The 133,913-nt window shown below is 47.1% G+C and overlaps 1 long non-coding RNA gene across 2 annotated transcripts; it reads left to right on the top strand.

The window, feature by feature from the left end:
• Positions 1 to 25,928: 25,928 nt before the first annotated feature.
• Positions 25,929 to 103,229, top strand: LOC102404915. 2 transcript variants are annotated; one of them, XR_006545972.2, is made up of 5 exons: positions 25,929 to 26,991; positions 27,655 to 27,733; positions 29,708 to 29,831; positions 41,425 to 41,539; positions 102,962 to 103,229. It is a non-coding gene; the product is annotated as an uncharacterized LOC102404915 (long non-coding RNA). The 2 variants fall into 2 exon arrangements; XR_003104463.3 differs by lacking the exon at positions 102,962 to 103,229 and having other exon boundaries at positions 26,003 to 26,991; positions 41,425 to 42,906.
• The last annotated feature ends 30,684 nt before the right edge of the window (positions 103,230 to 133,913 follow it).

Raw genomic sequence — 133,913 nt, 5'->3', positions numbered from 1 at the left:
GACCCTCTTAGGACCTGAGAAACGGCCTTGTAAAGCTGGGGGTGGGGCCACGGTTGAACCCTTTTCCTGCGTATCTCATAAGGTCAGCCTGAGCCGCTCACGTGTGGACAGGACTATGCCAAACCAGCACAGCTCAGACAATAAAACATAGTTACCATCAACACCCACCCATTTGTCATCCACCTTCTCAGGGGGTGTCTTAAAGTCCTGTGCAGAGCCAAAGAGGACCCCAGGCTTTTGGAATCTCACGAGTTCAGAACTTTTGGTCTGTAGGGAGGACAGGCAGGTAACAATCACATACGGGGGATGTAATTCCAGTCATAAGCATTGTTGACATAGCCTCTAAAAGAGAGGGGGACTTTGTCAGACCATGTAATAGGGAAACTGGCCTAGTCTTGGGGTGGCTGGAAGATTTCCCAGAGGCCCAGAGGTAGTGTTGGAGTTAGCCAGACAAGGAAAGGGAGGAACAGCATGCTAAGGGAAGGGCACAGGCGAACAAACATACAAAGGGTAGCCAAAGTTTCTCACCTCACTGTCTTTTCTTTCTCTTCGCACTTGCTTCTTTTCCTCCTGTGTCTTTTTCTCCTTCATTTCCGTCTACTATTTTTCTTGTTTTTCTTCTCATGCGGTGAATATACAGTGACCTCTTGGCTACCGTTGTTGCTTAGATACCACTCCCAGACTACAGAACCGGCTCCCAGTCCACAGAAGCGCCGTGTGCTTTCCTTCCACTGACCCCCCAGATGTGCCCCAACAGTGGTCAGCACTGAGTGGCCCAAGACAAAACACAAGACCCCGAGGGACACCTCATCCTATTGCAAAGCACTCCAGGCCACGAGTCCTGGTCCTGACCTCGCACCAGCTCCCAAGCCGTCGGTGGGCTCCTGGGGGCCTTGAGGCCTTCAGATGGGCATTGAGGCCACGGTGGAATCCATTCACCTTGCAGATTTCGTAGAGTTTGGAAGGCTTTTCCCTAGAGGTAGAAACAAGTGGCATCTTTGAGAAGAAACGGACCTCTTTTCACGTCGTTCGCCCTGATTTGTGCTCCATTAAAACAAACCTTCGGAGTCAGCTTCTGGTACGAGCCTCAGGACTCCTCTAAATGTATCCTTTCCATGAAGACGCTGCCATTGTTAATCACCGGGCACCGTGGATTTGACGCCCTGGTATTGGAGTACGGGTTTTGCAACTATTTATTTACCAACAGGGAAACAGAACAGTGGTTCCATTTGCTACTCTTAAATTTATTGTCAGTCCTTCAGTGTGGTGTAAAATTTTTAGTCATCTTCAACAGCTCTCAGAAATAAGCATTCCAAATATATTCACCTACTGTACAAAGATGTGCTGATATCACTCCTAGCAATTTTTGCAAGAGATGGTGGGAAATAGTAGATCTAACTGGTGGGAAATGAATCTTGGGAAGAAAACAAAAATCCAGGACCTTTGTAAAGCTTACAAAAAATCTCTAGAACTGCAAAGGTGCCCCTGGCATGGCTCACAGAAAAGAGCCTAGGTTAATCACTGCAGATGGCAAGGGAAGGGAAAGGAGTGTTTCCCAGGGCTGTGAGGACAGTCAGGGGTCAAAGGGCATTGTCTCTGCATGGTGGCCACACCAGTGGTCGGCCAACGGGCCCACCAAGCCTCCCATCTGCATTCACTCCCTGCAGCTTACACCCTTCTGGCTCGTCCACCAAAATAAAGGGAAATGGCCTGACACCGGCTGCAGAATTAGAGTCGTGAAAACCCAAGCAATCTGGAAGTCCCCAAACCTTTCTGCCCAGCGGGGGAAGCTTCCTGAAAACAAACAGGAAATGGAGCACAGTTTCCCAAGCGTTTCACCACCACCGCAGGCCAGAGGAATGGGCCCCAGCTTATGGGAGCGGACCAAGTCCATCTCTTCCCAGCTCAGCATGCTAAAACCCCTTATTGGCAGCGTGAAATTGGCCACGGTGGGCGTATGTCCACCAGGAAAGCTGGCAACTGCTACAAATCAGACTTCAGTTTTTCTCAGGGCATCAATTTGCCAGCACACGGGATGCCTAATATCCATACCATTATTCATTCTCTATCCTCAGATTGCATATCTATCTACTCATTCATGCAACCTGTGTTTATCGAGCCCTTATGAAGTGTCAGCATTCTGGAGTGGGAAATCCAGCCCCCATTTCATCTGTGTGAACACCACTCAGAGAAATGAGCTGACCTGCCCAGAAGCACGGAGTGCCGTTCCTGCCAGGCACTGAGGGTTCAGAGTGAAAAAAACAGACAAGGTCTCTGCCCTCAGGGAGTTTACATGCCTTCCATTTAAAAATCTGCACGTACTATAAAATTCTTCATTCATTTTCCATTTTTGTAAATGACTTAAAAGCATGTAAAACTGCCCATCAGAGCTTTAATCAGTTGAAAGAAGCAATGTGGTCAGAACAAACTAATGCCCTCTCCCCCAAAGCAAAGATATTTTATATGCCTTTGTGGAGAAGAGATGTTTCTTATTGCAAGTTTGATTTCCATTGGCATGATTAATTATCAAAAGGTATCTTAGATAAATCCCTGGATTGGGAATTCCAGTTCCCATTATATGTATAAGAAATCTAAAGAGGTGAGCTGGCAGAGGGAAGGTTTCTCCTTCAGGAATTGGGATCAGGACAGAGCTTGACGCCAGAGACCCTGCCCCAATGGTACGTGGATGCTGTATAAGAAAGCGCTTTGCAAATGCCAGCACTGACTGCCATGAGCATTAGCTGTTAGTGTTACACTACTACGACACTTGTGCGTGTAAGTGCATAAGCCTGGGACACCAAACGCGACTATAGACTTTCCTTCCCAGGAGAAGGAACCTACGTTACCTTTCTAGGGGTTGTGCCCCCGTCTCAGGCCTCCGTGTGTAGACTCCTGGGGCAGTGGGATGAGCGGAGGGGACAAGGGGCTTGGAGAGCTGGTGTTTTTGGTGGGTGCCACACTCTGCAGAGCCTGGGATGATAAGCAGAAGAAGATTTCACTGGCTCCCCCATTCCAACCATCAGGCAGGAGTCAAATCAGGGCCATCACGAGACCCTGAACCAGAGATGAGCAACAGCTGCTGGAAATCCAGGCTTCTCGCCCCATCCACACAGTAAGCCGCTCTTCCCAGCAAAACAAAATGTTCCCGCTCATTATTATTTATTTATTTTTTTAAAAGAAAGTCATGCAAGGCATCAGAGTGGTGCTGAAGCTGGTTGTGTTCAGAAACTCCAAAAATGATAACAAATGTTTTTTATTTTATTTCATTTTCTTTTCCAAACCATATGAACTTGCCAGCTCCATGCATCACTGCTTGTTTATTCTAAACCAGCTGTCGGCACCCTGATAATGCTATAGGATCGTTCAAGTGCAGACTGCCAAACCACAGGATATGGAAATCATCTCCCAGATTGAAAGGAAAAAAAAAGAGAGAGAGAAAACCCCACTTCATGGCAGATTCCAGTCATGAACTTCTGCAAGGAAGGGGGTCAGAAAAATGGGTGCAGGATCCTATAAATAGGCTTAAAACTCAGGATTGTTTTGCCCAGGAGAACGTGTGGCTCGTCTAGTTAATCACAACTAGTGTTTGACCTTTCCAAAGGTACAATTTGCGTTTCATTGCCAAGTGCAACTTGCTGTTTTCTTCTCATAATTACTAAACTCTGACTCAAAAGTCAGCCACAAGAACACAGTTTGGAAACTCGATTCCCTATAGCTTTTAGGCGTTTTTGTAAATGTATTTATTTGTTTGGACCATGAAAAGATAAACCACTCATGACAGGGGTAACCAGCCAAAGACACATATCTCGGTCTGCTGTCCTAGAATCACCCGAAACTTGTATCAGAGTCACTTGACCAAGTCTGGCCCCTGCATTCTACGCAAAGAAGACTAAATTAAGCAGAGGACCTAACCACAAAGAAGAGCCCTCCAATCTGGAGGACGCAGGCTCGGTGAGAACTAGCTGTTGGACTCGACTCGGCCTCCGTGGACCAGAGTCGTACCTGCTGGAACGTTCTTTGTTGCCCTTATATTCTGCCACAAACAGCTGGGAAGAGGGTTAAGGATGAACAGGAAGACAAGTCATAGGTGAAGCCTTGCTCAGCCCAAGGCACAGGCATTGCCTCAGTGAATCCCCACCAGACCTCAGTGAGGTGGGTGAAACTACTCTCATTTTACAAGACACGGGAACTGAGGCCCAGCGCGGGGGAGCAACTTGTACAAGGCTATTGTGGCTTGGCCGTATCCCCCAAAGAGATGCTGAAGCCTTAACCCCTGGTACCTGTGAATGTAATCTTGTTTGGAAAAGGGTCTTTGAAAGTGTAATAAGATGCAAATTGAGATAAGGTCATACTGGAGTAGAGCGAGCCCTTCATCTAAGGTGACTGGTGTCCTTATAAGAAAAGAAGAAGAGACACGGAGACAGACACACACAGAGACTAACGCCACGTGGGAGACAACGTAAAGAAGCCATGTGACAGGGGAGGCAGAGATTTTGAGGAAAGCCAAGGACTGCCCCGCTGGCAACAGTAGAAGCTAAGAGAAAAGCATGGAACAGACTCTCCATAGAGTCTCTCAGAGAGAGCAGGGCCCGGCCAACACCTTGGTTTCAGGCTTCTAGCCTCCAGAACTATGAGAGGAGACATCGCTGTTGTTTCGAGCCACTTAGCTTGTAGTAATTAGTTATGGCAGCCTCAGGGGGCTAATACAAGGGTTAAAATGGTTGGGACATACTTTACAATGGCTGGATATCCTTTACCTAAAGTGATAAAGAGAAACACGCTCAGTGCAGGAATTCCGACACATTTCAAAGAATTCCAGAGATAAATGGGAAGCACATGACAGGAAATGAAGAACTGGGGAACTCCCTCCACGGCCCGCATTCTACCAGGTGCCGAGGCTTCAGGGATGGGTCAGCTGTGGTCCCTGCCCTGGAGAGCAGGGATCCAGGGATGCTGGCGTCATCCTCCCGGTGTGCGAATGAGGTCCTCAGTAGTGGAGACAGAATCGTAAAGGAGATCTTGAGCGGTTGGATGCCAGACCCCAGCACAGGCAGGAGCTGGAGACATCTTCTTAGAATGCGGATGATTAAAGCTGTGCTTGGTGGCTCTGTGGGATTAGATCTGGTGACAGGAAGGGGTGGCAACTGAGCAACTCCACGTAAGGACTTCTGGCAGTCCTTATGGCCCCACTCGGGAGGTCAGGGGCCCTAAAGAGAAAGGCTCTCTGGTGCCGAAGCCACGTGTTGGCAAGAAGGGGAAGGCTTGAGACTTTCCCAGCAGCACTGGAATCACAGGGTGATCAATTTCCTGGGGCTCTGGTAGCTGTGGGTTTTTACAGACAGACAGGCACGATGCCCGAGCTGGTTCTGAGTGACTGATCTAGCAGGAGAGGAGCTTGAGAGCCGACGGCTATGCCCAGACACATTCTTGGGCCCTGCTTCTCTCAGATGAGTTTATTTCTCTGGAACCAGTCAAGCCAGTTCAGGGGCTGGAGAACTACCGTCATTTAGCCAAACCCGTGGGCTTCTGAGCTGTGATATATCGCTTTGCCCTTCTCTCAAGGGGCATGACATCATCTCGGCACAGACACTCAGGTAATGTTCCCCATCATCTCATTTGGCAATAAAAATCCTAGCGAGGAGAAACCCCCACCCCAGTCTCGGGGCCTCTGGGTAGTGGGGTTTAGGAGTGAAGAATCATTTTGCCCACATGAAAAATCCTTGGGGTGCTTCAAAGTCTTAACCTCAACTGAGCAAAAGTGGCAAATAGTTTATTCCTTACTGCATGTTACAATTCTGATTTCTTCCTGGGTTTAAAGCTTTATACCAGTTAGTGTGATTGCTTAAATCTCCATGTTTATTAAGTGTCTATTTTTTTGTCATTTTATCCAGTGTCTATTTATGCCAGGCACCAGGTTCAACTTTTACAAAATTTTGAACATCTGTACCTTATCTCATTTAATCCCAATGGCATCGAGTCTTGTTACCCTCATTTTATAGATGAGGAGAGTGAGGCTCAGAGAAGTTCAGGAACTTGTACAAGTGGACCAGTTGGTGGGTGACAGAGTATAGGCCTCTGATGCTGGTGCCTCGATTCCAACCCTGTATTTTGACCCACTGTGTTACCTTTTCGAAAGATTCAAAGATGAGTTATGTCCTTTATTTTCTGGACCATTAAAGAACAGGCTCACGGTCTGCCCACTTATTGGCTTAGAGAGGAAGCAACTCCTCTCAAAACAGCATGCTCCTCTGAACCTTGTTAACTTACAGATTCTTCCGGGAATTTTCCTATTGCCAAATGCACAACACACACACACACACACACACACACACACACACACACACACACAACTGAGCCCCTAGCAACATCCTCCCCCTTGGAAAGGGTCCCAGAAACAGCATGAAATCAAGGTTGCCAATCTTTTAACCCCTTGATCTAAGAAAAAAATCCTCATAATGTGTTTCAGGTGGTGATATTACAGATATCTCTTGTGCTATGTAGTAATGGCTTTGCTGAAAAGTTGTGTGTAATTAATTATTGGTGAATCTGATGTGATTTAAAATTCACTGGCAGAACTTCTCTTGAAAGTAGTTCCACTGAATCTTGGTTTATGAAATGAATAGTCTTCTTGTCCATTTAAAAATTGTGATTTTTTTTCTTGAAAATATAATTATAGATGAGTTGTGAGTCCCATCTGCTAAAGAGTTGATGACTTCCTTCACCTCCTCAGAAGCATCTCTGAGTTAAGGTTTATCAATCCCAAAACATTAGGAGACAGAAACCTAAATTTCTATTAAACGTTTAACATAAGCTCTTTAAAAGAAGTCATCTGCCATTAGGTATATGAGTCTCATGTAGTTCCTTCTAGAGCTAACATCAAAAAAAGATGTCCTTTTCACCATAGGGGATTGGAATGCAAACATAGGAAGTCAGGAGATATCTGGAGTAACAGGCAAGTTTGGCCTTGAAGTACAAAATAAAGCAGGGAAAAGGCTAACAGAGTTTATCAAGAGAACACACTGGTCATAGTAAACACCCTTTCCCAACAAAACAAGAGATGACTCTACACATGTATGTCACCAGATGGTCAATACTGAAATCAGATTGATGATATCCTTTGCAACTTAAAATGGAGAAGCTCTATACAGTCAGCAAAAATAAGACCTGGAGCTGACTGTGGCTCAGATCATGAGTTCCTTATTGCAAAATTCAGGCTTAAATTGAAGAAAGTAGGGAAAACCACTACATCATTCAGGTATGACCTAAATCAAATCCCTTATGATTATACAGTGGAGGTGATGAATAGATTCAAGGGATTAGATCTGGTGGACAGAGTGCCTAGAGAACTATGGGCAGGGGTTTGTAATGTTGTACAGGAGGCGGTGACCAAAATCATCCTAAAGAAAAAGAAATGCGAGAAGGCAAAATGGTTGTCTGAGAAGGCTTTACAAATAGCTGATGAAAGAAGAGAAGCAAAAGGCAGGGGAGAAAGGGAAAGATATACCCAACTGAATGCCAAGTTCCCGAGAATAGCAAGGAGAGATAAGAAAGCCGTCTTAAATGAATAATGCAAAGAAATAGAGGAAAACATTAGAATGGGAAAGACTACAGATCTCTTTAAGAAAATGGAAAATATCAAGGGACTATTTCATGCAAGGATGGGCACAATAAAGGACAGAAATGGTAAGGACTTAACAGAAGCAGAAGAGATTAAGAAGAGGTGGCAAGAATACACAGAAGAACTATACAGAAAATGTCTTAATGATCCAGATAACCAAGATGGTATGGTCACTCACCTAGAGCCAAATACCCTGGAGTGTGAAGTCAAGCAGGCCTTAGGAAGTATTGCTATGAAAAAAACTAGTGGAGGTGATGGAATTCAAGCTGAGCTGTTTCAAATCCTGAAAGATGATGCTGTTGAAGTGTTGCAGTCAGTATGTCAGCGAATTTGGAAAACTCAGAAGTGGCCACAGGACTGGAAAAGGTCAATTTTCATTCCAGTCCCAAAGAAAGGCAATGCCAAAAATGTTCAAACCACCATACAACTGTGCTCATTTCACATGCTAGTAAGATAACACTCAAAATCCTTCAAGCTAGGCTTCGGCAGTACATGAACTTAGAACTTCCAGATGTACAAGCTGCATTTAGAAAAGGCAGAGGAACTAGTGATCTAATTGCCAACATTCACTGGGTCATAGATCATTGGACCATAGAGAATTCCAGAAAAGCATCTACTTCTTCATTGACTACAGTAGAAGCCTTTGACTGTGTGGGTCTCAATAAACTGTGGAAAATTCTTCAAGAGATGGGAATACCAGAACACCTTAGCTGTCTCCTGAGAAAACAGCTGTATGCAGGTCAAGACCTGTATGCAGGTCAAGAAGCAACATTTAGAAATGGACATGGAACAACTGACTGGCCCAAAATTGGGAAAGGAGTACAAGGCTATATATTGTGACCCTGAATATTTAACTTCTATGCAGAGTACATCATGCAAAATTCTGGGCTGGATGAATCACAAGCTGGAATCAAGATTGCAGGGAGAAATATCAACAACTTCAGATATGCAGGTGATGCCACCCTTATGGCAGAAAGTGAAGAGAAACTAAAGAGCCTCTTGATAAGAATGAAAGAGGAGAGTGAAAAAGCTGGCTTGAAACACAACTTTCATAAAACAAAGATCATGGCATCCGGTCCCATCACTTCATGACAAATTGATGGGGAAAAAGTGGAAAGAGTGGCAGATTTTATTTTCTTGGGTTCCAAAACCATTGCAGATAATGACCCAACCATGAAATTAAAAGATGTTTGCTCCTTGGAAGAAAAATTATGGCAAACCTAGACAGTGTATTAAAAAGCAGAAACATCACTTTGCTTACAAAAGTTTATCTAGTCAAAGCTATGGGTTTTCCAATAGTCATGTACAGATATGAGAGTAGGACCATAAAGAAGGCTGAGTGCCAAAGAATTAATGCTTTCAAATTGTGATGCTGGAGAAGACTCTTGAGAGCCCCTTGGACTGCAAGGAGATCAAACCAGTCCACCCTAAAGGAAATCAGTCCTGAATATTCATCGGAAGGACTGATGCTGAAGCAGAAGCTCCAATATTTTTGGCCACCTGATGCAAAAAGCCAACTCATTGGAAAAGACCCTGATGCTGGGAAAGACTGAGGGCTGGAGAAGCAGGTGACAGAGGATGAGACGGTTCAATGGTATCTGACTAAATGGATATGAATTTGAGCAAACTTCCTGAGATAGCGAAGGACAGGGAAGCCTGGTGCTGCAGTCCATGGGGTTGCAAAGGGTCAGACACGATGGAGCAACTCAACAACAGGGTCTCCAGCCCAGCTGTCAATACAGTGGTGACGAACACTTCCCACTGGTACCATGTGGTGATATCTTTTTGGTTCCCATCCCATTGCTAACCTCCCCATTAACATGGAACCCCTGGCTGAGAACACTGCCCTTCACAGGCTGAGGGAGCAGCCAGTGGTACTTAGGATGACATGGTTATTTACAAGTGCAAGCCTTGAAGTTGGAGGGGCCAGGAGTTACATCCTGAACCTGACCCTACTGGATGACCTTGACTTTGATAAGTCATTAAACTCTTAAGTATCAGCTGCCTCACCTAGACAGTGGAGAATTGAGAACCTACCTCTCAGGAGCAGTTGAAGTTTAAATGAAGCAATATATTTAAAATGCTGAGGTTAGCACCTAGCATATAACAAGTGTTCATCATTATTTCCCCCAGTTATTTCTTCTTGGCTTAAACTTATCGAGTATAATCCAGCAAAACCCTTGCTAGGGGTTATTCCTCTCATCCAGCTTCACAAAGATTCTGAAGAACAAGGTGACTTCAGATGACACTCCCAGTCAAAGAGGCCCCAAGTGAAGATGCTGAGACCTCTGGAATAAGCAGAGGGACAGGGAAAGTTACAGTACCTGGAGATGAGATCTAGAAAAATAAGAAAATTAGGCCCCACTTAAATTACCTTTACCCAGCATTAATCACCATGAATGCAGCAAGAGATCTATTTTTGTACCAACATTAGAGGTCAAAGCCAGTGGAGATTTGGAATTTTTTTTTTCTCCTTCTCAAATTACTCAGGACTCAAAGTAGAGAAGATGACCTGTTGGTTTGCTGACTGGAGATTTTAGGCAAAGTCATGAGGCACTGACTTTTCTCTCCCCAGGACAGAGTAAGGCGATGCTTTGTCAACCACCTGGCTGATGTCATTGCTGTTGACAGCTGATCCTAATAATGCAGTCGGCGGCGTAGGCCAAGGGCTCCTATACGATCTTCTCTGGCTCCTGAATTTCCCATACAGGCTGTCTCCATTGATCAGATATAATCGAATAATGGCTGAAATTCTGCTTCTCCATGGGCCCTATAGGCCATTTCTTTATAACATGACCAAATTGGCCATAGCGCATTCAATTTGTTTTAATGGCCAACACAGAGGCAATTAAGCGGATTGACTGTGCAGCGATCCAAATTGTCCATTAAGAAGGTGGCCAGGACAACTTGACCAAAGTCTTGTATCCCCCCACCATCCGCTTATTTGGGGATGTCTAGACTTGGCTGAGCCTTTAATTTTTTTAATTCTTAAAACTTCTGTTAACTAGTTCTGTTTGATGTTGATGCTACAGTTCTTTAGAAGGAAGCAAAGCAGGTTTGGAAAAGAAAGAGGGTTTTTTTTTTGTTTTTTTTTTTGGTGATCTCGACTCTTCTGGTCTGAGTGAGGTAATAGGAAGTAAGCACCTCATTCAAGTTCTGAAGATTTACAAGGGTATGAGAAATGAAGTGCATTGGTGCCGATTGCTACTAATACGCGTTTTATGAGGAGGAATTTATCTTCCCACATTAGCAGCCTCCAAGGTTATGATCTGTCTCTATAATATGTACCTGCTTTTGAACAACTGACGGTTGATTTCATCTGGTCCCATTTTGCTAATTCAGTCTGCAAAGGAAAACTACTCTTGCCGGAATTTTAAAGATGAAAAATGCACCCATTATATTATCAAATACAATTGATCTTGGAGCACGTGTGTGTTTAGATAAATGCATCTGATTCCTGTGTAAAAATTTAAGCAACACTGCATACAGGAAGCCTCATTTTGCGGGAGAAATAGAGTGTGCCTGCTAAGGTGCTCTCGCTGAGAAGTTTGCCGTAGAGGGGCTAGCCTGCCAACAGAAAGAGGCAAAGATCATCGGATGCAATCTGATCTCGCTCAACTTTCATGCTGAGGGTGTTTCATGTCCCTGTTTTCTGTTTCAACTGGCACTTTTCCTTTAAATATTTGTCATCAATGTCATTGGGCAAAATCAAAAGCGAGAGCAAATTAATAACTCCACCTCAACTTCTTTCCACCGTTTGTTCAAATTAGTAGTATCGTAAATGGATATTGTGTTTTTTGGCTCTAAAAACATGTTTTCACGAGGGTTTCATTTTAAATAGATGAGGGATCATTCTAAGATAGACATGGCTAACTCCATTTGACTGATAAGGGAAGCACAGAAAAATGAGCAACTTTCTGTAACTGTGGCTATTGGTGGCAAAGAGAAGAACCAGGACTGCTGGTTTAGAGCCTGGGGTTTGCCCTCAAGATAGACCTGGGTCTCCTGGCTGGGAGGCAGTATCTGATAGATAGTCAGGAGTGGCCTGCAGGCATGATGACACGTGGACATCTCTGGACAGGTCATCTCTGCCACCCCACCCCCAATGTCTCAAGTCCCCTGAGCCCAGGAAATGGTCTCAGAGGCAACAAGTGGCAAGGTTAAAAGTGAAGAATCTGGATTTGAATCCAGGCCTGCTATGGACTAGTCATGTCTCAGAGTCCTTGTTTTCCTTACCTACAGATTAAGTGTAACAACTGTATCCACTTCACAGTTGCTCTGTTTTCTCTCCTGACTGGCTTTCTCTCCTGTTGACCAGTATATACTGATCAGACCACCATACCATGAATATCTGGCACTCAGTAAATATTTGCTGAATGAATGAATGAGAAAGACAAATATCAAGTTCCTGGTATATATATGTAGTTATAAACACTCAATACATGTTCACTATTCATAATAATAGTTTTAGTAATGGATCAGAAGGGATTCCCTGGTGGCTCGGATGGTAAAGAATCTTCCTGCAGTGCAGAAGACCTGGGTTCGATCCCTGGGTTGGGAAGATGCCCTGGAGAAGGGAACAGCTACCCACTCCAGTATTCTCACCTGGAGAATTCCATGGACAGAGGAGCCAGGTGGGCTACAGACTATGGATCAGAAAGATAAAGACCCGCTTTTGTGTCTCTAAATGGGCTAGATAATATTGCTCTCCTCAGGTTATGGGATACTTTAGAAAATTCTGTGCAGAATGCCTGGCATGGTATCTACTCTCAGTGTTTCTGTGACCATTAGTATTATTGTTAATATTATCATCAGTATTATTATTTCAAAGTTCTGGAACTCCTCCAAGACTTTGCATACCAGCAGAATAGAAAAGGTTATTAGCATCCCCGCCTGCTCACCATATAGGAGAAGTCTGACCTACAGCACAGGAACTAGCCTGTGTAGGAAGCATTCCGGTTCCTGACGAGCAGATGATGGAGACTGAGGCTCGGACCTGGACGGGGTCGTGGTTCTGGGACTTGGGTGCCATTCTTCTCTTTCCTCAAATCTCAGGTTTTTTTCAGACCACGTGTCGCCCTGCTAGTGGCTTTTGCCTGTCACCACGTTGAGGCACGTGGTTCTTCAGGCACGAATGAGAGCGGGAGCTCTGGGGCCATCACCGTTAAGACAGTTCCATCAGTTTAGCTCCCCATCAGTTTGAGCAAAGAGCAAGGACTCCTTCTTTTCATGGAAAGGCATTTTATATTAAATATGGTAGTGTGTATACATCGATCCCCAATTCCCAATCTGCCCCTGCCCCACTACCCTTCCACACCTGGCAACTAACCATCAGTTCACTCTCTAAGTCTGTGAGTCTGTTTGTAAAAAAGTTCATTTGTATCATTTTTTTAGATTCTGCATATAAGTGATAGCATGTATTTATCTTCCTCTGTCCGACTTTCTTCATTTGGTATGATAATCTCCAGATCTACCTATGTTACTGCAAATGGCATAATTTCATTTGTTTTAATGGCTGAGTTATATTCCATTGGGTATATATATCTACATCTTCTTTATCCATTCATCTGTCTATAGGCATTTAGGTTGCTTCCATGTTTTGGCTATTGTGAACAAAGCTGCTATGAACACCGGGGTACCATGTTTTCCTCTGGATATGTGCCCAAGAGTGGGATTGCTGGATTGTATGGTAGCTCTATTTTTAGATTTTTAAAGGAAACCCCATACTGTTCTCCGTAGTGGCTGCGCCAATTTACATTTCCAACAATGTTGCAGGAGGGTTCCCTTTACTCCACACCCTCCCCGGCATTTATTGTTTGCGAATTTTTTGATGATGACCATTCTGACTGGTGTGAGGTGATATCTCATTGTAATTTTGATTTGCAGTTCTCTAATAATGAGTGATGTTGAGCATCTTTTCATTTACTTCTTGGCCGTCTGTATGTTTTCTTTGGAGAAGTGTTTCTTTAGGTCTTCTGCCCATTTTTTAATTGGGTTCTTTGCTGTTTTGATGCTGATCTGTATGAGCTGTTTGTATTAATACATTTTGGAAGGACTCTTAGCTAAACACCTGGCATATGGCAGGAACTCAGTAAGAATCTATCGAATGGGTAGATGAGCACCTCCTCAGACAAAAAGAGAGTCAGAGGGACAGTGTTCTCAAGTCCTGGTCAAAGCCCCAGAGGCTCCATGAGAAACCTGAGCGCAGTGGCTCTTCTCCTGATACCACTGCCATAAACACTTTCAGGACACACCTCCTATTTTCTCTCAATTTAGAGAGAAAATGTGGTTTTGTGGCTCTGAGTCAGTGCCTTCCCTCCTGCCCTTCCACCCAGCTTCTTCATGGTCCATTCAGCAGAGGCGTGGTGGTTCCCGTTTGCAGAGTCTAGGCACATTTCCTAATACCTGTGAACCACGAACCACCCTATCAACCCTTCTCTTCTCTTATGGTGGCACAATTAACGAGATGATAAAGCTCTTTAAAACGAAAGAAAACCCTAAAAATATATTGATTTTCTACCGAGCCATAATATTAAATGTATCATTCCAAACTGGAGAGGGGACTCATTTAGAAGGGACCCATAAATCTACAACCATCTCCGTGCAATGACATTAAAAAAAAAAAAGGCGTCACAAAAAATTATATATATGGAAGCTTGTCTATCATTAAATTACTTAGTTTGGATTTCCACTAATAAAATAGAAGGACTTGTTACTATATTAGGCAAGTCACTCCCATTATTAATTTGTTAGATAAATGGCTTCTATAATCTTGAAACTTTAAATGAAATGGAATTCACTAATCCTAATTGCTTTGCCTTCTACCGGAATTTTTTCCCATTAGTTCAGCATGTTTTTTTTTTTTTTTCCCTCTTTTCCACTTGAAGAGAGGAGCCTTCTTCAACTTAAAGCCTTAGGGTATACTTCATGGGTTTATTAATTATCAGGTATTCATTCAGAGGGGTTAATTAAGCAATAACTTTCTGTTGACTGTGGTATACAAAGAATAAAAGGCTTGACTTTGCCTGCTGATTAAGCTGCTAGTGACCCCGCCTTCATTTTCCTCCCTGTGGTTGGGGGAAATAAAAATCTTTGACCAGTTCTGTTTTTGAGTTCCAAGGCCACTCAGGAGGCCAGTTAAAAACAGTTCATATTTACAACTCAAGCCACCTTGAGAGCATCCAAAAAAAAAAAAGAGTAGCAATTCCCACTTTTAGGGGGAAAACTTTGTGCTTCTCTAATAATCACTCTTCTGTCTTCTCAGCCCAAACTTCAATATTTGCATTTTTCCTTTTTTTTTTTTTTTCAGCCAGTTGCTCAAGATGCCTTTCTTTTCCTATGGCTTCAAAAAGTCTGCAGCATGCTTTTGAGCAGTGGAAGATAAAGAATGAGTATCTGCCCCTTCTCTAGGGAGTTTAGTGGAATCAAAATAAATCACCATGGTAAGTCCAGACCAGGCAGGAGTGGTGGGAGTTTGGATTTTTTTTTTCTCAATCATTTTCGTCTTAGAGTACATCATCTGAGTACTCATCAGAGTACATCTACTTGGGTCCATGCTCAATAGTTGTGGTTCCCAAAGTAAAGCTGGGATAGAAGCAGGACATACGTGCAGGGACGATGGGCTTTTTTTCTGTGTTCCTCGGTCACGCCTCTCCACTCCAGAACTGGGTTGGAGAAACTGAGGCAAGAGGCCACACTCACTGATGCACTGAAGTGCTGGAAAGCTATTTGTCAGATGGCTGTTCTTGCCAGGTTCTATGTTTTGAGTTAGCACCTGCCTTCAGGAAACTTACAGTCTTCTGGAGAAGTCAGGGAGGATGCCCACTACTTTGTAACACTGCAGGTTTGATCTCTAGATCTTATAGTTTTGATCCATAAGAGGATAAGCGATGAAGGGCAGGGGAGAGATATATTAATAAATCCCCACAAGACCGAGAGGAAGGGTCTAGAAGCATGGGGCTCACATAAGGCATCACGGCACACAGACCTGGGGTCCCTCCCCCGAGCACGCAGCCCTCTCTTTAGAGGCCTCATCCCAGCCTCTGGGGAAAAGCAAGCCTCAATTCAGCATTTAGCAGAACAAAGGAGAAACAATTGTGACCCAGAGACTACAAATGTTTTTCTTAAGCAGCCACAAGGGACAGCCTCTTTGGTGAGTGCATTTACCAGATGGCCGGGGCTAGTCAGCTGCTTCCAATCAAATCTTGCACCACTGAGTCGGTGTATCCCACACACTCAGCAAGATTCTGCTGAGTGGAGGAGTTAAAAAAAAAAAAACAAAAAAAACTTATTTTGTTCTATACCTAGAAAGTGTGCTCTTGGGGTTTTCAGGGACAGAATCCAAAACCAATAAGACCTTATCAGAGGAGAGCAATGGAAAACGACCAGGCGCCCTGTCCTGGGGCATAAGTTCGTTTTCAGTTTATGGTATTGGGGTAAAGGCAAGCGGACAAGCTGGTTCTTCCAGTCAGGGCAGGAGTAGGGGGATGGGGAATACTTGGGGGAGATGGAGAAGAAAGATTGTGAAAGAGAGAAATGAGGACATTTCCAAGGTCACAGGGTGCTAAAGTTCAATTAATATTTTGCAGATTATAATTTATCTTGCTTTATCTTTAGTCTTTAAAAAAAGACTAAATTCATTCCATCACATAAATGTCATGTAAGTGAATGTCAAGTATATATGTACTTGATTATTGATATCAATAAATATCGACTATTGATATCGATAAATCAGTGTTCTTGATAGGAACTTTGGAAAACATGCTATAGTGGAAATTTTAAAATATATCATCCATACCCAACCTGTCTCAACATAAAATGGTTTCCTTTTAAAGAACCTGCTGGAATGACCGTTTTTCTGGGAAGAGGAGGGGGCTGGTAAGAAATGAGATAATTTCTAGTGCTTGTTGAATGTAAGGAGGATTTTTGGTCCTCACACCTCCCTGTACACACAGACACACACACACACACAGACACACACACAGACACACACACACTGAAATACAGCTAGCTCCCTGGTTGGAAGTGCTCCCTCCAACAAACAAAAATAGTCCACCCTCTCTCCCTCTGAATCTGAATGACTTTTTTCAACTTCTTTGTAGAAACAGGAAGTCCCTTTGGGAACTGGAACAATGCTTACTGAACTGGACACCCTCAAATAGTGCCACCACCCTCCACACTCCGTGAACAGGGCAATGCAAAAACGCCCAAGTCTGCTGGAGACAGTCAGTGTCTTCCAGGTCTGAGCACCCGGTCTGTCCTGGGGCTTATGAAAAAGGCAAGGTGAAACTCTGCTGTGCAAAGAAGAGTCCTTTATGTGCCCCACCCTGAACCATTCCAGACAGCAGAGGTGTCAGGGGACGGACTGGAGTTTTGGTGTGGTTTGTACTCAATAAAATACTTAGATTATGTCTTCTCCTCCTCTTCCCCTCACCCCACTCCCACCACACCAAATCACACAAATAGAAAAGTGAGGCCCAATAATCCTCTTATAAATGCAAGTAAAAAGAATCCTTACATTAGCTACCTCCTGTTAGCCAGGGCTCTCCCAAAGCCGGAGATTAAAACTCTAAGATTCCATTTCTGCATCTCTAAAGTTGGGCAGAATACCAGCTCACAGGGCAGTGGAAGGTGTAAAGAGATGAAGAGATGCAAGTTTGCAAGACCCCCGGCGTGTGGGTCCCCCGTCCCCAGTGGGAGCTTCCCTCCGCTGTCTTCTTTCTAGTCCGCTCCACCCTGATCCAGCAACACTCTTCTGATAAAACACAGTTTGGCAGGCTGTGAAATTGTTAATGTCTGGATTTGGATGATGGTGAGGGAGAAAATTAAATTGCACGCATCTGAAGTAAAACCAAGAGCTCAGGAATTATCTGGCAAAGAGAAGCTTGATCTGGAAAACTGCTCCCCAGTTTTTATGACTTCCCAGTATGAATGCACCCACCAGAAAGGGGTCAGCGTTCAGGAGATGCTGTGGTTGAATGTGACTTGGTGATGGGAGGCGTGGAGGATGAACCCTGAACCTTCTGAGGAAAGAAGGGGGCTGGGGCCAGGGAAGGCAGGAAAGCACCTCTCTTTCCTGGAACTGCAGCAGAACGCGGCCCTCCAAACCCCGGCAGCTTCTCTCTGCCCAGAGGTGACTTTGGAATCTGCATCTTCCTGCAGCCACTGGTTAACGGTTAGAAATCTGTCCATAAAATGTGGTCAGAAAGCTATAATTTTCCCTCTGGAAGATTGCCCCATTGTGTAGAGATTTTGCTTGTTTGTTTGTTTGTTTTAATTCTTGTAAGAGGCTAAAAATAGCATGGGACTCATTGTCAACAAGAGTAGCTAAGTGTTTCTAAATCAGGATGTCAACGGATTTTGCTACCATTATATGTAGGCTGTCTCTGAGAAAGAAGCAGTTTGATGAAAAGGACTGGGATGCAAATATACAAGCCTGTTTATTTTATTTTAATTCAGTCAAGACTTTCCTCCGTCATTTAAGCTGCCAAAAGCCATTTTAAATACTATAGGGTCCCAATGTGTCTGTATTATTATTCACCTGGGGGTCTCAAGTCCCTTTACTAGTATTATTTCTGAGTCTACGATAGATGACTAGCAAGTGTGGAATGGGAAGATGAAGGAATGATTGCATCAAGGATGACAGAATTAACTCTAAGTGGTCCCAAGGCTCTGGCTATTTCTTTGTCTCTTCAACAGTTATTTCTTCCACCACTCAACGTTGCATCTTCTAGAAAAATGCTCAGATTATGCCAGGTGAGACTGGACTGCGTGATCTCTAAGCTAACACTGGCTCCTCTTCCCACCTCCTCTTCTTAAGCTTGCTCCCTCATCCCTCACTTGTAGGAGTGTTTTCAAAGTCCTCTGACTGTAAGAATCACCTGGGATGCTTACTCAACGCACGGCTTCCCAAGTCCTTTCTGCGGATCTCCACCTCGCTTGCACATTAGATTCAACAGGGGAGCTTTTAAAACTGCTGATGACCAAGCTGTCTTCCAGACCAATTCCATCAGAAACTCTGGGTATAGGATCCAGGCATCAGTGGCTTTAAAGCTCCCCAAGTGACTCCTGTGAGCTGCCAAGTGTGAGTGCTGCCTTCAAGTCCGGGATTCAGCAGGTCTGCTCTGGGACTTGGAGACTATGTGCAAGTGCCCCAGGCGATTCTCAGCATCATCAACAGATTTTTTTGGAATTATCTCTATAGTTTGACAACCAGATCAAGCACTGTTTCTGAAACTGTGTCAATTTCTCCTAAGACCAGTCAGCTGAGAGCCACCTGCGTACAGTTGAATGGCCCAGTGGTAAACACTAACTCAAATGTTCCAATCACATTCTCCCACCTGAGATAGTGGAGAGGGGAGTCACTGGGCTGCAGGTGGTGTCCTTTGTAAGAAAATACGAAGTACATTTTTGATGGGATAATCCTGTCTGCTGCTGCTGCTGCTAAGTCGCGTCAGTCGTGTCCGACTCTGTGCGACCCCATAGACGGCAGCCCACCAGGCTCTCCGTCCCTGGGATTCTCCAGGCAGGAACACTGGAGTGTGTTGCCATTTCCTTCTCCAATGCATGAAAGTGAAAAGTGAAAGTGAAGTCGCTCAGTCGTGTCCAACTCTTCGCGACCCCATGGACTGCAGCCTACCAGGCTCCTCTGTCCATGGGATTTTCCAGGCAAAAGTACTGGAGTGGGGTGCCGTTGCCTTCTCCCTTACATGTGAAGCTGGGGGAAGGAGGCAACAGACACACTGAGAGAAAGAACCCATAAAAGAGGAAGAGAGGACGACCCAGGCAAAAACTTTCTGCTCCTGATTTTTGATTCCCATGAGGCCCAGATGCTTGTTTTACCCATAAGTTCATTCATTATTCCTTAATTCTGTACATGTTCTACATGTTTCTATATTGCTGTTTTTTAGTCGCTAAGCCATGTCCAACTCTTTGCGACCCTATGGACTGTAGCCCACTAGGCTTCTCTGTCCATGGGATTTCCCAGGCAAGAATACTGGAGTGGGTTGCCATTTCCTTCTCCAGGCGATCTTCCCAACCCAGGTCTCCTGCATACACAGGTGGATTTTTTACCGTTGAGCCACTAGGGAAGCCCATGTTTCTATATACTTTATTGTTTTCTGGATTAAGTAGGTTTTTCTTTTGTAGCAATTTAGATATAATTGGGATGGGACACATTCACCATTCTTCCCGGAGCCAAGCAAACAGTGGTGTCTGTCCTGGGATCCACGTTTCCGAATCGCAATTTTTTTTTTTTCTTTTGAAGTCAGGTTGTGGCATTATTATTTATCAATGACAAAATTAACCTTTTGTGTCCCAGTATGTGAATTTTGACAAATATGACAGTCATGTAGCCCCCTTTACATTCACAATATAGACTATTTCCATCACTCCAAAAATGCTTCCCATGCCCTCCTCTTTGTACCCTTGGCGTCTGACCTTCACTGATGTGTTGTCTGTTCTTATAGTTTCATAGCTTTTTTTCTTTCCATCATGTCACATGATTGGAACCATGCAGTTGGTTTATTTTGAGACTGGTTTCTTTCACTTACCAGCGCATTTTTTACTAACCCTCAGTATTGCAGGTATTAGATGTGGTTTTTTTGATTGTCCAGTTGTATTTCATCGTATGGGTATACCATAATTTGTTTACCCATCCACCAGTTAAATGACATTTGAATAGTTTGGTTTCTTCTGGGTTTTGGTCATTATGAATAAATGCACTATAAACGTTTGTGTTGAGGTTTTTGTGTGAAAGTATACTTCCATTCCTCTTGGGGAAACAGCCAGGGATGGAATTACTGGCTAATATATAAGTGTATGTTTATATTTATAGAAAGTGTCAAACTACTTTCCAATATGACTGTACCATTTTGTATTTCCATGAGCACTACATGAGAATTCCAGTTGTTCTTAACTCCTGTCAGCTCTTGGTGTTGCCACTTTGATTTTTTAAGTTATTTCAGCCACTTTAATAGGTAGTGATGTCTCATTGTGGTTTTAATTTGGATTTCCCTAATGACTAATAATGCTAAGCATCTTTTCAAGCATTTATTTATCATCTCTATCTTCCTTAGTGAAGTGTCTCTTAAAATATCTTGTCCATTTTTTTTATTGGGTTGTTTTCTTATTATGGAGTTTTATAGGCTCTTGATAGAAATCCTTCATCAGTCATTTATTTTGCAAATATTTTCTCACAGCTTTAGGCTGGTTTATGCATTTCCAGTGTGTCCTCTAAAGCGCAGAAATCATTCATTTTGCTGAGGTCCAGTTTACAAATTTTTTAAAAGTGGATTGTATTTGTTGTATTGTATCAAAGAGATTTTTGCCCAACCTAGGATTTTCTCTGATGCCACTGTTTCTCTTACCTTTTCTTCCAATATTTTACATTTTTAGCTAATTTAGTTTATAATGGTTCAGGATGTAGACGAGTGTTCATTTATTTTGCATATAGTTGTCCAGTTGGCATGTGTTGAAAAGATTATCCTCCTATTGACTTATTATTTGTACGTTTTTCTTGAGCTGTTTTTCAGAGCTGCTCTAGGGTTTACTGCATGTATTTTTAAATTATTGCAGTTCACCTGCAAATAACATTTAACCCTACATGTACAATGAAAGTATCTTACAACAGTCAACTTGCAGTTCTTTTCTGAGGTGGGCCTGCACACCTGGGCCTCACAGGTGGGTTCTCTGGCTGTCTCCGTGCCTCTTCTCCAGGGCAGCCAGCCTCTGCCCCACGCCTGGGATGGGTCACGTGGGACAGCAGTCTGCTGCCCTCCCCCAGCAGTAGCTCTTGATTGTAATGAACACTTTCATCGCCCTCCCCAGATATAGAGGGACTGTATCTTTTATTCTTCCCCAGGCCTTAATGTGGAGAAGGCAATGGCAACCCACTCCAGTACTACTGCCTGGAAAATCCCATGGACAGAGGAGTCTCGTAGGTTGAAGTCCCTGGGGTTGCTGCGAGTCAGACACGACTGAGCGGCTTTGCTTTCACTTTTCGCTTTCACACATTGGAGAAGGAAATGGCAACCCACTCCAGTGTTCTTGCCTGGAGAATCCCAGGGACGGGGGAGCCTGGTGGGCTGCCGTCTATGGGGTTGCACAGAGTTGGACATGACTGAAGCAACTCAGCAGCAGCAGGCCTTAATGAGTCTTTACCTGTGCCCTGGATGCCACAGGGTTTGCTGGGCCTCTCAGGTAGCTTAAGGATTTTGATCAGCAGGAGGAAAGGCATCCTGCCCCCCACCCACCACAGTGGCAGTGAGTCCTCCCCGCTAGGGCTGCATCACCCAAGGAGGCTCACTCTAGTCTACTGTTAGTTCCCAGCCTTACTTGTGAGCATCTGGTAGACCAAACTGGAAATGCTACAAGTGAGTGACAGCTCCCAGTGTGTCTGTGGGTCCTAGAGGTCTCCTATCCTCCTGCTGGCCTAGGCTCTGTCTCTGGCAATTTATTTAAAATGTTAAGGTACCTCCTGGTGTTGATTCTTCCCTTGGCCTGCCATGTGGAAAACTGTACTCCTATCCCAATTCTCCCATCCCTTGGAGAGGCCTTTCTTTACTTGGAAATTGGGCTACTTGGTGACCTTCTAACTTCAACTCTCTCACGGGTTCAAGAAAAGCTAGTTCATCTGGATTTTTCTTATTGTTAAGGTGGGAGTAATACTCTGTTCGGCTTTCTATCCCCAAGGCAGAAGTGGAAAGCTCTGTTTACACAAAGATGCTAAACTTCCGGAAATACTCCCTTTCTTCTTAGACACACACAGGACACAGGCCAGATCCACAAGTCGCTTCAATGTTCAGTTCATCACTGAACAGCTAATCCAATCTAGACAGTCTTTCTGAATTTTATACATAAGTATTGATTGATTAAACCTCACGAACTATTTATTGATATACAGACACACTAATCTCATTTTTAATCATTTCTTCCAATATGTTTCTAGGCAGACAGTTTTAGTTTGGAATTCTTTTCATGCTGTTTTCATGCTCTGTTTCTTTCCTTTTTAAAATATGGTAAAATAATTTAGTACTTGTATTACATTCTTACATCTTTGATAACAGACTGCTACACACTAGTCGGCCTAAAATAACAGATATTGACTCTTGCACAGTTCTGGGGACCAGCAGTCCGAAACTGAGGTGTGGACAGGCTGCTTTTGGAGGATTCAGGTTCCATGCCTCTCTCCTAGCCTCTGGTGGCTGCCCGAAGTCCCTGATGTTCCTTGGTTTGGAGATGCATCACTCCAATTTCTGCTTCCATCTCTTTTTTTCAATTGAAGTATAGCTGATTTACAGTGTTTCAGGTATACAACAAAGTGATTTAGTTTAATTCACATATAAATGTGATTTAGTTTGATTCATATTCTCTGATTGTTTTCCATTATAGGTTATTACATAATATTGAATGTAGTTCCTTGTGCTATACAGTAGGTCCCTGTTGTTCATCTGTGTTATATATAGTAGTGGATACCTTTTAATCACGAATTCCCAATTTATCCCTCTCTTCCTTTCCCCTCTGGTAACCATACGTTTGTTTCTATTTTATAAATAAGTTCATTTGTATCATTTTTTTCTTAGATTCTACATATAAGTGATATCATATGGTATTTGTCTTTCCTCTGACTTAGTTCGCTTAGCATGATAATCTCTGCTGCTGCTGCTGCTGCTGCTGAGTCACTTCAGTCGTGTCCGACTCTGTGCGACCCCTCAGACAGCAGCCCACCAGGCTTCCCCGTCCCTGGGATTCTCCAGGCAAGAACACTGGAGTGGGTTGCCATTTCCTTCTCCAATGCAGGAAAGTGAAAAGTGAAAGTGAAGTCACTCAGTCATGTCCAACTCCTTGCGACCCCATGGACTGCAGCCCACCAGGCTCCTCTGTCCATGGGATTTTCCAGGCAAGAACACTGGAGTGGGGTGCCATCGCCTTCTCCGTGATAATCTCTAAGTTTATCCATTTGCTGTGAATGGCATGGTGTCTTTTTCATGGCTCAACAGTATTCCTCTGTGTGTGTGTGTGTGTGTGAGACATCTTCTTTATCCGTCCCTCTGCTGATTGACACTTAGACTGTGACCATCTCCACATTGCCATCTTTACTCTATGTATCCTCTCCTTTTATAAGGACACCTATCATTGGGGTTAGGGCCCACCTTAAATCCAGGAACATCTCATCTTGAGGTCCTCATTTATATCTTCAAAGACTCTCTTCCAAATAAAGTCACCTTCACAGATTTGGGGGTTGGGAATCAGCTATATCTTGTGAGGGCCCTACAGTTCTATTGATCTGTTTCCCAGGTCACACAGGTATTGTTTTCATAGTTGTAAGCTTTGCATCCACTGAGTCTCCATTAACTGTGAGAAGAAGCCTCGGGGAAGTCTTTGTCATCACAATAGCTGCCAGTATTTGCCAGTTTCACCTAGAATCAAACGATTTAATCAGTGAATCCATTTGCTCTTTTTTTTTCCCCCTGAAAAACCCACCAAGAAAATCATTAGACATATTTTGGTTGGACTGAGATTTTTAGTAGATCTGTAGTTTCAGCATGAATGGGGGCACAGCATCACCAGAAAGCCCACAAAAAATAGAGACAAAGCTGAATTAAGAGTAACTAATAACCCAAAGTTAGTTTATGTTGACCACAACAGACAGATTCTGTTTGGCAGGTATTGACTCATTTCTCTAGTTTATATTGTCATTAACACTAACTGCCATGGAGCCATATGACCTAAATAATTTCGTTCTGCTATTCAGGGATTAAGAAGAACTGAGTTCATATCTCGGCTAATCCATTTACAAGGTGTAGAACCCTCGGCAAGTTATACCATGAGTCTGGGACTCATTTTTCCCATCGGTTACATAAAAATAATATTACCTATGTTCTCTCAATGTTGTCCTGAAGATTCAGTTAAATGAGACCATGTAGGCAAAGCAGGGGCAAGTTCCAGGCACTAATAAATGTTAGTTACCCTCCCCTTTGACCCCATATTGCTGTTCATCAAATTAACCTTTCCCCACACGAACTGATTATGTAATGCTTTATGGCATTTTTCTGCTCACACAGAAATGAAAGCAAGAAAGAAGCCTGGAATGGAAGTCAGGAGAAGTGGACTCTAACCCACTTAGACCTCTACTGCCCAGCTCTTTAGCCTGCAGGACTGGGCTTAGTTCCGTGGGCCTCAGTTTCCTTCACCACAAAACAAACACAGGTCTCCAAAATTATCAGCCATCTCGGAGGCCCTTACAACCCTGACTGCACGCAATTTACATCCTGGTTGCCAAAATCAGTGTCAGGGACACATGCACACTTTCTTCTCGTTTATTCCAGACTTTCACACCATTGGTGATTCATCCATAATCTCCTAACTTAGAGAGTCAAGTCAGCACAATTGGGAGAATAAAGACCAGGCCTTTCTTTTCGCCAGGAAAGAGGACTTGGATTTGGGGGTAAATCCAGATGCAGGACTGTGTGGGTTTTCTGCCAGGCCCCGCGGATGGTGTATTCAAGGCTTGTCTCCTCCCAGAGAACCTGGCGCCACCCCATCCTCCGTCTCACACAGACCAGCATTTGCCACCTCTCCAAAACCTCCCAAGTATGTATTTCATAAAAGCAGGGCCTGGTTCAAATCCCTTGTAATGTCTCCAAAGGGAAGGAGTAGAGTCAATAATCAGGGCTGTGCCTGTGTGTCGTAAATTCCCCAATCCCCTATTCCCTCTCCCAGCAAGCACACGCAGGCGCACGCACACACACATAAACACAGCCATAAATATATACACTCCCATTTAATAGACTGGGGACTCAAATTACAGTTACAGTGTAATAAAACAGACTAATCTGCAGGGTGTGTGCAGAAGCATGTGTGTGTGTGTGTGAGAGAGAGAGAGAGAGAGGGAGACACTTACAAGTCTTCTCCTTTACTTAAGGTCTAAACTCCCCAGTGTGTTTCCTCTGAGACGCTGAAATAAGCTGTCCTCACAGAACTGTCCTAGAAGCTTCTTATCCCTGGAGGCACAGCTGGTTACCTAATTCGCAGGCCCAGCGCAAAATGAAAACACACGGGCCGGTCTTTAAATCTTTAAGAATTTCGAAATAGCAATAACAGAGCCTGAAACCGAATGTGAGATGAGACCTTCTCATTGCCAAGACCTCATGCGATTGTGCAGGTCACACCCTGGTTTGGTAGCAGACAGGGACTCCGAGGTCAGCTCCCCACACCCTGTACCGTTTTTCTTTAGGGTATCTTACACGGATGCATGCTCCTGGAGGTGTGTGATGTCAAGGAACTGGAGTGATCTTTGCCTGGGTTTGAGTCCTGCTAGACCACATACCAAGGGTGCCTGCTTGGACACTTCCGTTGTTCATTTTGAACTTCAACATCCCACCTTTCACATGGAGACAGGGCGATTCATTTCCCAGAGTTACAAGGAGCATTAAAAGCAGCAAGACATAAAACCGCGAGAACAAAGCCTGGCACACAAAAGATGTTCAAAGCGCCCTTCCTTTGGGCACAGACCTTGCAGATCTGTTCAAACAACAACCACACTATTAAAAGCGAAGCTATTGTAACTCAAGTTTGCCAAGGGCCGCTGGTGATGGGGACCCAGTGGGATTTGAAAGCCCGACCAACCGTTTCCAAGGTCCTTCGCTTTTTACCATGAATGAGGTTTTCTCCCTAGGGAGTGGGAAGGGATGACCTTCGAAAAGGCGTCGAGTTTGGGGTACTCAGGCAAGTGTCGACTAAAGGTGAAGACGAGTTGCAAGGGGAAAGGGGGAAGGGAGGGAGAGAAAGAAGGAAAAGTTCGCGCTGAAGCCTGAAGAGCGCCTGGGTTTGTTTTCCTGCCTGGGACGGGGCTCTGTCTGCCCACCAGGTTCCTGGAGCGCGGCCCGCGGCTCCCATTGGTCGGCACGCGGCTGTTGCTACGCGGATGGACCAATGGTGCACGAGGCCCGTGCGGGCTCCGCCCTCCCCCGGGTTGGCTTTTTCCCCCTCCGGCCTTTTTTTTTTTTTTCCACCCCCTAGAGGCGGGCCCGGCGCTGAGCTGGGGGGCGAGCCCGGGCGGGGCTGCCGCCTCCTTGCACCGCGCCCAGGGAGGTTGGTTCACCTGTCCGACTCGTTCCTCTTCTCCGAGCTCCCTCGCCCTCCTGCCTTTGCACCGCCCGGGGCAACGGCGCGGGGTGCGCGGGCTGTTTTATTGCATTTATTTATTTATTTATTTATCCCTCCCGGAGCCAGTGCGAGTTTTATGTTTTAATAACTTTATCAAACTCGGCGAACTTGCGCGAGGGCACGGGCAGCTTCTCTTGCCCTCCCTTCTCCTCTCCTCCCCCCGGCCCCCACCAATCTCTAACTGGCCTCTGGGTCCCTTCCAAAAGGTAAATGCCCCCCACCCCACCCCACCCCGAAGGTCCTCCCCACCCCAACCCGCACCCCATACAAACACTGGTTCAGGAGCACTTTGGCATTGCTGAACAGTTTCCTTGCCACAAAGCTGGTCCTCAGTTTAGAAATTTTTCAGGAGGGAAATTGCCTGGATAATAGGGAAAGAGAATTGAGGTGTAGACGGCACTGGGTACTTCGGGTACTTCGGGTTGATAATAACATCAGTAGTAAAATAATAATAGCTGTCATTTGCCGTACTTAGATGCTGTAGCAGACTCTGCTTTTGCTGCTAAGCAGTTGCCATGATTTAAAACTTGGTGTAGATGGGTAAACTGAGGCACTCAGCAGCGGAGCTCTTGGCTCCCAGCGGCCAGACAGAAGCAGGACTTGAAGCCGAGAGTGTCCTTGGCTCCAGCTGTTGCACAGCCCTAAGCTAGCCCCTGATGTATAGGGGATCCTGGGTCCCCAGTCTAGGCATGCCCCACCCCTGCCAGGTACAGCAAGCCTGTGAAGGCATTCCTCTGACACGTGACTGCGTTGCATCAACCCACCTGCGTGCTGGGAGTCACTAGTTCCCAGGGTTAGGAAGAACCTTCCAGTTCAGCAGGTGACAAAATGTGTTTGTCTTACCAAGTTTCCTTTCTCTTTGTTTTCAGGGGCTTCCTTCCAGTTCTCCTTCTTACGGCTTCACCACTGGTGTGGTCAACACAGCAGGCAAAATTAACCCGACTAAAGGTGAGGACAGAGTGCAGCGAGGCCGTGTGCCTGGCCAAGGTCACACAGTAACACCCTGGCAGACCCCTGGCTGGCGGGGAGACTTCCCCTCCTCTCCAGGCCCGCTCGCTAGGAGGTTCTCTACTGGACAAGGGCGCCATGGTGTATGAATTAGGAATTTAAAACAACAGCAAAACTTAAGGATTGAGAATGCAGGAGAAAAATGTTGGTGAGAAATGCACTCAGCCCTGTGTTTTTGTGTGTGTGCAAACTGCCTGGAAAGTGGGCCCTCAGCCGGGAGCGGGATTGACTGGTGGAGGAGCGTCTGCTGGCAAGGCTGATTTCTACCTGGCAGAAGACTGCCTACCACCCTAGCCCTTGTTCTGAGCCTGGCACCTCGGGGAAGCGTGTCTGTACTCAGTCTGCTGTTGCCTAAGAGGCTGATCAGAAAGGCCCCAACTAGCCTTCCCTCTTCCCTTCGCCGGCCGTGCCCCCCTCTTCCCCTAACACAGCAGAAGCCAACAAGGGGTGTTTCTCTTCTGATGGCTTAAAGGAGGTGTGTTTGAACTTTACCCAGTGTTACCCAGCCCCCGAGAGCTGGTCCAGCACCACCCAGCCCCAGAGACTCCCTGGGTCCCAGAAAGATAGGACTGTCTCCTTCCTTAAATACCCCTGGCTTAAGAAGCCTCGCCAAAACCCTGCTCATAATCTTTCACCGTAAAGTTTATCTTCGAAAACTTTTCTGTAAAACCTACGGAAAAATAAAAATCAGGGTTGGGGCTGAGCAGATTGTTGTGTTTGTAGAGGCTGATTCGGCCCTGGTGGCCCACTGTAACTCTTTCCGCGGCCCAGGATTTGAGAGAATGTTTGCCGAGCGGCTTGCTTCCTTCCTGAATGCTAACCTGAATCCCTCCAGTTGCAACCTCTGCTTCCTCCCAAGCCTCGCAGGGCAGTGAGACACCAACCCACATGATGCTGTGTCTCGCCTGCTTTCAGTGCTCTTTGTAGCCAAGAGCCACGCGGATCTTTTCTCCTTCCACCAGCATTTCTTGGAGGGTGCTCTGCCCCTGTGGTGGGCACTGGGGACTCCCAGCCCCATGTTTGCAGTCAAGTGAGAAAAACAGTGTTACCCAAACCCCATCACAAACCCGAAGTTACACTGTTATCATGTTACAAGGGAGACATACATACATGACATCACCACAGAGTTGAAAAGAACTTAGTCATTTAGAGCAATCAAGGCAGCCTTCACAGAGGAGGTGATGTTTGAGCTGAGGTTTCATAGATGGACATAGCGTGGAGGCTAGGGTGAGGGTGGGTAGAAAGAAGAACCAGCACAGGCACATGTCCTCTGTGGTGTCTGATATCCCTATATCATTTAGCAGGGCCTCTTACAGTCCAGACCACTCTCCATGGGTGGGAAATTACTTTTTTATGAGACTCGTAAAAATAAGCTTCTCTCAGAATATGGGTCTTTCTCCTAAATCGAGAAATTGAGACTACACGCTGAGGCCTGGTCTTGCTAGGTGGGTGTACAGGTCACCAAAGTGATAAAATCAACATGTTGTTCACCGTTTCCCTAACCAGGGACCAGGAGGAGCACTGGAGTCCTACCAATCTCTGCCTTGGCCCGGTGTAGTTAGTATTATTAAGAAATATTAAAATTTCAGTGCCCCAGAACTGAAAGTACTCACCTTCAGATGCCTCCATGATTTATTAAATGCTGAATGGGAACCTGGTGTTTCCTAAGTGTGACCCCCTGGGGACCCTTACAACCACACTAGGAGATAGAACTGTTCAACCTCTCTTTGCAGATGAGTTTAAAAAGGCCTAGAAAACCCTTGGGTCCTGACTCCCAGTGTGTGACATGGATGCAGAAGAGGAGAAAGTCCCCTTTGAGAACTCAGAGAGTGAGGGTTTTATGTCGTAGGCTTACAAAAGGTCAGATGTGGACAGCATTTGAGAGCAACTTTCTTCTTTTCAATTCTTATCCAGTGTTTGATCTACAGATAAGAGACTCCTATGCATTTTGCAAGTTCGGTTTAGGATGACCTGCACTGATACCTGTTTTCACTAACTGGAAGAGATCTGAAGAGGACTTTTGCTCTTAGGAGGACAGGTAATTGCTTCTTCAATCTAGTGTTTCTACTTAAAAATGTTTTCGGAGGTATGCTCTACTTTCTGGGGGAAACCTGTGTAACACCACTGACATGTCCAGCCTGGACCTCAGTCTCTCCTCTAATAAAGGATTCACGGCCTTTTGGATAAAGCCAGGTTAACTTTGATTCAAAAAGTGCCTCTGCCTCAAGACCTCCGATTGGCCCAAGCAGAAAGCCTGACCTTCTTAACAGAGATCCTCAGTGAAGGTTTGAACCGAGTTGGTGAGTAGAAAGAATCACGTGTACTACCAGCGCCTTACTTGGAGATGATAAAGGCAGAACCCAGAGTACCATCATAGAGATCCTAATCTAAGTGTCTAAGAGCTTCGGAGGGGCTACATTCCCATCATTCTGTAAGACCTCTCTTACCTTCTAGGAATTGGAATTATGATGTTAAAGAATTGAGTCAATCATACTTCTTGGTGATCTCCCCGTGGAAACCATTCTAGACCTAATACCACTAAAGGAAGGCTCTGGGGTCACCTTTCCAGGCTCTGTGCCTGGGTTGGTGGTGCAAGGTCATGGAGCCAGCTTCCCAAGTCCATAGGCTTGGCTTCTTGTTTATTACCTCTCCAGTTGCTTCCAGGTGCTTCCCTGATGAATATGAAGTAGCTGGAGCCTCTCCTAAGCGTCAGTGACAGTGGCCTCCTCAAATAGAGCCTTTCTTAGTTCATCCATCCATCTTTCCATCCATTCAGCAAACATTTGCTGAGCCCCTGCTGTGGGCTACACCGCAAGGAGGAAGTTAACGGTGCAGCCCTATGCCCGCTTTCAGGACGTGTAGTAGATAGAAGGACGTCTAGTAGATAGAAGAAGACACTGTGTAAAGGACCAGGAGTGAAATGTCAGATTCCCAGGGTTATTATGCTGAAGATCCGATTTCCCTTCAAGAAATTCTCTCTGGCTCCTGGAAAATCCCATGGATGGAGGAGCCTGGTGGGCTGCAGTCCATGGGGTCGCGAAGAGTCGGACATGACTGAGTGACTTCACTTTGACTTTTCACTTTCATACATTGGAGAAGGAAATGGCAACCCACTCCAGTGTTCTTGCCTGGAGAATCCCAGGGATGGGGGAGCCTGGTGGGCTGCTGTCTGTGGGGTCGCACAGAGTCGGACACGACTAAAGTGACTTAGCAGCAGCCTGCGAATGGAACAGCGGACGGAGGAGAGGCATGGCTGCCCATCAGCTGCTACCTCCACTGACTGAGTTGCCTTCTTTGTGAATTTCCTGCAAGCAGAGCGCTGCCCTGAAGCTCCTCTCTCGTTTCGCTCTTTCCTGGTGGCTGACCTGCCTTCAGTCCTCTAGAGTGGAAGCTCCATGAAGCAGGGAGCTTTCTCTAGTTTGCTCGCTGCTGAGCCTCTGGCACCAACAGAATCCCTGGAACCACGAAACGCACCGTCCTAGTTGTTGGGCCAGTGAGCGACTTTTGCCTGAAACCTGAGTGAGGCAGGATGCTAGAAGCACAGAAAGAGGCTCCTGTGGCTCTTTGTCGCTCAAAGAGGCTCCAGTCTGCTCCCCAGGAAGCCTTTAAGGATTTGGAAAGAAGACTCTTCTTTGTTTGCATTATTTAATTACTGGTTAACAGTTAACATGGATTCCCCTGGTGGCTCAGACGGCAAAGAATCTGCCTGCAGTGTGGGAGACCAGGGTTCAATCCCCTGGTTGTAAAGATCCCCTGGAGAAGGGAATGGCTACCCACTCCAGTATTCTTGTCTGGGAAATCCCATGGACAGAGGAGTCTGATGGTCCACAGTCCATGAGTCAGACACGACCGAGTGACTAACACTTTTAACAGTTAAATCCAAGTTCAGAGATAAGTTCTTGAATTTGCAGCACAAGAACTTTTATTTTTCCTTTACTCCCCTGCCTCTGTCTTCCTGGAAGTGGGTGCCTAGCCTGAAACCGTGTACTTAGTAGTTGGCCGTGGAGAGCACATGGGAATAATCTCTCGCCTTGATCAAGGAGGGGGAAATGCAAAACTTGATCCCCAGGTGGCTTCAGAGGAACGGAAAAAAAAAAAAAAAATGGAGATGCTGGCAGGGTCCAGTGCTTATAATATTTTCCCTTTTTTAAAACAATCATTATGTTTGTGCTAGCAGCATGCTTGGTAATCACTTCTGAGCATGACTCTCTACATCAGCATGGCATTCTATCCGTTTTGAGGAAGCAGTTGAGGTCAAGAGTGGGTAAGGGCCTCCTTGTTGAGGCCCAGCTAGCTCAGACCCCGGCAAGGACCTTCGTCCAGAGAGTCCCTGTTGCCCTTGGTAACATCTCCTCTGAAGATTGCAGTTCTGATGTAGTAAATTGCAAAGGGGAAGACCCGCACTCTGGAGGGGTTTGACCCACAAACAGAAAAGCAGCGTCTTCTTGTGCTGTCAGGGCTGGAGGGGAGACTGAGCAGAGTCCCAGCGTCTGCCCCTTCCCTGCAGCATGGCACTGGCAATTAGGGACATCGTCGCTCAGCCCCACGTCTCAGACAAGGCGGGGGCGGTGGGGCGTCACCAGAGGAGACGGAAGATGGATAGCCCTGGATGTTCCTCTGTCCTATTGACGCAGACACACGCGTCTCTCTGTCTCACTGCTGGCTCACCTTCAATTTGGCCAGATGGACATCATGGGGGAAATTTCGTCTGGACCAGGAATCTTAAAACACTAACAAAAAGAGCTGGCTCTTGGGAGAAATGAGGACGGGGCCATTAGAAGTTGGGAGCTGGGGCCATTAGGAAGCAGCCAGGCTATGTTGATGCACAGGGGGATTTCTGCTCGATAATGGGAAATGTGAACACAGGTTAGTGCTGTGATTACAGCCTCCTGGAGGGGGGCCCCAAGAGGCCCAGAATAGATTAAGACTCACTCAAGCAAAGGTTGGGGGAAGGGAGGAAAGTCACCTCTTCAGGTCCTGGCCCATGTGGTCAGAGGCATTCTCCTTCACCTCGCAGATGGCAAGGGTCCTTTCAGGGGCCACACCAGGGAGTGGCACATGCATATTGTCTCCTGAGACCTGGAAGGCCTGGACCCTCAAGGTGGGGTGGGTGGTAAATTAAGTGCATGCCCGAAACAAAACTCTTGAGAGAGTTTAGGAAAGGCTTTGCTACACCCTGTTTCTGGGGGGCAGTTTAGCAACACCCGTCAAGAACCTCAGAAAACAGACTCAAAAATACATAAATGTATTCTGGAAAAACACTCAGATATCCACACTACGGCTTAGAGGTAAGAAAGAGCGTCAGCATGTTATTCGTACTGGGAAGAATACGAAATCATCTAAATGACCAACAACGGAGGAAATAGCTAAATCAATTCTAGTGCCTTCCTCCAGTGGCACTCTGCAAACCTTTAACGATGAAATCATGTTAATGACGTGGGAGAATGACTGTGGCCTGTTAGGTTAAAAAAGTGCAGATTACACTAAGAAAGCAGGCAGAATGTGATCACAATTCAGTAGAGAAAAGAGGTCTGAAAGAAAATGGGCCAAACTGTCAGCAGTGGTTGTCTCTGTGTAGTAGGATTCTGGGTGGTGTTTTATATTCTTTTCAGAGTGTTCAAAGTTTTCAAAAGTATCTATACGTCGTGTGTGCTACGTCACTCAGTCGTGTCCAGCTCTTTGCGACCCTATGAACCGTTGCCCGCCATGCTCCTCCATTCACGGGATTCTCCAGGCAAGGATACTGGAGTGGGTTACCAGGCCCTCCTCACCTACACATTAATATGTATGAATACGTGTAACTAACATGCAGACCACTCTCCCTTCCTTATCTTTCTTCCTCTGCTTTATTCTTCTCCACGCTGACGTTTTCCAACATCTTATGTACTCAATTGTTTCTTTCCTACATGTCACTGGTGCTCCATCCTCTTGAATATAAGCTTCCCAAGGGCAGAGCTTTGCCTTGTTCAGAAATCTAAACCCCCTTCCCTCCCTGGCACACAGCCTTAGAATTCCATAAATATCCACTGAAAAAATTGATACGCTCTTTTGATAATCATAAAAAATGAAATGTTATTAAAATTTATGGAAGGGAAGTTTTCATTGCAGAGGGTATGCTCCCCCCTGCCCCCATTTTCATGACTCTGATAAAATCAAGCCAGGGTACAGGAGGTATTAAGCTTCTGCTCTGTCGTGGCGGTTAGTCAGTAGCAGCCGCTGGTTGAGTCCCAGATGGGGAAGAGTAGTAAGAGACAACGCACCAGTAGGAAGGTGCCTGCAGCGACCCTAGAGTAGACGGCTTGAACCATGGGACCCAGCCCTCAGGGCTGACATTCCCCGAGAAGGCCAGTGTGCATGGGCTCTGTGAATTTGATCGTTCTGTTTATAGTGTCCACTTTTTCTCCCAGATAACTGTTATTTCAGTCGTGGGTGCATCGTGCATTTCACCTGAACAGAGGTTTAGAAGGCGCATGGCAGACTAGAAAGGCCTCAGTGTACATATTGCTTTAGAATCCTGACCCCACACTTTTTAGCTGTATGACCTCACTCAAAATACTTAAACCTTCCTAATCTGTAGTTCTCTTATCTGCAAAATAATCCTGCTCTATAAAGGTATTCTGTGTATATGATTTGAGATCACATAGTGCTAAGCATATATGGCTTCCCCCAAAGTCACTTCATCCACCAATGTGAAAAATATGGTTTTCTAAGAATGAGCTCAGTTATAATGACACACAACGAACATCAGTTTCCACACTCGTGAAAATTAGGGCCTAATTTTCCTCTCACTTGAGCTGTGAATTCCTCTGTCCCGTCGTGGTCTGCAGGCCACTGACATCCCAACCACCTGTGTGCGTGTGAGTGCATGCTCAGTCACGTCTGACTCTTTGCACCCCCTTAGACTGTAGCCCTCCAGGCTCCGCTGTCCATGGAGTTTCCCAGGCAAGAATAGTGAAGTGGGTTGCCATTGCCATTTCTAGAGGATCTTCCTGACCCAGGGGTCGACAACCCGGGTCTCCTGAAGGGTTTGTTAAACTAGGGCAGGGGTTAACAATACAGATTCCCCGTCCCCACTGGACTTCTGTGTCACAAACGTCTAGGTATGAATCTTTGAGAGTCTCCGGTCTTAAAGGATTGCCGGGTGATTCTCACGCACTTTCAAATGTGAGATCCCGTGCAACTAATGTTTCTAAGAACATGCAGAAGAGCCTGTAGCCTTTTTAAAGTCAAGGCACGAAGTTTGTGTTCTTTCTCCTCTTCCAGGGTTTTCCTTGTCATAAGGGTGACATCTCAGAGCGTGGCTCAGCGAAAGAATACAGACATTTGCCATGTAGAATATGCCCTCCCTCCAAGTGCTGTTCAGTCACATAGCCCTGACATGCCAAGCCTGTGTCTGCAGGGCTGTGGTTAACCACACAACAGTCCTGAATGCCCGGTTCTTGATGAGGATTCCGAGGATCTTTTTTAATTTGCACAGATGACCTAATGGAAATCTGAATCAGAGAAAGAAAAGATCTGTGCCCATTTTCACACCTCCCCACAAATTAATACCCCCCTCACTTCTCCTTATTTCTCCCTTCCAGTCCTTGAATGCTTAAGTTTTACATATTCATAATCGTTACATTGATATGTTTCCAAGATACAGTTCTTTTCATTTCATGATCAATATCTTCCCCACTCTCCCTTGTCTGCCATTCCTCCCACACAGTAGAATTTCTTTCTCTATAGTAATTATAATTCTTAACCTTTCTGTGAGGCTTCGCTGCTCTCAAAGCTTTTTCATGCCCATTTTCTTATGAGCGGAACCAGCTTCATTTATTTAGATGATAGCTTTGTTCCTGGTTACGATAAAGCATCTGAGGGGAGAGCCAACCAGCAAAATGTTTAGGAGTTCATACTCTATAACTGGAGAGACCCAAATTCAGTTCCTGCCTCTTAACAGTGGTGAATTCAGACAAGTAATGTAGCCTCGCATGGCCTGTTTCTCTTGTCTGTTACAGTGTAGGTAGTCAGCACCCAGCCCATAGAGTAGCTATGAGGATAAAATAAGATAATCACTTCTAAAGTGCTCAGCACAGGGTTGATCTGAGTTCCATTAATGTCAGTTATTATATTGTTACTATCACTGTCATTAAATATATTAGATAAAGGCTTTTAATGACGGTAGGAAGTAAGAGGAAGCCAACCCACTCTGGCCTGAACTCACCCCCCAATCTAACTCAATGCAACCCACAGTTTTCAACTCAGAATAGGAAAGAAAGAACCACATTTTGCACCATGCCCTTCACTGGTTATCTGCCTCATGGAGACATTCTGCCTCCATGTTATATGACATATTCATCTGGGACAGAAAGATACGTTTTGAGCTCTCACCCTCCCCACCCCACCCCACCCCACCCCTCAATAAAGAGCAGATATTGGGCATTGCTGGTTAAACTGAAATCCAGACTTTTCAGAGTTTAGAAATGTTTGGGAGGTACTTTTTGTAGTTTTCAGCTGGGATCTTTTTAGACTGGAGTGGAGATGAGGGGGTTCTTCCTGCCAGACTTCTCATGGGAAAGCATGTTTGTGCAGGTCTTGGCAAACTTGCTTGGTTCCAAGAGTTCAGGCTCAGGAAAGCTTTGGACAGGCACCTGAGGCTCTGAGAGGCTTAACTGAAATGAGCCCAAACTTAAATGTTTTATGAGGTACGCCCATCACTAATTTTCTTGGCCAAGTTTTTAGGTGGCCTTGTGGATATGCTTCTTTTGGCACCCGGGAGACCCAGGTGTCCACCGTGGAGCTTGGTATGCTTTGACCTCACCGCACCTCCAAAAGCTGCCATCCATGGGTACGTGTCGGAGCTCACGGCACGATCACACTGAGACCTGGGAGCCGTTTCTCCCTTGGTACAGCTTGTCTCGTAGTTCCAGAAAAGCTGGGCCTCACCTTCCCTGGAGCAAAGTCCTCCAGGCTGGGACTGAATTCTCTCTTGAATGTAACAAGTCTCAGGAACAAGGGAACACCTAATCCAAGCATCCTGCCAAGCTCCCGTGTCAACTGGGAGTGAAGCAGAGCCCGTCTTGTGAAAGACACACAGTACCCCAGCAGACGGAGAGCCCAGGGCCACCCAAGAGAGGAGTGGTTACTTTACCAAGACGTGCTGCCCTTTCTGGTTTGGAGAAGTGTCTCCCTACCCGAGTTCAGAATCGTCTGAAACGTGTCCTCAGCTACGCCCCCCACCCCAGACTATAAATCCCTCAGGGTCTTGGGCATTTTTTCATTCCTAGGGATAATCATTTGCCAACAATGTTAATAAAAACTGCATGCCCTGAAAGTTTGAATGGAACACCATCTGAGAGTCCACGTAATTTTGAGAACGTTCTTCGGGCCGACAGGAAACGAACTGAAAAGACGCAAGTCAGATAACAGCACGCTGACATTCCAACCCTGCATTCACGTGGCCCTGTGGAATGTTCTGGACCAGTCACACTCCAGCCTGTCAGAAAGAAGAGTCAGAGCCAGGGGCCCAATAGCAAAAATTCACTATGGGATGTAGATTTACAGGGTCTGAAGGTGTCAACATAAGGCAAGCAGGGGTGGGTGACATCTGGGGTCTCCTGCCACCCCTAGGGCTGCAGGGACAAAGGCAGGACGAGATCTCATCCGGACTCAAAAGCCAGGCTGCACGATGGCAAATTGGGTGGTGGAGGCTCCTTGGGTGGGGCGGGAATGGTGAAGGAGGGACAAGCCTTGCTTGAGACATCCAGCACAGCACAGAGCGGGCAAGAATCCCTCTGGCAGGTCTTCACCTCCCAGCCGCCAGACTCCAGCCAGTGCCTCCCATGACTGGGGCAACCAGAAGCCAGTCCCAGGGGACAACGTCCCTAGGGAGTGGGTCTCATAGCAAGTTAATATATGAGCAGTGCCTACATTGACTGAGGCCACACTATGTCATTTTTGCACTTGTTACATAAGAGCAAACTGAAAAGTCAGAAAGCCACGATTATCTGAGTGCAAACACCTGCATCTTCACATCCAGTATTGTGTCTCGCCCTGTACTCCCAGTTTGGCATGTTATTCCAAATGCTTTATTTTCATACCGCCAGTATCTGCGTGGAGGACAGTCTCTGTACAAATTTCTGATTCAAGAAAGGAAAGGCCCTCCTTTCGCTAAAAGAAGGGGCGGCAGGAACGTAATTGGCGAGCATGGCGAGCAGGACTCCTTCACTGGACCAGTGTCAGGATCCCACAAGCGATCGGCTTTGAATATGCCGTGTGAGTGTCAGGCTGAGGCAAACACGCGTCATCCGTGCCCCGCGCTGCGTGTGCCAGTAAAACCATCCAACAGCTTTTCTTCAGGCTGATGTTGACACATGTCAAATGCATTAGCATTCCTATTGGAATGACTCATTCAGAGGGAACAGTCCTCTCAGAAAGATGACAGAGGGGAGGGGGAGAGGCATTTTGCAATCGTTCAAGATATGAAGACCAACTTGTCTTTTAGGGCTTTGGGGCTTTTAAAGAAGGCAGTCACTGCTATGGTAGCGTTGTTGGATAGTATCATCATCATTGTGAGGTTGTCTGTTGCCTTAGCTTCACTAACAGAAATCTGGAGGAGATCTCCAAGCTGGGGGGACATGGTGGGTGTCCCCCCGGCCTGACCTCTCTCTTCTTCAGTGTATCAGCAGCGGGCGATACCCAAGCCTGCAGCGTCTGCCTTGGCTTCAGCCTCCTTTCCCTTATGCTTCTCCAGACCTGAGCTCACTCTCCTCAGGCAGACGGTGTAGTGACACACAAGGCTGGCCTGTGGGGTCAAATTCACGGGTGCTGTCCCCACCTCCATTCAGAGTCTCCTCTCCACAATGGGAGAGCGTTGTTACCATTGTGGCTGTTGCTCGCTTTTGCTTTGTTCTGTGGAAGTTTCGACTCTGGTTTTTGCTATAAAGAAAATGAAACAATATCAGTTGTAACTGCATGACCCTGCTGCTGCTAAGTCGCTTCACTCGTGTCCGACTCTGTGCGACCCCATAGACGGCAGCCCACCAGGCTCCCCGTCCCTAGGATTCTCCAGGCAAGAACACTGGAGTGGGTTGCCATTTCCTTCTCCAGTGCATGAAAGGGAAAAGTGAAAGTGAAGTCGCTCAGTCGTGTCCAACTCTTCACGACCCCATGGACTGCAGCCCACCAGGCTCCTGCATGACCCTACTTATGGCCAAAGGCCCAGGGCTGCCCAGGACAGCCTGGCCTTGCCTGGCCTCAACCTCTGTCTGCAGGGAGGGGAGTTCCTCCTTCCAGGGGACCTCATACAGGGCTCAGTCCTAGCGTTTTGAATCCTACCCTCAGTCATTGAGGAAGGCAGCAGAGAACAGGCGGCTCCAAACCAACTCCCCGCTCCTTCCTTCTTTCCTCCTTCACTTCCTCCCTCCCTCGCTCCCTCCCTCGCATCCTTTTTCCTGGCTTCTTTCCTTTATTCGTTTTTAAAAAATTCCTGTGAACCCAGTGTTGGTTATTTATATGAATCTACTATAAAACTGAATCTATCTTCGTCTTTTACCTAAGGCCGCCAGTATTGATCTTCTCACAGACGTGAAGGCTCGCGTTTCTGGAGCTTCTCCTCCAGATGCAGTCGCGTCTCTTTCCCCTTCTTCTCTGTTCCCCAGCTGCCTGAGCATAGTTTAGGGGGACCTTCTGAGCCAGCTCCATGGTGTTTACTCACTTTCCCGTGAACTCAAGATACCCGAGGCCTCTTTGGTTGTTTCCCGAAATATGCCTCCTGTCTTTGCATCTTTCAGATGCTCCCTCTAACTCTCAGAAGTGTTCCCATCTTCTGATAACTCCCAGTTAACTCTCTTCCTAAGAGATCTTTAAACTTGATTCAGACCCTCAGGTCCTGACTTGTGCCTGCCAATCTCAAGCCCTCCCTTAGATTTACAGAAGTGTCTGAGTATCTGGGCTGCAATGCCTCGCGCTTCTCTGTGGCTCCCTAGATTGGTTCTCTCATGCATCCACCAAAATGTAGAATTCGGCCCTCATTGTTGATTCCGCACCACTGTTGACTCAGACTCCACCAACATTTATTTACATTTGGTGCAAGTGCTGGGAGTGGACAGACTGTGGTTTGTGAGCACCGCCCCCCACCCCCACCCCCAATCTTACTGGCTCTCTTCCTCCTGCCCCTCATCCTCCCTTATCTCCCCTCCTCTGCTCAGGAGCAATAAACACATTCCTCTCTCTGCCCCCTGCAGAGCCTTGCTGTTCAAATTGAGGCCCCTGAGGGCCTTGGCTTCTCTCCCTCCAGCTTGCCAAGGAAGTTTTCTAAAGAAATAGCTTGCTCTTCATGGAAAAAAAGTCTGAAGAATACATTTTATTCTTCATGTCATTAAACCTACCTGCCCACCTACCTACATTTGATTTAATTGTCCTCTCAATTCTCATTGGCACACGGACAAAAGTAAACTTTGACAGAAAAATATGGGAGAAAAGAAGAGACTAAAGCATTAAAGAATTGAAAATCATGGGACGGAGAGAGAGAGAGACGGAGAAACAAAGAGGGGAGGGAGGGCAGAAGGGGGAGAGGGAGGGACCCTAGCTATCAGAGCTTGAGACTGACTGTAGCCTCCGAACAGTGGTTTTAAAGCTGTCCTGTGAATGGGTGTTCCCCTGGGGGTTGTCAGCAGTTTAGACTTGTGAAGCCTCACCACCCTGCCAAAGACCTTGACCTGGTAAGTTCCACAAGGAGCACACTTTGAAAACTCTTCTAGGAAATGCCTAAGCTTAAGGCAGATAGTAAGATTTTATAAACTAAACACAGCAGAATTGGGGAGGATTATGTTTATTTTTCTTTTCACCAATTTATTTGAACTGTGCAGAGATCATTCTGCCAGCCTTGATATCTTATTTTAGCCTAAGAATCTGAAGTCATCTCAAGTGGCAGAGTATCGAACACAAGCATCAGATGATCCAGGTTCTTTTTCAAACCCAACCTTAACTTAAACAGTATACACATTAGCCTTAATATAGTAGCTTTGCAGACATAGACACTATCAGGCCATCCAACGCAGTGTTGGCCAAATTCCTGGGGCTTTGGGGGGACACTTTAGAAAAAGAACATGGCAGAGAAGTGGTCATGAAATAATACATGGAAAAATGTCTAGTACTTGGCTTAGAACAGAGTGTTGTCATAATAAAAGGGAAGTGTGATTTATCTGTTGAGGACATAGGTTGGTGAGTTCCCTGGCATGTGATGTCCCTGGTAATTAATCAGTGTCTCACCTCTGAGGAGAGTACCCACTTCAGGTTGGCACTAGTGGTAAAGAACCCACCTGCCAATGCAGGAGACTCAGGAGACCTGGGTTTGATCCCTGGGTTGGAAAGATACCCTGGAGTAGGGCATGGCTACTGACTCCAGTATTCTTGCCTGGAGAATTCCATGGCTGGAAGAGCCTGGCCGGCTACAGTGCATAGGGTAACGAAGAGTAGGACTCTACTGCAGCGACCTAGCATGCATGCCCACTGCCCCATACTCTTCTACACATGCACGCATAAAAAGGGGAGACGTGTGCCCATCACCAGAGGACTATATTCTCTCTCCAGGAAAATGCGAAGGCCCACATAGCACTGTGAGTTTTTCCATTTGCTTTCTTCTCCAGACCTTCATCAAGGCTGCTGCAGGTCTATCAGCTTCGTTCCCTGAGAACTAAAGAGCCTCGTAAGAACTTCACGAGGACCGTTTATCCAGGGAGTCCTCAACCTCAGTTCTCACAGGTATGAAAGAGATGACTGACTTTTGCCTTTCCAAGTTCATAAAGGCAGCTCTTGTTCTTTATGTCAAGTGTCTTATTAAAAGCCAGCTGATGACTATGTGTGAGGTCACATCTGGATGGACAGTTGTGTAAAGGACTCATACAAAGGTCAATTCTCTTTGTATCCACTCCTGATCTGGTATTGAAAACAAGTATGGGCACAGTCTCCTTCACAGGATGTTACATTCAAAGGCCACTGGGCTCAAGATTTCATCCTCCACGTAAATATTCACTTTCACAATCCCTAAGCAGTAGCTTATCCTGAGTCCCATAATTCATGGCATATACATTAGTCGTCCACAGGGAGACATAAAAATGCTTTTGGTGTGAACCTAGCTTGTGTGTGTTTCAAGCACTATTTGATTCGTGGGAGTTACTTAAAATAGATGAAAGCAGAGTAAGGTGCCCTTCAGAGAGACTGTCACACCGACTTGCTTTGTACTTGGTAGATAAATGTGATTCAACCTGTTTGAGCATTTTCGAGGTCAGAGTGAGCAGGCTTGAATAGCCCACATCTTCATGGCCTGGACCTTCTGCCAGGCCAAGAATATGGGAAACGCACCACAGCCTGCACTGCACCGTTTAACTCGTCCTGGGATCCTTCACTCGGTATTGGTGGTAGTCTGCCGTGACATATCTGCAATTAAAGGGTGATGTCAGTTGACACAGTGCCACAGAGACCAGTTCAACATTGTTCCTCAGAAAATAAGTGCAGGATTCAATCCCGAAAACATTGGTAGTGGTCCAGGGACTGAGTCATTTGGCTCTGTCGGAGCGTCTGAGCTAGCTGCAACATGTCAGGAAGCCCAGGTTCCCTGCACACCGTGGAAGCAGGAAAATGTACTTTGCAAATAACGTACTGCTCTAGGGAGCTGCTCTTCCCTCACAACTCAAGTCTTACCTTCCTTGTGCGTATTAACCCCTTTTCTTGCAGCTCACCACTGTGCTGGGCAGGAAGAGCAAAGGCCACACAATCTGCATTGTTGCTGTACACTTTGGGGTGCTTGGAGATTTTTGTTTTCTCCTTTGCTTCTTGCAAAAGAGCTGGGAATTGGAAGATTAACCCAACTTAACTTAGGGGCACCTCCCATTTTGATGGGAATATTTGGAATGTATTATAGACTTGTTAAAAAAAAAAAGCCAGAAGTCTACCCAAATGACTCTGTACTCATGTTTGCAGGATTGAAATGTCCCACAAAAAATAATAATACCTAGTTTAGAGGAGGGGCACAGGCTGCCCCTCTAAAACGGAGAATGCGGGTATGTCTACACTGATGTTCTCTTGTTGCAGTAACACACTATCACCAGCTTGGCGTGAAACAACACGAATTAGTTATCTTACTCTTCTGGACTTCAGAAGTTGGACATGGGTCTCCCTAGGCTAAAATCAGCATAGTTGTGTTCCTTTGGCAGCTCTAGGAGAGAATTAGAAAACTAATTTCCTTGCCTTTTTTAGCTTCTAGAGGTCACTGTGCCCTTTGGCTTGTGGCCCTTCCTCCGTCTTCAGAGCCAGCAATGGTGGGCGGAGTCCTCCTCACCTCACAACCCCCTGATTCCACCTCCCTCTTCCACCTTGAAGGACCTTTCTGTTTACACTGAGCCCATCCAGGTCGTACGAGATCACCTATTTTAGGGTCGGCTGATTAGCAGTCTTAATTCCATCTGCAACCTTCATTCCCATTTCCCATGCCAAGTAATAGAGTCACATGCTCTCGGCATTAGGACTGCACCGTTTTTTTGTGGGGGGAAGGGAGGTCGTTATTCTGACTATCACAATTTCTCATTTTGGCTGTCAACTGTACCAAGTAAATTCCAAATGCAAATGAGTCCTTTCCCATCTGTGCTTCTGCAAAAGAAATACAACTGAAATTGATTTCATACAACAATTACATAAGTGAATGTGGAATTACAAATTTATAGTAGGAGAAAGGTGGTTTTTTTTTTTAAATGCATTTTGGTTAAGAGCCAAAGATTCTTAACTAAAAATTTGCACAAAGTACTGCTATAAACAGATGACTATTAAACTTAAATAGTCATCAAGTTAAGTTAAATTCAATCTAACTTAAATATTTATTAGGAGTGAAAGCAAACATAAACGTTGAAAACTCAAATCCTTATTTCTCAGCTGTCTCCTCATTTGCCCACAATGTATTTCTGGCTGTTCAGAGGTAATTTCCTAGATTTTATTAACCTGTAACAGAAGGGGTTTACAGCTAAATCCATTCCAGAGAGTAACTCGTTTGTAACCCTGTGTTGCAGCTCTCTAGAGCCAAAGGGGTTAAGGAAAATGAGCATGAGCTCAGAAACCTTGCTGCCTGGGAGCTTAAGTCAGTTGAAGAAATGTAGGGGACCTGATCCATTAGCAATATGTAGGTTTCCCTTGATAAAATAATTGCAAATGATGAGAAGGGGGTGACAGAGAGTGAGATGGTTGGATGGCATCATTGACATGAGTTTGAGCAAAGTTCAGGAGACAGGAAAGGACAGGGAAGCCTGGTGTGCTGCAGTCGATGGGGTCACAAAGAGTCGGACAAGACTGAGTGACTGAGCGACAGTAAAAACAATATATTAAGTATTCAAATATATTCATAGGCACGTATTTTCTGCTGAGCACAGTTTCAGGCACCCAGGCTATGGTTGTGAAAAAGCCAGGCAGGCTGTCTCCCCTCGTGAGGTTTACTCTCCTAGAGGGAGAGCTTGATAAAAATGTAGATATTTAAAGTTATTGTAGAGAATATATAACAGGACACACACACACATCAACACACATATATCAGAAGACAGACAGCACAAATTGAATAATTAAGGAGAATTCTATAAAGGACTATTTATGTAGGTGTGGGCAGGTTCAGGGTGAACTGGAGACCCTCAGCAGGGACTGCATGGGGCATCAATACTCTGACCCACACCCCTTATGCCCACGACTACCTGTGAGCACATCCAGTGGCCAGATCCAGCCTGTAGCCTGAGGTCCCAGGAGCCTACTGTTGTCCGTAAAGATCAGCCTTCTTTGCACAGAAGAAGGGGAGGGGTGGATGGGACCCAGAGGGGCAAACTCAAACCTTCCAGCACCTCCTGGTGCAATGGGATCGATTTTAGTTTTCAAGGAAGGTCTCTCTTATGGGGGACATTTGAACTGTGACCACAAAAGGAAAAGAAACCACTGATGCCCAGACCAGGAGCAGGAGGTTCTTGGCAGGAGCCCCCAATCGCCAGTGCAGAAGGACCTGGAAGGGGGGATTCACCTGGTGTGCTGGGAAAAGGAGAGGTCAGTGTGGGAGCGACAGAGTCTGGTGGGACGCAGGTGATGGGAAGTGGCATAGGGAGCAGCTGACGCAAGGAAAAGGAATAACCCAGAACAAAACGGCAGAGGGGTCGTGTTGACAGTTCACCTTCCCAGATCAAAGTTTGCTATTGTTTTCGAAATAACTTTATAGAAGAAAACATTTTAGCCCTTTTAAAATATACGATCCAGTGGTTTATGGTATATTTATAGTGTTCTGCAGTCATTCTAAAATATTTCCATCACCCCAAAAAGAAATCACTTCCCTCCCAGTATTCCCCATCCCCCCATCCACTGGCAACCACTGCACTACCTCATGTCTCCATGGATTTGCCCATTCTGTGCATTTACTGCACTGTGTATCTACCATAAATAGACTCGTACGCTGCATGGCCGATTGCATTTGACTTCGTTCACTTCGCACTACGCTTCCAGGATTTGTCTATGTTGGAGCACGTGTCAGTGTTCTGTTCGCTTATATGACTGAATGATGCTCCAGCCTTTGTATATACCATATTTATTCTGTCAGTTCTTTAGCTGATGGACATGTGGATTGTTTCTACCTGTTGGGTGGTGTGAGTCATGCTGCTCTGGACGTTTTTCTGCAAGCTTTTCTGTGGATATATGATTCTGTCAGTTTTCAGTATATACCTAGGAGTGAGATTCTGAGTCATAGGGTGATTCTGTGTTTCAGCTTTTAAGGAACTGCCAAAATGTTTCTCGCAGTGTTTACACCATGTTATATTCCCATCAGCAATGAATGAGGCTTCCAATATCTCCATGCCTACATCAATACTTGTATTCCTCATTTTTAAATTATGGCCATCCTGGTAGGTGTGAAGTGAAATCATCAGATTATGACTTTGATTTACATATTCCTAATGAATAGCGATGATGAACATCTTCTCACGTGTTTGTCGGCCGTTGGTTCATTTTCCTTAGATGAACGTCTGCTCCGGCTTTTTGCATATATTCTAATTGGGTGATCTGTCATTTTATTGCTTTGTGAGATTTCTTCATAGATTCTGAATTCTAGACTTTTGTCAGAGGTATGATTTTCAAACACTTACTGTGATTCTCTGGGTTGTTGTCTTAGTTGGTTCAGGCTGCTGTAATAAAGCACCGCTAACTGGGTGGTTTACAAACAACAGAGATTTGTATTGTGTAGCTCTGGCTGGAAGCTGTGAGATCAGGGTTCTGGCCTGTTGGGTTCTGGTGAGAACACGCTTCAAGATCACAGATGGCCACCTTCTCATTGCACCCTCCATGCCCTCTCAGACCCGCAGAGGGCACAAATCCCATTTGTGAGGGCCCCACCCTAGTGGCTGCATCTAACCCTGATTACTTCTCAAAGGCCCCCCTGCAAGCACCTCAGTATTTAGTGGGTAGAGTTTCAACATATGAATTTCAGGACACACACCTTCAGTACATAAGACTTACATTTTTCATTTTCTTGGTGGTGCTTCAAAGGTGCATTGTTTGAAGCACAGATTTTTAAATTTTGTTGAAATACAGTTTATCTAGTTCTTTTTTTCTTTTGTTGCTTGTGCTCTTACTGTCACATTTAAGAAACCACAGCCTAATCCAAGTCATAGGGATTTATTCCTTTTTTTTTCCTCTTATGGTTTTAGCTCTTACATTTACATTTTTGATCCACTTTGAGTTAACTTGCTGAATATGGTATAAAGTGAGGGCTTCCCAGGTGGCTCAGGGGTAAAGAATCCATCTGTCAATGGAGGTGACGAGGATTCGATCCAATCCCTGGGTTGGGAAGATTCCCTGGAGGAGGAAATGGCCGCCCACTCTAGTATTCTTGCCTGGCAAATCCCAGGGACAGGGGATCCTGGTGAGCTGCAGTCCATAGGGTCTCAGAGTTGGACACAACTGAGCGACTGAAATACACAAATGGTATAAGGTAGGGGACCTGACTTAATTCTTCTGTGCTTGGATACCCAGCTGCTGCAGCGCTGTTAGTGGAGAAGACTGTTCTTTCACATCGAATGGTCTTGGTAACCTTGTTGAAAATCAATTGACCATAGATGTATAGGTTTATTTTTGTACTCTCAGTTCTGTCCCATCCATCTGTATGTCTGTCTTGATGCCAGTATCACACAGTTTGATTTTTATTGTTTTTCAATAAGTTTTGGTATCAGGAGTATGTCTTCTTTGTTTTTCAAGATTTTGACTATTCACATACCTTGCATTTCCTTATGAAATTTAGCATCAGGTTGTCCATTTCTGTCAAAAATAAAAATAAAAAAAGACGGTTATAATTTTGATAGAGTTGTATTGATTCATTGGGGAGCTATTACCATTTTAACAACATTAAGGCTTTTTATCTATGGTCATGGATAACCATAGATATCATTTTTCATTTACTTAGGTTTTCCTTGATTTCTCTCAGCAAAGTTTCAGAGTTTTCAGGGTGCACATCTTACACTTTCTTGGCTAAATCTGTTCCTAAGTATTCCAGTACATTGTTGGATAGAAGTGGTGAGAATAGACGTTTCTGTCTTGTACCTAATCTTAGAAAGAAAGAAAGTGTCCAGTCTTTCACCACTGAGTGAGTTTGTTAGCTGTAAGTTCTTCATATATTCTCCTTATCAGGTTGAGGAAGTTAATTTCTGTTCCTAGTTTGTTGTATGTTTTTATCATGGAAGATGATGGGTTTTGTCAGATTCTCTTTCTGCGTTTATTAATATGATCATGTGGCTTTCTCCCCTTTATTCTATTAATATGGTATATTACCTTGATTTATTCTGACCAACCTTGCCTTCCTTGGATGACTACCACTTGGCATCGATGTATAATCCTTTAATTATATTGCTAGGTTCAGTTTACTAGTATTTTGTTGAGAATTTTTGCATCTATATTCATAAGAGATACTATCAGATCAGATCAGATCAGATCAGTTGCTCAGTCGTGTCTGACTCTTTGCGACTCTATGAATCGCAGCACGCCAGGCCTCCCTGTCCATCACCAACTCCCGGAGTTCACTGAGACTCACGTCCATCGAGTCAGCGATGCCATCCAGCCATCTCATCCTCTGTTGTCCCCTTCTCCTCCTGCCCCCAATCCCTCCCAGCATCAGAGTCTTTTCCAATGAGTCAGCTCTTCACATGAGGTGGTCAAAGTACTGGAGTTTCAGCTTTAGCATCATTCCTTCCAAAGAAATCCCAGGGCTGATCTCCTTCAGAATGGACTGGTTGGATCTCCTTGCAGTCCAAGGGACTCTCAAGAGTCTTCTCCAACACCACAGTTCAAAAGCATCAATTCTTTGGCACTCAGCCTTCTTCACAGTCCAACTCTCACATCCATACATGACCACAGGAAAAATCATAGCCTTGACTAGACGAACCTTTGTTGGCAAAGTAATGTCTCTGCTTTTGAATATGCTGTCTAGGTTGGTCATAACTTTCCTACCAAGGAGTAAGCGTCTTTTAATTTCATGGCTGCAGTCACCGTCTGCAGTGATTTTGGAGCCCAAAAAATAAAGTCTGACACTGTTTCCACTGTTTCCCCATCTATTTCCCACGAAGTGGTGGGACCGGATGCCATGATCTTTGTTTTCTGAACGTTGAGCTTTAAGCCAACTTTTTCATTCTCCACTTTCACTTTCATCAAGAGGCTTTTGAGTTCCTCTTCACTTTCTGCCATAAGGGTGGTGTCATCTGCATATCTGAGGTGATTGATATTTCTCCCAGCAATCTTGATTCCAGCTTGTGTTTCTTCCAGTCCAGCGTTTCTCATGATGTAGTCTGCATATAAGTTAAATAAACAGGGTGATAATATACAGCCTTGACGAACTCCTTTTCCTATTTGGAACCAGTCTGTTGTTCCATGTCCAGTTCTAACTGTTGCTTCCTGACCTGCATACAAATTTCTCAAGAGGCAGATCAGGTGTTCTGGTATTCCCATCTCTTTCAGAATTTTCCACAGTTTATTGTGATCCACACAGTCACAGGCTTTGGCATAGTCAATAAAGCAGAAATAGATGTTTTTCTGGAACTCTCTTTCTTTTTCCATGATCCAGCAGATGTTGGCAATTTGATCTCTGGTTCCTCTGCCTTTTCTAAAACCAGCTTGAACATCAGGAAGTTCACGGTTCACATATTGCTGAAGCCTGGCTTGGAGAATTTTGAGCATTACTTTACTAGCGTGTGAGATGAGTGCAATTGTGCGGTAGTTTGAGCATTCTTTGGCATTGCCTTTCTTTGGGATTGGAATGAAAACTGACCTTTTCCAGTCCTGTGACCACTGCTGAGTTTTCCAAATTTGCTGGCATATTGAGTGCAGCACTTTCACAGCATCATCTTTCAGGATTTGGAATAGTTCAACTGGAATTCCATCACCTCCACTAGCTTTGTTCGTAGTGATGCTTTCTAAGGTCCACTTGACTTCACATTCCAGGATGTCTGGCTCTAGGTCAGTGATCACACCATCGTGATTATCTGAGTCGTGAAGATCTTATTTGTACAGTTCTTCTGTGTATTCTTGCCATCCCTTCTTAATATCTTCTGCTTCTGTTAGGTCCATACCATTTCTGTCCTTTATCGAGCTCATCTTTGCATGAAATGTTCCTTTGGTATCTCTGATTTTTTTGAAAAGATCCCTAGTCTTTCCCATTCTGTTGTTTTCCTCTGCATTGATCGCTGAGGAAGGCTTTCTTATCTCTTCTTTCTATTCTTTGGAACTCTGCATTCAGATGTTTATATCTTTCCTTTTCTCCTTTGCTTTTCGCTTCTCTTCCTTTCAGAGCTATTTGTAAGGCCTCCCCAGACAGCCATTTTGCTTTTTTGCATTTCTTTTCCATGGGGATGGTCTTGATCCCTGTCTCCTGTACAATGTCACGAACCTCATTCCATAGTTCATCAGGCACTCTATCTATCAGATCTAGGCCTTTAAATCTATTTCTCACTTCAACTGTATAATCATAAGGGATTTGATTTAGGTCATACCTGAATGGTCTAGTAGTTTTCCCTACTTTCTTCAATTTAACTCTGAATTTGGCTATAGTTTGTTTGTTTGTTTTTTCCTTGTGATTTTGTTTGGCATTAGAAAGTGTTCCCTGTTTTTCTTTTTGAAAAAGTTTGAGAAAGATTGGTGTTAATTCTTTTAATATTTGGAAGACTTCACTAATAAAGCCATGTGGTCCTGGGTTTTCTTTGTTGGAAGTTTATTTTGTTTAATTACTGACTCTGTATCTTTCTTTTTCTGCTTGAGTCTTGGTAGTTTGTGCGTTTCCAGGAATTTGTTCATTTCATCTAGGTTATCTAATTTATTGGCATATGACTGTTCATAGTATTCTCTTACAAGCCCGTTTATTTCTGAAAAGTTGGTAGTGCTTTTGTTTCTGATTTTGAGTAATTTGAGACTTCTCTCTTTCTTGGTTAGTCTAGCTAAAGGTATGTAAATTTTGTTGATCTTTTCAAAGATTCAACTTTTGGTTTCATTGATCAGAGTTTGTTTTTGAAGAGAAGTTTTTCACTTCGTGATAACTGCTTCTAGTTTTGGGGAGTTCATACTGGTTTCTGCAAGCATAGAGGTACTATTCTCTTCAGGGTGCAGTGTTTTTTAAATGATGGCTCTGTTTTCATTTGATGAATGAAGTTACATAGGTATTGACTTAAACAGAAAATCCTCTCCTTTTAAGTGAAAGAGGGTTGGCTACATTCTGACAGATGCAGCAGGCTTGGGATGGTAATAAGGGAAAATCATCCCTGAGGACGCTGAAATCTGTTACAGTCACTGTAGGCCTTACCAAAAGCAACTTCAACCAAACACAAATCTCCGAATGTAAACATTTCCTCTATCTGTTACCTATTCTCAAATGCCTTCTCACCGTCTCTCCTCCACAGACAGAGGACGTGTGTTCACATCCTTTTTCCTTATAAGGCTCCTTGTCTCCTCTCACCCTATAGGCCCACAGAAGTCTCACTCAGAGGTGAAGCTAGAAAAGAAATCCTGCCAGATAGCCACGAAGCCAATCTCTTTTCTACATCTGACTTCGCGTGGTCTGTCTCCTGTGCCTTCATGGTCTGCCCTCCCATCTAGGCAACTCCAGTCCGTGCTCTAGCATCTCTCAAAATAAAGAAGACCCTTTGACTTGTTCTCATCAGGAGAATCATGTCGAGGGCCATCAAGTGGGTGGACCTTGATCCCCTAATTAGAGGAGAGAAAAGGCATGGTATTGTGCCCGAGGCAGGGCAGTCTTGCATGAGGGGTGGTCTGGGCAAAGGTTGAGTGGCAGGAAAAGGTGGACGGAGTGCGGGTCATCGCAGGACAGCGCAGCGTCTGGAACACCCTTCAGCTCCCTGCCGGAGTGGTCCACGGACAGAAGCTTGTTTGTCTGTTTGACCTCTCGCCCTTTTCTCTCACATTTCCCTCTGGTGGGAAAGAAGCTGAAAGCACAGCGGAGGGACCTGAGGGCATCCTCCTTGGGGATCCAGTGGAGACTCCACAGGGAGGTCCCGCAGCAGAAGCTGATGCTCATCTCGGGCCTTGTGTTAGCAAAAGTGAGTGCTGCAACTCGTGACTTGGAGCGTGTGCATGTGTGTGTGCTTGCGTGAGACTGTCCACATAGACGTGGACCCAACAGTTCCTCCTCTGCCTGTGCGCACGTGCCACTGCTTCTGCCAAGAGGAGGAGGCCTCTTTCGTTGAACGCAGCTGTCTTGCCTTGTGTTGACGGAGTGAGACTGCACCTTAAGAAGTCTGGGAGCTGCCACATCTACCATTTCCTGACCCAAATATCATGTCAAGAAGATTGGGCCAAACTACTGAAAAATGGGAGAAGATGTGGAGAGGGAAGGTTCATTTGTTTGTTGTCTAAAAAGAAAGTGTAGGTGATTTGACTTCTTAAAAAACATAGCTCTCGTTTTGCAGTGTAAGTGGAGCAGCTGTGTTTGTGAGTGTTGCATGAGGGGATGGCTGAATGTTGACCTTTAATGTCAGATCTGCAGAGAATACCTGTGGATTCCAGAAATGTTCTTTCTAGGCCTGGTTCGTGATGCCTTCAAAGTGTCTCTTTGTTTTCAAGATGGTGAACATGGTGTTTCTTAGAGAGACGATAAGACAGGACCTGTGTCAGATGGTGGTCACCTGCTTTGGTCTCAGGCACATCTTTGCATGGGGAGCTCACCCACTGCCCAGGCAGGAGTTGTATTTAGAGACTCTTATGTTCTCCAAAGTCCTAACAGGATTCCAACGCAGCCACAAACAAGTCCAGGTTTCACTCACATTCCCTGCTCCTCTCACAGTCATCACCTCAAAGGAGGAAGCTGAGGGGCTGGGAGGGTTCTTGAGTTTGTCCACGTCTCCTGGGTAAATGTCAGCTGGGTCTTGAATGCGACCCCAGGGAAAGAGAGAAGGAAACCCTGCCGAGCCTGACCCAGAGAAGAGGGGCGGGGCTTTCATGGAAGAGCCAGGTTCATGGCTTCATTGATTCAAATTTATTTCCTTCTCTCTCTCCTTCCATTCATTGCACAAACCAATCAGGTGTACACATTGGGGAATGTCTTTAAGAACACTTCAAAAAGCCACTGAGAGCTAAATATTTTGGCCCTCATTTTACAGTCAGTTTCAGACAATAACTCGACAGTGACCACATGTTCAGCCATTGCCGGAGCTAGAAATCTTAACAGTGCCTTCACGTTTCAAAGATGACATTCATTATCCTACCCTAGTGTTTCCCAAATGTAAATGAGTTGCCATATTCAATTATACATATATTATAACTTACTCAGTATTTTAAAAATTTATTCACTCTTTAGATAAATCTGTTTTAATAAATTTTGCAAGCTTAGCAGAGAAAAACCAACATGGCTTGTCCCAAATAGAAAGGAGAAATGAAAATAAAGCCCTACTGTTGGTGTCTGGCTGGATAAGAGGCCCTCTCCAAGGTCTTGAACCTGCAGCCTGATCACTCTGTTAAAAGGGGCAGCTGCTGCTGCTGCTGCTAAGTCGCTTCAGTCGTGTCCAACTCTGTGTGACCCCATAGACGGCAGCCCACCAGGCTCCCCCGTCCCTGGGATTCTCCAGGCAAGAACACTGGAGTGGGTTGCCATTTCCTCCTCCAATGCATGAAAGTGAAAAGTGAAAGGGAAGTTGCTCAGTTGTGTCCGACTCTTTGCGACCCCATGGACTGCAGCCTACCAGGCTCCTCCGTCCATGGGATTTTCCAGGCAAGAGTACTGGAGTGGGGTGCCATCACCTTCTCCGAAGAGGGCAGCTAGCAAGTGTTAACCCAAAGGTGTTAGAAACATCCTGACCCCCTGGCTGAGACTTTCTCCTATGTGATTGAGAAAGAATGGAAGAGGATTGAAAAGGGCATTGAGCACTCAAGAGGTGTCAGTGTTTTTCAGCGCCTTTCTTTGATGTACTATGTAAAACCAGCTCCTGTACCACCTTTGGGTAACACTACTCTGTGTGGTTCCTCATGAGTTCCTTTAAAAGTGATCTTGGAAGAAACAGACAAGAAGCAGCAAATACAGGGACTTCCCTGGTGGCCCAGTGGCTAAGACTCTGCACTCCCAGGGCAGGGGACCCAGGTTTTATCCCTGACTGGGGAACTAGACCCCACATACTACAAATAAAAGTTCACCTGCCTCAGAGAAGATCCTATGTGCTGCAACTACGACCCAGCACAGCCAAATGAATGAATAATTTGAAAAGCAGCAAATACAGGAATGTGTGAAGAGTGTTATGTTATTATGGTCTCCGATCTTTTTTGACTATGCACCCTTATAATAAATTTCTTGATCATACTTCCTATACACATTTATATTTCATCCTTTAACATTAACCAGTGGGCACCAATATGCTAATATTTTATACACGTCGTCAGGCATACGAAGGTTGGAATTAAAAGATTAATGTGCTAATCCCCTGCACAGTTGCCCAAAAGAAGTCTCTGCATTTCCCAGCTTTGGAGGCCCCGGTGCTAGGCGGCAGTGCAGGAAGCACATGACAGACACAGAGATGGAACCCAGGTTCCGAAAAGGCTCCCTGGAGATAGATGGCAGGGGCCTAGGTGAGAAGTGGAACTCAGAGCAGAAAGGGCCGAGCCAGTGGGTGTGCCCGGAGCCCGCGTGGGAGTGATGTTGCAGGGGGAGGAGCTGGCAGTTCACAAGGAGCCTCGAAAGCTCAGCTGGGTCGGGGCTCTATCCAGGGCCAGTGGGAGCCACCGAAGGGTTCTAGCAGGGAGCAGTCCAAACCCCAGAAGGTTCTTCCTCCATTCACATGCCCACACACACGTGGGTGGGCACACCCAGCCTAATCCCCACGGGAACACGGCAGAGACCTCCCAGCCTCCCTAGTGACCCGCTGTGTGTCGCTCAACACTCATTCATTCCCTCAACACTCATTTACCCTGGGCCTGTGGGATGCCAGGCGCAGTGTGGGGGACGAGCGCTGACCAAGTCCCCAGGTGCCCAGGGAGCTTTCAGTTACGTGGAAGACATACTAAAACACACAGATAAGTCATTCATCAGCTCAACTTATGGGAAAAGATAAGGGGAAATAACTAGTCATGATGGCAATTGGAATAGCAGTGCCTTAGATGAGCCTGTCAGGGAGGCCCCGGGTGTGGTGGGGGAGACCCAGAAGCCAAGATGCTTGCCCGGAGAATTCCGTGGACAGAAGAGCCTGGCAGGCTCCAGTCCATGGGGTTGCAGAGAGTCAGGCACCGCTGAGCACCTAACACCTTGAACAGCTCACTCTGGGTGCCCAGAGGTCTGGTGATCACGGCAGTCGGTCTCTCCAAGGAGTTGGCTTGGGCTTTAGACGTAACGATAAATAAAAAGTCAATATTTGAGTGACACTTGTTGGAACTCAGTGGTGATGAGGGGGAGAAGAGTAGAATTTGGGGAATGACATAGGGGCCAAGCTCACGATGTCAGGGAAAGCCTGGCTACATAGACGAACAGGGAGACCAACCTCGAGGCAGGACGGGGGGATCCGTCCCATGTCGAGGCAACTATACGCAGCTTCTGGAAGGAGAGAAACCTCCCAGAGAACCCAGGGTGTCCTCGAGTCCAAGCTCAAAGGGTGGCCTTGAAACATTTCTGTCTCCAAAAAGGTTACACATGCCTGATTCTGCCTTCCAAAAGAGCATTGAGCTATTAAAAACTCTAATGAAAACTGGAAATGTGGTATTGATCAGGGGTGTTTTCTTCCAGTCACCACTGGGCTCTGCAGTGACTCAGAAAGAGCCCAATGCAGGCATGAATCATCTTGCATATCACCACCATCACCCTTGGGGGAGCCACGTCAGCAGGGCCGCTCCCCAACAAGTTTGGGGGACCACCTGGGGAAGGGGTGGGACGGACTCCAATGGAGTGTTCAGGCCAGACCCCCCTGGTGGGAACAGAGGAGAGGAGGGTCTCTGATCGTCCCCGTGAAGCTGAGCGTCAGCCAGCCCCAGCCTGTCTGTGTATCTCTTCATTTCCTCCTTCTTGTTTCTTCCATCCATCCCCAGGATTGATACATAGCCCTGTGAGCTGTCTCAAGCAAAGGGAAAGAAAAACGGGCATGCATTTAGCAAGAAAGCAGCTCATCAGAGGCTCCTAGCAAAGTTTCACTACTGGGAGTATTACCTCTGTTTTATTAACCAGAAAAAATGAAGCTCGGCCATGTCAAGAGATTTATCCAGGAGTCTCACAGCTAATGAGTTGTAGGTCCAACTCCACTGCAGAGAAAGAGCTCATGGGTGCACATTTATGCATTCCATGGGCCAGACAAGAGTCCGTATCACCACATGTGACCGTGTGACCTCCACCCTGAGCCCCAGGAGGAGGCGATCCAGAGGTGAAAGACCCATAACAACCCTCCGGGGATGACCTCAACCTGTCGCCTGAGGTCATCTGGACAGAAGGGGCTGGGATTTGAACTCAGACATTCCTGCTCTTCTCTCTGCCCCCCGATTTGCTCAAACTTCTATCCTTTGCTCTGCACAACTTTGAACACAGAATCACTTAGAAGACAGTCATTCCAAAGCCTGCACCAAGCCCCGCAGCAGGACTCAGGAACGAGATATAATCAGACAAACGTTTTCTATAATGAATGTCACATGGCCCCAACCAGCAGGGGTCCAAACGTGTTCACATGTGTCACCCATGTGTGTGTATCTCAAATGACAGATAGCGAGGAGTCGTAGAGACCTGTCACGTCATGTGGTGTGAGCTACAACACACGGCTTCCGCTCTCTGAGCCTCAGTTTTCTCCCTGTTGGAAAGAAGCTAATCACTCCTGGGTGAGATGTACCCGAGCATTTATTTTATGACATCGAGAAATGTGGAGGTGCCAAAAAATGTCAGTCCCTCTCCTCCCAAGGAAGGTGGAAGAGAGAAGAAAGAAAGTGACCTGCAGAGGTTTTCTTTATGTTCGATAAGGAAGGTCTTGTCCTTGCTAAAGGATAGAGTTCGCTGCTAAAATGGAATTCAAAATGATACAGAACTCAGAGGAACCAGGTGATGTGTGTGCTAAGAACAACAGAATGGCAGAAGAAATCTTATAGTGGGAGAACTCCTTATTAGTGAGATTGTATCGTTCAGTCGTGTCCAACTCTTTGCAACCCCGTGGACTACAGCACACCAGGCCTCCCTGTCCTTCACTATCTCCTGGAGCTTGCTCAAACTCATGTCCATTGAGTCGGTGATGCCATCCCACTATCTCATCTTCTGTCGCCCCCTTCACCTCCTCCCCTTAATCTTTCTCAGCATCAGGGGCTTTTCCAGTGAGTTGGTTTTTCACATCAGATAGCTAAAGTATTGGAGCTTCAGCTTCAGCATCAGTCCTTCCAATGAATATTCAGGGTTGATTTCCTTCAGGTTTCACTATTTCATCTCCTTGCAGTCCAAGGGACTCCCAAGAGTCTCTCCAACACCACAGTTCAAAAGCAACAATTCTTCAGTGCTCAGCCTTCTTTATGGTCCAACTCTCACATCCACACATGACTACTGGAAAAACCATAGCTTTGACTAGAGGGACCTTTGCTGGCAAAGTGATGTCTCTGCTTACTCTGTCTAGGTTCGTCATGGCTTTTCTTCCAAGGAGCAGTGAGATAGCAGAAAGAAAAGGGTAGGCTTCCCCATCATGCCTTTTTTTTTGCCGGGAGGTGGGGGGGACAAGCTGAGTAGGCCTCACCCAGACACACTGTAGGCCACACACAGCCAGGACAATAGTCTGTCTGGCAAGTTAGAATGCCTTCTGGGGGGCGCATAAGAGTTGGACACCCGGACGCTTACATATTCACTTATTCAGAGTCAGAGCAAGAGAGACAGAGAAAGAGCAGGTCCCCACCCTCCACTGGGAGCAGTCAGCCAACAAGCAGCAGAGACAAAACGGGGAGGAAGCACCCAAGTGTAACAGGAGAGAGGACATAGCAGAGGCAGAAGCCAGGAGGGCAGTGTGGGGGAGGGGACACTGGACCCAGCGGCGCGGGAGGAGGGGGAGGGCATGGGGGACTCAGGGTGACTTTCCAGGGTTGTCAGTTGCGCAGGAGGCAGTGTTAAAGGAGTTGCTCAAAAAACATGGGAGAGAATCGTACATTCTCCGATTTCTCTTCAAGGCAAAATGGTCTCGGTGTGGGGCAGAGCTCAAGACATCTGTGGTTATGGACCAGCACAAGGTGGCCTGAGGGGTGAAGACTCTGCTTGGTTCATCTCATGGTGCTTGCTGCCCGACACAGCGCCCTTTATGCAGCAGGGGCTCAGGCAGTATTGAATGAACCCGTACCTATGGCAGGAGAGTGGCCGTCTTGATCCCCGTGGACGCCTGCCTGTCCTGGACCACCAGTGGAGCCCAGAGGCCTAGAAGCAAAGTGAGGTGGCGGGCACCCGGTGGGGAAACAGGAAAGCCCCAAGTGCTCCAGGGCAGAGATCTGGAGAAGGATGGCCAGGGGCCCAGCAGAGAAGTTCCGTGTCCCTTTGATCTGTGCAGGCGCCCGAGCAGCTTGGAGTGAAGCTGTAGGCTCCGGAGATGCGAGGATCGGCGTCGTGGAGGTGGGACACTTTCTCCCCAAGGGCACCGAGTCTGCCAGGACCTCCTTCAGTCTAGACCATGAAGGCTTCCACCTCTCTCTCTCCCCAGGATGAACCCTCCTGTCTTCTTCTTGAGCTGGACTCCAGATTACCAACCTGGACTCACTAGGATTTCAGCTTAAGACTCTCTTCTGGGGACCAGTCATGGATGGAGTCAGGGGGCAAAGAGAAAGGACCCTTACTGACCACTTGGTATATGCCCAGCATGTGCTGAGCACTTTACCTGCCTCCTCCAGTCCTCACAGCAGCCAGCAGAGATTTTTCTTGACCTGGGTCCACGATGGATTACATGAAAGTCAGAGAAGATTCACAACTTGCTCAAGACCGCCCAGCTAATGGTCCATCTGACTCTCAACCCTCCCCCGACAGAGGCACATGCAGCATTCAGCCACATCCACCCACTTAATCCTTGGACCAGTGGTGGTGACGAAGAAGGTGACAATGATCATTTGTCCTGTTCCATCACAGCAACGCTCACAAGATTAGAGGAAAGGAAATTGAGGCTAAGAGAGGTTACAAAATTTTGCCCAAGATCACATAGTTAGTAGATGAATCCTTTAAAGGCACCAGGGAGCCCTTTAGAATGTACCTTGCTGCTGAAACACCGCACAAATGGGGACTGGAGGGTGCGGGTGAAGGGTTGGGTCTAGGCATACACGTTTTCCTCTTATCCCCAGGTTGGTGCATTCAGGCAGATTCCCCGCATTGTGGGAACCTGTGCCCAGAGTGGTGGGACGGGCCCGACCTGTGGCTTTTCTGCTGCCCTCTTTCAAGGGGCTCATTGCTGTGACGCCAGGGCCTTAGGGTCTCATCACAGTGGGGAGGAAGGGAAAGAACAGTCTGACCGAAGAACCAGGTTGGTGAAGAATGCCTGGGAGCAGGAGTCCCTCTCAGCCATTTCATATCAGTTTTCGTCTCTTATTGATCCATTTTATTTTCCTTTTACAGAACAGGAGCGTCCCTCCAGCCTAGCTCATCAGTGGCCTTTAAAGGTTTCCTATTGATCTGTGAAGCTATTGTCTCAGTTTGCATTATCCCTTTTGGAGACACCCCTTTGCTTTTCGGTCGTGTTCTGTATTTAGTGTGCATCCTACACATGGCTTCTTTTCTGGGGGCAAGGAGCAGACATCTGCGGCCGAGGTAGCAGGTGGATTTCAGTTTCTAATGCTTGTGGCACCTCTGTGTGTGTGTGTGTGTGCATGTGCGTGTGCGTGTGTGTGTGTGTGTGTGTGTGTGGCGGCGGCGGGGGTGGGGCATGGGGGGTTGGGGAGGAGAGGGGTCTTCAGGAAGTCTGTGACTCCAGAAAGTGATGGAAAGTCTTGCAGAGGATTGAGGGTCTAGTGAGGACCCAATGGCCTCATTCTAAAGAAGGCAAGTGAGAGTGAGAACAGGAACGTTCCCATGTGGATCACCCCCATGACTCAACCTCACCATAGCCCTGCAGGTAATTGCACAGATGAAGGCGCTGTGGCAGAGAAATAAATAGTTGTTTGTCCAGGCACACTCGGGTTTTGAATCCTGGTAGAAATAATTTGGCAAAGGTTTCACAGAGCTTCAGTTTCCTTATCTCCAAGAAGAGGACCACAATAGAACATTCTAGAGTTGCTGTGAGGCTCCCATTGGGTAACGGATTGACGCCCTTGGCAGAGTGTCAAGCAGAAAGGAAATTCCCAGTGGATACTTGATGATTGAGGGGAGACCCTGTTCACCCCACTTCCTTAAAGATTCATCTGTCTGCCCTCCCCGCTCCCATCATTAGAGGAAAACCTCTTTCTTCTTTCCAAAGCTAACATTTCATGGGAGTCTGGATTTCAGATGCAGAGAAAGTGTATTTGAAAATGGCTACAGTGTCTGCCATGTCCTAGGTGCTCAGTAAATGTTGGTTGATTCGTCTCTCATCCTTCCCTCCTAAGGAAATGCAAGTCCCTGGTATCTTCAAAGTCCCTTCTTCTCTGCCTTCAACCTCTGTCTTTTCCTCCAACACTCTGTATTGAAACCTGCTTCAGTATTTTTTCTTTTTTCTACCAAGTGACTTAAACCTTTAGTTAAAGAATTAATTCCTCCCTGATCACTCTTTCTCTTCTTAACGCCTAGGAGCTCCTTCTCGCTTCTCTGGAGCTCGGATTGCTCTCCATTTCTGTGGTTCTGGTCCTCTCCCCTCTCCTCTCCCCTCACTGGCTGGCCCACCCTCATCTGTTCTTTTAACCCCTATTAAAGGAGAAAAGGAAAGATATAAGCATCTGAATGCAGAGTTCCAAAGAATAGCAAGAAGAGATAAGAAAGCCTTCCTCAGCGATCAATGCAAAGAAATAGAGAAAAACAACAGAATGGGAAAGACTAGAGATCTCTTCAAGAAAATTAGAGATACCAAGGGAACATTTCATGCAAAGATGGGCTCGATAAAGGACAGAAATGGTATGGACCTAACAGAAGCAGAAGATATTAAGAAGAGATGGCAAGAATACACAGAAGAACTGTACAAAAAAGATCTTCATGACCAAGATAATCACGATGGTGTGATCACTCACCTAGAGCCAGACATCCTGGAATGTGAAGTCAAGTGGGCCTTAGAAAGCATCACTACGAACAAAGCTAGTGGAGGTGATGGAATTCCAGTTGAGCTATTCCAAATCCTGGAAGATGATGCTGTGAAAGTGCTGCACTCAATATGCCAGCAAATTTGGAAAACTCAGCAGTGGCCACAGGACTGGAAAAGGTCAGTTTTCATTCCAATCCCAAAGAAAGGCAATGCCAAAGAATGCTCAAACTACTGCACAATTGCACTCATCCCACACACTAGTAAATTAATGCTCAAAATTCTCCAAGCCAGGATTCAGTAATACGTGAACCGTGAACTTCCTGATGTTCAAGCTGGTTTTAGAAAAGGCAGAGGAACCAGAGATCAAATTGCCAACATCCGCTGGATCATGGAAAAAGCAATAGAGTTACAGAAAAACATCTACTTCTGCTTTATTGACTATGCCAAAGCCTTTGACTCTGTGGATCACAATAAACTGTGGAAAATTCTGAAAGAGATGGGAATACCAGAGCACCTGACCTGCCTCTTGAGAAACCTGTATGCAGATCAAGAAGCAACAGTTAGAACTGGACTGGTTCCAAATAGGAAAAGGAGTACATCAAGGCTGTATATTGTCACCCTGAGTATTTAACTTATATGCAGAGTATATCATGAGAAATGCTAGGCTGGAAGAAGCACAAGTTGGAATCAAGATTGCTGGGAGAAATATCAATCACCTCAGATATGCAGATGACACCACCCTTATGGCAGAAAGTGAAGAGAAACTCAAAAACCTCTTGATGAAAGTGAAAGAGGAGAGTGAAAAAGTTGGCTTAAAGCTCAACATTCAGAAAACTAAGATCATGGCATCTGGTCCCATCACTTCATGGGAAATAGATGGGGAAACAGTGGAAACAGTGTCAGACTTTATTTTAGGGGGCTCCAAAATCACTGGAGATGGTGACTGTAGCCATGAAATTAAAAGACGCTTATTCCTTGGTAGGAAAGTTATGACCAACCTAGATAGCATATTCAAAAGCAGAGACATTACTTTGCCAACAAAGTTCCGTCTAGTCAAGGCTATGGTTTTTCCAGTAGTCATGTATGGATGTGAGAGTTAGACTGTGAAGAAAGCTGAGCACTGAAGAATTGATGCTTTTGAACTGTGGTGTTGGAGAAGACTCTTGAGAGTCCCTTGGACTGCAAGGAGATCCAACCGGTCCATCCTAAAGGAGATCAGCCCTTGGTGTTCTTTGGAAGGACTGATGCTAAAGCTGAAACTCCAATACTTTGGCCACCTCATGTGAAGAGTTGACTCATTGGAAAAGACTCTGATGCTGAGAGGGATTGGGGGCAGGAGGAGAAGGGGACGACAGAGGATGAGATGGCTGGATAGCATCACTGACTCGATGGACGTGAGTTTGAGTGAACTCCGGGAGTTGGTGATGGACAGGGAGGCCTGGCGTGCTTCGATTCATGGGGTCACAAAGAGTCGGACACGACTGAGCGACTGAACTGAACTGAAGCTGTCATCTTCTCAATGAAGAAACCCTGACTGCCCTCGACAGGGACAGCCCATGTTTTTCTCCTTGGCATTGTCCGCATCCCTTTCAGCCTCCTTCCATCTTGCCTGATCCTCTTATCCTGAAGCCAGTGAGCACTTGGAGTTCCTTGTGGGCAGGAGTTTATTCTCTCACCATTCCGGCAGTTGAAGTCTGAAGTCAGCCTGTCAGCAGGGCCCTGCTCCCTCTAAAAGCTCTGGAAGGAATCTGTCCCATACTTCCCTCCTGGCTCCTGGTTATGGCCAGTAATCCTTGGTGTTCCCTGACTTTTAGCTGCATGACTCCAGTCTCTGCCTCCGTGCTCACTTGCCTTTTTTTTCTGGGAATCTATATCTTCACAAGACCTGCTTATCAGGACCCCTGCCACTGGATCCAGGGCCTGCCCTAAAACATACGACCTTATTTTAACTAATTACACCTACGAAGACGCTAAAGTGGGGCAATCATAGCACATCCTGAGGTTTGAGGTAGATATGGACGTGGGGGGCACGCCACTCAACCCCGTACATCATCCTTATCCTCAGTCTATCTTGTCTGCCACCAGCATCATCGGATTCCCAAAAGCCGCTTGGTTCCATCCTTTCAGGGCTCCAAACCTAAAGCAGCTCTGTGTGTGCTAGCTGCTCAGTCCTGTCAACTCTTTCTGAACCCTTGGACTGTAGCTCCCCCGCCCCCCGCCGAGGCTCCTCTGTCCATGGGATTCTCCAAGAAAGAATACTGGAATGGTTGCCATTTCCTTCTCCAGGGGATCTTCCCAACCCAGGGATCGAAACTGCATCTCCTGCATTGCAGACAGATTCTTTACCAGCTGAGAAATGTCCTCATTTCTGTAGCTACTATAAGCTGCCTAAGCGGGCTGTTTTCCAATTATAATACAGACTACCTTTATTTTAAATGCTTTAAAAAAAAAAGCATGACCCACGGCCCTGATAGACTATAAACTCCATGGGATGTGGGTCTAAGCTATCTTCCTTACCCCCGTTTCCCAGAATGCAGCACAGTTCACGCACGGGTGCTCAGTCACCGCCTGTTGAATGAATCCATAGTGAGTTGCTTATCTGTCACAAGTCCTCTATCTGACTTTGAAGAGTCCTCCATTAACTGTCCCCGCACCATCCCCTCCTGTCAGCATTTGTTGAGTAAAAATTAGGTCCTTTCAATAAGTACTTGTTGGTTGATTGATTAATCCATCAGCCAGGTTTCCTGCTTTTCCTGCTCTGAAGCATTTTTCCTGTGGGTCTCCCTGGGGGCTGGAGCGGGGGGCAGAAGAGGGGTGAAAGGGCGGGCCATGGAGACAGTGGGTCAGCATTCCCACCCGAGACCTCCAGCCCTCCCCAAGGCTTCCATGGGCCCGAACGCCCACTCCTAGGCCTTCCAGGAGGAGTAATAAGAATAAATTTGGGACCACACTTGGTGGGGTTCAGGACACAGAAATTAAGATCCCTATTAGGAGCAGGTAGCTCAGCCCCTTCTCTGTAAAGAAAACATTCCAGAAAGCAGGAAGTGGGCCTTATACCGAGGGCACGCTAGCTGCCTGCAGTCTCCCCATCACCAGCGGGTCTCTTTCAGCAGATCAGCTTGTGAGAGCAGCACAATCACACACCGCCCGGCACACCTCAGCTTGCTGCGGCTTGCACCCACGTCTGCAGAGAAGGGAGGGCCCACAAACTTGGACGAGAGCGCCCCGAGAATGAAGGCGAAACTGCCACAAGCTTCTGTAACTAACCCTTCTGTGGACTGGCTCCAGTAGCCCAAAGTCACGGCTATTTTAGGATCCTAATTAAAAAAAAAGAAGCAGCAATAACTGAGGGGCAGTTGGGGATCCAGTCATTTACGTGGAATCGTCGATCATCACACTTGTTACCCTCACCCAAGTCGACCCCCACCCTCAGTCACCTACATCAAAGCCCATGTGACCCGAAGCCGAGAAGGTCAGGTGTCTAGTGAGTTAAATCCTGCAAGCATGCACCAGGTCATTTCCCTGTACGCTTTCTTCCTGAGTGTCCTAAGTCACCGTCTTCTTAGCACTTATTCCTTTGGGGATTACACAGCTAAAGCTGGCTTTATTTTGTTTCAGTTCGCTTGTATCCATTTCAATAGAATCACTAATACCACTCATTTTCAGATTTCGTGTGCTTAATAGAATGGGACTGTGAGGTCATGTGTCCAAAAAGATAATTATGCTTCTGGGCACTGATTGAATGGCTTCATTGTCCTCGAGATATATGGAAAGCAACAAGGACTTTTGTTATGGCTTTACCTGCTGTGGGTATGCATGTGTGTGATAGTCCTGAAATTTCACATGACTCACTTTGTCCTCCCCAAAATAATAGAAAAGTAACTTTGCCACAGCAAGGGGATTTTTTTTTTCTTTATCAGCGAATTTAATTTGTATTTTCAGGAAATGCAAGCCCTGCAAAAGTTGTGTTGAGTGTTGGATCGAAGTGTTTATCCCATCTGCCCGTTTATCCCATCTTGCCTCCATCTCTTAGCCTCCTGAATTCTCAACACTTAGTCTTGAAGGGATAGGCAGCAGCTTCCTTTGGCTTTTCCACAGTGAAGACGACGTTCACTGTCGACACTGGCTAACCACACTCTTTCCAGTCCTGGAGGCAGAGAGGGCCCCAGCTTTGTGGATACGAGCTGAGGGTCACTCTTCCCATGATTCTTTGAAGACGCAAAAGGGTTTGGGGAGCGACCTCCAGCTTCAGAGTCAAAGCAGGAAATAGCAGATGCCTAGAACTAGGAGTGAGGGTCAGACAACAAGGAGCAATCTAGAACTTTCTCTGCTAGCCCCTCAGTCCTTCATGGATTGGTTACCTCTCTGCCAGCTGTGGAGGCTCCTGGAGTGGCCCCACCTGGAGCCCCAGGGACGGTGCCTCGTCCGTGGCTTCCAGCTCCTCTCTGGCCCCAAACCAACCACCATGCATCCTCGAGCCCAGTGGCCTGTGTCTACACCGCCGTCTCTGGCCAAGCACGTTTTGTTCCCCTTTCCCTTTGTATTTCTCCAGCACCACCCCCACAATCCCTCATCTCTAATATGTATCGTAGCATTGACCACTCAGCGGTGCTCTGAGATTAGCCCAGTCTAAGCAAAGGACTGAACGTAGAGATACACACACACGGCCCGAGGTCTGCCTAACCCTGCCACCTGCGAGGTGGGTAGAGCTGGGTGAGTGGCTGAGCCCCCTGAGCCTCCAGATCCTCGCATATAAAATGGAAGGGGCTACACCCATCTCCCCCAAGACTGAAGGTTGAGACTGAAGGTGCCCCTGCCAGGTGCCACGTCCCAGCTGGGGGCCAGGGAAACCACCTTCCCTGCTAGCATTCTCAAACTCTGTGTTTTCATTCCAAACATGAGCCATGAAGTAAAATGGATAAGAGCCTGTTCTGGATTACCTGGCTGGCCGTTTGGCATGAACAGTTGTGACCACATTTTGATGTCAGTGATTACAAGCAAGTTGGCACTTTAGAGTACTAATTTGATGGAGTCTATAAATGACTCAAAGCTATGGTTTTTTCAGTAGTCGTGTATGAATGTGAGAGTTGGACCATAAAAAAGGCTGAGCACTAAAGAATTGATGTTTTTGAAATATGGTCCTGGAGAAGACTCTTGAGAGTCCCTTAGTCAGCAGGGAGGTCAAACCAGTCAATCCTAAAGGAAATCAACCCTGAATATTCATTAGTAGGGCTTCCCTGGTGGCTCAGCGGTAAAGAATCCACCTGCAGTGCAGGAGACCCAGGTTTGATCCCCTGAGGAGGGCATGGCAGCCCACTCCAGTATTCTTGCTTGGAGAATCCCCATGGATAGAGGAGCCTGGTGGGCTACAGTCCATGAGGTCACACAGGGTTGGACATGCACAGCGACTTGCACAGCACATCCATGAGTAGGACTGAAGCTGAAGCTCCAGTAGTTTGGCCACCTGATGCAAAGAGCTGACACATTAGAAAGACCCTGATTCTGGGAAAGACTGAAGGCAGGAAGAGAAGGGGACGACAGAGGATGAGATGGTTGGATGGCATCACCGACTCAATGGACGTAAGTTTGAGCAAACTCTGGGAGATAGTGAAAGAAAGAGGAGCCTGGTGTGCTGCAGTTTGTGGGGTTGCAGAGTCAGACACGGCTAAATGACTGAACAGCAGCAACAACAATCCTCTTTGGAACGGTAGCCTCCATCTCTCGCACCTGCACCAGTGCACACAAGAAAGCCACCAACACGACCAGGAGGTACGAAGGGGAAGCCAGGGGGACGCCCCAGCCTTGGTAAAACACAAGCAGCCTGTCCGCAGGCAGTGAGGAGGGAGCGGCTCTTTATTCGCTGGCCACCACTTTCTTGGTGAGGTGGCTGCTCCCTTAATAAAGACCGGAGCCCCTATCAGGCACACAGCCCCTCTCCACACAGCTGCCTTCTCGGGGTCCTTGAACTGCTCCTCCCCTTACGCTTCAAGCTGGGAGGTAAGGCCCCTTCTCAGCCCCTGTTCCCGCCTCTGTGGCCAACCCTGGGGCTCCACATGGTCCCACATCTCAGTGACAAGTCCCTCCATCTTCTGGTACCCAGTTTGAGAGCACAGCTGCTCCTTTGACTGCAGGGCTGGTGTGGGCCAGGACGAGGGACTTCCCAGTGGTTGGAGGCAGGCGGTTCTTCTAGGCAAGTGCAAGGGGAGCTTTGAGGTGAGGAGGACAGTGACCAAACCCGTGGTCATTATCGGCGTCATCGTCTGCAGGCCTGCTGGGTGCCTGACCGGAGGAGACCAGGGCAGAGCAGTGCTCACCCCATTCCTCACGGGAGACGCGGGGCCTCAGCGCAGGTCTAAGGCGGTCTAGCTGTTAAATGGCCAGGTCAGAGTTTGACCCAGTTTGATCGCTGGGTTGGGAAGATCCCCTGGAGAAGGCAAAGGCTACCCATTCCAGTATTCTGCCCTAGAGAATTCTGTGGACTGTATCCGTGGAGTCGCAAAGAATCGGACACGACTGAGTGAATTTCACTTCACTTCCCTGTGCGCCTCCATCTCTGCCCATGCAGACCAGCCTCTCAGCGATAAGAACAGTCTGGTGAGGCTGAGACACGGGGCTCATGTACCCTGTTGTCTTGAGGGGACTCGTAAAGAAGAGGGGGGTGGTCCCCAGGGTGCCTCCCTCACCCTGGCCAGCGGGATGGACTTTCTCAAGCTCTTTGCTTCTCTGGAGACTGCCCTGCCTCGTTTGCTGAAAGTCCTCTCCACGTGCAGCCTGAACCACCTTCAGAGTCCTCAGGGCTCACAGCTGCCCGTCTCTCACCAGGCCACGTGCACACCTCTGGGCCCCAAGCCCTGGCCAGCTGCTGGCTCTGAGCTGGGTCCCCTGTTCCTGGGAGAGCCGACGCCGACAGGGCCCGTGGACACTGACGTGATGTCCTTGTGGTCCCGGCACCGTGCGGCTATAGGAGAAGGCCCGGCCTCAGGCCTCTGACCAGGAAGGCGTGTGTGCTGGGAGAGCCAGCTGCGAGACAGGATTTAGGGGAAGGGAGGGGCTTTCTATCCCATCGCAATAAAATGTGTGGTGTTTTTTAACGTTTCCTTTACATGTTCATTATTGAATTTGAGGGGGCACGGGAAATAGAACATTTTAGGGAAGGGGGGAAGAAAGCACTCCTACAGCCTCATTTGGAAATGACTCTTGTTTAATGGAGTCTAGGAATTTTTTTCTCTACTGGTATAGAAATACATAAACACATACGTCTCTTTCTTATGGAAGTGTGTATGGTCCATGAACCCTAGTTCTGGAATCACTTGAGAATTCATTAGAAATGCTGGCTCGTGGGCCTCACCCCAGATCCAGCAAACGAGACTGTGCGTTTTAGCAAGATCTCCAGGTCCTCTGAGGGCGTGGGGATTACCTGGCCGAATGGGACTTGATGGTGTGAATGTACCATGAATCATTTCATTAATCCCCTTCTAATTCAAAATTAGGCTCCGTCTAAGTGTTTGTGATTATATGCTGCAGTGTGGTGTAACATACTGCAAAAATACTCTTTTGCAACCATCTTTGAGCAAATAGTAACGACAGTTCTCGTTGTCAGTTCTGTCTCACGTCGGGGGCTCGTTATGTCCCCAGCCGTGTTGAATGCTTTACAAGAGTCTTCGCTCCCATCCTACGGGGGTCTGTGAAGAAGGGACGATTACAGCGTTTCAAATGATGACATTTCTGCTACACAGTATGGTGATGGTGATAGCGCTTCTGGACGCTTTCTCTGTCCTAGAGGCGACAGTAACTGCTTCACTTTTTGTTTTCACTTAAAGCCCAAACAATCACAATAAACAAGCATTATTATTAACCTTCTTAAAAACTGAGGTAAAGCAACGCTCAGAGGTTAAGTATCTTGTCCAAGGTCACATATCAAGGCCGCAGCAGAATCCCAGTCCAGGCCCAGTTCTGCCCAGCTTCGCTGCTCGCATTCTCCACATCAGGCGTGAAGAAGATGCGATCATTGCTTCTGGTTCTTCAGTGTATCCTCGGGGCCTCTTCTCCCGATCAGTGCTGGGCTCTCAAGCTGGCTTCATGGGTGAATACACAGAGGGGCTTCTTGGCACCGCCTCTGGGGGAGGGGGCGGCGCTCAGAGGAACAGGGTTTTTTTTTCCTCATCACCACTCGACACAGCAGAGCTGCAGGCCCCGGGATCCTCAGATGCTCGCACTCTCCGACCTCATGGCAAACATCCCAGGACTTTGCAGGGAACAATGGGCACTGAACTGCAGGTGACCCGGCCTGCTAATCGCTGCCTGATTGCCAGCTAATCAGTGCCTCTTTGGGACACTGAATCCCGAATCCCTTTGGACTGGGCTGGGCCCTGGCAAGCAGTCACCTAGTTCAGGTGCCAGGGGCGAGGCAGGGGCTCATGTGTTCCAGCGCAGAGCGGTCAAAGGCCACTTTCAGGGAAGCGGTCACGGGGTCCATCTCTCCCTGACTGGTCCTGGACATCTATGGCCTTGTCCACAGCATGGAAGCGAATAGAGGCGGAGGAATTCAGGGGCAGCCTGTGGAGAAAAAGCTAAGTAACACTTGCAGGCATATAGAAAATCGAAGCCTCTCAGTCTCAGAGCCTCTGCAGAGGAGGCCTCAGAAGCGCCTCCAGAGGAGAGTGTATGGACAGCAACCACCAGCACCCTTGCATCTACCACCACCTAGAGCCGCCGTGCTCACTAATACTCTGACCACCACCACAGCCTCTGCCACCATCAGGACCAGTCCCCCTTCACCATCATCATCACCGGCAAGGTGACCACCCCCTCCAGCATCATCATCACATCACCCCCATCACCTGTACCATCACCACCACCATCGCCCCCATCACCTCCACCATCACCATCACCCCATCACCTCCGCCATCAGCATCGCCCCCATCACCCCCATCACCTGTACCATCACCACCACCATCGCCCCCATCACCTCCACCATCACCTCCACCACCACCATCGCCTCCATCACCTCCACCATCACCTCCACCACCACCATCGCCTCCATCACCTCCACCACCACCATCGCCTCCATCGCCTCCACCATCACCATCACCCCGTCACCTCCGCCATCACCATCGCCCCCATCACCCCCATCACCTGTACCATCACCTCCACCATCACCTCCACCACCACCATCGCCTCCATCGCCTCCACCATCACCATCACCCCGTCACCTCCGCCATCACCATCGCCCCCATCACCCCCATCACCTGTACCATCACCTCCACCATCACCTCCACCACCACCATCGCCTCCATCACCTCCACCATCACCTCCACCACCACCATCGCCTCCATCACCTCCACCACCACCATCGCCTCCATCACCTCCACCACCCCCAGCACCTCCGTCACCTCCACCACCCCCAGCACCTCCGTCACCTCCACCTCCACCAGCACCTCCATGCCCACCGTCTCCATCACCGCCTACAGGGACCCCGTAACTGCCATGCTGTTGTCACCACAACTACCACCGCCTCTACAATCATCACCAGCTCTGTTATCACCACAAACACCATCCTCAGCTGCACCACCACCACCAGCGCTTTAGCACCTCCGTCCCCACCACCATCCCGCTGCAGCTGCCAGAACATCGCCACCATGGCCGCCGCCGCCGCAGCCCACACTCCCGTTTCCTAGGAAAGCAACTTCCGGTAGTGTTGTTTTTTTTTTTAAAGCACTGGTTTGAAAGTCAGACATATTTAGGATCTCTGCCATGAAGTACTATATATTTGAGTTTGGGTACTTAGTTGAAGTTGGAAACTCAGTGTTGCCAAAGGGAAAAACCGAGATAGTAATCTAACCAGCTCCTAGGACTGTGGTCCCTGCAGACCATTTTTCCATGTCTGGTACATGGGAACTTCATGCAAGGTCACTGCCATGACTATGATCATCACTCTGCCTGGCTTCCTTTCAGTGCACAGCTTCCCCTCCAGCACCCCGCTTGAAGATGGATCAGGAGGCGACCATTTATCCCTTCATCCCTGTTATCACAGGGCCCTGTAGGCTGCCTGATATCCCTTAAAAGTCCAGGTCTGGGTAAGTTCCAGGGTGGAATCAGCCATTTGGGTTTGAATCTGCACCTTCTTTGTAAACACCGTCTGACCTTGATGATCTCTCTAACCTCCCAGAGACTCTCTGACTCTTCTGGAAAAATGGAGAAAGATCATTTCTTCCTTGAAGGCTTGCAAGCAGATTACATGAGATAAGATAGGGGAAACCCCACCAGATCCCCAGGCATAGAGGAGGCATTCAATACACAGAGTTGACTTTGTTTGCCTGATACTTTAGCTTCTAAGAAGGAATCATCAGGAAGTGGAAAACACATGCCTTGCGCTCCACACCTTCCCAATGAGGAGGATAAGACAGAGTCTTCCTCTCCCTCCTCCTGGGGTAGCCGAGCCCTACACTCTGACCAGTTCCCTGGCCATACTGCTAAGGTCTAATAAAAGGTTACCTTTGCCCGGGTGCTTCAGTTCTAGGAAGCTGTTCAATGTTTGACTATATTTCTCCAAACTCATTTAAAAACAGTTCATCGGGTTAGTCCGGTTGAATTATTGCTCTTTGGGAGTTGTCCAAACCCTGAATTTCCTTCGCAGAGAGCTGGATTCTGTGCCATTCTTGGAATTCAACTCCTGGCCCCTCTCTGTGACCCCTGATCGCAAACACAGTGTAAATAACCTGCTGTATCCTGCACCATGAGCAAACTCCCCGGCCTCCTGCTTGCAAAATGGAATCTATCCTCCCAGGCTCCCCAGAACAAGAGTGTTAGGTGAGCTCGTCCACAGCCCTCCTCCACTCCTAGAGCTGCCAGGCACTGGCAGATCAATAGCGCATGTTCATAGGAGGTCCGCGCTTAAAAATATTCCGTATATGCCTGGCCAGAGGAAGAAGGGGAAATAAACCCTCATTCCATCCAATCATGGTTGGTTCCCCCATAGCCCATCTGAAATCGACTCCATGTGCTCCGTGAAGCTCAGCAGGTTCCCTCCGTGACAGTGGAACACGGACTGCACGTGCGAGGGCAAGGGAGGCCGATGATGAGTGACGACCCGCAGAACTGAACACGTCAGAATTCACTTTGGCAAACCTAGCACCTGGCTTAGAGCGACCCAGGAGTCTCCCCACTCACGTTAGGACAGGTAGACTGCCTGCCAGTCTAGTAACGCTTTATGTTCAGGGTTTTCCTCCGGGCAGAATCCCCAGTTCAGCTACCAAGTGGGAGAGAAAGGACAAGGGAAAGAAAACTGAGTGGCTGACAGTCCACAGACTCCATTCGGAATAGTCCCAGATACCACCCCCTACTCTCCCGTTAGGGCTGGACTAAGCCTGCTGATTTCCCATCGACCTGTTGACAGAATCAGATACTTCCTTTGGGCCAGTAGCAGCATGGGGTGCTCTATTGCCGTCTGAGCCCCAGCAACCCTGACTGTGCTTTCCTTGTTTTTCACTCAATGCCACATTTTTAAGGACTTCACCTAGTGCCAATCGGCAATCCACCAAATTTCTGCTAACTGCTGCTGATACAGTACTCCATAATGCACCCCTCTTTCCTCAACTATGGATCCCACAGTTTGCCTCCCTTGCCCAGGAACCACAGGTACCCAGGACATCCCCTTTGTTCTCTCTGATGGACCCAAGTGAGGTTTCTTTGAGATGCTCCCGAAGTTGAACTGGAGATTAATGCTCACAGATTCTCAGTCTCAGGAAACTCTCTTTAGGATGGCCTCACCAAGTTCCCCATCTCGCTTGGCATTACACTGGGCAACCCTTGGAATTATCCAGCTTTCTCTTCCTTGCTTATCTGATGAAAGATAGATCTCGTTAGGTTTGATTTGGTTTCTCTGAAGACTCATGAATGGAACGCCTCTCCTTGCTTTAGCCACTGGGATTTCTTCCTGCCTCTGCGAGTTGCTTGTCATATCCTTTGCCCCATTTGTATTGCATGTTATGGTCCCTTTCCCATTAACTCACAAGTCTCCTTCACGCATCCTATGCTGGTTCTTAGTCCGTTTGGGGCATGGTGAATATTGTCCTGCCATTTGTATTTTTTAGCATCGTTTTTGCTATCCTTTATTAAAAAGAAATCCTCAGTTTTTAAATGATCAAAATCATCCTTTTTTTTTTTTTCCCTTAGACTTTGAGGGTTTAGGTCTTGTTTAGAAATTTTTCTCAACCGCTAAGTCATAAAAATATTCTTCTCAAATTTCTTTGTTAACCTTATCACTTTGCCTCTCGTTTAATCCTTTATTCATCTGGATTCTACCTTTGTATAATAGAGGGATACAGATTTTATTTTTCCCCATATGGCCAGTTCCTCCATCCCGTCTACTAAATAATCATTGCTGATGATTTATAAACTGTGTTAATCATATTTGAAGTCCTCATTTATAATAGGCGCTGTTCGTGGGTCTCTGTTCTTGAGCCAGTACCATGCTGATTTTATTATTATGGTTTTGTAGTATGTCAGTATTTTGTGGGCTGTTGCCCTTTCCCATTTCTTCTTTTCCATGGTTGACCTAGCTTTCCGGGGAGCTCTGCTCTCCTGTATCCATTTTTGCATAATAGTTCTGTGTTTCACAACAGTTAAGTCCTAAAAAAGTAAACGCAGCTGGGGTTTTGATTGTGAATTGCATCGCATCGGGTCTGCTTTCCGTCCTTTAAAACAGAGAGACGTGTCTGCTGCTCAGGTGTGGAGGCTGGGTCGCAGAGGAGCGCTCGCCCCGCACTTCTTAGGTCAGGTTGAAGAGCAGGACTGGGCTGGAGAAGGTGGCTCTCCCTTGACCTGCGTGCCCGGGGAGGGAGTCCGGGTAGCCACAGAGCTGGTCTGGGCAGTGTTGTTAATGCCTGATCTCTTCTAGAATCCTGACTGCTCAGGAAACCATGCCTCAGGGCTCAGATTCCCCGCCGCACCCCCCCAAGCTCCCCCCCACCCCCGTTGAAGCTTGCGGCTTCTTGGCTGGGAGCCTGTTCCCTTCCCCAAATGTTTGTTAGTGTAATGGCTTTTTATGGCACTTTATGGAAAAATGAAGAAGGGAGGGAGATGACTGTACTCTGCAAACCAGCCCGTCTTTAACCTTCATTTACTGGAATTTGAGTCTTCTGCCTACCTTGTTAGCAGAAAAAAACTTCAAAAATATTTTTTTCATCCAAACTCGCAACTGGAATGTTCTTTACCTCTTAACTCGGGCCAAGACAAGGGTGGCCCAGGCCCTGAGAAGCAGCCTGTTATTTACCAGAGCTGCACAGCAGCCTCTGCACAACATTGACACAACTGCAGTTATCTGGGGGGCTGGGTGGGCGAGAGTCAGAGGGTGGGCGAGAGTCAGAGGGTGGAGGACACGCAGACTTGATCCCAGCGACAGGGTTGCGGGGCTCATGCCTCGCCGCCCTGAGCCCCTTTCTCCAGCTTTAAAACAGTCATACCCAGGAAGCCCTTGAGTTCGAGAGGAGCCCTGCGGGGATAGACCATTTCTCTGCTTCTGGAAAAGGGAGCCCGCAGGCCCGCAGCACAGCCTGTCTCTGATAAAGGGCGGGAATTCGGTTGGAGGGACCAAACGCAGGTCCTCCAGAAATGTCATGTTTTTCTTAGAACTCAGGCCTATATTACACACAAATTGAGATTATCTCGGACAATTATCTGAAATTAACTGTGGTTTTCAAATGAAAAACATTTAGAGGAGGATCAGATAAGAAGGAGGCCTATTTATAATACTTGCCATGGGGGGCGAGCGGGGAAGCGAAAACACAAGAGCAGGAGCGCGGACCATCACAAAACGCCACGAAAGGTACCACAGGCCCTGTGTGCCCGGGGGCCACCACCCCCGCCCCAGCCCCTCAGCAGCAGCAGAAAGGAAGACTTATCCTGATTAGCTGTTCCCTGATCATTTCTTAGAGAATATTCTGTTCCAGAAAGAAATGCTGGCTTTCTGTCTCATTCTCGAACACAGCCAGACCTGGGTCCCGAACCACTCAGTTTGGCTCAAGTCAGAGGTCTGTTCAGAGGGTCTGAAATAGGAACCGGTGATTTCTGGCTCTGAAGTGGTTATTTCCAGGCTGGGACCCTCCTGGAAGGGTTACTAGAATTAGGAGAGCCAGGGCGGAAGCTCTGCCTGTCTGGAAGATAGCATGAGAAAATACCACGGCCCGTGAGGTTCCCCAGATGCACAAAGAAAGCACGTGAGAGGCCCGGCAACATCTGCACTCTGCCCTTTTAAGAGCGCAGCTCGGCAAGGCTGCTGTTATCCCCGTTTTACAGGTGAGGACATTGGGGCTCAAAGAGATCACCTGGCTAGAGAAAAAACAGGCTAGAATCTGAAGCAGGCCTGAGTTCAGAATTCACAGTCTTGACGGCCACACCACGTGATCGCCGTACAACTGTTTTCCCCCCGACTCCCTTGGCAGAATTCCGCTCTGCACACGATGCCTAGGAGAAGCTTTTCCAAGAGGAAGAGAGGAGGACGGAGGGATGTGTGTTTTGAGGGGAGAAATGTGTTGCCCGGGGGGGAAAAACCTTCTTGAGGCGGGCAGAGACAATGGTTAAAGTAGGGTGCTGGCTGGGGGCCGGGCGGGATTTCACACTCCTGTAAGCAGAGGAGCCCCTGCTTTTCCTCCTCACATGGAGGCCCGCCAAGCACTGGGGCCTCCAGGACCGCAGTGTTTGAGCTGCCCCCACCCCCTACCCCACCAAGACACAGGTTGGCAAAGAATAAAGGATCCCAAACACCACAGACAGCCCCATGGGGAATATGTAACCCACATACTTCCAGACGCTCTGGCATGGACGAATTCCTTGCTCCACCTTTGTTCCTGGCCAGGAGGAAACGGCATGAAATGAAGGGCAGTTTTTGTAACCTCTTTCAGCTCTAAACCGTGTTTCCTGTGCACTTAGCAGGCCTTAATGGAAACCAAACAGGTCTCTCAGGCCTGTCGATTCCCAGCGCCCCGAGTCAGGCACCAACGTGGTGGAGAAAGCTGCACCAACAAAAACATTCTTCAAAAATATCACAGCACCACATGAAGTGACCGTCGCTAATTCAAAGAGGCAGACGTACTTCTTAAAGGTTGAAAAGAGGCGAGTCTTTCACAAGATTCTAGCTCAAGGCCACATTTGCAAAAGTATAATCATGCCCTAGCAAGATTTTGTTTATCTGGCCATTAAAAAAAAAAAAAAAAAACTTTTTTAAACAACTTTTACTTTTGGCTCTCTGTATAAGAACTGTTTTTCCAGCTGTATAGTCTGAGGAGGCTAGGAGAGGTCTGGTTTGGATATATGTGTGTATACACACACACACACGTACATATATTTTATTCTTTTTTTTCAGAATAGAAGGAAAGTTTCTTATACAATTTTGCTTGGGCTAAACTGCATACAGAGCAGTTTATTTATACTGTTTTATCGCACACCTGTTTGGATATGGGGCTGTTTTCTGGTATTTAAACAGACCATTTCTTGCCAGTGGCTTTATCTGCAGTCTCATGCTTTTGCTGCAAATGTTTTCTATTAACTCAGAGAGCAACACCAATTGCTCCATGAACATTTCTAGTGAGACTAAAATAACCTAATTGTTACTTACTTCTAACATGTTATCATTGAGGAACTTTATCCCAGGAATGTATTTAAAATATGGTAAAGGCCCTTTCACTGTACTTAAGGGGGAAAGGAAAGGATGGCAAAGATTAAAAAAAATAATGAAGTCCTTTAATAAAAGCACTTTTTAAGCCACCTGCTTATTTTGAGCTGGTATTTTAGGGAGGAGGGGAAGCAAGACCATTCAAGATTGTAGTGGGCTAGTTTATCCGCTCTCGAAGTTCTGGGGTGGCAGCCTTAGAATTTGAGTGAAGGACCTAATTCCACTTAAGTAACCTTCTGGGATTGATTTAAACTGCAGTCGCCTCTCCCAGTAAGATGTGGGTCATAGTAGCTGACCAGTGATGAGATAATTTAACTTAGCATGCAGCTATTGAATTGCTGTTGTGGAATAGCCTTGTGCTAGGTCCTGCGGCACAAAGATGAGTGAGACCATGCCTTCGTTTCCAGGAATCCACAGTCCACAGTCTGGCACGTGATTGAACTCCATTCACAGTAGAGCGAATCTGAATATTTATGTGTAGATTCAGGAATAGCTAAATCCCAATTGGCGCTAGTGGTGAACGACTCACCTGCCAATGCAGGAAACATAAGAGACACGGGTTTGATCCCTGGGTTGGGAAGATCCCCTGGAGGAAGGCGTGGCAATTCACTCCAGTTTTCTTGCCTGGAGAATCCCATGGACAGAAGAACCTGGTGGGCTACAGTTCATAGAGTCGCAAGGAGTCAGACACAACTGAAGTGGCTTAGCACACACATACGCAAGCCAAAACTTAGTCCGTAGCATAGAGATTTGAGTGTTTGTGCAAAGGGGTTAATTTTATCCTGCAGTTAAAAAAAAAAAAAAAAAACAGATTGGAATACTACCTTACCAAACTGTATTAATCTTCTATTGCTGAGTAACAAATGTCCCCTCTCAAATCTAGTGGTTGACAACAGTCAACATCTGTTATCTCGCAGTTGCTGAGGGTTAGGAGCTCAAGTGCGGCTTCGCTGGGTGCCTTTGCTGTAAGGCGTCTCCTAAGGCCTCAGTGCAGATGTTCCTGTAGTTTCATCTAAAAGTTCCAGTGAAGGGAGCTCTTCCAAGTTCAACTGCATGGCTGTTGACACTGCTCAGCCCTTGCAGGCTGCTGCACTCGGGGCCTCAGTTCCTTGCTGGCTGTTGGCTAGGGGGCACTTCGACTTCTTGACACGTGGGCATGCTCATAGGGCAGTAAAAAAGTGGCAGCTGACTTCCCTTGGAGAGGCAGAGAGTAAGAGAGAGTGAGCCAGGCAGAAGCCACATCATCTTCACAGCCTCATCTTTTTAAAAAATGTACTATTTATTTATGGCCGTGCTGGGTCTTCACTGCTGTGCACAGGCTTTCTCTAGTTGCAGCAAAAGGGGGCTACTCTCTCTAGCTGCGGGGCACAGACCTCATTGCGGTGGCTTCTCTTGTTGCGGAACACAGGCTCTGGGGCCCGGGTTCAGGAGTTGTGGTGTGTGGGCTTAGTTGCGCTTCAACACGTGGTCAGGGATTGGACCTGTGTCCCCTGTATTGGCAGGTGGATTCTTAACCACTGAACCACCAAAGAAGTCCCACAACCTCACCTTGAAAGTGGTATCTATCCATCCCTGCTCCTGAACCTGTTAGTTAGGAGTTGGCCCGTAGGTCCAGCCCGCGCTCATGGGAGTGAACGGCACAAGGACGTGAGCTATCAAGAGGCAGGGGTCACCGGGGAGCACGCTGGGGGCTGCTGACAACTGGCTAGAGACCAAAATGGGTGCGGACGTGAGCCTCAGCTGTGTCCCAGCATAACGTGGCTGGTTCCAGAGAGTCTCAGCTCCTGACCCGGCCGGGAAGCCCCACGCACTGCTGCATTAGCAACTTCTGCTACGTTGACAGGGGCAGGCTGGAGGGACACAGCCACAGCGGCCCTTCCTCAGCCGTTTCATGGCAGCGTCTTCAAAGAGGAGCCATCAAGACAACTGGCAGCTCCCAGGCTGTCCCGAGACGGTAGAGTTCGGGTGACACAGCCCCAAGCTTCGGCGTCTGGGGTTTTCTCCATCTCCCTTCTTGTCAGCATGCACTTCTGATTTTTCTTTCAGAGCTTTGCTGCTGAAATGGAGGTCACAAGCTCTCTTAGAGCTTCCCTGGTGGCTCAGGTGGTAAAGAATCTGCCCACAATGCAGGAAACCCAGGCTCAATCCCTGGGTCAGGAAGATCTCTTGGAAAAGGAAATGGCAACCCACTCCAGTATTCTTGCCTGCAGAAGTCCCTGGACAGAGGAGCCTGGCAGGCTACAGTCCATGGGGTCACAAAGAGTCAGGCATGACTTGTGACTAATACACACAGAATCACTCTTCCAGCCACAGGCTGGTGTGAGGATTAACGGCAAGAAAAGCTAACATGTATGGATTTTGGATCTCCCAGGCGCCAGGCTCTCTACACTCCAAAACTTGTCCCTGCTTTTATGAAATTCAACTATAGCAAAGAAGAGAAATACTCACTGTCAAACTATAGAATTATTAGACAAATAATCATAAGGGGAAGTATGAGCATGGGATGGACAGACTGATCAGAATTGGCTGATTCTAATCAGAGCTGCTGGAAACCCATTCCAGCTCTGGAAGTCCTCTGCAGTGTCAGGCAAGAAACCTTGAGTTGCTCAATTATGCAGAAGTAGAGAGTGGGCAGGGGCAGTGGTCCAGAGATGGCCAAGTTGGCCAGAGCGTGGTACTGGGGGCTCAGAGCCGTAGTGCAGCATCAACAACTACAAAAGTAGTTCAGAATTTTAACTAGTATGGGTACAGTAGTGGGCCCAAGTTCACTGTCTAGGGTCGACGCTGAACACGGGCACTGTGGACAGACTTGAACTTGTCCCAGAGGTTAGGAAGGGCTTCAGTGAGTAACAGACTCTTGTCTAGACCTGGAGGATAAATAGAGATTAGCCATCAAAGGGAAAAGAAACAGTTTTGAACTCCAAGGAGACAGCATAAAGACTCAGAAGTGGAGAAGGTGTGATACATTCAGAGAGTCAAGGCTACTGTGAAGTGAGAGTGGCTCAGTCATGTCCGACTCTTCATGACCCCATGGACTGTACATTTCATGGAATTCTCCAGGCCAGCGTACTGGAGTGGGTAGCCTTTCCCTTCTCCAGGAGATCTTCCCAACCCAGGGATCGAACCCAGGTCTCCTGCATTGCAGGCGGATTCTTTAGCAGCTGAGCCACCAGGGAAGCCCATGGCAAGCAGAGAAAACAAGACAGAGATCGGGGTCACTGTGGGTCACGTGAAGGATTTGTGCTTTGACTTGACGGGCATTGTACGATCTTCTGTGCATCCTGAAAGCTCACTCTGGCTGAAGAGCCCAGCACAGCTTAGCATTCCTATCATTGTTACTTCCCCCTGGTTTCCACTGCCATTGCAAACCCAGAGGTACAAATGGGTAAAGAACATGTGGGTTCTGGCTGTCTGCCCTGCTGGGGAGGGAACACAAACAAAGATCCTGGACCTTTGGATTCTACCCAGCCAAGTCTGGGTTCAAGTCCTCAGAAGCAGACAGGCAGTAACAGCAAACCCATCCCCCTGGTTTGAGCAATATTTTAAAGATATCAGCATGACCACAACTGACTTCTTGGGATGGAGATCCTAAAAATTGTCAGTTGAGGCAGTTAAGGTGGAAATGGAGCGGTCTTTAAAGATGTTGTGATTCTTCCTGCCTGCTGTGAAAATATCCAAGCCCCCTCTTTCCTAACCAAATCCAAATATTTTCTTGTGGATCCAAACATAGAAACATCCCTCAGAGGGCAGGATAGTCATTGGGAAGACGAGCCTCAGAGTGAGCATTTGTTTGAGAACCACCTACCCAAACAGCTCAGCTCACTTAATGACCCTGAAACTCGATTTCTTCCTCTGTTATATTGGAAATAAGGTCAGTATCCACCTCACAGCATTGTCATGAGGAGAGGAGTGTGTGAGCTCACAGTAGGTGAACTCCTTAGCACGGTGCCCACAAGTGTTGCTCAAAAATTAATAATTTCATGCAGACATAGAAAGCAAACCTATGGTTACCAAAGGGAAAAGGGAGTGGGGGAGGAGGGGTAAAGTAGGAGATTGGGATCAACATGCACACACTACTATATATAAGATAGATTACCGGTAAGGACTGTGTAGCACAGGTAACTGTTTTGTTATAACCTGCAAGAGAAGAATCTGAAAAGGAATATACATATGTGTATATATATACACACACGTGTGCTAAGTTGCTTCAGTCGTGTCTGACTCTTTGCAAACCTGTGGACCATAGGCCCCTCAGGCTCCTCTTTCCATGGGATTCTCCAGGCAAGCATACTGATGTGGGTTGCCATGCCCTCCTCCAGGGGATCTGCCCAACCCAGGGGCTGAACCTGCATCTCCTGTGTCTACTGCTTTGCAGGTTAAGTCCAGGGTGGGGAGAGCCTATATATGTAACCTATATATATATATATATATATATATATATAGCATTTCTCTTCTTTGCTTCTTTGCTGTGTGTGATACACGTATTTAAAGTGAAAGTGTTAATCGCTCAGTCTTATCCAACTCTTTGTGAGCCCGTGGACTATAGCCACCAGGCTTCTCTGTCCGTGGGATTGTCCAGGCAACAATACTGGAGTGGGTTGCCGTTCCCTCCTCCAGGGGATCTTCCCGACCCAGGGATTGAACCTGGGTCTCCCACATTGCAGGCGGATTCTTTACCATCTGAGCCAGCAGGAAAGCAATATACATATTTTACATATATATATAATATGTATATATACTCAGTTTGATATTTATCTGTTTAGTTTTGTCTGTGCTGGGTCTTTGCAGCTGCTCGGGCTTCTCTCTAGCTGTGGCGAGTGGAGGCTCCACTTAGTTGCGGTGTGCGGGCTTCTCGTCACTGCGGGTTCTCTGGTTGCAGAGCACAGGCTCTAGGCCCCGTGAGCTTCAGTACCTGCAGTACTTGGGCTCAGTAGCTGCAGAGCACGGCGCTAGAGCGCAAGCTCAGGAGTCGTGGTACACAGGCTTTGCTGCCCCATGGCATGCGGGATCTTCCCAGATCCATGATTGAACTGGTGTCCCCTGCATTGGCAGGCAGATTCTCAACCACTGGACCACCAGGGAAGGCCTGTATTTATTTATATATAAATGTAAAACTGAAGCACTGTGCTATATACCTGAAACTAACACCATATTGTAAATCAGCTATACTTCAATTTTTTAAAAATAGCAGTTTAAAAACATACATGCCTCTTCTGGTTAGCTATAGTTGCATAATAAATAACCACAAAAATCTCAATTTTTGTTGCAAAAATAAGCATTCGTTTGACTCACAGGAAGTGTGGGTTGGCTAGAATGGGCCAATGAAGGCTGAGTGGCAGGAGGGGCCCTGCTGACCATGCCTGGGCTCACTCACACTTCTGGGGTCACCTGTAGTGTCAGCTTGATTGCACCGCTTGTCTGTCCTCCTCCTCCTGGGAGATCCGTAGGCACGTCCGGTCATGAGCTTTCATGGTCATGGCAGAAACTCACAAGCGCAGAGAGGAAAGCATGGGATATTGTAAGGCCTGGGCTTGAAACTGGTTGCCCTGTCATTTTATTGGCAAAGTAAGGTGCATGGCTGAACAGAAAGTCAAGGGCAGGGAAATGCATGCCCCTCTTTTAGTGGAAGGAACTGTAAAGTCACCGCAGGACAAAGCACATGATAAAGACAAAGGCAAAAAGTCAAAAGCATTTATCTTGGGACATCAGAGACTGGCCTGGGGCCTGTGAAACAGAAAAGCAGAGGACACAGAACTTGAGTTTAACCTGAAGGATCAGTCAATTCAGTCTCTGAGTCTTGTCCGACTCTTTGCGACCCCATGAACTGCAGCACGCCAGGCCTCCCTGTCCATCACCAACTCCCAGAGTCCGCCCAAACCCATGTCCACTGCGTTGGTGATGCCATACAACCATCTCATCCTCTATCCTCCCCTTCTCCTCCTGCCCTCAATCTTTCCCAGCATCAGGTTCTTTTCAAGTGAGTCAGTTCTTCGCATCAGGTGGCCAAAGTATTGGAGTTTCAGCTTCAACATCAGTCCTTCCAATGAACACCCAGGATTGATCTCCTTTAGGATGGACTGGTTTGATCTCCTCACAGTCCAAGGGACTCTCAAGAGTCTTCTCCAACACCACAGTTCAAAAGCATCAATTCTTCGGCACTCAGCTTTCTTTATAGTCCAACTCTCACATCCATACATGACTACTGGGAAAACGATAGCCTTGACTAGATGGACCTTTGTTGACAAAGTAATGTCTCTGCTTTTGAATATGCTGTCTAGGTTGGTCATAACTTTCCTTCCAAGGAGTAAGCGTCTTTTAACTTTTAACTTGAAGGATAAGTAAGGATTATAAGAAGGAAGAGAGAGATGGTGGCATTCTTGGTGTGAAAGGTACATAAACAAGGATGGGGACTGGGTCGGGAGGGAGGAAGTAATTTATGCCGTGGGAGATAAAGCATGAATACAAAGACTACCGAAAGATTCAGGGCCTGAATGTCTGTCTAAATGTAGGGCTTTAACCTAGTGGGTGACAGTGTAGAATTCTTAAGTGCATAGTGCCGAAGAGAAAGCACTCTGCTCTAGGACCCTGCTTCTCAAAGTGACATCCACAGACCAGCACACAGCATCATCACCTGGGAGTGGTTCAGATGGCAGAGTCTCAGGGCCGTTCCCCAGAACTGCTGAACTGGAATCTCATTTTCCCAGGATTTCCAGGTCATTCTTGTTCTAGTTTGAGAGACATTGCTCTAGAAGATCAATCTCAATGAATTAAAATGCACTGAGATCACTGGCAAAGTGTAAGAGTCTTCTGCGATTTCTAGCATGAACCTCTGAGCATCTTATTTGTGGTGACAAGAGACACGGGAAGAGACAAACGTGGATGAAGAATCAAGACGCGATGCCTGCGAAGACGGAGTAGACAGAGCACAGGACACACAGGAGTTGGGTGACTGAGCTGAGAACACTGGCACCAGGGTGGAGGCGGGAAGGTCGGTGGGGGTGGGTTGGGGGGGGGGTGCCAGGAAGAGGAGGGGTGAGGAGTGACATTCTAGACGTTCTTGTCATGGAAGACTGGGGCAAAAGGTTGAATGTGTCCCTCATGAGGGAAGGACCATTCTTAGGGTCTCCATCTCATTTTCAGGGCCTGGAGCAATACCTGGCACAGAGTCAGCACTCAGAATATCCTTGTTAAATAAGCGTGTGTGTGTGTGTGTGTGTGTATATGTGTGTATATATATATATAGCTGGGAGAGATTTGTACCAAGGCAGCAGCTGAAGCTCTTGGAAGAGGTCAGTTAGCCAAGATGGGCAGCGTGGAGCATGGTGCCCTAGCCCAGCCCAAGGACCACCCACAGGCCGGCCCCTCAGGAGCTTGTGAGAAACGCCATCTCCTGGAGCCCACCCAAGCCCTGCCCATCCCCACCGTCTCGGTGAAATCTGAGCATTAACCAAGCTGCCTCAGAGATTCTGAGGTTTTCTCAAGCTCCAGGACCCTAATTCTAAAGACCGAGAAATGCAATGACAGGAAGACTTCAGATCCAAATGTGGACAGCGCCCACCACAAAGAGACCAGGAGTAGGGAAGGGAGGCACAGAAATGAACCCAAAGCAAAATTGGTTGTAAAAAGCCACAGTCCATCGGGAGCCCCTCAGGGGTCACGTGCCTCGGTTTCCCCACAGTCAGTCCACCGTGTTGTTTATTTCACCCCCTGGGGATAAAGGTCTCCATCAGTTTGCTGCCTGGCATAGAAAGCCCTGTTTCACTCTCTTCCGAGCACAGAAAGGAATGGACCTTTCTGAAATGTATTGGACACGCATTGATTAAGTTCCCAGTACAGACAAAGACTTGCCCCGTGGCTGAGGGTATAGAGATTCCTAACAGACAGTCCCCCTCCTGGAAGCCTTCGTTACCAGGCGTGCTGAGTGGCAGTCAAGAGAAGGTGTATGCAAGGGTGGCTGGGCACCCAGGAGGACTGAAGAAAGCCTCCTCAGGATCTGGGAGGGCTTCTCGGGAGCAGTGGCACACAAGGAATAATCAGGAATCCGTCCAATGGACAAGTAGGCCCACATATTTCCAAGCAGAGGGAAGGTTGTGGGAAAGAGAACAGAGACCCCCGGGTCCCAGGGGGCGTTTGTCCAGGATGCTGGATGTTTGTCCGGGAGCAGGATGGGCAGGTGAGGCTGGAGAAGAGGCTCAGAACTGCCCATTGACGGCCATCAAGGTGGCTCAAGGGTGGGACCTCGGGGTGGGGTGGGGGGGTTCCCCTCCCTCCTGTGCTGCCAGGGCCTCCAGCCTGCTCCATGGAGGGCATCACCCGCCGAGAGGGTGTGCGCAGAGCAAGTCCCGGCACCCACCCTCTGACTCACTCTTGGCCCTCGGAGTGCCAGCCTGTGCCGAGAAGCCCAGAGCCGCTAGAAAAGCTGCTGGGAAGTGAGGCCTGGGCCAGGCCAGCCCGCTCCGCCCTCTCCTCCCCACACGGAGGCTGGGCTAGGCAGCAGGGGAAAGGGAAGAGGCAGGCCAGCGGAGGCTGGTGGGGGCCAGGGGACCACTGGTAAAAAAACGGGGAGGCCACCTCATGTGATGGAGGGACTTGGCGATCCTGCGGTGTGATGAGGGCAAAGCTGGCTGCCCACCCCGACCTCCCAGCCTGTCACCCAGCCTCTCATCCAGAGTCTCCAGTCATCAAATGAGAATAAAGGAGATTGACTTACACAAGGTTCTTTGGGTTGACTGAAAGGTCTGGACCAGAGGTCAGCAAAGTACTGCCCAGGGCCACACCCGGCCACACCTCCTCACGTGCCAGACAACCACTGCATCAGAGACCACGCGGCCCACGGAGCCTGGAGGGTTTACCGTCCGGCCCTTTAGAGAGGACGTTTGTTGAGCCCTGGGCTGGTCTGATGTGGCTCCCGTTTCAGCATGCCTGAGCATCTGAGAGGGAACCAGTTTGAAACAGTTGGTCCATGGCAGGAGGAACCTAGAGGTTAATAGAGTCTCTGGGGTTATGGGATGCAGGCGGCCCAGGACTACACTTTGAGAAACTCTGGTGGAGTTCTATCTCTGGGAAGGCAGGGGCCAAGGCCGGGCAGGCAGGCTTCTTTCCTGAGGCCCGGAGCCAGGCCATGAGGCCTCTGCAGGATCCCTGCTCAGCTCCAGCCAAGGGCTAGCACAGGAGCCACACGGGCCACGCTGGCCCTTGTTAGCTTGTGGCTATTAGGGCAGGAGACTTAAAAATTAGTGGAGCTGCCTGTGGCCCCACCCCTCTCTTAAAGGCTTTAACCTGATTGAGCCAAGCCCTGGAGAGCCAGATACAGTAAGTCCCCTACATAGGAACCTTCAAGTTGCAAACTTTCGAAGATGCAAACATGTGTTCGAATGTCCAGTGGGTAATTTAGATCATGCATCTGGCATGTGTTGTCACGTGCATGTTGCTCTACGAGTGACTGTGCTTTTGTGTACTTTACAGTCCTGTACAGAGCACAGTGTCTTTATTTCAAGCCCAGGATGTCCAGAAGCAAATGTAAAAGCAGCAGTATATACCCAGTTGTGTACCAAGGCTGACTTTGTTGGACTTAAGAACGTATTGGACTGGGACTTCTCTGATGCTCCAGTAGCGAAGACCTAATGCTCCCAATGCAGGGGACCTGGTTGGGTTTGGGAACTAGATCCCAAATGCCGCAACTAAAGGTCCTGCAATGCCACACTGAAGGTTGAAGAGCCCGTGTGCCACAACCAAGACCCAGTGCAGCCAGATACATTTTTTTTTTAAATTGGACTTACAAGTGCACTCCTGGAACAGAACTCATTGGTATGTAGGGGACTTGCTGTAATTTCTTCTTGAATAGCTCAAAGTCATGGGACTTGGGACCATATTATATCTTCAGAAGCCCTTCACTTTTGACATATATTCTGTTGGCCAGGGGCAAGCCACCAGTTCTGCCTACACTCAAAAAAAGGGGATTGATGACAGTTGGAATCAGGTGGGTCCTCCCTAGGGTCTGCTCACCACAGCAGGGGAAGGTTTCCCACTGAGACCCGATGGATGAATGTGACCCAGTCAATGAAGCCTGGTGGGAACAGAGTTCTAGGAGGAGGGAACGGTAAGTGCAAGGGCCCTGAGGAGGAAGGGCAGTGTTGCACAGCTGAAAAGGTTCAGTTTGGCCAAATGATGTTTCTTATTCTTGGCTAGTACATTACCTAGAGAACTCAAAAATGTGTTGTTTTCGAGAATCATTTAAACCAATACGATTCCAAAGTTCTCGACTTAGGGCCAGGCAACCATCTTGCTGGTTTGTTTGTTTTCCCTAAAACCTCCCCAGTTATTGCTGAGTGGAACAGGGGTTAGAGGTTGCCCAGAGGTAGGGAACAGAGAGATAAGTCCCTGTGAGCTCAGATGAAAAGTGTTCAGTGAAGAGAGGCCAGGAATAGCCCATTTGTGTTTTCATAATGGAGATGTCATCCTAAGTGTCCGTTTAAGGAAATCAGATCCATGGAATATAGAACTGTGGTGCTGGAGAAGACTCTTGAGAGTCCCTTGGACAGCAGTGAGATCAAACTAGCCAATCCTAAAGGAAATCAACCCTGAATGTTGATTGGAAGGATCGATGCTAAAGCTGAAGCTCCAGTAATTGGGCCACCTGATGCAAAGAGCCAACTCATTGGAAAAGACCCTGATGCTGGGAAAGATGGAAGGCAGGAGGAGAAGGGGACAACAGCGGATGAGATGGTTGGATGGCATCATTGACTCAATGGGCATGACTTTGAGCAAACTCTGGGAGATAGAGAAGGACAGAGAAGCCTGGCGTGCTGCAGTCCATGGGGGTCACAAAGAGTCAGACATGACTGAGCAACTGAACAACAATAGGAAGCAGCATTTCTTTTGGACCAACAAAGTTAGACTTGAATTGGAGTCACACAGAGCAAGATTTGGCTCCATTTGGCCAAGGTGCATCATGGCCATGTCTGTTTTTAAAGTATCCAATCAAAATGTAGTCAGGTTTTCTTTAAGTCTCCATTTGATCCAGGAAGCAGTGCTGGAGACAAAAGATCTTCAGGCACCTTGGATGTGAGATTTTGATTTCGTAGCCGTTGGCACGTACTGCTTTCCAGCCATGTGTCAAGTGATGCATCAGGCATAATTGTGTATAATACTATATTTAAAACACACAACAGCACAACAGGGGCACAAAGAAGATGTCAATCCCTATGTCACAAATGAAGAAAGGGAGCCTCGCCAAGTCCCTGGTAGCAGACAAGGTAGCAGATGGGAAAGCGCAGAGAATAGACATGGACAGAGTTGGCTCTTGGCAAACCCCACCCCCTTTCTCCTGACCACTGTGAACCTGGGGAAGTTGCTCAGCCCTTTTAAGCCCCAAATCTCCATTCATTAAATGGATAATTCTGGTACCAACCTTCCAGGGTGGACGGGCCTTCCAGGGTTTTTTTTTTTTGTCCCTTTCAGGGACAAAACCAGGCAGCCTTGCTCTGTCCTGGGAAGAAGGGTTGCCCTCTGCCTTTTGCTCTTCTTCCAGCTGCCGGCTGGTAGCGAGGAGAAATTTTCCCACTCCTGAAATCCCAAGTCCAAGTCCAGGGCACTTTGCTGTTAGTGAAGGGGAAACACGTTCATTTTAGCTGTGCTATGAAGGAAGATCCTCACGTAGGGAAAGAGAAGATGATTGCTGAGGTACCTCCAGGAAGTGGAAATGTGTTTTGTGTTTTCATCCTTAAGTGTTCCATTTAGAAATCAAGCAATCTCAAAGACTTAAGATTGGAAAATGGCTGGATGTCCCCCTCCCGCATTTCTCTTCTAAGACTCACTTTTTCGCAGTGAACAGGAGACAATGATACCTCCTCCTGAGTGCCGTTGACAGGTCTGTACAGGGCAGTGTCTGCACAGACCTGACTTGTCACACTGGCTGGCTCCTTGTCATCGCTTTATAAAGAGTCTCTGTTACTACAGGGACCAAAGGCAGAAGAGTGAGTCAAGAAACGTGGTGCACATTTTCCGCCGATTGTTCACTCAGCGGCCACATCCACTGGAACTTAGACCAACGACTGTGTGGATTTCCTTCCGTAGTCCCCCTCGTGAGGTGAAACTGTATGAAATGGAGGGCGACACTGGGTTATGTGAATAACGGAAGCTCTTACATCTATGACCACGGTTGATTTCTAGCTCCTGTTCTGTAGGAACCTGTGTCCATGGTCATGTGGGCTGTACACGCTTCAGAAGCAGTGCCACCACGGGGAGCCCATCGTCCCTTCATCGTGATGGTGGAAGGAGGCATCCTGGGGGCAGGCCTCGTGTAGACACAATATTAAATGGTCCGTTCCATCCAACCTGGAGCACCTTCTGAGATTATAAATCACCAACCCCCGGCCAAGAACAGCCAAGCGGTGACCCTCCTCGCCCCACCCCTGTGCCCCGCCAGTCTCAAAAGATCCAGTCCTGCAATTCAGCAGACCCCAGGCCTCCCCCCCATTCCTTGGGCCGAGTTTGTAACTGTGACTTCCTCCTGTTGAGTCCAGTGCTATACTGGGAAAGTTATGTTTAAGAAAAGCAAAGAAGAAGAACCCCCCTTGACTCCTAAGAGCTGTTTCCGAACGCATGTACGCTCTTCGAAGAGCAATGGAAAACAGCTGCAAAATTCTAGCTGCTTCTCGGAGAAGCAAGAGGGAGACCGTGGTGCCTTCATGGGCTCCCTGAAGTAGCTGGCGTCTCAGGGTTCCTTGTGTTCCTGACAAGACAGGGCACGCAGCCCTCATTTCTCGTATCCCCATGTCATCCACGCTGCCAGCAGAGGCTCTGAATACCTCAACTCAAGGAAAGCTGGATGCACCCGGTGTTAGGAATAATTGCTCAAGGATATTTCCAGGCTCATCATAAATTTTTGTAGTGTCTCGGTAGAGCTGCAAAGAAGAAAAACCTCAACAATGTAAAATGCTTATGAGAGGGTGGGAGAGCCTGTCTGATTCCAGGAAAAATTTAGATTCACAGTTAGATTTCAGTTTTGTTTTTTTTTTTTTTTTAAGGGAAAATGAAGGAAACGTTTTGTTTCCTCATAAAACAGAAATGATTGCAAGCAAGATACAGGAGAAGCTGAAAACTTATTTTTCTTAGTATACCAAGGCTAGGCAGGAAAGGAGAGAAAATAGAAAGAGAGAGACAGAGAAATAAGGAAGGAAGGGAGGGAGTGAGAAAGGGACGAAGGATGGATGGAGAGAGGGAGGGAAGAGCAAGGCGGACTTTGCCATCAGGCCCAGGACAGCTTATGTCAGGACTCACAGTCCATTCACTATGAATATTTCTAAACATTAATTTTTAGTCAATTAATTTTAATTTCCTTTAATTAATTTTAATTATACTTTCTTTTAAAATAGAAGAAAAAAATAAATACAAACATATAATACTGGATCCTGTCAGGATTATATTCATCTTTACTCCAATACAGTTATATGATTTTTTTTTGTAATCGAGGCACAAGTGCTGAGGTCCTCGCTGCAAAATCATAACAGAGTCGCAGGAAGGAGAGAAGGGTGCTGGGGGGCAGAGAGGGCTGGGTGAGGACGAAGCGGGCGGAGAGAGACAGCGGTGCGTGTGCTGCCCCTGTGGGGGCTGAGCGTGGCGGCGGCGGAGTTGTGAAAGGTTCTTCAAGAGGTGACTCTTATGGGCTTTATCTACTGAGAGGGCCTGGCTCGTGACTTGGATGCAATTACCAAAAGTTGTATGTTAACATTCCAGTGATCATTAATCCACTAGAAAAAGATTTACAAAGGCCATAAATGACTTCCAGTCACCCCATGTCTCCATCCCCTGTTCTGTAACACACTGGTGGGTTTAGATCACTTTAAACCTTTCAAGTTGTCTTTGTGATTATTGACCTTTAGGGAAGACCAAAGACAAAGGTCAAATCTTCACCCTCAAGGAATAAGCTTCCTTCTTCTCATATTGAAATCGTTGGGCCTGGCTCTTGGTCTCCTGAATAAGGAGCCATCGCTCCTTGAGGAAATGAGAGCAGTCTGACCTTCCCAAGGCGTCACTCAGCCTACACAGCTTTTCATTTTTAAGATCAGAATCCAGGTAGCTGGCTTCCAGGCCTGGCTTCATCCTCTGCAGACCCCATCCCCCACCCAGAGCTGGAGCCCATCCCCCCAGGGGTCTTTCTAAAGCTTGTTTCTCTCAATTCCTTGAGGCTCTGCCTGGCAAGAAGGGCAAACAGCCATGTGAATGACAAACTAACCCATGTAACCTCTGTAGCTTGAAATCAGTGAAGCAAAATCTTCCACAAGAAAATGTCCTTCTGAGTTTGTCTAGGAAAATAAGAGTCCCATAAAACCCAGCTCAACTATTTAGTAGGTACGTAATGATTTCCACAAGGTGATCTATGCCTCAGTTTTCTTGTTTGAAATGTGACAAGAAATTCCTTCTATGCTAGGTTGTTGTCAAGATGAAATTAACTTATGTATATGAAGCACTTAGCATCTGGTTGCTGAGTATAGGTGTTAGTCAAAAGGGGGCTGTAATCAGTACTGTTGTAATTTAATAATTTTCAGTTCACTTGTTAAGGAGCAGATACCTATTGCACAAAAATGTTAAGTATTGAAGGGTACACAGAAGTAGAAAAGTACAAAAGAGCTCACCGGTAATCTTTCCATCTAGATGTAAGCAGTTTGACATTTTGGCTTTCCCCAACCCCACTTTCATAATATATATATATATATAAGTTTTACTAAAGTATAGTTGGTTTACAATGTTAATTTCTGCTGTACAGTAACGTGATTCGGTTATACTTTTTCATATTATTATTTTCCATCATGGTTTATCACAGGATATTGAATATATCAATAGCTCCCTGTGCTACACAGTAGGACCTTTCCATTTATCCATCCTATATATAAATATAATAGTTAGCATCCACTAATCCCAAACTCCCAATCCTTCCCTCCCTCACCCCTCAACTCACTCATGTTTAAAAGCATTTCAGACATAAAGTATGGAAACTAATAAGAGAGTTCACCAAAGTTGCTAGATTCCAGTCCAGTACACACAAATCAATTGTACAATTCTTATTGAACATAATTACCAAATGCATTATTAAATTGGTATGATTTACAATGGCAACTAAATAATAAATACTTCGGGGAAAAATCTAACAAAAGTATACATAATTCTATGATAAAAAATAGAAAATGTCATCTTAAATCATAAAAGAAAATCTCAATATGCAAAGATATAGATCATGGTCATGGTGAACAGATTACAAGCAGGCACTTCTTCCCTGTGTACCTTCCCTGTATATACCCTGAGCTTGGTATTGCTATTATTCCCATTTTACAGATGAGAAACTGAGACTGAAAGGGATTAGGTGACTTGACCAATGTCACACAGGTATTAACTGTCAGAATCAGGACTTGAATTGGATCTGAGCACCTTTGATGTCTGAGTTCTATGGTAAATATGATCTACTGCCTCTATTTTGAAACTGTGGCCCATACTTCCACCCAGTTACTCATTCTAGAATCCTCAAATCTGTCTAACTCTCCATGAAGGGAACAGGCACGGCTGCTTTTCTATCTCTGAAAACTGATCCACAAAATAACCATTCTGAACCTAAGTCTGTCATTTCATGGGGTTTGTGATTAGCCAGTGTCCTGATCTATCCAGCCCCCTTCCTCCCCACCTCCATCCCGGGGAGAAAGAGTGGCCATTGTGCTCCAGGTGCCCCGGAGCCCCACTCGGGGGGCAGTGAGGGGCCCCAGGGCGCAGGGACCCACGTGGCAGTCTGGACCACGTGGCGGGGCCGAGGCTCACACAAGCCGGGCAGAGTGATTTGCAATCAGTTGCAAGTGATTACACATTGTTTCCCGTGGATAGGCAGAGGGAGCCCTGAAGGGATAATGAGATGCAGCTGATGGAAAATCACAGCTGACTGTCAACAGCGCGAGGCTTTGCACAGCCCTCCAGTGCTGTAGACAAGTCCTCTCCCCTGCAAGGGCCAGGAGCACATTGAAGAATGTTAATACTTAGACCCTTCACGGTGCCATTGACTGCAGGGTCGCCTGTTAAGTGTTAGATAATCGGGTAAGGGTAGGACGAAGAGACTCCCTCCAGACAAACCACACAGGCCCTGGGGCTCCAAATCGCCCTCCTAAGGGAGAGCCCAGGTCCAGGACCGGCGGCCGGTCCACAGGCTTGGAAACCAGGGTGGCCAAGGATGGAGTCCTGTGACTTTGCGAGGCCCCCAGAGAGGCAGGGCATCACCGGGGCAGGGCTAGGGAGGGAGGTCGCATGATTTCCTTGCTGTGCTCAATGAGAGACTCTGTTTAAATGATCTTTCCATGGATCACTTCGCTAAGAACCAACTTGAGCCCTGTTTACCCTTCTGTTGTCAAGGAAAAACAGCTGTTTGCTTAAATTGAGGTCTCCTTCCCTGACGGTCATTACTGCCTCCCCAGTAAGAGATAATGGGCTGAATTTCCCAACGAGATGGGGGCTGCTCCAGTCTTGACTCTCCTGGTGAAGGACGTCCGTGACCCAGAGGGGCCTTCCTGAAGAAGGTGCTGGTCAACTTCATCTTCATGTTTCATTACCCTTTCCCGGGGGCCGGCAATGAGGTCCCCACTCAATGGACTTGTTAAGAACACAACTCTGGTTCCAGATCTTTAACCCAGTTTCTTCAAAGACCATTCCCATCCACAGCGTTCAGGCTGCAATGTCCCCACAGGACTTGTTGGAATCATTTATAATAGGTAGAGTCTGGCCAATTCATGATTGACTAATGAGTGCCTGAAAGATAAAAGAAAGGGCACACAGTCAAAATGGTCAGACCCTTAGCTAAACCATTCGTTTTTTGTTTTGTTTGGCTAACTGCTTATGATATTTACCTTTTTTCCCCAATTAAACATTTTATTTTGAGAAAACCATAAGTTCACAGGTAGTTGCAGGAAGGAATGCAGTGAGAGCCCATTAGATGTTACCTTGTTTCCCTCATTGGTAGCACCTTGCAAAATTACAGTGTAATCTCACAACCGGGATACTGATGTTGCTCTAATCCGCTGATTCTCAAACATCCCCAGTTATACTCATTGGTTCTATGCAGTCCTGTTGCATGAGGGGAGTCCTGTATCCAACACCACAGTCAAGATTCAGAACAACGCCATGACCACAAATTCCCCCTGACCTGCCCTTTCACAATCTCCCCTCTCTGCCTCATGCCTGGCCCTTGGCAGCAACTCACCCACCCTCTGATTCTGTATGTTCCTCTCTTCAAGAATGCTGTATAAGACTAATGGACAAAGGAGATGGGGAGGATGGAGAGGGCGAGACAAACGGAGAGAGTAACATGCATACCACCATATGTAAAATAGATAGCCAATGGAAATTTGCTGTATGACTCAGGGAACTCAACCCGGGGCTCTGTGACAACCTAGAGAGGTGGGAAGGGGTGGGAGATGGGAGGGAGGCTCTGGAGAGGGGGCATATGTATACCTAATTCATGTTGATGTATGGCAGAAATCAAACCAATATTGTAAATCAATTGTCCATCAATTAAAAATAAATTTTATAAAGAGAGAGAAAAAGAATGCTGTACAAATGGAATCATACAGTATATGACCTCTTGGCGCTGGCTTTTTTCACTTAGCTTTCACTCAGCGTAATTACCTGGATTCATCCAGGCTGGTGGATGAATCAATTCTTCATTCTTTACCGCTGAGTAACATTCCATGGTGTGGATGATCTGGTTTGTCTAACCACTCACCTCCTGAAGGTGAATTAGGTTGCTTCCAGGTTGGAGCTATGATGAATAAAGTTGCTCTGAATATTCATGTGTGGGTTTTCGTGTAAACATCCATTTTCATTTTTCTGGATAAATATCCAGGAATGTAATGACTGGGTCATATGACAATTGCATATTTAGTTGTGTAGAAGGGGGCAAACCAATCTTGAGTAGTTATATCATTTCCCATCCCTGCTGATGGTGTCTGAGCATTCCATTTCTCTCCACCCTCACTAGCATTTGGTGGTGTTACTGTTTGTTACTTTGGGCATTCTGATAGGTGTGTGGCAATATCGCATTGTGGTTTTAAATTGCACTTACTCAGCATACTCAATGACTAGTAAAGCTGAACGTCTTTTCATGTGTTTATCTGCCGTCTGTATCTCCTCCTCAGTGGCATGTCCAGCATGTCATTGTTGTTCAGTCGTGTCTGACTGTCTGGACTGCAGCATACCAGGTTTCCCATGGACTGCAGCATACCAGGTTTCCCTGTCTTTCACCATCTCCTGGAGTTTGCTCAAACTCATGTCTATTGATTCGGTGGTGTCATCTCATCCTCTGTCGTCCCCTTCTCCCCTTGCCCTCAATCTTTCCCAGCATCAGGGTCTCCAGTGAGCTGGCTCTTAGCATCAGGTGACCAACGTATTGGAGCTTCAGCTTTAGCATCAGTCCTTCCATTGAATACTCAGGGTTGATTTCCTCTAGAATTGACTGGTTTGATCTCCTTGATGTCGAAGGGACTCGTAAGGGTTTTCTCCAGCATCACCATTTGAAAGCATCAATTCTTCAGTGCTCAGCCTTCCTTATGGTCCAACTCTCACATCTTTCTTTACATGACTACTGGAAAAATCAGTATTCATGACTTTTATCTATTTTTTAAAATTTGAATGCTTTTTTTTTTACTATTGAGTTTTGAGGGTTCTATATATTCTAGAAACTAATCTTCTATTGGATATGTGACAGACTTTTTTCTCTCAAGCCATAGCTTTCCTTTTAATCCTTTAAGTGGGATCTCTCACAAACAAAAAGGTCTTAATTTTGATGGGACCCAATGTATCAGTTGTTCCTTTTGTGGACCATACTTTTGGTATCAAGTCTCTTTGGCTCTCCTTGATGCACCTAGACCCTAATTTTCTCATATTATTTTCTTTAAAGTTCTACACTTATAAGTTTTCCACCTGCAACCCTGATCCACTGGAAGTTAATTTTTGTATAAGCTCTGAAGTTGACGTCAGGATTCTTTTCTTTGCCCCTGGATGTGCAGTGACTCCAGCCCCGTTTGTTGAAAGGCTTTTATCTTTTCAACAAAAGCTCCACCCCCACTTGTCTTTACGTCCATTGAATTGCTTCTGCAACTTTGTCAGAAATCAGTCGGGCATATTTGTATGGTAAATAGTTTTTAAAATTTAAGTGAAGCAGTGAAGTCACAGAACAATATGTGTAGTGTGGTCTCATTCCTCTTTGTTAGCATAAGGTTATATATCCACATATACATGTATACATATTGACTATGATGTTTATTATGATTATCTCTGAAGGCTGAAGCAGAAAGATTTTCACCTTATGTACATAGAAAGGTTATAATTTATTGAGCATTTATTGTATGACTGGTGCTAATTAAAATTTTATAATTCATTAAGGGGCTATTATAAACAGTAATCATCATGATCATTGTCACTGAGTTACTACTCATTCTCATAGAGCAGATACTGTTCTTAAATGCTTTACCCATGTCCTCTCACTTGACTATCACACCAACCCCAGGGGGTAATTTCTATTGCCTGTGAACATGTATAGTCTTTCAGTCATGTCCAACTCTTTGCAACCCTTTGGGCTGTAGCCCGCCAGGCTCCTTTGTCCATGAGATTCTCCAGGCAAGAATATTAGAGTAGGTTGCCATGCCCTCCTCCAGCAGATCTTCTGACCCAGGAATCGAACCCACTTCTCCTGTGTCTTCCTGCATTGCAGGCAGATTCTTTACCCACTGAGCCATCGGGGAAGCCCTAGGGTTTTTCCCCTAAGCAAACTTCTAAGACTTCTAGAGTATCCTAATATACATACTTTCTATAAAGAGATCATGTTTAAAATAATCTCCTCTGTTTTTGAGAACTGTGCTTGCCTGGTTTCCGATGGCTCCTGAGGATGAAGTGGTCTCTACAATACCTTCCCTGTATTCCAAGTAAACAAGACAAAACCTGAAATCTCAGTGACAGGACAGGACCCCAGGCTTGCTCAAGTCTTCATGGCCTAGAGCCACCTCGCCAGATGTACTCAAAGGCAAACAGAGAGCCTTCTTTGAATATTTCTGCTTTAAAAAAAAAAAAAAACAGCCTTTATATTATTCCTTTTATTAAATAGCAACCCCCTAGAAAGGAAGTGGTAAATAAGTGTTAAGATATATATTAACTAACATATATAAGTAATCACTGGAGTAAAAAACACTCTCAATCACCCCAAATCCTGCAGATGAAGAAAAATTAGGGTTTATGTATAGATTCCGTAGCACTATCCCTAAGTCTTATTTTACACATTTCCGATTCACTGACACCTCCCAAGTCCCTCAAAGTGCCACAAAAAATAAAAATTATTGATTAAATGAAATTTTAAAAATAAAAACATTTAAAGTAGAATTATTCTTCCAAGTGCGGTTCCTTCTACCCAGGAGATATTTCTTCCATTACTCATCTCCTTTCTGTTCTGATGGCCGCTGGCTCAGTCTGGGCCTCTGTCACCTGTTTCTGCCCATACCCTAATTATCTTCTGGCTTCTCCTAACTTGAGTCTTTCTTCTCCAGTCAGTCGTACCCACACCACCAGGTTCACTGCCAGAAAATGCAGCTCTAGCCATGTGAGTCCCTTGCTCTTCGCGGGCTCCCTGCAGCCTTCTGATACAGGTACAAACTCCACAGTTTGGAATTCACAAAATTACTTCAATCCAGCTCTCTCTGCTTCGCTCCCTGCCGTTAACCTTGCCCGGCCGAGCCCTGTTCCCTCTGGAGGGAGGACCCTTTCCAGGACGGCCTCCGCAGCTGTGTGCTTCTCCTCGGGGGGCCTTCAGCAGGCTGTGCTCCTGGGACACTGGCCGCTGGCCTCCTCCTTCAAAGCCAGCAGAGATCCCCCTCCCCCAGGAAGTTTTTTTTTTTTCCTTATACTTCTCCAAACTGACCAGCACCTTGAACATCATCTTGATAATCAAGTCCACACAGCAGCCCGCGGTGTATAACCCCTCTCTTGGTATTCTTGCCCGGCCATCCATGGCCTACCTCCAGCTGAAACAAGAAAGTGAGGGGAGTTCCCACGGTGAGAATGTGGCTTGGTATTTTCATTTATGTTAATGAAAAGATGAAGGTGAAGGATGTTTGCTAGAAGTTTACTGATTCTTTAATGATACGTGTGACTATCTTGCTGACTCAAATAGTAGCTTTCGAATATGGGAAGAATGTCAAATTTTTGTACCATTCACAGTGTCACAGTTTGAGACATGATTCGAAGGTTAATCTGTATTATTAACATTGTTTCCAGCATTTTCATATGTCTGGAGAAACAAAATCACAGTAAATTGAGCCATGATTAGTAGTGTTTGCCTCTTTTCATGGTGGAAATACTCCCAACGTGGCTGATTTCAAGCTACCGGTTTGACATCAGTAAACACAATGTTGAGAAGAGATATACAGTAGCACATCATTATGTGATATTTTTACCGTACACATACAATGGGTGTAAATAATCTAAACAAAATAGTCAAATGTAAAATAATTAGGAATGGTCAATTAATTTTCAACAAATTTTCAGCAATGCATTTCAGTGGTGAAAAAGTTTGTCTATATGAAGAAAAAAAAAAAAAGAAAGGCAATGCCAAAGAATGCTCAAACTACCGCACAATTGCACTCATCTCACACGCTAGTAAAGTAATGCTCAAAATTCTCCAAGCCAGGCTTCAGCAATATGTGAACCGTGAACTTCCTGATGTTCAAGCTGGTTTTAGAAAAGGCAGAGGAACCAGAGATCAAATTGCCAACATCCACTGGATCATGGAAAAAGAAAGAGAGTTCCAGAAAAACATCTATTTCTGCTTTATTGACTATGCCAAAGCCTGTGACCGTGTGGATCACAATAAACTGTGGAAAATTCTGAAAGAGATGGGAATACCAGACCACCTGATCTGCCTCTTGGGAAATCTGTATGCAGGTCAGGAAGCAACAGTTAGAACTGGACATGGAACAACAGACTGGTTCCAAATAGGAAAAGGAGTTCGTCAAGGCTGTATATTGTCACCCTGTTTATTTAACTTATATGCAGACTACATCATGAGAAATGCTGGACTGGAAGAAACACAAGCTGGAATCAAGATTGCCGGGAGAAATATCAATAACCTCAGATATGCAGATGACACCACCCTTATGGCAGAAAGTGAAGAGGAACTCAAAAGCCTCTTGATGAAAGTGAAAGTGGAGAGTGAAAAAGTTGGCTTAAAGCTCAACATTCAGAAAACGAAGATCATGGCATCCGGTCCCACCACTTCATGGGAAATAGATGGGGAAACAGTGGAAACAGTGTCAGACTTTATTTTTCCGGGCTCCAAAATCACTACAGATGGTGATTGCAGCCATGAAATTAAAAGACACTTACTCCTTGGAAGGAAAGTTATGACCAACCTAGATAGCATATTCAAAAGCAGAGACATTACTTTGCCAACAAAGGTTCGTCTAGTCAAGGCTATGGTTTTTCCTGTGGTCATGTATGGATGTGAGAGTTGGACTGTGAAGAAGGCTGAGCGCCGAAGAATTGATGCTTTTGAACTGTGGTGTTGGAGAAGACTCTTGAGAGTCCCTTGGACTGCAAGGAGATCTGATCAGTCCATTCTGAAGGAGATCAGCCCTGGGATTTCTTTGGAAGGAATGATGCTAAAGCCGAAACTCCAGAACTTTGGCCACCTCATGCGAAGAGTTGACTCATTGGAAAAGACTGTGATGCTGGGAGGGATTGGGGGCAGGAGGAGAAGGGGATGACAGAGGATGAGATGGCTGGATGGCATCACTGACTTGATGGACGTGAGTCTCAATGAACTCCGGGAGTTGGTGATGGACAGGGAGGCCTGGCGTGCTGTGATTCATGGGGTCGCAAAGAGTCGGACACGACTGAGTGACTGATCTGATCTGATCTGATGAAGAAAAAAAAAAAAAGAAAAAAGAACTCTGATTCATATCTTACACCATAGACAAAAATCAATTGGCGAAAGGTTCACTGGCCTAAACACAAAAGCTAAAACTATAAAGTTTCTGTAAAGAAACTAGGAGAATATCTTCACAACATTTAAGTGAGCAAAGGTTTCGTAGAACACAGGAAGTACTAATTATAAGAGAAACAATGGTAAAAATGGACTTCAACTTAATTAAGCAATTAGCTTCAAAAGATAACTTCCTTTAAAAAGTAAATAAGCAAGACTCAGACTTGGAGAAAATAGTTTTAATACATATATCTGACTTAGGATTCATATTCAAGTTATATACACATATATACAACTGCTGAAACTCGGTATTTAAAAGATAAACGACACCATTTAAAATAAAATCTAAAACTCTAATAAGAATGTAACAAAGAAAAATATCAAATGAAGCACATGAAGAAATGTTCAAGATTAGTCATCAAGAAAATACAAATTAAAACCATGATATAATGTTATACACCCACTAGAATGGCTAAAATAAAAGAGATTGGCCATGCCAGGTGTTAATGTGGACCCAGTGGGAGTGCAAAATGGTAAAAATCACCTTGAAAATCAGTCCAGCAATATCATGAAAGTAAGCCTACACCTACCCCATGACCCAGCAATATCACTCTTAGATGTTTACCCAAAAGAAATGAAAGCATATATACACAAGAGAATATTTATAGACACTTCATCAACAAATAACCGTGCAGAGAGCCCAGATGTTCATCAGCATGAAACAGATAAACTGTTTGTGATATAGCCATACAATAGAGGTAACGACTACTAACACATTGCAACCTGGATGAACTCTCAAAACATTATGCTGAGCAGAAGAAGCCAAATATAAGCATACTGCTGTGTGCGTCCATTCAGTTGAAGTATTGAAGCAGGAAAAACTAATCTCTGATGAAAAAAAATATGTCTAAAGCTTTTTTCGTATTACCTCCAAGAAAGCCAGTCAGTGTAAAACTCTTAAATGGGCACGCACACACACACACACACACACCCCCCACAACCTTCTGACAGATGATACCAAACGTGACTTAGCCGTCCCCTTCACTGAGATGCAGAAATTGGATTTTTTTCCCCCTGCTTGTACAGAATCCTCTGTACTTAAGAATGCAAACTGTAAATCAATACCCACGTCTTAAAGGTGACATTTCAACAACTGTACATCCTGGAGCCTCTCAGGATCTCAGGACCGTTTTGTTCCTGTCAAATGTCTAACCCTGTGAATAATTTATGGGCAGCCAACTCTGCATCTTGCACTACGGTCTGCAGGGCCTCCCTTTGGTATGTGTGTATCTTCATTCAAATAGTTGGTCATTTGTTCAAAGCGTTACTGAATACCTACTGTGTGCTGGCACTGGATTGGGCAGTGTGAATGCAGCAGTGGAAATGCCCAGTCTGAACCTGAAACTTACATGGGGAGGGGGAAAGGAGAGACATCAGGTTACAGATTGCACCATACATTTCACTTGTAATGATTGCCTTTTTAAAACATTAATTTATTTTTGGCTGCACTAGGGCTTCTCTGCTGTATGTGGGCTTTCTCTCATTGTGGTGCTTGGGCTTATTGCCATGACTTCTCTTGTTGTAGAGCACGGACTCTGTAGTTGTGACACACGGGCTTAGTTGCCTCGTGGCAGATGGAATCTTCGCAGACCAGGTATTGAACCCATGTACCCTGCATTGACAGATGGATTCTTTACCACTGGACCACTGGGGAAGTGCATGACTGCTTTTTTAAAAAAGGGGGTTAAACAGTGCAGGCCTCTTATGAGCACATTTACGAAGAAGTCTTCATCTTGTCTTGGATAGATGGAGAATAAATTAGGAGTTTGGAATTAACATATACACACAACTATATGTAAAGTTCCTGATTGGAGAGACTGACTGAAGGGGAAACTGGGTCTTGTTCTGATGGGCGGGGCCATGCTCAGTAAATCTTTAATCCAATTTTCCGTTGATGGGCAGGGCTGTGTTCCCTCCCTGCTGTTTGACCTGAGACCAAACTATGGTGGAAGTAATGAAGATAATGGCGACCTCCTTCAGAAGGTTCCATGACGCACTGCGCACTCAGTGCCCCGACCCTGCAGCAGGCCACCGCTGACCCCCACCTCCACCAGAGACTCCTGGACACTCATGGGCAAGTCCAGGACAGTCTCTTGTGGGGTCACTGCTCCTTTCTCCCGGGTCCTGGTGCACAAGGTTTTGTTTGTGCCCTCCAAGAGTCTGTTTCCAAGTCCTGGGGAAGTTCTGGAGGCTCTATGGTGGGGTTAATGACGACCTCCTCAAAGAGGGCTTATGCCATACCCAGGTCTGCTGCACCCAGAACCCCTGTCCCTGCAGCAGGCCACTGCTGACCTGTATGTTCACAGGAGACACTCAAACACTCAAAGGCAGGGCTGGCTCAGTCTCTGTAGGGTCTCCTGGCACACACAAGGTTTTGTATGATCCCTACAAGTGTCTCTGGCAGGTGTGGGGTTTGATTCTAAACGCGATTTCACCCCTCCTACCATCTTGCTGGGGCTTCTCCTTTGCCCTTAGATGTGGAGTATCTTTTTTTGGTGGGAGCCAACATTCTCCTGTCGATGGTTGTTCAGCAGAGAGTTATAATTTTGGAGTTCTCGCAGAAGATGAGCACACGTCCTTCTACTCCGCCATCCTGTAGTTCGACCATCACTGATGGTCGCCGTTTTGTAGCAACTGAACTGAGCTGATATGTGAAGTTGATAACCAACAGAGCCTATTGTATAGCACAGGGAACTATACTCAATATCTTATAATAACCTATAAGGGAAAATAATCTGAAGAAGAATGTGTGTGTGTGTGTGTGTGTGTGTGTATCAGTTCAGTTCAGTTGCTCAGTTGTGTGTGACTCTTTACGACCCCGTGGACTGCAGCACGCCAGGCCTCCCTGTCCATCACCAATTCCCAGAGATTGCTCAAACTCATGTCCATTGAGTTGGTGATGTCATCCAACCATCTCATCCTCTGTATATCTATCTATCTATATATCTGTATATATCCATATATAATAGGGCTTCCTGGTGGCTCAGTGGTAAAGAATCTGTGTGCATTGTAGGAGACACAGGAGGCATGAATTCAATCCCTGGGTCGAGAAGCAACCCACTCCAGTATTCTTGCCTGGAGAATCCCATGGACAGAGGACTCTGAAGGGCTACAGTCCATAGGGTTGCAGAGAGTAGGACATGACTGAAGTGATGGAGCACACACACATTCATATATATACACACAGAAACACACACATGTACATACATATATATATAACTGAATGTGCTGTACACCTGAAATTAACACAACATTGTATACCAATTATATTTCAATTAAGTAAGATAAGGAGGACTTCCTGGAGGAAGAAGCTTTCGAGCTGGGCTACCAGTGAAGTGCAAGAGTTTACATGGAGTGAGCTGAATTTTCAGGTGACTGAAGTATTGTGTCAATGGTCCTGATACACAGAAGAGCATGATGTTTTCAAGGTTCCAAGAGAAAGTTTATCCTTGGGAAAAGTAGAGACACAAAGTGAGTCTAGTGAAATTGACAAGGTTTGAAACAAGCAGGACTGTGTTAAGAATCTCTGATGTATCAATAAATAAAATCAGGGAAGCTATTAAAGAGAGTTGCACTTTAGATGGATGCAATAGTTGGGTACAGTGTGTAGAACAGACTGGGGAGTATATGTAAAAGCTGTGGGGAGACCAGTTTGAGGTCAGCACATATACAGCATAGACAAATGCCTCCGCTGATGTCCAGTGAAAGACCTGCTCTGAGTTCTGTAGACTACAGAAAAATCTTCGATAGCCGTACTTTGAACAATTAACAAATATACTGGCATTGCTTTTCAGACAGAAGATGGAGATCTGAGAGGCTTACAGAAGAAAAAGTTAAGGAGCCCATCAAGAAGAGGATGGACAGACCAAAGAAAATAGCCCACGGCAACAGACACCTGAGATACAGGTATGTGCCAGTTGCTTTTTTCATTTTTATTTGGAGTCTGCAATCAAGAGCTCATTCTAATGATCTCAGAACTCTACCAAATGCTGCATATTTATGAGAGTTAATGCTGACCTCCATCCTACAAGTCATGCAGTATTACTGAATATTATTTTACAAAGAGAGAACGGGAAGTTAAGAGGGGGAGTACCTTGTGGCTATATAAGCTGTAAGTAGTAGAGGCTGAACTTGAACTCTGGCTCTTCACCACCAGGGTTGGCTCTTCACCACCTCTTCAATCTCTTGTGCTGGTTCTCGTTTGCTCTGTTCCCATTATGTTTGAGAACAGTTTCAGGTTTTTCTGTACTTTGTCGCAAATACATAGACCCTGAGGTCTGCAAGCATCTTAGACATCAGATGGCCCAGTCCTCTTATGTGACAGGGGAACTGCACAGGGATATGCCAGGAGCCACCCAAGGCCCCCAGCAAATGCTGGGCAAATGAGGACAGAACCTGGAGTCTTTCAGCAAACCAGGATCAAACCCTCTAACCAAGCTTGTTCAGCTCCTCTGTTGTCTCAGCAGATGGGGGGATTTTGCCATCATAAAGTTTTCCTGAGCCTGTGGCCTTCATTGGTCAAGGGAGAGGCAGTTCTTACTTGAGGAGGGTATGTTTGAGCTCATCTCTTATACATAATTGCTTAAAGAACCAAACCTATAAAGCATATATATATTCTTTTAAATATTCTTTTTCATTATGGTTTGTCCCAGGATATTAAAATAGTTCCCTGTGCTACACAGTAGGACCTTGTTTATCCACTCTGCGAATAACAGTTTGCTTTTGCTAACCCCAGACTCCCACTCCACCCCTCCCCACTGCCTCCCCCTTAGCAACCACACATCTGTTCCCTATGTTTGTGAATCTGCTTCATAAACAGGTTCATTTGTGCCATATTTTATATTCCACAAGTAAGTGATGTTGTATGGTACTTGTCGTTCTCTAACTTCCTTAACGTAGAGTGATAGTCTATTTGTGTCCATGTGGCTGCAGATGGCATCATTTTGTTCTTTTTATGGCTGAGTAGTGTTCCGTCGTATGTATGTCCCACATCTTCTTTATCCATTCCTCTGTCAGTGGACACTTAGGTTGCTTCCATGTCTTGGCTGTTGTGAACAGTGCTTCAGTGAACACTGGGGTGCGTGTGTCTTTTTGAATTGTAGTTTTGTCCAGATATATATGCCTAGGAATGGGATTGTTGGCTTATATGACGTTACATTTTTAGTTTTCTGAGGAAACTTCACACTTTTCCATAGTGGCTGCACCAACTTACGTTTGGGGGTGGGGAGTAGTTCTTAAGCATTGGTATGTGAGCAAGGTAATCATTAAATGATTGATATGAAGCATCAGATGAGTTTGAGAAAAGAGGCACTAGGTCTAGACAATGAGTTTGTCCGGTCTACCCTTCTCCAATGGGAGGAAGAAATGTTACTTAACCTGTATTAAATGTTGAATATTTTAGAACTTGCAGCTGGACTCATTGCTTAATTATTCACAGATTGCTTAGGGCCAAAAGCTGTCTGCTGGGGCAAGAAGGATTATTTGGTTACCTGACACTCCAGTGCCGATAGGAAAACTTCCTTTCACAGCAGCAAAGGAATAGCCCCCATTAGATAGGACCGTGGGCTCATTAAGCTTTCCAGAAGGGAAATTTGCATTATTTAGACTTCAAATTATACATCGGTACTTAAACGTAACTCAAAGTACCTACAAGATATTTGATCGTCTCTAGTCTTGGGTAATTAAATGCAATTAATATGTAGCTACTCCAGATTCTAGAAGTTAACAAATCTCTCGGCAATTCTTGTTGGCTAAAGAGGATCCGACTGGGAGCAGTCTCTGCTGGGTTGGAGGGACTCAGATTTGGCAAGAGCAAACTCTAGGATTCAAGGGAGACCCTTCATGTTTCCAGCAGAAGATGTGGGATTCATCTCTGTTGTGAATAGGAGTATTTGGAAAGCTCAGTATCTTCCAGAATGCCAGAGCTTAGTGATTTTAGCAGAATTTTTCACTTTTCAGAGATGCAGACGACCATCTCTGGGTACACCTAAAAAGAAATTCTACCTTCAGTGATGTAATGTAATGGAATTGATTTTATATTTTTAAGATAAAGAACATTAACTTTTCCCACCAGAAGGAAATCTCTGCAGGCTGATTTTACTACAACTCTGTCATAAACTCTCATCTCTGATGAGCAGGTATTTTCTAATTTCTGGCCCATCAATCCATCTTCTCAACCCCTGGAGAGGCACGGAGCTCTTTCTCCTTCCTGCTAGATTAGTGCTATGACTGTCCCTGACTTTCTGCCACCATGGAAAAACTCACTCAGAGCTGTGGCCAGCAAACAAAATCCCACAGGTGTTTATTTAAAAAAAAAAAAAAAAAGTGATTCAATGAGTAGATTGGGCTTAAGCTCTGAAAAGTTTAAAATTTCATCTCCACTGTTTGCTGTTTGTGCAGCCTGGGACAAGTGAAGGGACTTCTCTGAATCTCAGTTTCCTTGTGGACATAACATTTGGCAGGTCATCATGATGACAGCGTGAGATCCCTCTACTCTTGTATCTTGCAGTCTCTGGAACAAGGCGAATCCCATAATTATTCTCTCTCTGTTAAAAAATGATACCAATCCCATATATCATTTTGTAAATCCAGAATCACTCACCTTATTTCAAAAAGGACACTGAGAAGACTTAAAAGGAAAGACAGACAGGACTGAGAGTTGAGCAAGGTTCTGAGCAAAAACAAGAGACAACCAACAGTAACAGGGGATTTGCCGTAATCGTTCCTGAAGATCTTTCCTGAGCACAGCGGGACTCTTGCACAATGGCTAGCCGTGAATTTGACAAACAAAATGATTATTTTGGTCTGTGGTAGGTCAGAGAACAATGGTAGACCAGAAGGTCACGGAAAGGATTTAAGTTGGGTAAATCTTTCAACCCCTCCTGACAGTTCTAGTGGAGTCAGCCTTGATAGAAACTGCCAGTGTTAACTTCTGGGTTTCCAAGGACCCCACACAAGTCGACCCTTTGAGTGTTAACAGGCATTGTTATGTTTGCTCTGGATGTAGTAATAAGTGCAAAGACAATGAGACCTTCCCTAGATTCTTAGACATGATTTCTTGGATTTCACTGAATTGAGGAATGAGGTTTCTTGCTGAGGCTGCAAGACTAGATGATGAGCTCATAGCCCCTGTTTGGTAGCTGCTGTAGGCAGGAAACCAAAGCCAGGCTTTCAGCTTCCATCTAACACATTCAGAAGAGCAAACTCGTGGTCACAATACCTGTGTGTGTGTGTGTGTGTGCTCAATTGTGTCGTGACCCCATGGACTTTAGCACACCAGGCTCCTCTCCATGTGGTTTTTCAGGAAAAAATACTGGAGTGGGTTGCCATTTCCTACTCCAGGGTATCTTGCTGACCTAGGGACCCAACTGGAGTCTCGTGCATTGGCAGGTGGGTTCTTTACCACTGTGCCATCTGGGAAACCATCATAAGATATATTTTGCACTTTCAGAGTGTGTGAGCCTTTTGCTCTGATTGCCTTCCACTGGTCCCCAAGCACACCCTCAAAATTCCTGCCGTCAGCCACACTCATTCATGGTGATAGATATGGATAGGATCTCAGGGAGGCTTGCAGCTTTTTATTTGATAATGAAGAAGAGAGAGTATTGTGTGTGAATCAGCCTGTCTCCCATAGCCCCATGGTGTCAAGATGAAGAAATGTCATCAAGAAAATCAAGGCTAAACACAGGAGTGAAAATGCCCAGTAGTAAATCTGAAGAGGGAGTTCTGCTGTTTAAAATAATGATAGTACCAAGAGTTGGACTATTTAGAGCAATCCCCCCCACCCCGCCCCGCTATCTCTTGGAATACGTTCCAAGAGCCCCAGTGGCGCCTGGCACCATGGATGGTGCTGAACCATGCATACACCGTGCCTTTTCCTGTACTTCTGCTGTGACAAACCTCTTATTTAATCAGTTACCTTTAACCTGGGGTATTGAGATTCTGCCTTGTCATTCATAACAATGTGTAGAAGTTTCCTTTGGGCTCTCTTACCCTCCCCAACCCATAACACACTAACCGCTAGAGATGACTCCTGCTTACCCTGAATGGAGAGAAAACTTCTTTAGCACAGGATTTCCTTGGGATTTTGGAATTTATGGTTCAAGCCTCTGCTCTTTGTAGGCTCTGAGGACCCTCAACTTTTTCAGTCCAGGGGGCTCTTTCCACTCATCCTCTGGAATGAGAACTGGCTTGGGAGTCAGCTCCGAAACAGGGGGCCTGAACTCCTAACCAGAGCACCCTCCCCCTCAGGCCCTAACCCAGCAGCAGTTCACACCTCTAGTTCTTTGAGTTCTTCCTCCTCTTTCCATGACCAGACTTTAAACTTATGGAGTCACAACTTTCATCTCTGCATCCCCAGCAGTTTTCCTAGTATACTGCATTCAGAAGGTACACCATAAATGTCAGATGCTGTAACAAGGAATGGGAGATGGCTCAGTCAGCATGAAACCAGAGGGCAAATACAGGGGCCTCTGACAGGCCCACCCTATGGGGTCTTTCCACTGGGGTAACTGCAGCCAGAACTGGAAGAGACGCTTCTCCAGCACCTCCCCAGCCAGGATGGGCCCCTCACTGTGTTTCCAGAACCACGCTCTCCCAGGACTTAGGAGAACACTGATGTCGCAGAGGAGATGGAGCTCAAACTGGAAGACGGAGGCATTTTCTCAGAGAAGAGCCAGGCATCAATCAATCCCCTAGACTCCCAAGTGTGCTTTCTAGGTCAAGACTTGAGAAAAAGCCCAGCCTCCTCTTTCTTCATGCCTTGCACTCAACTCCTGTGACCCAACTGCCCATCTTAGGTTGCCCAGCTGGCCACTTGTTGGTGCAGTCCTTAGACCCCCAGGGCTCCACTAAGGAGTCTGTGTGCCCATGTGTCCAAGAGGCCACCTCCTGCCAATTTGGGAAACAGGCAGAATAAGGTTTTTACCGCCCCACGCCTTCCTCTCCTGCTGCATCTGATACTGCCTTACATACAGATTGTCAAAAACACATCTGTCTCCTTTCTCAATGGATGTGGTGGGAATGACTGTTTCCTATCCAGGATCCTGGGAACACTTGGCTCTTCTGTTGGGATATAATCCCCCAGGTTACATCACGGCGACAATGTAACAGTTTGGGGACTGGGTTCTGCCTCCCCTGTAAGGCCCTTGAGGTCGCAAGCCAGGTCTTTTCATCACCCTACTGATAGGAATCTAGCACCAGAGGCTTACGCGTATTTGGCAGTTGGTACGTATTTATGAAAAGAAATGGGATGAAACAATCTGGAATGAATAGATTCATTAAATGAGGCGTGATCCAGCATACCAGCCATCTGCAAAAGAATGTAGCTATTTAACAAGCATTTAAAGTATCTTTGATTCCTTCAGTTGGTCTCGATAATCATCTGCTTTGGGTAAACGGAAGCATAAGAAATGAAAAAGTACGTCAGAATCTCTGTGAACCACGGTGTACTCCCTAGAGTGGCCGAGGAGAAAGAGAATGACAGCGTCAAGTGGAGGAGTGGGCATGAAGCACCCTGAACTCCCGCACGTCGTTGGAGGCAGAATAAAACTGCGGAAAACTGTTTAACAGCTTCTCAAAGAAGCTAAACACACATCTACCTAATGACCCAGAAAGTCTACTCCTAGACATTTAACGAAGAGAAATGAAGGCATGAATCTACGAAGAACCTTGTCTGAGAAGATTCATAGCGACTTTATTCATGAGAGCCACCGACTGGAAAATGATGGGACGTCCACTGATAGGAAAAATGGATAAACAAACTGATATATTTGAAACTGAATATTATTCAGCAAAAAAAAAAAAAAAAAAGAGAGAGAGAGAAAGATAAACTGCAAAATACACAGAAGCACGGATGAGTCAGGGAAATAACACACTGAGCCAAAGATGTCAGACGCAAAAGCCCAAACTGTACATACGGTTCTTCTTGCTTGAAATTCTAGAATATGCAGAACCATGCTACAGTGGTGGGAATCAGACCGGAGGCTGCTTCTGAGGTGAAGAATGGACTGGAAAGTGGTGCAAGGGGTCTTTCTGTGGCAATGGGAACATTGTGCGTCCTGGTTAGAGGTAGCGAGGTCACACAAGCACGCGTGTTCTTCACAGCACAGCCAACAGTGCACTGAAGAGCATGTTGCTGTGTGTGAACTTAAGATTCAGCTGCAGAAAATCATTTGGGATGCATTGTTTGTCAAGTCTCAGACAAAGGAAAGCCTCGAGTTGGGGAGCAGAAAGCGGCCTGGGGGAGTCATGTGGTCCCACCCCTCGTGTAGATGGAAAGCCCCAAAGGAGAAGTGGCATGCTCACAGTCACTGAGACTTTGTGGTGGAAGCAGGACAAGAACGCAAGACTCTTCCTGGCAGGAGAGTTGGAGCCATTTCCTGGGAATGTTGACAATCACGTCCACCCTGCACTCTTCTGGCTTTAAATGATCAGTTTATTGGGCCCTGAACTCTGGTCAGCCTAGCTTACCCGTCTGCCCTGGGCCCCTTCACAGCCTTTCTGACAGTCCTTCACCTAGGTGGATGATTTCCGAGGCCCTGTCTCCATGAAGGCCAGTGCGGAGCGAGACTAGCTATTAATAGGAAAAACCAGAGTTGCATTGTCTCTGAATATAGGAACTCTGGTTTCTCGGTCCTTCTTAGGTGGTTGGAGCATCTCTAAAAGAGATTCAACAGTTCTGAGGACAGGCAGAGGAAACTAACAGCCAGGAATCAGGAAAAACATCCTTGGGTCAGATTCAGGAGAAATCCACACGTCTACAGACAGAGGTCATTGGGTCAAGGAGAAGAGGGAGTGAGGAGTGAACCCCCAGGTTACCCTGTGTGGCCTCCGCACACCGGGCTGGAGGTCCTCCTCACTCGCCAGACTCAGGACCCTGCTGGTGCCCTCCACTTCCACTGCTGGCTCTCTGCCCTTTACTGTAACCAGGCATCACTTGGATTCCCGGGAGGACAGCAGAGAGGGTCCACGAGGGTACGTGGTCTCCAGACCCATCCCTCCTGAAGAAGACAGAGAAGGGGCCTTCCTAAACCACAGCACAACCCTGAGACGAAACCTGAATCCTGAGTCTTAAACACACCAGGACAGGATGCTCGCTGCAGAATCTGGCTGCACTGGGTATCAACTTAGACGGAAGGCCTCCGGCCCCTGGCTGACGTTGCTCCTCAACTGCTCCTTGTTCAGCCCGGGCGTCCTCAGCAGGGCATCCTTCTCTAAGGACCTCTGTCCATCCACTGTCACCAGACATGGCAGTCGTGGAGAGGCGGCCGTGAGTCACCAGCTAAAGGTTCTCTCTCTTGGAGACAGGAGAGCTAGCTAACAGCCCTGCAAAACTTCTCTGCAGCCTTTTAGGGGCCATCTCTTATTTCAATACCAGGTACGCCATAGATGCTTTAAAAACAAACAAACGGACACACTGATTGGGTAAAGAATGAGTGAACGTTTGCTTTCTGAAATCTGCGGCTTCTCATCTCCACGTATCCTGGGGGGAGGAACCAGCTGGAGCTTCGGGATCCACTCAGTCTGCTATTGAAGGTTTTGAGTCGCTTTGCTGTGATGCGCTTGGACGTAGCGCGGAACTTGTCTGAGCCTCAGCTTGCTCAAGTTTTCTATTAATATGTGGGGAAAATAACACTACTTAAAGCAGGGGTTTTTTAGCCTGGAGCCCAGGGCTCCTTAAGGAGTCCTTAAAATTGAATGTCATTTTGGGGCACATATGTATTTTTATGAAGAGAAGAGTTTTAGATTTCATCAGATTCTTTAACTAGGTCAGTGACTACTTAAAAAAAAAAGAAAAGCAAGAAACCACTCAGCCTTAGACTCTTTCATAGAGATAGAGATAACATATACGAAGTGCCTGAGAATGCCGGCTACACTCGTTTCTGTACAAACCCCAGCTGGGTGGAGGGAGCCAACCCTTGTGTGTCTGCAGCCCTCCAGATACATCACCTTTTGAGCAACCAGCCAGCACATCGTAGGCAAATCCTTTCCTCGCTCTGGCCTTGGTTGGAAAAGTCAGACTCGGTGTTCACCCAGACCTCGCAAGTGTTAATATCCTTACTGTCTTCAGAAGGACCCACGTGATTAGCTCTGCACCTCATTCTCCAGAGGGCGAAGGAGAGCGGTCTCTGCCTTTTAGCTCCAAGAACATCTGTCGATGAATGGACATTAATTTTGGTGCAGAGACGATCAGGAGTCTGGGAGGAGGGTGGGAAGATGTTCTCAGGACCCTGCGAGGAACAGAATAGATGGCGACCTTCAGGCTGGTTCATTGGTCGGGGTGGTGGGGTCACGGTGCCAAGGTTTGAGAGGAACAAATGGGCTCAGAGGCAGAGTGCAGGTGGGGTCACGACTTCTCCACTTGCTTCCAATCTCTCAATCAGCTGCAGAAAGGAAACCGAGATAATCTCTCATGTTAGGAGGACATGAATTTTTTTGCATAAATTTAAGATGAAAAGAACCTCACCGGTGCTTTTCCTCTCTGGCTTGCTTCCAGGGGCTCTTGAAGCTGTCTCCTGAGAAAAACACATCTCCTGTTGACCTCTAGGTTAGGGCAGCCTTTGAAACGCACTCTTTAGATGGCTTTGGGAAGGGAAGATGGGTGAACTCACCGCCCCCCACCCCTCACCTGGTGTGAAGGCATCCAGGAGAGAGGCACAGAGAAGCTGGTCACCCAGGTTGGGTTAGTTCTCACATGGATGCTTTAGGGGCTTCCCAGGTGGCTCTGGTGGTAAAGAACCCACCTGAAAATGCAGGAGATGTAAGAGATGCGCGTTCGATCCCTGCGTCATGAAGATCCCCTGCAGGAGGGCATGGCAACCTACTCCAGTATTCTTGCCTGGAGAATCCCATGGACAGAGGAGCCTGGTGGGCTACAGTCCATGGGATTGCAAAGAGTCGGACACGACAGAAGTGACTTAGCACGCACGCAGGGATTCGTTGGTCGTCTCCAAGCATATGCTGAGTGATTGTGTTGAACAGAATACGTTTGTGGCGCTGGCTAGGTAAACGGGGGAGACGGCGCACTTTCCGGATGCTGGGCGTCTCCGCCCTTTGTGTGAACTGGATGCCTCTGTGTTGCAGATACCTTAATGTCATGTTAGAGTATGACCTACTAATGTCTTTCATCCAGCTTAAAACACATTTAGTGATTTGTCAACACAGTGAATTTCCTGGATGGCGGAGCTCCCTGGGGAGGCAAGGGCTGGGCCATCCAAGTGGATCATGGGATAGACTGTCTCCTGGAGGGGACCCCCCACCCCAGGGAGCTGCTCGACCTGGGAATGTGGGAAGCCCTGGGTGTTAGCATGCTGATGGAGTGAGGAGGGGGGAGGGGAATTGCACCACTATGCGGAGTGCTCTCGAGATAGGACTCAGCCCTGGTCCTGCCCTCCAGGAGCTCGCAGTCTAGCGCGGGAGGCAGAGGGCTCTCATCTACAGTGTGGTTGTTGCTGTGCAGTCGCTGAGTCAGGTCTGACTCTTTGCAGTGTGTTAGGTGCTGCGAACAACACCCACAAAATCCCTCCACATCCTGGAGGAAGAAACAATAAACTGAATAAATGTGAAGCACTAGACAGGAAGATGGAGAGAAATCGGAGGGGTGAGTGGGAGACGCAGGGGCAGAGGACAGGTGCAGAGGATGGGCAGGGGAAGCCCCTAGGAGAAGGTGACCTTTGCATCCACGGGCAGTGGAAGCCTGCTGGGAAGGGTGTCCAGGTGAGGGGAACAGAACACCAGAACCCTGGGTGAGAGGAGGCCTGCAGGAGGGGCAGTGCCTCCCCGGCCCCCACCAGGCATGTGCAGAAGACAGGAGCGACTGAGGTTTCCACCCCAGCTGGACCCTGACCCACTGGTGTATCTGAATTAATAGAAATCTCGGTGTGTCCAGTGTTTCCTAACCCCTGACCCACTGCCCATAGCTCTAACCATCTGTGCCATAAATTAGTATATTCCTGCGGTAGTGAGAACAGAGACCCCCCCCCAAAGGTGGGCACATTCTATACCAAGTCCTTGGGAGCGTGGTATCCTACACAGCGAAAGAGACTTCGCTGATGTGGTAATGTTAAGGGTCTGCGCAGGGAGATTATCAGGGATTATGCAGGTGGGGCCGTCATAACCACCAGGGTCCTTCCAGGGGAGGGACAAAGAAGACGGGACAGAGGAGGCAGAGGTCACAGTGACACAGAGGAGCAAGCCACAAAGGGCAGCAGCCTCTAGCAACCGGATAAAGGAGGACTGGGTTCTCCCCAGGTGCCCTTGGAACCCACACAGCCCGGCCAGCACCTTGATTTTAGCCCCCCACCCCTGCCCCACTGAGACCCATTTTGAACTTCTGGCCTCTAGATCTGGAGGATAATAAGTTTGTGTTGTTTTAATGTTGCTAAGTTTGTGGTTAGTGATTGTATAGGCAAAAGAAACCTAAAACAACTTCAAAATTATTTTCTTTAATAAAAAGTAAAGTGCAAGGCCCCTTTCCAATTATTTGCAAATAATAGTTCATTGTTTAATCTCCATAAAGATTCCTCAAAGTAGGTGCTGTTAGTATCTCCGTTTTGCAGTTGAGGTCTTTCAAGCACAGAGGGGTTAAGTAACCTGCCTGGCGTCACACAGCTCCAAGTGACACAAGCAGGCTAGAACCCGGGCCATCTGGCTCCAGGGGTCCACACGTTTCTGCTCCGATTGATTTTCTTGCACGGGCGTCAGTGACCCCAGCGAGGCCCTTGCCTTTCTCGGGACAGACCGTCGTCTCCGCTCTTGGGTGCTCTCAGCTCAAGTGGACATCGCAGCGGCGGGCCCACGGACAGTGCACAGAAAGGACCTCGGAAACCGCTAAACCGCTAGATCGAAACAGACTCGGTTTCTGTTTCTGAGGGAAAATACAGAGATAATCAGTCTTTTGTTTTAATTTTATGTGACCCAATACTCTTTATAGAGATACAATTCATAAAATGCGCAAATCTTTTAAAATGTGCCACGCAGTGGCTCCTAGTATATTCTCAAGGCTGTATGACTGTCACCACTGACGGGTTTACGAAGTCTTCATCATCCCTCAGAAGTTCCATACCTGGAAGCAGTCACGTCCCCTTGCCCGACCCCAGCCCCAGAACCACTAGCCTGTTTCCTCTCTCTCTGTGAATTTGCCCTGGAGAAGGAAATGGTAACCCACAGCAGGATTCTTACCTGGGAAATCCCGTGGACAGAGGAGCCTGGTGGCCTATAGTCCATGGGGCCCCAAGAGTCAGAAAAGACTTAGCCACTAAACCACCACACCATGAATTTGCTGATTCTGGACATTTTACAGGATATAAACGCAGTCGTTGCAAATGTGACTTCCTTCATCTACATAATGTTTTCACGGCTTATCCACATCATAGCTTGCATCAGGCCTTCATTCTTTTTTTCATGGCTGAATAATACTCCTTCGTGTGGACATTATATAGGCATATGGGTTGCGTCCACCTTTTGGCGATTATGAATGGCCCTTCCATGGACATTCATGTCCTCTGTTTCCTCGTGCCTAAATTAGAAAGGACAGCCAGACAGGACCCAGTAGCTTCCAGAACCCTGTTTGCAGAACCCTGCGGGGAAGTTGCTGTTCTCACAGCCATGGCTCTCCAGTGAGATGCTGAGACCCCCCAGAAACGAACCATCAGCGTCAAGGGTCAGCGGGCCCCCTGGAGGGCCTGCAGTGTTCCCTGTCCTGACGGGGGCGGGAGGAGATTCCCGAGCAGTTGTCTCTACCATGTGTCTCCCCCATGTGCCATGCCTTCCCCTCCTGGGCCTCAGTTTCCCCATCTTTAGAGGAAGCTCTTCACAAATGGGGGCGCCAATACAAGAAGACGGAGCAACTCCAGGCTAATGTGCTGTTGCGGTTATGCTTCTCCACTGGACCCCCTGAAATACACCATGCTGTACTGATTTTTGGTGTGCAGGTCAGATGGATTGCATCTGCTGAACAGAATACAGTTACCTTTTAAATGTAATATGGTATGTAATTATTTATAACGGAATGTTTTCAACATACGCTCTGAATAGAATCATGCTTTTGAGGATCAGTTGGAGGAAAGAAAAACAGTTCCGCCCCAAAGCTCCAATAACCAAAGGCCATGGATACCTGCTCTTGTCAATAACAAAGAAAATCTATTGAAAACCTTCCACACGATAAGGAGGGGACTGCATCGTGAGGTCCCATTTGGGTCTACCAACCCTGACTCTAAGACCAGCCCTGACTCCAAGGAAGCTTGTACCCCCGTCATGAGTGTGAAGCCAGGAGTGCCAGGGGTGCGACCACACCTCTCCCTTGTCCCAGTGTGTCCCGGGGGCCATGTCAGCCAGCAGCATCGCCAGGAACAGGAATACAGTAGCCCCCATTACAGTGATACATGAGTAAGTGCTGTTTCCATTCCAAATACAGTGGCAGGAACCAGCGAGGCAGTGGCCTTCTCCTGCCCCGTGCAAGTTAAAAATATAGCTTGCCTCTGTGCACACTCCCGTCTTAGCCCTACACATTTAAAAATACACCCGTCAGTGGCTCTGCATTTGAAAATGTATTTTGCATCTGATAATTATGATGCATTTAAAGGGCAAAATTAGAAAGCGCAGAATTAGGCTGGCAGGCTTAATTAGCCCATTCTTTTTTCTAATGGGTGAAATTTGGGCAACTGTCTGCTCGAGGGACACAAAGACCCCTAATGGGGCTGGTGGAAATTCACTCTCTCCTCTGTCAACCCCGTCACTCAGCGAGCCGGGTGGGGGATTCACTGTGCACCGAGAAACGTGAGCCCCTCGAAGCAAGAAGATTGCCCCCTCTCGTCCTCAGGAAAACCACGTGAGTGCGATTACAAAGTCATCTATCAACAGATAATAGAGGCCCTGCTGGGGCTTCCCAGAGGCCTGGTGCAACCAAGGTGGTGACGGGATTGTCTGTAGAGGCAGCTTGAGGTGTTCCCTCCTGAAGACACGTCTCCCCTCCAGCCCTGGCCCTGCTCAGCAACTATTGAATGCTTTCCTCTGCTCCCCCGGGGGGCTGGCCACTGCTCCCAGGTTCCTGAGCTATTCTCGGATGGCTCAGGGAGCTGGCCAGGACCGGTTTGGAAACTTCTAAGGACCTTCCAAAGGCCGCACGCCTGGATTTTCTGCAACCTGATTCCACATTCCTACTAAAGTTATCTCGATGGCCACGCCGAGCCTTCTCTGCACCCAAACGGGCGGATCCGTCCCCGGCCTTGGAGAGGGGAGTTTTCTCTCTCGCAGTCGACATAGCCCTTCACAAGCCGGGACAGGCCCTGAGTGGAGGCGAAGTGAGCCCAGGTATGAGTCATCCTGATGAATCAGATGTGTCCCGACTTTTTTTTTTTTTTTTTTTTGAAAGCTGCGTGTTTCTTCAAACCAGAGACTGTGTTGTTCTTTTTTTGCAGCCAGATCTAGAAACCCTCTGAGAAAGAGGCTCTCCTCTGCAGTGCCCAGCACACACAACCCAGAATGGCCCATCCCCGCTCAGGCCGCCTGGAATTTTCTGAAACAATCCGTGGGGTGGCCGCAGAGCTGTGGAAGGGGCCTGAGACCTGAGGCGGAACCCAGACCCTGGAGGCATGCTTGGTCTCAGACAAGACACTTTGCCTCTCTGAGATGAAACCTCAAACATGTAGAATTGCTGTAAAAATGCACTTGTTGAAGAGAACAATGTGCTGCCTATCCCCCATGCTAGAGACATTTGACACTGTTCCGGGACATATTTAATTATCACAAGTACCATCTTTACCAGCCTCTATGTGGCATGACACTACAGGAAAATCCTTTGGGTTGCTAACAATCAGTCCAAATTCAGGACTTTGTTTTCAAAGTTTCATAATCTTTATAAAGGAAATGCGTATAACCCCAAAGTACAGAGAGAAGTGGGGGACAGAGCAGGGAAACCACGTCCTTGCCATGTTCCTACAGTCAACGTTCTTTTTTTAAAATCTAGTTAACATGTCTTCAGGACCATTTTTGGCCATTTCCTTCCCAAGAGCCAAAACGGGGAGGAGGAGGGGGGAAAGAATAGGTTGCTTAAAAAAAGTATTAAGTATTTCAGTTTCTAAAGCCTAGTAATTGGAATTTCTTCAGCCCCGAGCAGAATGGCTTTATGCAGAGTCCAGTCGGATGACAAAATGGTAGAGTCCGCCAGGACTCCAGGGGAGAGAGAGAGAGAAACATAACTGGCAGACCCCTTGCAAAGGTGAGAAAAATCAGGAAGGTCTGAGTAGGGATATCCTGGAGCCTCTTAACTCCTGGCAGAAACACCTTCACTCTACAGAGTACAAGACTCTCTTAACCCCTTGTGTTTGCAACACAGGAAAGTGGCGGTTGTTGTTCGGTCACTAACTTGTAATCGACTCTTGGTGACCTGCATGGACTGCAGCATGCCGGGCCTCCCTGTCCTGTACTGTCTCCCGGAATTTGTTCAAACTTGGGTCCACTGAGTCGGTGATGCCTTCCAACCATCTCATCCTCTGCCGCCCCCTCTTCCTCCTGCCCTCAGTCTTTCCCAGCATCAGGGTCTTTTTCCAATGAGTCGACTCTTTGTATCAGGCGGCCAAAGTATTGGAGCTTCAGCTTCAGCATCAGCCGGAGCTTCAGCTTCAGCATCAGCCCTTCAGAGGAAAGGACAAATAGTATTCCGGGCGTCTCTACAGGAGAAAGAAGAAACAAGTCAAACTCTGCCACCCTGGGATAAACAGGGCCCGGGCGGTGCTGAAAAGCCTTCCACCCGCCAGGTTTTTAGGGTGCTTGATTTACCATTCAAGTGAGCACAGCTGCGGAGAGGGGACCCGGCTCGGAGCCAAGAAGGCGAGAGAAGGGGAGCGCCTGGGACACGGAGGGAGAGGATTGTTTGCAGACTAGACTATTAAATTGACTTGGAAATAGTGCGCTGCATGCCTCCCTGCGTAAAATAGTTGTCTATTTCAGATGGAGGACCACAAGCTCCGGGATAGAGCCCTTGAGTGCTGTTTACGCAGGGCACTAATTGCAGTCACGGAGCCCACCCCGAGTCGTCACTGCGCTTGGGTCCACTTTTCCCTCGCGCGCTTCCTCAGTAGCAGCCCTATTTGCGGATCTTCCTCTTGGCCCCCAACAATGAGCATAAATGGGAAACGTGTAATTATTCATTTTATCGCTATTGATGCAGCTGACGCTGAGTGGCCATGGCTCTTGGACAGCGAGGACGCTGTCCAAGTAGAGTGGGTCTATCTGGAGTCAGGATGACCTTCTCTTGGGACAGGATCTGAGCTTCACCATCACCAGAGTCTTGCCTACAGCACTTCCGGAAGCCTTGGTTTGGGGTCAAGTTCACGTTGCACGGGAGGTGGCAGCATTGGTCCCCGGTAGGTCTCCCTTTTACTGTGAAGTTAGCAGCGGGAGTAATAGCCCATGCACATCCCTTACATAGGCGTCCATGGCTTGGGGAAATGCTCCTGTCGCTGACCATTGTCACCATCAACCAGACACTGGGTGGTGACCATCACCTTGAGGGTATCCAGTTGGAACTGGCACATTAGTGCCTCTTGGCCAAACTCCCCTGCCCTTTATCATGCCTTTAGCCCCTTAAGCTGCCATGCAGATCCCATTTAAGCACAAGAACCAGTTTCTCCCCACCTGAGAACTTGGCTCCACTGTCCATTTCCTGTGACTTCCCTAACAGTTTGCCCTGAACGTAGGGGCTCAAAGCAGCTCACATCTTGTCTGTAACAGCTCTGGAGGCCAGAATTTGCATCAAGAGTCTTGCTAGGCTACTGACAAAGTGTTGGCAGGGCTGCATCCCTCCTGGAAGCGCTAGGAGAGAAGCTGGGTCTTGGCTTTTCCAGCTGCTCAAAGCTCCCCACGTGCCAGCCAGGAGTGGCGTGCCGAGTCCTTCTTCCATCACCTCACCTCATCCCTCTTTTGCCTTCCCTTGCACTTTCAAGAACACAGGTGATTACGGGGGACCCACCCTTATAATCCAGGGTACTCCCCCTATCTTAACATCAGCTAATTAGCAGCCTTAATTCCACACACAACTTTAATTGCTCTTTGCTGTGTAATCTAACAAGCACAGATTCTGGGGAGCAGGACGTCTTTGGGGGCCATTGTCTGCCTACCACTGTTCTTGCTCTGATGGTCTGTGTCTCACCCCCTCCGCTTGGTGCTTACGCAACTCATCTCGCAGGTAGCATCCTTGTGTGATCATCTTGGATTCTGGAACTTCCCTGCTCATAGCTCAAACACACTCATACACCCATGTACACGCATACACACACCATCCACCCCAGCCTTCTGGGATGGACCAGAACTAGAATCCAAGCTCTGTGAGGACAATTTGGGGCAGTATTTCTGAGAGCTTAGAGCACTTGGTGTATTGGAAGCACTCAAATGATTCTTGGAAAAAAATCAATCAGAAGACTGAGTCCCACCCCAGGAATGGTGTAATGACATAATGCCCGGGCCCTGAAGTCAGATCCAGGGTTCACTTCTTGCTTCGATACTTAAGAGTCTCTGGAGACCTCCATCTCTAAAGTGAGGATACAGACCCCATTCTAACCAGGCTGCTGTGAGGATGAGACCGTGTTTAGTTGACGGCCTGGGCCGTAAAAATGCTGGAAGAGCTGAGGCCAATGCTGTCTTCATCGCCCTAGCCGTCACCACCTCGGAAAACAGTCATGGAGGTGAGTAAGCACCTCAAATGTTAGAGGAGAGGGTGGGGGGATGTGTTTGCACTCCTGTTTGGGAGACAGAGTTCAGTTCAGTGCAGTTCAGTCGCTCAGTCGTGTCTGACTCTTTGCGACCCCATGAACTGCAGCACGCCAGGCCTCCCTGTCCATCACCAGCTCCTGGAGTTTACTCAAACTCATGCCCATTGAGTCGGTGATGCCATCCAAACATCTCATCCTCTGTCGTCCCCTTCTCCTCCCACCTTCAATCTTTCCCAGCATCAGGGTCTTTTCCAGTGAGTCAGTTCTTCACATCAGGTGGCCAGAGTATTGGAGTTTTAGCTTCAGCATCAGTCCTTTCAATGAATATTCAGGACTGATCTCCTTTAGGATGGACTGGGTGGACCTTCTTGCAGTCCAAGGGACTCTCAAGAGTCTTCTCCAACACCACAGCTCAAAAGCATCAATTCTTCAGCACTCAGTTTTCTTTATAGTCCAACTCTCACATCTATACATGATTACTGGAAAAACCATAGCCTTGACTAGACAGACACCCGCCGCTCCCAGGAGACAGAGTAGGAAATGGTCGGTTCTAAGGTCCACCTCCAGGAGGTTTCACAGATGTGTGAACACTTGGGTGGAATCTGATCCAATGGGGAGACATCAGAAAGGTGGGAGTGGGGAAAGGCATTCCAGGAGAGGGACCAGCATGGGCCAAGGTCAGAGGCTGGAGCTCCTGGCCTGTGCAGGGAGCTGCGGGTGATGAGTGGTGGGGGAGGGGTGGGGGAGTACCAGGCTGGCGAGGGGGCTGACACGTCGGGGGGAAGGACTTGTGAGCTGGCAGGCCCTGCGGGCCGTGCTACGTTCTGACGTCTTGAGCTGGCCGTGGCTAGGCTGGGACTGGCACTCATACGCTCACCGCTACAATCCCATGCTTTCTCTCTCATTCACTCACCCACAGGGACACGCATATTAGAAACGCATACAGTGGTCACACAAAGGATGCAGGCACACCGGCTTCACACACTCACTGGATGCACAAACGACACACATACTGGGAGGGTGGATGCATTTGGGGCCCATGGCTTGTGGACCAACACACTCTCAGTCCATGCACACACAGGACACAGGCCCCCAAAATGCACCACAGATCATGTGGCCCAACGCACACACACTCAGAGGACACATGTGGCAGCATGCATGGCCACATGCACACACTGGCCACAGACACATGGGCACACGAAGAAGGCACACTCCCTACCCATGTGTTCACCTAGGATGCTGGCCTTGCACAGCCTCCCACACACTTATTAAATAGGTCTGCACTCAAAACAGGTTTCCCAGGTAGCTCAGTGGTGATGAATCCACCTGCCAATTCAGGACCCGCAGGACATGCAGGTTCGGTCCCTGGGTTGGGAAGATCCCCTGGAGAAGGAAATGGCAACCCATTCCAATATTCTTGCCTGGAGAATTCCATGGACAGAGGAGCCTGGTGGGCTACAGTGCATGGGGTTGCAAAGAATCAGACACGACTAAAGTGACTGAGCACACAAGCACGCACTCAAAACAAATACACACACATACTGAACGTAGACACGCACTGTTTAAACACACAGACACATTTTGACTGTGCACACGCAGACCCTTCATTTCTTTCTGGAATGTATCTGGGTTCCAAGGCAGGCAGCCCTTGCTTGGCCTGAGGGAGGCTCTGAATATCCTCCCAGCCCCGGCAGGCAGAGCAGCTCCGAGACCTGTTTCGGATTACATGGTTTACACGCACCTCTCTCCCCCACCGCCGGGAGTGAGGGCGCGGCAGAAAAAAAACACTGGGGCGGACCCCAGCTCCCATCTCGCCGCCACCCCAGCCCCCTGGAGCCTCCGCAGCTTGTGACAGCGGGACGTCTTCCAGAAGCACTGCTGGGTCTTTTGCACGAGTTCCCCGCGTGTGACTCCCCACCCGGCCCTCCCCTCCACACAGAGCTGGCAGGGGGCCAGGCCCCCGGGGGGTGGGGGGCAGAGCGCAGCACCTCCCAGCACCGTGGGCGCCCTCATCAGCTGCACTCCCCCAGGCCCTGTTTGGGTGATGAGCCAGCCAGCTCTTGAGCTCTGCAGAGAGGAGTCCCGCTCAGCATCTGCCAGGTCTCTCCGGGGCCAAACACAGCTCCCCCCAACTCCCGTGCTGCTCCGCAAATTGGGTCCCAGTGAGCTGGAACCTTGTGCCTTCACCTGAAGTTCTGACAAGTTGTAGTTTCCTGGTGGTGGCCAACATGGGGTTGCGTCCTCTGTGTGGGTTAACAAGTGGAAGACTCACCCGAGCCTGCCACCCCCATCCCTGTTCACTTGCCCAACTCCGAGAGCTGATGAACCAGATCATGCCTCGCACTGAGTGCAAGGCCTCCTCCTTGGAGACCACCCAGTACTCTCAATCAGAGTGGGCATCAGCACACAGTGCCCAAGCCCAAAGCAGTGGCCACATCTGTACGGGCTCACAGAGGGACCTCAGGGATGGAACTCAGATATTATCCACAGCCCCCGCACCTAGGAATTTAGTGTGAATCAGTCCCAAACCCAAACCCACAGATAGCTGAGAATCCAGGGTTGCCCTCACCTTTGCTGTGAACTCCCCCAACAACCATTTCCTTATATTTCCCCTAGCTTCCCTGGTGGCTCACACAGTAAAGAATCTCCCTGCAAAGCGGGAGATCTGGGTTCGATCCCTGGTTTGGGAAGATCCCCTGGAGGAGGGAACAGCAACCCACTCCAGTACTCTTTCCTGGAAAATCCCATGGACAGAGGAGCCTGGCAGTCTACAGTCCACGGGGTCCCAAAGAGTTGGACATGACTGAGCAACTAAGCAAGCACACCTGAGCTCACAAGCGCCCGCACGTGGCTTCCAATACCTCCCTCATCAGCTTGAACAAGAGGCCCATGTTTAAAAGGGATTTCCCCAATAAATCCCCTCATCGGAAGCCTTCTGAGGGCAGTGGTCACAGGAAGTGGGGGCATCATGGCAGCAGGTGGCCGATGGCCCCACCAGCTTTAGTCCCACGCTCACTTCTTCTTCCAGCCCTCTCTGGAGTAACACACAAGTCCCTCCCTGTCTTCATCTGCCTGCTCACATTCAGGCCCAGAAAAATCAGTTCCTACCATCCCCTAGCCCACCTTTTTGAATATTCTTCTCTCCTGAGAGTGAGTGTCTGCCCATAAGAAGTTCTCACAACAGCCGCCAAGAAAAGATAACACTCCTGGTAACACTGCGTCATGAAGCTGTGTGTTCATAAGAGAAATTCCTCCAACAAAGAAGACAAACATCACCAAAGCGAGCCCCCAAAGTGAGAGAGCTTCTGATATTAGGGAGAAGCCTGACAACCCCCCAGGTGGAGAAAGTGAGATGACTGGAATCTGGGCATCCAGTCTGACCCTCGTTTCCCCAGGCAGTGGTGAGTCGGCTAAAATTTGAGTCAGAAGCCGGCACCCATGATGAGGCCCCAGGAAATTTCCAGCCGGGGTCAGGGTCTTTGTTCCAGGCTGACAAGAAAGACCTGAACTCCAGACAGCCACCCTGCCCCCGGGTCACTGTAGTTTCTCCAGAGCAAGAGGAGGAGAGGGCCCAGGGCGGTTACCGGCCTCCTGCAAGAGGAGACTGGGAGCCACTCAGACACCAGAGGGCTTCCTTTCAACAAGGTCTGTTTGTTCCCCCAGAAGCCCCAGGGACTCTGTGCCAAGGCCGAATGACTCACTGGCTCCCAGGCCTGGCCGCGCTCTGGGAGACGCTCAGCCAGGGCCCTTCTTCCCGCAGACCAGGCCCGCGGCCCACGTGGGCTCGACCAGGCGAGCGTGGGTGGAAATACGGCCCTGGGAGGGTGCCCCACTGAGCCCCTGGGCCTTGCCCCAGGGTGGGACTCCCCCGTCCGTGTGTGTTGGCTTCCTGCAAGAGCTCAGACACCATCGCTTCACGCGGGCTCCCGTGCTCCTCCAGGAGCCCCTCCACGGGAAACCTCTGAAAAGGACGTCTGCGCTTTTGTGCGCCAGTGTGGGTCCTCATGCCAGACGGTTTGAAAAACACCCTTTTCAGTATTTTAGGAGCTTTCCAGAAAGGCTTCTTTGTTGATGAGAGAAATCTCTTTGGATCCATCACAGTCACTAGTAAGATCTCTTCATGGACGAAAAATGGATACAATTTCAGCCAGCTGGCCCTATGGAGATTCAGCCAAAGCCGTCATCTATTACACAAAGACTTACTACTGGCCCTGCGTGATAGCTGTAAGAACTGAAAGAGGAAATAGTAACTCTAGGCCAAGCGGTGCACTGCACCAAGTCCCTTACAGACACCGTCTGACTTCACCCCCGCCATCCGTTACGGGGCTCCAAGTGCCGGCATCTGGACACCCGCTTTGGGGAACATCTGTATACCTGCTTTGAGGAAACTGATGCCCAGAGAGATTCAGTTGCCTGAGTTCACTCAGTTAACAAACATCATGAAAAGTGAAAGTGAAGTCACTCAGTCATGTCTGACTGTTTACAAACCCCATCCATGGACTGTAGTCCACCAGGCTCCTCCATCTGTGGGATTTCCCAGGCAAGAATACTGGAGTGGGTTGCCATTTCCTTCTCCAGGGGATCTTCCCAACTCAGGGATCGAACCCGGGTCTCCGGCATTGCAGGCAGACACTTTACCATCTGAGCCACCAAGGAAGCCCCTAATAAACATCATGTTACTCACCAAATAAGTGGGGCAATAAGATGTAAAAGGGTGCTTGGCCACCTTAGAAACCCCAAAATTCTTAGTACTTTGTAGGTATCTTAGAAGCTCATGTATTAATTAGCCATGGGTATGCTAATTATAAAGCTAGTTTATTCATTAAACACAGTTTCCGTGTCCTCCACCATATTATTCCCCAGGCAAGTTCTTTCCTAAAACAGGAAGTTCTAAACCTACAGGTGATCTTGATTGGTTTTTCTGTTTCCTCCTAGTAAGGGAGATGTCCCTTATTCTTTCAACAAACATTTACTCAGCATCTCCTTTAGGCTATGCTTTCTGTTAGGGCTAGAAACAAAACCAGTGACCAAAGGGACATGAATTTGCAATCTGGGGCAGGTTTATCAACCTCAGTGCTGTTGACATTTGGAGCCAAATCATTCTTTGTTGGGGGAGTCTGCCCTGTGCCTCTGAAATGTTTAACAGCATCCTTGACTTTGACCTCCTAGATGGCATGCTCTGCTGTGCTGTGCCACGTTGATCAGTCATATCCAACCCTTTGGGACCCTGTGGACTGTAGCCTGCCAGGCTTCTCTGTCCGTGGGGTTCTGGAGTGGGTTGCTATGCCCTCCTCCAGGGGACCTTCCCAACCCAGGGATCAAACCCATGTCTCTTTTATCTCCTGCATTGGCAGGCAGGTTCTTACCACTAGCACCACCTGGGAAGCCCACCAAAGATGAGTCTAGACATCGCCAAATGTTCTCCTGGAGCAGAATCACCCCACTCAGGGACCAGTGTTTCACAGAGGAAAGGAATCATCAATCAAACACTGATAGCTGTCAGCACGGGGGTTCAGGTGACGAGCCCTAAACCTGGTTTTCTGGGTAGAGATGACACATCAGTGGAGGTGCAGGCCCTGGTGGAGTAGCCAGGAAAAGAAGACGCAGAGCGAGGGAAATGGGCTTTGAGAGCATCTCAGACGTCCAGGCAACAGCAAGACCCAAGGCATGCAGGGAAGTGTGGTCCTGATTTGGAGTCTGTGTTAGTCCACGTTCAGATCAGAGCTCTGGATTAAGAGGAAAGCAGAAGTGTTACGTGTGCGGTTGACACAAGGCAGTGAGAAGTGACAGCTTCTGTGTTGCAGAAGGTGCCACAGCCAGGGTCACGAGAAGTGCAAGGTGCACTGCTGCACGATGGGTGAGCCCTCCGACCATTCGGGGAAACCTGGCTGAAAGACAGGGGCATGAGAAGGCCTTGGGGAGGAGCCCTTCTCACACTCATTTGCACCTGAGAATCTCGGGAAGGCCTCCTAAAGCACCACTTGTTGGGTCCCAGGCCCAGAGTCTGTGACTCAGGAGGTCTTGGGTGAAGCCAGAGAGTTCTCATTTCAGGGTAGTTTCTCAAGCAGTGCTGACCCTGCTGGCCTGAGGATTAGCCTTTGAGAATCATTGGTAGATGCCTCAGTTTCCAAAGATGTAAATGACACCGGCCCAGATTAATAGAAAGCTGGTGTCTCCTACAAGGAGAAAAGAGTGTCCGCGCTTGGATGACAGCAGGTGAGCCAGGAAGAACCCCGAACACCTTATTTTAAGGGGAACTAGAAGGTTCCATAGGAAAGTGCAGAAGTTAGGGTATATGAAAAGTAGTTGAAGAATGTGGGCGTTCGGTCCAGGAGAGAGACGCTGTGGGAAAAATCTTGGAGCTGCTTCAAATAGCTGAGGGGCTGGACTGCGAATAATGGTTTTGATTCTTTTTTTTTTAATCCCCCAGGATCAAGCACATTAAAGATAAGGAAAACCAGGGTGAGAGGCTCAGGGACTGGGGTTTTCCGTTCACCATGAAGCAGGACCTACAACTGTCATGCAACAAGGTCCCTTAGCAGTAGAACGTAAGCCGTAGATGTCCTTTTAAATCGCCCAGCAGCCAGAGTATAACAAGTGAAAAGTAAAGAAGAAACAGGTGATATTAATTTTAATAGTACTTTTTAACCTCCTGTTTCCCAGATATTTTCAGCTTTGACATGTCATCAGTTTAAAAGCAATTAATGAGAGACTTTGCATACTTTGGTTTGCATTGAGGGTTCTGAGTCTAGAATCCTTGCTGTACACTTGAACATCGCGTTTCCCCCGGACCAGCCGATCTCAGGCACGCTGCTGGCATGTGTGGCTCAGGGCTCCCGTCCTGGACAGTCAAGCTCTAGTGAATCGTGTCCATCACCACGGCATCAATGAGTCAATTCTAATCAGCTGCTCTGCCCTATTACCGTCTCTTTGGCTTTAATAACATTCATATCCCCCTCATACATTCCTAGTTTACATTCTAATGAACTCGTTATTTTAAGTTTTTATATATTTTTTTGAGAATTTCCTAACGTGTTTTCAGTTATCTGGAAGCAGCCTGCTGCTGCTGCTGGGGCACCCTAAATAGAGACGGCATCAGGAGTCTTGCTCATAAGTGACAGGAGACTCAATTCAACCCAACTTAAGAACATGCCAGAATCATGGCTTAGCTCCTGTTTTGAGAAGTCCAGTGGCGACACTGGCTTCTGGCGTGGCGGGATCCAGATATATCAGTCGAGTCCCTGGGAACTTGTTTCTGTGCTGCCTTCATTCTTTGCCTGGGTCCCCCAAGGTAGAAATATGGCCTCAGAAACTCCAGACTTCAATCATCCTTACAGCGAGCATTCCCTGTAGGCTCTGTGTGTGTGTGTGTGTGTGTGTGTGTGTGCAGTCCCTCAGTCTTGTTGGGCTCGTTGCAATCCTGTGGACTGTAGCCTGCCAGGCTCCTCTGTGGAATTTTCCCCAAAAGAATACTGGAGCGGGTTGCCATTCCTTCCTCCAGGGGATCTCCCCGACCCAGGGATCGAATCCGAGACTCCTGCATTGCAGGCAGATTCTTTACCTACTGAGCCAGCTGGGAAGTGCCTCGTGTAGAATCAGCTTCTCTTTTCAAATAGCTCTAAAAGGTCCTAGATCTGAGGCTTCTGCACTTGGACTGGTGGTGGATCACTTGTTCCAGAATACCAGTATTGTGGATCTGGTCAAGGCTGCCATCTCCAGAAGCAGGACCCAAGGGAACCAGCCCTGTGTGAACCATAAGAACAGGCTTGGGGGATGGGATCCCCAGAGGAAGGGTAAGGGTTTGACAAGCACAAATACCCGATGTCCCCCTGAGGTGGGCATTCACCATAGAGGCCAGGGGATCACTTTGTCCTGGATGGTGAAAACTGTCTTTGGAAAAGGTCCACTTTCTCTTTACTATTAGACACTGCTTAGAATTTCATAGGTGAGGAGCTCAATTTAAGACATGAATTCTGTGTTTGGGTCACAGTGGAAATCTGGCTTTCCTTTTGACCTGTCTGCTTTAAGAAGTCTTGCCCTAGAACTTCCCAGCTGGTCCAGGGCTTACGAGTCTATGCCTTCCAATGCAGGACACACGGGGTTGGGGGGATCCCTGGCGGGGAAACTAACATCCCACAATCCAGGGGGCAACTCAGCCTATGTGCTGCAAAGAAGTTCATCTCGAATGCCCCAGCTAAGACCCGACTCAGCCAAGTACATAAGTAAATATTTTTTGAAAAGTCTTGCCACGTGCAGCTGAATTTAAGTGACAGACTGAGATTAGAGTGAGGAAGATTACAGAATAAATCTAAACGTACACATTCCCAGGAAATTGAGAAGCGTGAAAACTGCGTCAACAAGGTTATATAGTCTGTTCTCTTTCCCCCTCCCAGTGACTCTTCAACCAAGATGGTGATTGATCTCTGGGGTCAAAGATGTAAAAAATCTTGAAAGACTCAAAGTCTATCTTGTTCAGATCCCTGAACGCCCAAAACACAAACAGGTTGTGCACTTCATCTGAATGCCCGCATTCCTCACTCACAGGCATTCTCTCTTGGTGCCAGTTACTCACGTCATGTACCCACTGATTTCCCGTCGCTGGCATTCAGTCTCCCTAAAGTCATGTACTTTGTCTGCTCACATATACCTAAGTGGTCCCCAAATCCAGCCAGCAATTAGGTAGGTCCATGGCTGATGCCTGAAATCTTTATATGTGCAAGTTTAGGAAAAAACAGAGGACTACAAAAATGTTATCAGACCTTTTAGAGACAGAGTAGTTTCTTTATTTCAAACTAAGGTTTATTTAAAAGTAGCAATGGCCAGAAAATATTAGTAACAATGTGGTAAGAACCTCCCCTCCCCAATACCAAAACTTGTCCTTCCTGATTTGTGTGTCCCTGAAATTCTCTAAAGAGTTCTCCACGCACTGTTTCATTCTAACCCTTGACCTGAGTCATTCATCACACTGACCAGAGGCTCTTGAGGCAATATGGCTTAAGGGACTTAGACTACCCCAGATTCAAATCTCAACTCTGTCGTTTCTTAACCGTGTATCTAGAAAGCTCTTAGATTTGTCTGGGTCTCAGTTTCTTTGTCTATCTTTTTTTTAATGAAAATCTTGTTTTGCTGAGTTACTTTTAAAGATGCATGTACTAATGTAGGTAAATGGCTTGGTCCTAGGCACTCAGTGAAGAGTAATGGAATTATTATTACTGCACTGTAGTTACTTGTTTATAAGTCAGTCTTTCCCATTAGACAGTGGCCTCCTCTAGGGCAAGGACTGTGTTTTATTAAACTTTATGTCTCAATCCAGAATATATAGATATACATGTTTGTTGACATAATAGGGAGGCCTGGTGTGCTGCGGTTCATGGGGTCACAAAGAGTCGGACACGACTGAGCGACTGAACTGACTGACTGACTGACATAGTAACATGAGTAAAGAAGTGGATGTGTACAGATGAAGAAAGACAAGTCAATCCACAGTCAGTCTCTAGGGGACCGTGGCTCCTGAACTGTAGTATTATGCCACACCAAACCCTTTCCTTTTCAGTTGAGTCTTTAGACCCTCTTAGACCCAATCACATGGTTCTGAAGAAACGGTGCCCATGGTCACGTGGGCAATCTCATGTGATTCAGGCTGATTAAGAGCTAAGGGTCTTGAGTTACGTTTCAGCGTTTTTTAAAATATCACCATATGATTAACTGCATAAAGTATCTTCCTCATCTACCTGTTTTCAACCACAATGACCAAGCAGAGATTTAAGTTCAAAATAATACCATTTGTAAATTGAAAATGTCTGCTTGCAAATCAAGGTGTCAGTAGCCCAGGACTTAAAACCCCAAAGTTTGATTTCTGAATTCAGCCACCAACTATTCCTTTAGAACTAGAAAGACTGCCTATGTATTTTCAACTTAAAAATAGATGCACGCTTGTCCCATCAAAGTCAACCACGTCACATCATTCCAAGTACTTTAAACATAAAAATCCATGTCAGGGGGTCATGAAAGGCAGTGGGCTCCAGCATTGTTTCTCAGCCCCAAACTCTCTTCTAAAAAGTCATTCCTTACCTGGGTTTGAAACCCCCCTCAGTCCACACTGTTAATCTTGTCCTAACCATATTTTGTAAATATAAAACCTGGTTCGGTGGTCCCACCAAGACCACATTTCCCAATAATGAGGGAAATGGCACTTATAGGAAGGGCTGAACGTTCCCTTCGGTAGCCTGCATTTTTGTAAGTCCCGTATGAAACCTCCGTGTGGGCATGACTAATGGATCCACCTAATTAAATTTTTACAGCATTCCAGGGCTGGAGTGTCAAATGTTTGCTTCCAGCTTGTCTCCTTGTAACACTGTCAAATAAGTCTCCCCTCCCCCTCCCACACACACCTTTTTTAGGGTCTGTAGGCTGCATTCCAATGTCATATGAAATCAGAATTTGGTTGATGAGGATGAAGAAATGGATTGCCAAATAGTTTTTGCAAGCCAGCCTACCTTCATCTATTTAGAGAGGTTAAAAGGATAAAAAGTAAAAAAAAAGAAGAACCTTCCAATTGACATTACAATTCTATGAGGGAAGTTGAGAAAGTCACTTCCAGTGGGGAAGAAGACCATCACGATTATTATAAATCCTCACTCCGAAAGACTACTCTGTGCATTTAGCAAGATGGAACTTTAACTTTGAAAATGTATTTAGATTCAGGAGACTCTGTGGACTCCAGGAAAGAGGGGTTTGCCAAGTCTGGTCTGAAGCACATGATTTCTTGTTCTTTGTTGTGTAACTGGTTTCAGAGAAGAAGCATGCAGCTAGACTGTTTGCTTATCTCCTCATCGAATGGTGTGAGTTGATCACAAAATGATCATTTGAGACTGTGTCTGGAGTTGCTCAGGGGAAAACAGAAGCAGAATCTGAATTCCGAGTTGAATGCAGATCAGTCTCGGGACAGGATGCTGTGGGTTCAAGGCAGCATGCTCCCCCAGTGAAATCACAGAGCCTGGTGGAAACAGCTTCTTGGAGCTAGACGTGTCAAATGGTTAACCCCTGCATGTTCTCCAAGCCATAGAGTCCCCCAGCACCATCCGTGACATCTCATCAGAACCAACTTGAGAGCTGGTTAACAGGCAGGTTCTTGAACCCCAACCCAAACCTTCTGAGTCAGAATCCGGAAGTGGAGGCAGGGACTCTGCCTGCCAGAGGGCTCCTGGGGAAGCCCTACCAGCCTGAACTTGGAGATCTTCACTCTGGGGCCATGGGGGAAGACTAGAACTCCACACAACGAGGGGCTGGAGGTCACAAGAGACAAACAAGGCAGGGAGTGACTGAGGCCAGATGGAAACCCTTCCCAGGGAGCCAGGTCGTCAGCACCAGGAGAGGGTTGTCTTCTTCCAGCCAGAAGATCCCTGTGGACGCACGGAGACTCACCTCACCTCCCCCCCGAGAGAACCCGAGATGACTCTTCTATACCAAGGTCCTCAGGAATCAGTCCTAGCGGGGACCCTCCATCTGGAGTCTTCCACTCCGTCTTCTCCGGATAGCCCACCCGCTACGTGTGTACCAGAAGTACGCTTACACAGGCACTCAGAGCAGTTCACGTTGACAGACCCACCACCCTGGCAAATAAGACGATCATGGCCATGTGATTTGTGCCCACTCGGCTGCACACACGTGCCTGAGCAAGGACATGCACGTCCGTCTCCACACCTGCTGGCCCACCTGTCCTAACCCAGAGACAAGACACCTCTGCTCCTGCCAAGGCAAACCCCGCTTCAAAACAGTTTCCCTTCTAATTCATCGTAGGAAAATCACTAACCGCAAGCAGTTCCGAAAACCATCTCTCTCTGAGAGCTCCGTCCTGACGTGGGGACCAGCCACTCGCTCCACAGCAAATGGTTGACACTGGAGTCAGAGTGCGAAGGGGCTGTCAGAAGTTTATGCTGCAGCCGAGCAGGAGTCCTTGGCCGCTGTCCCTCCTGGACCCTGATCCTGGGATGAGCTCAGCGCCGTGTTGGCCAAGGACATGGAACAGTAAGGGAGACTCCACCAGGCTTTGGCATCAAGTAGCCCCATGAAAGTGTCTTTGGCTGACATTGGCTGTGAGAGCGTGGGCAAGCCTTAAACTAGAACTTTGTGCAGTTTCAACGAGGCTGTGTGTGAAAGCCCCCAGCCCAGCGGCCTGGGACACCCAATAATAGGAGGTGATTGATCAGGAGTGGACCTCGCAGAGTGCCTGCCTTCCATGGACTTTAGATTCTGAAGAGTCTCACTTTGAATCTTGTCTCCTCCACCTGTTGCCTGGAGATTCTGTGCAAGTGTCTCAACCTTTCTGAATGTCAACTTCTCATCCCAAGAAAAGCAACACCCCCACCAAACTCACAGGGCCATTGGAAGACTCATGTTAGTGGATCATAAGAACTTAGCCTGTGCTAGGAAAGGTGACTATTTAGAAAGACATGGTGCTTTCTGCTCCTTTTTATTCCTCTCTAAAATGAATAGCCCATGAGAAGGCAAGATAAAGGTAGCTGTTTCCCCCTTAGGGTAAAACTCTAGACAGGAAACTGGATTGGGGCAAGGAATGTGTGGCTGTTGAAGAAGAGTTCATTGCCTGTAACAGAGGTCACCGAATGGTCATTCAGAAAAAGCCAGTCCCTAATTTCCTTTGTCACCTGGGCTGAAGAAAACCTCCCTTTGCCTGGGTACAGTGTTTGGATCAGACTCCCCACAAAAGGGAAGGGGTTTCCACTTGAACTGAGGGCAGTTCTTCCTGAAGGGCCTTGCTTCAGGCAGCCTTTTGAGCATGGTGAAATGGTCTAAATAGGCCTTTAGGCTTTGTTTATGCCTTTAGACCTAAGAAGGCTCTTTATGTCTTGGCTGTGTATCCTTGGGTGACTGGTTTCATCTCTCTGAATCTCTGTTTCTTCATTTTAGAAGACTGATAAGGTCATGCCTCCTCCATGGGGTTCTCATGGGACTGAGCACCCAGTGTCATGTCGAGTGGGTAGTTAACTATTGTGGTGACCTAGAAAAGAGGGGCACCCCTGGGGCCTCTGCCTCTTCAGCCTCCTTCTTCCCGGGCAGAGCCAGTTCATCTCAGGCGGTGCGTTAGGCTTAGCCCTGGACTCCTCCTGGGTGGAGGACTTACTAGCTGATCAGATACCAAGGATGGTTGGGAAATGAGGGCCTTGAAAAATCTTTCCAGTTCCTCGAAAAGTTAAACATTATATGGACCAGAAATTCTATTTCTAGATGTACTACCCACAAAGAATGGAAAACAGGTCTAATGAAGACTTACACGTGACTATTGCTGGAGCACCATTTACTCCAGCCAAAAGGTGGAAGGAGCCCAATGTCCATGGACGGATGGATGGATAGACAAAGTGTGACACGTGGTATATGCATAAAATGGAATAGTATTCAGCCTTGAAAAGGAAGGGTGTGGGCACGGGTCGCAGCATGGCCAGACACAGAAGGTCACGTCTTGTGTGATTCCATGTATAGGAAATATTTAGAATGAGTGTATCCATAATGTCAGAAAACATGCCTGTGGTTTCCAGGGGCCTTGGAAGAGAGTGAAATGAGGATACGGGGATTCTTTGGGGGGTTGAAAATGTTCTGGGACTAGAAAGAGATGATGGCCGCACAGCATCGTGAATGTTCAGAATGCCACAGAGTTGTACACTGAAAAGTGGTTATGTTTAGGTTATAGCAGTTTTACCTGAATTAAAAAAAAAAAAATCTTTCGCACCAACCTTTTGGCCTCTCGATGCCAGCATGAAGAAGACAGAAGAAAAAGGAGGCAACAGTTGCTGAAGCGCTGATTTTAAAAATGTGCACTGTGAGGGCAGGGCGGTCTCCTCGGTCTCTTTAATGAAGACAAAGAAGGCAAGAGCTACGTAGGTGGGAAGCCACCGTTCAGCAGATGGATGGCAACTCGAGGAACGCCAGCCATCGGCTTCTCAGGAGGGGTCAGCGGCTTGGGCGTTTTTTTGAAGTCGAGTCAACACATGAAGTGTGCAAACACCGCTGCGGATCGATCCCT

This window comes from Bubalus bubalis, chromosome 18 (genome assembly GCF_019923935.1).
Source record: "Bubalus bubalis isolate 160015118507 breed Murrah chromosome 18, NDDB_SH_1, whole genome shotgun sequence".
Lineage (NCBI taxonomy): Eukaryota > Metazoa > Chordata > Mammalia > Artiodactyla > Bovidae > Bubalus > Bubalus bubalis.
Note: the sequence above shows the minus strand (reverse complement) of the source record. Positions and strands in the feature narration are given on the sequence as shown.